This window comes from Epinephelus fuscoguttatus, linkage group LG1 (assembly GCF_011397635.1).
Source record: "Epinephelus fuscoguttatus linkage group LG1, E.fuscoguttatus.final_Chr_v1".
Classification (NCBI taxonomy): Eukaryota; Metazoa; Chordata; class Actinopteri; order Perciformes; family Serranidae; genus Epinephelus; species Epinephelus fuscoguttatus.
In genome coordinates this window covers 28,284,663-28,413,161 of record NC_064752.1, presented here as the reverse complement: position 1 = coordinate 28,413,161, position 128,499 = coordinate 28,284,663, and the positions used below count along the sequence as shown (strand labels likewise).

General features: G+C 40.8%; 6 protein-coding genes across 10 annotated transcripts; 5 read left to right on the top strand and 1 right to left on the bottom strand.

Annotated features, from left to right (window-relative positions):
- Nucleotides 1–20,776: 20,776 nt before the first annotated feature.
- On the top strand, nucleotides 20,777–52,323 carry LOC125893456 (FYVE, RhoGEF and PH domain-containing protein 5-like). Of its 3 annotated transcripts, none has more exons than XM_049584165.1 (21): nucleotides 20,777–21,008; nucleotides 22,213–24,754; nucleotides 32,354–32,507; nucleotides 32,997–33,055; nucleotides 33,164–33,194; nucleotides 34,215–34,366; nucleotides 34,454–34,610; nucleotides 38,796–38,883; nucleotides 38,997–39,047; nucleotides 39,509–39,567; nucleotides 41,643–41,714; nucleotides 41,934–42,002; nucleotides 44,504–44,587; nucleotides 46,094–46,173; nucleotides 46,314–46,410; nucleotides 46,576–46,713; nucleotides 46,835–46,937; nucleotides 49,085–49,221; nucleotides 49,346–49,471; nucleotides 49,618–49,772; nucleotides 50,306–52,323. In XM_049584165.1, the coding sequence occupies exons 1-21, from the start codon at nucleotides 20,999–21,001 to the stop codon at nucleotides 50,340–50,342; spliced, it is 4,401 nt and encodes a 1,466-aa protein (XP_049440122.1). In that variant the 5' UTR covers nucleotides 20,777–20,998; the 3' UTR covers nucleotides 50,343–52,323. The 3 variants fall into 3 exon arrangements, with proteins under 3 accessions (XP_049440122.1, XP_049440130.1, XP_049440118.1); XM_049584173.1 differs by having other exon boundaries at nucleotides 38,793–38,883; nucleotides 49,346–49,444; XM_049584161.1 differs by having other exon boundaries at nucleotides 38,793–38,883.
- Nucleotides 52,324–58,241: 5,918 nt separating this feature from the next.
- On the top strand, nucleotides 58,242–74,191 carry prkcda (protein kinase C, delta a). 3 transcript variants are annotated; one of them, XM_049581556.1, is made up of 18 exons: nucleotides 58,242–58,396; nucleotides 61,755–61,884; nucleotides 62,046–62,245; nucleotides 62,336–62,402; nucleotides 63,400–63,556; nucleotides 64,052–64,083; nucleotides 64,273–64,358; nucleotides 64,905–65,034; nucleotides 65,116–65,216; nucleotides 67,419–67,512; nucleotides 67,681–67,811; nucleotides 68,104–68,277; nucleotides 68,369–68,460; nucleotides 70,463–70,525; nucleotides 71,412–71,550; nucleotides 71,693–71,881; nucleotides 72,145–72,273; nucleotides 73,176–74,191. In XM_049581556.1, the coding sequence occupies exons 2-18, from the start codon at nucleotides 61,776–61,778 to the stop codon at nucleotides 73,332–73,334; spliced, it is 2,052 nt and encodes a 683-aa protein (XP_049437513.1). In that variant the 5' UTR covers nucleotides 58,242–58,396; nucleotides 61,755–61,775; the 3' UTR covers nucleotides 73,335–74,191. The 3 variants fall into 3 exon arrangements, with proteins under 3 accessions (XP_049437513.1, XP_049437496.1, XP_049437504.1); XM_049581539.1 differs by having other exon boundaries at nucleotides 67,416–67,512; XM_049581547.1 differs by having other exon boundaries at nucleotides 58,255–58,396; nucleotides 61,752–61,884; nucleotides 67,416–67,512.
- Nucleotides 74,192–75,455: 1,264 nt separating this feature from the next.
- On the top strand, nucleotides 75,456–80,255 carry rft1 (RFT1 homolog). Its single transcript, XM_049589273.1, has 10 exons — nucleotides 75,456–75,753; nucleotides 75,846–75,931; nucleotides 76,085–76,207; nucleotides 76,283–76,574; nucleotides 76,657–76,791; nucleotides 76,914–77,174; nucleotides 77,267–77,411; nucleotides 78,228–78,333; nucleotides 78,408–78,657; nucleotides 78,764–80,255. Exons 1-10 carry the CDS (start codon nucleotides 75,691–75,693, stop codon nucleotides 78,926–78,928), a joined length of 1,626 nt encoding a protein of 541 aa, XP_049445230.1. The 5' UTR covers nucleotides 75,456–75,690; the 3' UTR covers nucleotides 78,929–80,255.
- Nucleotides 80,256–80,967: 712 nt separating this feature from the next.
- mustn1a (musculoskeletal, embryonic nuclear protein 1a) lies at nucleotides 80,968–83,749 on the top strand. The gene is made up of 3 exons (XM_049572571.1): nucleotides 80,968–81,125; nucleotides 81,213–81,342; nucleotides 81,670–83,749. Exons 1-3 carry the CDS (start codon nucleotides 81,117–81,119, stop codon nucleotides 81,765–81,767), a joined length of 237 nt encoding a protein of 78 aa, XP_049428528.1. The 5' UTR covers nucleotides 80,968–81,116; the 3' UTR covers nucleotides 81,768–83,749.
- A 203-nt stretch (nucleotides 83,750–83,952) lies between these two features.
- ruvbl1 (RuvB-like AAA ATPase 1) lies at nucleotides 83,953–90,985 on the bottom strand. Its single transcript, XM_049572559.1, has 11 exons — nucleotides 90,691–90,985; nucleotides 89,174–89,260; nucleotides 88,943–89,075; nucleotides 87,728–87,879; nucleotides 86,919–87,008; nucleotides 86,092–86,241; nucleotides 85,937–86,000; nucleotides 85,638–85,836; nucleotides 85,439–85,541; nucleotides 85,267–85,358; nucleotides 83,953–84,281 (listed from the first exon to the last, which is right to left on the bottom strand). Exons 1-11 carry the CDS (start codon nucleotides 90,829–90,831, stop codon nucleotides 84,122–84,124), a joined length of 1,371 nt encoding a protein of 456 aa, XP_049428516.1. The 5' UTR covers nucleotides 90,832–90,985; the 3' UTR covers nucleotides 83,953–84,121.
- A 112-nt stretch (nucleotides 90,986–91,097) lies between these two features.
- On the top strand, nucleotides 91,098–105,990 carry eefsec (eukaryotic elongation factor, selenocysteine-tRNA-specific). Its single transcript, XM_049572547.1, has 7 exons — nucleotides 91,098–91,923; nucleotides 93,988–94,195; nucleotides 94,472–94,568; nucleotides 96,363–96,527; nucleotides 99,189–99,833; nucleotides 101,378–101,534; nucleotides 104,498–105,990. Exons 1-7 carry the CDS (start codon nucleotides 91,620–91,622, stop codon nucleotides 104,677–104,679), a joined length of 1,758 nt encoding a protein of 585 aa, XP_049428504.1. The 5' UTR covers nucleotides 91,098–91,619; the 3' UTR covers nucleotides 104,680–105,990.
- Nucleotides 105,991–128,499: the final 22,509 nt, after the last annotated feature.

Genomic DNA, 128,499 nt, shown 5'->3' with positions numbered 1-128,499 from the left:
GAGGAACATCAGCATGTTAGCATCAGCAAGGCACTGCGGAGTTGCTAGTGTGGCTGCAGACTCTTAATGTATTGTAAAACTTCAGTTAAAAGCCTAGTCCCAATTAAATGCCCAGTCTCTTTTACTTGCCTGGTGTAGCTACACATTTTGACAAATAAAGGCCTGTGTCAATTAGAAGCCTGGTCTGGTTGTGAAGCAGTTATTTTCATAGATGTTCTTTGGATGTATAAAACCGGATTGTTTACCGCCCTTTTGAGCTAACGTTAGTCAGCTGCTTAGATTGTGCATACAAATATAAATGTTTTAACTTTTGTCAATATGGAAATGTTACACATTGTTAGCTTGGCTGATTCCATTTTATTGAAACCATGAGCACCACAGATGACCCTAAGTCATTCAGATTTACCGGCATGACAAAAAAACAAGTGGTGACTCCCTTCTTCTAAAGCTGTCATAAAGTCAGAATATGTGTCCATTCCTCAATCACCTGGTAAGTTATTCATATTCCTTTAGTCCATAAGGGTCCACCAATCAAAAGAATCATAATGTTTTTCATAAAAATTCATCCAGTTATGAACTATATATCTATAAATACTATTGTTTAAATGTCTTATATTTTCACGTATCTTTCCTCTCTTGCAAGGAGCACCTGTAACATAAATAATTTCCCCTCGGGGATCAATAAAGTATTTCTGATTCTGATTCTGAATATTGTTTTAACCAGATAAAGTAGTGTTGTGTCTGTATGCCGAGTGCCGTTATCCTCAGGTGCTGTCAAACAAGGGTCATAACATATACAAGTTTTATTCGTACTGGTTTAAATAAACAATTTATTTGATCGTATTTCCCATCTTTGCTGAGCAATAATTTTATGTGAGAGGAATTAAAGGCCTGTCCCATATAGACGCCTGTCCCTAATATAAGCCTGATGAGTTCAGTGATTTAAGCAAATAATAGCCCGGGCTATTCATTGAAGTTTTATGGTATATAATATAAACCTCTCCTGGATTTATAGAACAAACTACGTCTGTAGTGCTACACTGAAAAGAGCAAGAAACCCTCTGTGTAGGATTATCACAGCGCTAATAACGAACAGAAAAATGTGCATATTCTCAGTTTATTTGCTGACCCACCACTTTGTTGAGTTTAATCACATATTAGGGACAGGAAGGAGTGTCTCAGTGACAGATCCGCCCTCCTCTCGGAAACCAGCTTCACTGACAAATGATCTCTACATTTAGTTGTGGCAGTTTAATCCTGCTGTGGCTGAGGAAAATGGCAACCTGCTGTTTTCATAATAGAAATGAAATGACCTTCAGCACCGCTTCAGATCTAATCTGATTTTTCTAAGTAGTTTATTTCTCGTCTTTTTTTTTTTTTTTGCAAAGTATTATTTGTTTAACAGGTGTTCACATATGCACTGTTGAGACATACTGTCACACACACTCATAGTGTAGTTGTCAGCTTACTGTTGACATTTCTTTCAGTGCAGCTATAAAGCTACTGTAGCGCAGGAGCTAATGGAGCCTTTATGAGGAAGGTTATGAGGTCTGACACTTGTTCCTCAGTAATCTTGTCTTATGTCCTGAGCAGACAATCAGTGTTGTCTTTATGGCTCTGCAGGCCCTTGATCCAGAGAGGAAGCAGCAGGAGGAGCAGGTCTTGCCCCTCGTTAATGTAGCTTTACTGAGATGAAAGGCAACTAAGGAAGAGTCAGGACAACAAGCTGCGATGTTCAGCCCTTTAAAAGCAAAATTACACTTCAGACATGGTAAGATCAAACACAGCTGATAGATGCAGAGGTTTCATGCTGAGTTTTTGTGTTATTAGTCTGATCTGACCTGGATTGTATCTGTATTGATCCACATCTGTAACAGCTTCATCTAACACAAATTTAAAAAGTCAACAGCCACACACAGGAGCAGCAGCAGTAAGATGCCGAATCTAACGTATGTTATTATTCTAAAGACAGTCGCCTTGTACTAACAACATGAAAAACTTTTTAGGGTAACTACACTCAGCTGTAAAGCTAAAAAATAATGATAATAATTTTTAAAAAGCACTAATAATGCTCTCTGAAACACTTAAAGTAACATACATACAGTACAAGCAATATCTGTATTTGCAAAGGCAAGCTTTCTAAATGTACAAAATATATTCTTCTATCATTTAAGAATTTCATGCTGAGCTACCACGATGAGACTAAAAACAAGTCTTGTCCTCAAAAAGTCTTTAAGCAGTTTAATTAATCAAGTTTATCAAATTAAGTAACTGAACTTTAATTACCTCACTGTGAAAGTCCTCCTCACATTCCTTTTTAACATAGCAAGATAAAGTGCTGTTTGGAATTGTAAACTGTGTGGAGTCTTTTAAGGACACCCTTACAACTTGGTATTTCACTGCGCCACACAGTGTTGTGTGCCTGATGCGCGTCCTCATCGGCTTGCGTTGGGTTGTCTCGTCACTTTTTGGATAAGCTAGCAAATGTAACCTGAAAACTTGTTTATTAATGTAATGTTTGCTTTGACCCCAAGATTAAACCTACAGATGACCTCACGTCTAACTGTAAATACAAACAGAGATGATTTTATATTTATTTTTGTTTTGTGATCATTGATTTACAAAGATACATTAGATTTTTGCTTCTCGTACTGCTGGCACTGCTGCAACAGGGACTAGACTTCCTGGCAGATTTTCAGATGACTTTTATCTGACCGCTGATAAATTCTCAAACTGACTATCATGACATTATACTGACAAATATATACAACTGAATAGTGTTACAATATACTGACATTTAGACGGACTATATTACATCAAACCGTAAAAATCATCAAACCCAAATAATCAGGATGTTTGTTAAGCAGTCTTACAAAGGTGCATGCAGTTCATTATATTAAGTACAGTATGAGCACTCAGAACATGGGCTGAGACGGTCACGAAGCTTGCCAAAGTGTGCACTGTTGTGTCCTGCAAAACAAAGTTTTGGGGGTTTTGAGTCCTGAACCTTCTAAGTAACACTGAAGAATTGTTACACGTAAAGGAATAGTTGAACATGTTGAAACTTATTTGCTTCCTAGTAGAGCGTTAGATGAGAAGATTGATAGAACTTTCATATTTGTTTGATAACAAGGAAGCTACACCCAGCAGCCAGTTAGCTTAGCATAGCCTAAAGACTGGAGGCACAAGATAGCAGCTAGCCTGGCTTTGTCTAAAGGTTAGAAAAAATAATAAGAAGAAAAAATTCATCCAACAGCATCATAAAACCCACTAATTAATAAGGTAAACTGTTTTTCATTTGTTTGATCTGTACAAAAACCTTAAAAGGTTATTTCCTGGCTGTGAGCAGTAACTTCCTGGAGACTCTTTGCTCTGCTTGTGCTGCGACACCACACAGGTCTTCCCCAGAATCTGCACACAGTTTACTGCAGGCAACTCTGGTGAGGCTCAGGTGCAGTAGAAGCTCGGATAAGACACTCGTCTGTAAGAGGTTTTTAATTCTTGGGGCAGTTTTATGATGCAGAGTTTCAATGACCCAACTGGGAGCTGGACTCACAAACTGGGAGAGGGAATCAAACTCATAAATTGTCGATCCCAGTGCAGATCCTGCAACTAGTTCACTGAGCCGGATGAATATTTGATACTGGAAGGGTTACTGAACAGAAGAGCAATTTTACAATGCAACAAAAGAGACAAAAATAGTCCAGAGAGACAGGATTTTGAGTTTATAGTATCAGTTTCGGATTCTTCTTTAAATTACAGATATTAACATAAAAACAAGTCAAGGGAATAAGGGAATACCACTGGGTCCATTAAGGATAATAGGCCATTAAGGATGAATCAGTAAAAATCAAGCATATTGAGCCAACAAACAAATCAGTTAGAAAACTACTACAGAATAATGAGAGGTTAATAAAAATGAGCAAATAATACACTCTTTAATTAAAGAGAGGCTGCAGCTCTTGGGTCAAGTTTTCTCACACACTCAAAAATATGAGCTGTGATCAGAAATGCAAACATGTTATTTTTGTGTTTACTCCAGCAGGAAGGTTTCTCAAAACCAGGATGTGATGTTTACATACACAACACATATCTGAGTTACTCCAAAAACCAAAACATACCTGGGACACTGATGCAGATGTAGAAAGACATTGTTCGGCACAGGTGGCAAGGAAATGGATTTGTTTTCAGCATTTTAAACAGGAGACTTTGACATAAATCATAGAAAAGTTTAAAAAACACGCAGAGTTCAGGTAAAGACAGACACGCACATTAGTACAAGTCAACTCTGATAGAAAACTGCTGGTAAAGTAGCAAAGTAACTTTTAGATTAGTTTTTCAGTGGGGTCGTAAAACAATAGGGGGGCTTTTTGTGCGGTCCACCATGACTGAAAGAGAGACAAGAGCAGAATCGAACTTTCATTAGAGCTTATTACATTTCATTTCTGATACGTAAGCAGGTTTATCCAATTAAATTAATTTCACCTTCTGTTCTGTACCACCTGAGATGGACAGCAGGTTGGTTTCATTTCCTTCAACATGACGTGATTTTCGCTTTGGGATGCAAGTTGTTGCTTATCTCAGCTGTGGAGCACTGCAGGAGTTCAACTTGCCCTCACAGAATCCTCATAGAAATGCCACATTATATAAACTAAAGGAAAAGCAGTGGGAAACTGAAATATAACAGAGGGGCACTTGCGGAGCACAGACCTCTACCAGGGTCTGCGTCCAACCGTCATGGTGAAGAGGGAGCTGAGCTGGAAGGCGAAGCTTCTTATTTACTAGTCCATTTATGTCCCAACCCTCACCTATGGTCATGAGCTCTATCATCTGAGATCGCGGATACAAGCAGCCAAAATGAGTGTCCTCGGTGGGGTGGCAGGACTCAGCCTTAGAGAGAGGGTAAGGAGCTCGGACATCCGGAGGGAGCTCGACGTGGGGTGGCTGTTTAATTGGTTTACATTTTATTCAGGCTTAAAGTTACGCATAATTAAGGGTGGGCCACTTTGAATGACAGGCTGTCTGTGAGTCAGATCTACCCTTTGCTTCTCCACAGCTCCACCCTCTCATCCAAATATGGTCACTTCTGGCTCTAAACATCAAAGATGGCGATGGCTAAAACTTCCAAACTCAAGGCTTCAAAACAGCAATCCACAAACCGGTGGCTGACGCTGAAGCGGCTACATTCATTTTTTACAGTCTGTGGTTTCATCCCTTTGATTACTGTTATTACTGTTTCTGCCAAAATGATTACAGTGACCACAAAATACTGCTAGTTAAACTCATGCTGGTACCACTACTACTATTTAAGAGGGAATAATCTCACTTTATACCCCCAGTTCAAAACTGATCCTTGAAAGAAACATGCTTCATGATTTGGAGGACAAAATCTGCACATAATAGAGAGAGGCATAAAGAAATTTGAAAGAAAACGAAAACTTTTTCGACCGCATGCTTTCAAATCAGAGCTGCGTCCATAGGGCAGACAATTAAAGCACATTATTGCCTCAACATCCCACACTGCTCAACAAGAGCACTGTTTTGCTGTTGTGGGCTTCTTTAATGGTCCATCAGTGAATAGCTTCCTCCACTGGTGTGTATCGCCACCTCCACACTGTGAGACAATGCTCTTCAGATGGAGGCCCGGGTCCCTCTGTCAGCATCACCCCACGGTGAGCTGTAATGAGTTGGTGTGTGTGCGTAATAAGAGCTAATGCTGCCGCAGCTATTGAGCCGCTCGTGCCACCAGCAGGCCATAATGCCCCCACCTGCTGCGTTGTGTCAAACAGCCACATGCAAAACAGACTGGTGCCAGTGAGCGTGATGGCAGGTCTGCTGCAGTGTCTCCCCAGCAGCAGATGGATCAGAGAAAGAGGGACAAAGGCCCCGTGGAGTCTCTAATGACAGCATTTGGCTGCAGTTCAACGGACAACATGGGGTGGCTGAATTTATGTTGTAAATAACACCTTTGCTCTCTATTGACCCATATTAACATAAGGAGGCTCAGGTGAAGTTTTAAAAGTCCTCACATCACTTCTGGAGATCCAAGGAGAGGAGGTAGCAACACAACTCTGATACTGATTAACTCCAAAGTTCTTACAGTTAATAAATACCATGAAAAGACCAAAATCATCAGCTAATTTGCTATTTGCTTTTGGTGAAAAACTGCCTCTCTGTGCACCACGCTCTGGTGTGCGCGCTTGCGCGAGACATAGGCACCGCGTTCATGTGTGTTCACGTGGTTTCGCTGGTCTCGCACACAGTGCACAGAGAGGCAGTAAGAGCTATAGGCTACAGTGAGGCTAAAAACAGAGTTCAAATGACGTTTTTCCAAACAACTTTTTATGTCGGGACTTCAGGACACTTGGATCACTACGGACGAGCAGTGTGGAGATATTTTGTGGTTTCAATTATGTGTTTTTGGACGTTTGAATCTGGGGCACCATAAGCCTCCATGAGATGGAGTGAGTTGTGTTGCTACCTCCTCTCCCCTGGAATCTCTGCAAGTGATGTGAGGACTCTGAAACTTCACCTGAGCCTCCCTCGGCATATGGGTGAGAAGATAATGGCAGAGTTTTCATTTTTGGGTGCACTATCCCTTTAAGTTAGAGACTTTTTCAAATTTTGGTTGCAAATTTGTTAAAAATCTGTTAGAGTGAGCTCTTCTCCTTTTCCAGGATAATCCATCCACCCGACAGGCGTGGCATATCAAGATGCTGGTTAAACAGCATCATTACAACACAGGTGTTCCTTGAGATGGTCCTAAAAAAATGCCACTCTAAAATGTGTAGTTTGATCACATAACATGATCCCATAGATGTTGCAAGTTTTTGCCATTGACATGCAGACTGCAGGATTGTCCATCAGAGCTGTTGCCCATAGATTGAATGTTCATTTCACTACCATAGGACGTCTCCAGTGTCATTTCCCCAAAATTGGCAGTACATCCAACCGGATGATCAGCTTCCCTGAGACGGTTTATGACGGTTTGTGTAGAAATTCTTCGGTTGTGCAAAACAATTGTTTCATCAGCTGTTTCGGTGGCTGTTCTCACATGATCTTGCAGGTGAAGACATTGTATTTGGAGGTCCTGGGCTGGTGTGATAACATGTGGTCTGCGGTTGTGAGGCTGGTTGGATGTACTGCTAAATTAATGGAAACAACATTGGAAACGGCTTAGGGACCGTACACATGCTGCGTCTTTAACCACCTGGAAAACACAATGTCGGGCGCTGGGTCCTACTGTTGTGCCTTTTTTGTGCCAGCTTTCAATAGCGCAGCAGCAGGTCGCATCTGAGGTTACTAAGCAACCTTAACAAGCACCGTATCAAAGCCTATTTACCTGAAATCCCGAGTGCAGAGCTGAACTTCTTCCAGGTGCTATTTATAAGTCTGTGGGCATATCATCCGTGGGACTCTCTGCTCTGGCCATCCTGCACCTCCGTATTTATCTCAGACTGATATTTACAGAAAAAGGGAAAGATATCTGTTGGCTGTGATTGGTTGTTCCTCGTCACATGACATGTGGTGCACACTGCTGCGTTCCAAAAGTTGAACTCACATTATCTCAGAGCATAGCCGTCGCGCCCTGAAAAAGGGGTGCTCTGGAATGCGTATGTGCTGCTCTGGCGTCGCTCTGGCGTCTGAGTGCATCTGTTGCGTGACTACATCAAAAACAATGAATTTGAGGGCGCAAAAAAACGCAACATATGTTACAGCCCCTTACGGTTGTGAAATTCACCTCTGAAGCAGGTCACATATTTGTTGACCTGCTTCAGTGTTACTGACAGGTTTGGGGCTGAGAGCCACAGACTGGGTAGCAAAGTCAGAAAGTAAGAGTGACTAACTAACGAATTGAGTTTTATTTCTTTATTTTATTTTGTGCCTTTTCATTGAATTTGTTGACAATAAGAAATTAAATAGAATAACCCCAAACGTATCCTTTAAATGCTATCTACATACGGTCAGCTGTACAAAAACTTAACCTGAATAAAACAGTTTTAAATTTGCAGAAAAATAATTAAAATCTAAAACTTTCTGATCAAAAATCAAGTAAACAAGATTCATCCAGACATTTGATGCCAGCTTTTAGTATTTGACAGTTTACAAAGCTCCATGCTACAAAAACATTTTTGTTAGTAGAAAAAACACTCAGCATTATTTAGCATATATCCTGGATATGCTGGTCTGTTACGAGGTACACTGCATTGATTTTAATCCTCTGGGCACCTGACCAGGTTTCAGTTTCCTCCTTTAATGAACAGATTTGTTCATAATAAGTGGAGGCTTGAGCTGAATTCATTATTTGGCTGCCTTAAAGAAGCCAGCTAATGTGTTTGAAATGCTGAGGCTTGTTAAATATATTAAGTGTTTATGTGTGTGTGTGTGTGTGTGTTCAGCTGAACTGTGAGCTGGGAGGGCAGTTTGTCTCCTGGGCGGTGTACGTGTTGTCTGACAGACCCCCCCGCTCCTCACGGTGCTGGATAAAGATATTAGCTGGGCACTGTTGACACTGCATGCACACTCGTAATGGCCTCATAAATTCTGCTCATGTGAAAGGGAGAAAGGGAGTGAAAAAGGAAGGAAAGGGACTGTGGACTCATTGGCAGTCCACTCTCACCCTCTGCCTGCTCTAAACCACCCAGCATGCACCTTACCTGCAGTTAACAGATGCAGCAAATACAGGCAGCATTTGTGTTTACATTATTCTTCAGAGTCTTTATATGTATATATGTATAGTATATTTAGTTAAGTAGATATTTTTAAAGTGCTGAGGCACAACAAGACTGAAGCTTTTACACGCACAGTTCACAGTCCTTTGAATAAAATGACTTTTACTATAATGTCACTGTGATAAATACACACATGTAAGCGTCATTTTTATTGAGATTTTATGGACAAGACGACATGTTACCCCAAGTACTTTCATAAATCACTTACACTGTCACTCCTTCTTGACTTTACGAAGGTGAATATACAGTCTCTCAGAATAAGGTGTTAGGCGTCAGATGTTGACATTCTGAAAATGCCAAATTATACAAGCTTGTTTAAAGTAGCTATCTGGTTGTTAACGTGTTTGAGAGCGATTAAGAAGCAGATATAATCACTTGTGCAAAAAAATCACTAAACAGGCTAAATTAAAATAAAACAGTAAAAATACTGCATTAACAGGCCACACAGGTAGCCACGTTTGTTGATGTTTAAAGGCCCTCAAACATATTTTCTCAATCAGGCTGTTTCTACGAGTGATGGGATCCTACATGGAGACACAGTGTTCTGCCAAGGTTAGAGCAGTTTTGGTGGTTTCACTTAAGATATTTCTCTATTTGTTGTCTGGTCTGTCACTGGTTTGATGTGGCCAGGGCTGTAAAAGTGTGTTAAAGTCATAATTGCATTAACTAATAAGAGTTTAGTAATATTTGTATCAAAATCTGTTGGCATTTGTGGGGTTGTTTGCTTATAGAGAGCCAACATCCTGATGTCACCTCCAGGCTCTCCTCTGTTCCACTAGATCTGTAACCCAATAAATTCTCTCAGCCCGCATTTCTTTCAATGGCCTATCTGCAAAAAATGAGGCTTATTCCTTCCTAACCTTTGGGATTTTAACAAGGTTTGTGAAAATGATAACTTTGAGCATACAACACAGCAGTGCGGATACTTATGTCATTGTAACAAGTTTTTTTTATCCACATCTAAGTCTCTTCTCTCTTTTAAAGGGATGGTTCACTCTAAAAATTAAAAATATAATTTTTTCCTCTTACCTGTAGTGCTATTTCTCAGTCTAGATTGACGTGTCTGCCTTCTTTCTAATATAATGGAACCAGATGGCACTCAGCTTGTGCTGCTCAAAGCGCCAAAAACTACATTTAAAAAACTCAACAGCAATGTCTCTTTCCAGAAATCATGACCTAGTTATTGAAGCTAATTCACAGACCTTGTTGTGAGCAGTTTCATGTAGGAGCTATTTTCCTCTAGCATCTCTAGCTAGCTCACCTAGCACCACTCAGCTAGCTAACGTTACAGCTCAGCCAAGGAGGACACCATTAATATTTTCATCTCGTGCTGACACAAGCCTCTAGTCCATGAGTAGATGCACGCTACCCTCTGCACTGTGATACAGTTGGCAGGTGTAATTCGGTAGAAAGAAAATGCTCCAGGGATGCAGTTTTTCCTGTAGGTCGATGCGGAAGTTAGCTTTGCTCTGGTTCCTTCGTCAAAAAGCTAATGGGATTTTTTCACTGGAAATTTGATTATTGCAGAAAACAAGCTCTGTGGAAAACAAAAGTTTACAATACTTAACACAATTTGTTCAGCAAGATAATTTTCACAAATGAACACCACATCTTTAAAGCCTAAATGCAATCGCCAGAAGTAAAAACCTTACAATAGGCTATAAACAAAGTACACAACAGTCCGATGATTTAATATTGCCACAACAACGAGACTGTGTTCAGCGTGATGATGTCCTGTAGTCTCATTTAGCAGCCTGTTAGCAACCGCCTTTTTTAAGACACATTAAAAGCTTCAGATTTAAGGAGTGGGGTATTTAATGATGTATTTTGTGTCGTAGAACAAAATGTGAAATTCTCTGAAGCTTGTGTTAACCACAGACCTTATTTCAGGCATCTAACCAAAAAGCCATTGACTTTGAGATGAGGGAACCATGAATGGTAAAATGCTAACTCATTTCCTGGTTTTAGGACTCATTCCTGGGACTATAGCTCCAACATGAAACTGCTCGCAGCAAGCTCTTTGGATTATCTTGAGTAACTTGGTCATGGTTTCTGGAAAGAGACATAACTGATGAGTTTTTAAATGCACATTTTTTTGCGCTTTGAGAGAGATCAGATGTTGGAGAGAAAGCAGACATCTTTACGGCTGATATCTCCAAAGCTCTGCAACTCATACCAAAACAGTCTAGACTGTTGATCCTTATCCTTTATCCCTTTATCTTTACAGTCATGTCTGAACTAGCTGTAGCAACTCAACTCGCCTACAGACTCTTCTCCTTCTGTTGAGCTATGATTTTACATGCAGTGATCTTTGCTGTATTGGAAAAGGTGTTCTTCTAAAGTCAGCTATAAACAGAAATAAACAACAATATCAGATTGTTTTTATGACAAAATGACCCTCTTTTTCTAGATCCATGTAGCAAGCCAGATAACACTGGGTAAGGCTCTGTTTGAGAGCTGGATTTTTAGTAATTAGTGTCATTATCTTAATCGATTGATAAAACAATTTTGGGTAGATTTATGAATCTTGTGACTTACGCGTGAGGAAGAGGCAGCACCTGAATAAGTAATAGTTTAAAATGTGCTCAGTGCTGTCAGATCAGGTTGACGGTGAAATGTGACTGTCAGTGACTTTGTCTAGATTAAATGCTATAAAGGGAGGAGGCAATGTTTCTTGGGAGCACCGATGTCACTCTTGCCGTCACATGGCCAGTATTGATTGTTAGATCCAGGGGCTGTTAAGGAGCTACTTGCATCTCAATGTATCCCTTAGTAGAAGATTAATGTTTCCTCGAAATAAACAGAGTCTATCCTCCCTGTATTTCTCTTCATTATTAATGAAACTTTAAAGGGCAGTTTGCCAAACCAAACCAAACATCTGATTTTAAACACACGGCAGATCCGACATTAATAAAAACGAGCTCAAAAAGTGGCACCATTCCCACTTGACAAAAACCCCACTATTACCCACCAACATCTGGCTTTTTGTCCTTGGTGGGAAAGGTTACAATTGGCATTAATTCCTGGAATAAATTACTCTAGTAGTTATGGGTACTTATCAACTCTAGCTCAGATCAACAGTGATGGCAATGTGACACCCGTGCAGATGCACAAAGATTCGCCCCATTTCCAGTGTCACTTCTGCAGCTCTTTGTTATCTCAATCACAAATCCCGTCCATCTCTGTCAAAGCAACACTCAAACATTGTTCCAAATAAGTCATCAGTTTGAAAGAGACACTAAAATGTGAGAAATGTAAAAAAAAAAAAAAAAAAAAAAAAAAGAAAGAAAGAAAAATCGCCCATGACCCAAAACACATTTTCCCTAGGCATCATTGTAAAAGAGACATCTGTAAACTGTTGACAAGACACCTCAAACTGCAAACAAGGTAATTATGACTCTTTCTATTATGCATTTTATTTTTTGATCCATGGAGGCTTTATAGTTGTAAAATATTCCTCAAGCCAAGAAAAGCTGTTTAAAAATCCATGATGTCACCACAATATAAACTCTATGAGCGGAGTGGGAACTCTTGGGCAGGGCCAGCAGGAGAAATGCTACTGTGCATATTCAGTGGGCTGCATACCGCAGAAGTAAATCCGGAAGCTAGAAACGTCTTGTTTTGGTGTATACGCCAGGTTAGCAACTCCAGTGGAATGAATAGGCACCATCTTAGGGTCCAGTGTGTTCTTACTGTTATATCATATTGGCCAAACTGTGAAATTACAACTTCTGGGTTCGTTGCGTGATGCCATGGGGCCCAAAAAGACTTTTTCCCGTAGACTTACATTGTAAAAAAGACATCTGTAAATCAGTGGATACATGTTTTTGAGCATCACAACACCCACGTAATGACTCATTCCACTATCAGGATTTCATCCATTTGGTCCGATAACATTTCAAAATATAGAAGTGCCGCGTGATTGAATCATTTAATCCCCATTCAAGTTAGCAGTGGGCTAAACTGGAAGGTAGCCGCTTGGCCAGCGAATGTTAGCCACCAGATTTTGTTACCTTCAGTCAGAGCTAGGCTTAGAGTTTCAGTCTTGATTCTAAAATAATCTAACTGGCTGCTAGATGTAGCTTCAAGTTTACTGTACAGACATGAAAGTGGTGCAGTATCAATCTTTTTACCAACTCTTTTCTGCGTGTTTTACAATAAGTGAAAAAGTCAGATAAATTAATGTGCTTGTCCACTATATACAAATAGACACACAACACTTTAGGCAGAGGGTCAGTTCAGGTTAATCCAGTGTGGTTTTAGAGAGATGTGTGATCTGGGCTAACATTGATATGGTCATTAGACTTATTGCTTCTTTTGACAACAACCTGATGGATGTTTTAGTTTCAGTTAACAGCTGCCGCTTAAATCAACAGTGGTCAGTTGGCTGGAAGTCAAAGCCAAAAAATAAATCTCAGTTTTAGTGTGTGTATATTAATGCTGCAGAATTTCTTCATCTTAGAAAATGTTAAAACCAGGTATGTTGATAGTATCATTAAAAGAAAATGAAGAACTTCTAATCACCAATAAGAGACACTTTTGCTCCATATTTAGTTAAAATATTTCCTTACAGCACAGATAACTTAATCACATCATCCTTTGTTTTTTGTAGTGAGTCAAAGCTGTACTGAATTCCAGTGGTGTAGGGTGGTTACAATATCAGCATACATATTACCCAGCAACCATAGCATATCTGTATATGACAAAAGAAAAAAAAACATGCTGGCAATGGGTTCGCCTTTTTGAGGTAATATATAGTAAACCACAGGTGTATATCCAAGCAGGGCTGAAGACTTTTTTGTCCACCTGCCACTGTGGCTGGTGGGGCTGAACACTATAAGCCTGAAAATTAAAACAAATTGTTGGTGTAAAGTTTGACAGAGGTGAACTTACCAGACCACTGTAGCCCGCTCTTCCTCTCTGCTTGATGCTAGAGGCTTGAGGCTACATTAGCTCCCAGTATAATGCACAAATCTCTGACCAAACAGTCGCTGGTCAAGTTGCATTGTGGGTAATGTAGGCGCCAGGTCTTGGCAAGGAAGGAAGATATATGGAATAATAAAGACAACGGCTGCGTCTGGAATGCACCACTTTTCCCTTATTTGTTTATCCTATAGGGGAGTCTACTGACGTCCCTTATTAGTTGTAACCCACTCAAATGAATGTCATGAATTCGGACACTTATCACGGTAGTGGTTTGGAAGACCAGAAACATTTGCATTCCTTCAGCCTACTACCATCGTGATGGCAACTATCAGCTGATGTTAGCTTAGACAACAATATTATCTTGGCTTCCGAACAACAGAAAGCAACAGCAAATCCTGCAAGAACCAGCTAACGCAAATCCTGCTAGCTTTTTGACATCATCTTGCCTGCAAGATGAATCCTTTACAAGCTGTATTACTGTTAATGAATTTGCTGCTTCTCATAGGCGTGCCTCCACTCATTTGACAATACTGCTGTTTGGCCTTTTAGCCTGATGTACAGGGTGACGAATGGTAAGCAACATCAACTGCTGCTGCTGCTGCTAGCTGTCTACTTTTTAGTTGCTAGGTGACAGAAATTAGCAATGCATTGTGGTATAGTTTTAATATTGTAGAGAGCAAATATATTCACTGGATATCACTCTGCACTATGGGAAATAATAAGTGCCCTCGAATGTATTCTACAAAATTAAATTACAGTTCAGACATTTTGGAAAAAGTAGCTGAGCACGTGATCGCACCCTAAAACATGAATAATGATTCATTCTGGACACACCTGATAAGTCTGATTCTGCTCCATCAGTTTTTATCCTTTTTTTACAAAGGGGGGTTGGACAGTGTTATAGGAGTGTAATGCCACACCAGTGGAGTGCTCTTCTAGGTTGACATCTACAAACACATGATGTTATCATAGATGGATATGTGTATAATTTAAAACTTTTTTCATTTTTTTCTGTACATAATAAATCTAATTTTTACAGCCTCCCTTTGTCAGAGCTTATCCCATTGTGCACTTGTCAGAAAGTTCTCACAGAAGAACAAAAACAACCCTCCAGCTGTGTTTTCTTCCTCGTCATGATGTGAAGGGGATCTAAAATTAGACAGCCATGACAACAGTTTTTTCCTGCGTCCTATTGGTTCAGATGCTCAACAGTTTACAGGTTCCAGTATCGCCAAAGACAACACAGGTCAACAATACTTTCCAAGGATACACAAATGTGCATCTGTGTCTTTTCTTTTTTCGTTGCCTTTGTATTTTGTGGACGGTAATAGCTACTTAGCTTCTTTCATATTTCAGTTTGTCCTCACTGAAAACAAAAGGTGTGTTTATTACAGAAAACATCCACACACTTATTTTATTTGCAGCTAATTTGAATTAATTCACATCATTAATGAAGGTGAAGATTTAAGATTTTAGACCTAAAACCTTTATTTTCATGGGCCAGAATTCTTCTGATATAATACAAGTAAAAATAAAGTCACTAAAAGACCAAGAGTGAGTCAGAAAAGGTCAAAGTGCCACTCTTTAAAAACCTAAACCTGTGATGATGTCAAAAAGTAGGACAATGAGGCGCAGAAAATAACTGGAATTATCCTTTAAGTTCGGCGACTACGCCCTCTGTGCTCCACTTCTGCTGAAAGAGTTGAAAACAGTCACAGGAAGGAGTATATCAAGATGGAGTTCCTTTTTTAAGCCCCAGTCTTATTGTTTCACCTCAGAGCAGGAGAGAGGAGGAGACGCACTCCTTCCTCGCCTGACGCAAACAGGAGACACACAGACAGAGATGGACCTCGGGGTTCAGACTGCACATGGCTCAAAGTGTTTTTCTGATCTGTTACTAAAAACATACTTACATTGTTCAATACTGTTACTGTACACATCCAATATATCATGGCTGTATATGTGTCTGACCTGGATCTCATACATCCAAACCCTTTATGAGAGAGGTCTGTGTAGATAAAGGACAATTTATTGATTAGGTGCTGAACTGCAAATCGATAAATACACTCATTTATTTTGATTTGAAGAGGGGCACAGGGTCTGTTGTATTATAGTGCAGCACACACGCATGTTCTGAAACACTGAGAAATCGCTTCTAAAAAACAGAATAAAATGATCCTATCAAGTATTGTCTGTGTAGTCTAATATAGCTTATTGCTCTGTCCCAATAGAGCTCCACTGTATGGCCAAAAAAAACCCATTAAAAACACAGCTCCTTTATTACGATGAACATGGACATTGTAATTTATTTTTTCAAATCCACAAAACATTGTCTTGTTGCAATAAGTATTAATTAGAGCACCAGTTGTATAGAAAATAGTCCCCAACAAATTTACTCCTGTTTGGATAACGTTAGCTAAAAACTACAGCACTCATCTGTTTTAGGGAGTTGCTAAGTCTTTTTTTGAAATTACAGTGTATATGTTTTGTGATTCATGTCTTAAGATTTACATCTTCCATCATCTTCCAACCTGTTCTCATTTCCAAGGCATCAAATATCCCTCAGCATGTGATATCGATGACAAAGGTACCCCAGGCATCTTCATGAGACGCATTAGGCTTTCAACTCTGGACGCAGAAGCCGGCATGAAGTGCGCCAATTTTCGATTTTTTTTTGTTGAGCTATGGGTCTGTTACACTCAACATGCCGTGGCCCCAAACTCTGCGGCCAGCTCACGATCTGCAGGGATAGTTTTAGCTTCTGGTCCATTTTTTACACAAGCTGCAAGTGAATCTGGCAGGAAAACACACTGATAATAATTATAAACAATAGAAATTATATATTTGATCTGATTGTGATAAATTGAAAAATATGAACCCCATGCTTCCACATATTTGTCAGGTGTGTCCAAAGAGAGTGCGAGAGAGACGAATGGACACACACGTCACACACATAAGCAGACAGAGACAAAACTCACATGTTGCTTGCCAACTGGTGCAGAGATGCGCTTCTGGTTTGAATGACCAGGCAACTGCTGACGGGTGGGTGAGTGAGAGTTATCATATTGGGGTGCCTCTGTGTCCAGTGTGAACATGGAATAACTTTAAGATAAATCCACCTGCGGCAATACTTTATGCTAAAGGCAACTGATGTGACAACACATTCTCACCGCAACCTCGTCACATGTTGACGTTTTGGTCATGGATTTCCACATCCACTTATGACGTGTAAGGTACCCTGGGTTGGTTGTTGACGTTCTAGGATACTGTGTCAAATTCTGCCTGTTACATGCATTGTCTTCTTTCAAAATACACTTCCATTTTCACAGGAAATTTAATGTTTACATACTGTCTCTTTCAAAATAAACGCACTACGTCAGTACAACACTGCAAATTGATGTTTTTTTATCCTTCGACAACAAACACACATGGTTGGGTTTAGGCAAAAAAACCACGTGGTTAAGTTTAGAAAAAAAGAACAGCGTTTGGCTTTAGAATTAGAACACCGCTCTCTCGGATGAAAGTTGGTCTTTGTTGGACCCAACCACCACCCCTCCCACTCAGACTTTTGTTGCCTTAACTTTCGTTTCCCTTCTGTTGCCGCTGGGCGCAATCACACTATAACGGCGACTGACCACGTAACATACCAATATTAAAGGACATCTTTTTTCATTGGTTTCTGACACTTGAAGTCACAGCCCAAGCCCCGGGTTACAGCAACTTCAGAGTAAGACCAGGCTTGACGTGACATAGTATATAAAGTGCGGGGAAAGCCTGTGTAGGGCGGAATGGAGGGGAGGTGAATTGGTCAAACAGGACTGGACTTTCATCCAGGAGACTGCAGTTTGTGTTCCATGTGAAACCAAAGTCACAGGTGTTTTTAATGTAACATTTTCATAACACACGTACTTATTTTAACCTAAAACATGATCTTTTTCTAAACCTAACCAAGTAGTTTTGTTGTCTAGACCTAACTTTGACTGTAGTATTGAAGGGGAAACTATGTAGTGTAAGATTTAATCATTAATCAGGTAAATGTTTTATATTGCATAAGTTGATTAAGGTTGAAGTTCATATAATAATGTTTTTTATGTATCCATGTATGGCAAAACACTTTTACACAAGTTTATGTATTCATATATTGAGAACACACACACATACCATACCATGTACTGCCTGGAAGTGTTTTATATTGCATGAAGGCACAGGGGACCTTATAGAAATAGTCCCCAAGTTCCATATGTTTTTTAAAAATAGCGTGAAACCGAGTTCAAACCTAATGGTGGGAGAGTTGGGGGATTTCCAGGCCGAGGGAAAAAGATTACACCATTAAGATATGTCCGGGCATGATCGGACATGTCTAGACAAAGGCAAAAAGGCCTGCCACCAATAGCTTTGGGCTCAGGTAGGAAGGGCTAAAAGGAAGAGGGTGGAGATTACCTCCAATCTTCACCAACATAAAAGGGAGAGCTCAGAAAGTGAAGCTTCAGTCTTGCTCCGGAGTCTGACTCATGAGTTGTATGTGTTAAAGCTTGTGAACACATTAAACTCAATTGTGCCAGATTCAACTGGTCTCCAGTGTTTCTCTGAGTACCAGCCAACCGAACCTAAGATATTAAACTGACACAGAGGACGATTTGAAGAGAAGGTGAGGACGAGGTCGGGAGCCATCTGGCCCAATTCCAGGCACCGATTTTCGCTTCATCAACGACTGCATTGTTTGTTCTCGTTTTTAAATTTGTTTTTTTTTTTGTTTTTTTTTGACGATATCAACATATTCCCTGACATACCCTTTAATCCAATCGTGTGTGTTGTGTGTGAGGATATCCCAAAACATGTTTTCAAACTGGCCATGTTTGTCAGAGGATCTGTCATTATTCTCTCACGCTGCAGGCTGCAGAGCTCACCTTCCTCCCCTTTATTGACTCAATATGAAAAGACAATTATCGCGCCAACAAAAGGGTGGTCAAAGGTGCAGCCACATAATGTTTAGCAATGAGCCCAACACTCGGTTAGTGACAGTACTGTTTATAGTCTCAAGAGCAGCACACTGAAAGAAAATAGCACTCTGGTACCTCACTGTTTAAGCTAATTAGGAGAGTTAGTGTGTTAATTTTTGTCTCAGGTTTCGCACTGGGTCATGTATGAACAGAGAGGGGCAGAATGAACAGACAAAATATTTACAGTCATATGCTGTCTGTAGGCAACCCTGATGTGCCTAGATTTCCTCATGTAGCTAAGGATTGATATTTGACCTTAAAGTGTGATGCAGGAGAATATAAGCAGAGACTGTTGTGTTGTACAGACTCATCAGCATAGACAACCTCTGCATGCTGTCTGGGAAAGCTTCATTGTACTGCTGGCCAGGATTAACCTCTCTCAGAGCCATTTCTAACATACAGTATGAAACACTGAGATTACATCTAATCATGTTTCATGATCTGAAAAAGGGGTAATTGTTAGTCATAAGGTCCCTTTTTCTCTTCCTGCTGCTGCACTGATCCTCCCTCAGAGCCACTCCCCACTGTAACGCTCCTGTTTGTTGCTTCTGAACCTGCGACACACAGCAGATATTTTTTATTGTAATAAATCTCCACCAGCTGACCACAATTCAAGAGTAAAAATAGCTTCCCTTACTTCACCCCAGTGAGTCAGAGTTAATGCACAGAGGGGTTAAATGTGAGCATGATGTCGATAAACTGCTAAGGATGTGAAGCTGGGCTGTGCAGGAAACAGGGAGTGCAGTTTCCTGTTATGTAGAAAAGAGCCTGTTGTGAACCGATCACACAGGGAGACCGGGCTGGTTCATCAATGACCGAGAGCTGATTTAAGATCACACATGCTGAGGTGTACCAAATACCTGCCCTTTGATGTGTCTTAATAATATTAAAGGTGTTGCGATGAGAGGAGATATCCACTTGATTAAAGTTTCACTTGCACCCAGTAAGAAAGCCACTACCACACATTGGCTTAATGTAAACGCTCCATAACAGGAAAAAATGTCCAAGACATTTTAGTCATGAAAAGTCAGTGATAATGCATTTAGGAATAAGTGAAACAATTATATGAGACATGACAATAACTACATGAATGCCCAACTAGAAGATACTTGTTGAAACATTTCCAGAAAACCGATCCTTGCGGGGCTACTTTGAATTTTTTAGTTTGTGTATTTTATTTAATTATTTTTTTGTCAGTGTTGTTGTGCTGTTTTGTGTTAAGCTCTGTGAAAACTCAATAAAAAGTAAATGAGAAGAAAAACAACATTATTTTGATACCACTTTTCTAATAAGGCTCCCACTATAAAAGGTTTATAAGTTTGAACTAACGGCTTTGTTCATAGTTAACAAATAATTTACTGATGCTTTATTTATCAGTCATAATCTGTTAATAAGAAAAACTTCTTGGTTGCCAGGTTGTGAAAACCCTTTACTCTGTATTTACCCTTTCTATTTGGTAACAATGCTGTAGTAAATGTTGGTAATTCATTAATAAAAGCATCATTAAGTCATTATGAAATTATTTTCAGTCCATCAAGTCTGTCATCGTAAATGTTGGTCAAACACACTTTCCACAACCTGGCAACCCGAAAGCTGTTTCTATTAAAGACCAACCTATAAAGCATTAGTAAACAATTTATCTACAAATAATAAAGTTAAAATGAGTTAGAATTAATCACTCAATGCTTTTATTGTCATTGCACAGCTGTACAACGAAATGAGGTGTATCCAGTGGATACACACAGAAATTCACAGACAAGCAGACAAATTAAAAACTTAATACATCAGTGGTAGCATCATTTATATTATTCTATGCAGTCTGGCCTATGATCTGGAAAAGTTCTTATTGACATGTTTTTTTCATACATTTGGGGTAAAGTCGGTCCTTTAACTCACTTTACCACTGTCTCAACATCCATCTCACATCCTCTGCAGCTTTAACATTTCCCTTTTGCTGCATATTAAAATACTAATCAGCCTTCAGCTGTAGGCTGATGTCAACATTTTCAACACTTGGCTGGCCCTGCTGCTGCTGTACCTCAGATCCTGGTCTCGTGTGGTGTAATGCTGAGCGGATCGAGCTGTTTTTTTTTTTTCTCCATTTGGTTTCCAGTCGCGTCCTGCGCGCTGTAGGACGCACAAACGATCAGCTGAGCAGCGTTTTCCCTCTCAGAGGAAGGTTAGACAGAGCTGTTGTTCAGTCACTCAGTCACTCAGTCCCTCTCTCTGTATGTTTGCACACTTCATCTGAGTTCCGCTCCGTTTTTACACGTTATTCAACATTTTGTGAACCGAAGCTGCTCCCGTGGACGAGATGTTGGAGACGGTCGCTTCGCAAAAATGAACACAGGTGAGATTTTTACTTGAAGGGACAAGGGGGTTTGAACCAAAGCCTGTTATCCACTGTGTTCTCGGTATTTAATATATTGTGAGCACTTGAGTAATGAGCATTTAGTTGTGTGTTTTCCTATATTTTACTTTTTTGTACATTCCTGTGAATAGATGGTGAATCCAGCGGTAGCGACAGGATGTGTTAACAAACCAAAGTGTGTTTAACGCAATGTTAGGGCAGTGTGATGTTGGTCAATCATTCACTTTATACCTTTCTGACAGAAAAAAAGGAGCTTTTAGCGTGATTTAGCTCCAATAGAGCTCATTTGGTGTAAAAACTCAAATAAACATTGCAGTCATACACAGATCTAAACAACTTAAAATATATTTTCTAGTTTTGGGAGTAAATACTCAAATATTATGCCTTATTTCCTTAGCTCAGGTCTTTCACTTAAAGTAGACATATGAGTTAAACGTATTATAAAATATCCATTACTATAGGTGTGATTTTTGGGGGGGGGGGCACAGGGGGCATGTCCCCTTCAATAATTACAACATGAGCATTAAAACATGAAAATAGCAAAGGATCAGCACTTTTACTTTGACAAACTTAAAGATGCAAAAAAGGCACAAATCAGCGCATAACAATTTACCAGAATGCAGAAAATTTAGTGTTTGATACTCCAAATTTTCCCAAACCCCGTTTAATTCGTGAAATCTACGCCCTTGCATGAATTAGGCTACAGGTGTTGCCCTTTTGTCACTGTATATACAGTAAAGTCTTTTTCTCAAAGCAGTAAATGCAGCCTGAGAGGGGTTTCTCTCACTTGAATCACAGGAAGTGAGTCAGGGAAATCCCTTAGATTTTTTGGTGTTCTTTCTCAAAGGATGTAGAATTACTCATTTAAGTCCATTATTATGTCTTTTGATAACCAAATTTTTAGTTTGAGTAGCTCTGTCTGGAAAGTTTGAGGAAATCTTCCAGCTGACCTACGCTTGGTAGGTAGGTCTTTGATACTATACTATACTATACTATGTGCAGTTTGTGAGGAAAATTGTTTAAAAAAATAATCATCTAAATGTGATGTTTACATGCACACTAATGTTTTTATAATGTGTGAAGTCAGTGAGCAGTTCTAGGTCACAGGGACACAATACAAATGACCTGTATGCTATTTTAAAGCGCGTAATCTTACAGTTTCCTTTTCCTGTTGTTCTTTCAGACTGCACCAAGCCTTCTGTTGCTCCAAAGCCAAGATTTGTTTGTCACGCCAGCCTGAGGCTGCCCTCCCCTCTAATGTCTACAGCCAGGGGTCCCAAACCTTCTATAGCCCCAAAACCTAAAGTCACACCACAGCTTAATGGCAACCAGGGAGAATGCATCAATGGAAGCCTGCTAACTTCAGATGGCGAGGTTGACGAGGAGCACGAGACAGAGAACGGTTTAGACAAAGTGGCTGCAGACAGGTTGGCAACGGAGAAAGATTTCAACGCCTACATCCTCAAATCACCACAAAAAGATGTTCCGGGGGTGGAGGATGGAGAGGAGGAAAAGGAAGAGGAAGAAGACGTGATTCAGAAGATGGATGAGGACTGGAGGTTAACTGACAGCGCTCTAACAGAGGAGGTAGACTCCCTGGAAACACTTTGGGTTAGTGATGCTGGACTTACAGTTGACTCAGAGGATGTGGTGGAGATGGTTGACACAGATGTGACGGAGGACATGGATGCCGAAGGTTGCGACGCAGGCGAGGCGCTGGCTGACACAGATGGCATCTCAGTGGGGAACATTTCTGTTAATAGCATTGATGAAGAGGCAGGCTGCTATTCCTCTAAAAGTGGAGACATGAGGGAGAGGCAGCTCCAGATTAAGGAGGATGAAGCAGGTGACTGTACAGCAGATGATTTAACGGAGTCTCTCACAGATGAGCCTGGTCTCTTGAGCAATGAAAACATGAAGGACACTGATACACAGGTTTTACTAACAGATGTAGGGGAGAAAGAAGAGGAGCCTGCTCCTGATTGTGGCATCACTTGTAACATCCTGAAGTTTAGATGTGGCCATAAAATGAAGGAAAAGGGCGAAAACCTGCAGAACTTTCATGACTTGATCCCTGAAGAGCAAAAACATGTCTGTAACACAACTGAGGAAGACGATGATCCAACTCACGAGCCTTATTACATCTCTTCAGAGGACATTATTAACAGAGAGATGATGCTAAGGAATAACAAAGCTCACGGACTACCACCCAGTCCACTTTCGTCTGTGAATCACAGTGGAGCATCAGCTGGGAAATCTGAGGGAACAGCAGAAAATGGACAAACAGAGTGTGTGTCCTCTGAGGATTATGTGGATGTTAGTAAGAGTCTTCAGTACTGTAGCTACAACAGTGATGAAAACAAGGTGAGAACCTCTCAGAAAAGGACCGTAGAACCTAAAGCTCGGACAGCAGAGGCCTTGCTCGATCATGTGGACTGTCAACCGAGATTCAGATTGGTGTCCATCTCAGTGCCGACGGACACCGACACCTCGCTGACATCTTCTTTCTCTGAAAGCCAGCTGATTTCCCCGAGTGACTCTGTCTTTGAGGAAGACCTAGAGGGTCACATAGTGCCGTTTCTGGATGACACTACTGACACAGAGCAGGACATCAGTGATGAACATGTGTACGAGGAACCAGGGCACAGCTCAGAGGGCGAAAATGTTTTTCCCTTCCATAAGAGGACAACAGACATGCGCTCCCACTCACTGTCACACCGCAATAATAATAATGTGGCTGAGATGGGAGGGAAGTTTGTTCAGAGGCCCTACATGAGTGGGTTTGGACAACCTGCGCTGAGCAGCAGCCCCATGTTGAGCTCAATGCGGCCCAAGAGCTACAGCAAACCCCACTATCTGTCCCTGTATCCCCGCTCCCTCTCCATGGAGGGACAGGACATGCCTCTGGGTGTCTACAGCTACAGGGAAGGATCCCCAAGACAGGGAGGTGCTATTTGTTCATCTGGAAGCTTCTCACGGTGCTCACCTCTGTCGTCCAGCGGAATGTCCACTCCGACATCTGTAGTGGACATCCCTCCTCCCTTTGAGCTGGCCTACATCACCAAGAGACCCATCACAAAGAGTTCCCCCTCACTCCTCATCGAAGGAGACTCATCGGAGAAAGACAGGAAAAAGAAATCCTCCATTAAGCGTTTCCTGATGCTTAAATTTAGGCGGAAAACAGAGAGCAAACCTGTAGTGGATGTTAATCCGTCCTTGTTCAAGCCCTCACCAGAGTCCAACCACCACGCGCCCAGCAGACTACTGGATCTAGATAGACGCAGCATCAGTAGCTCTCCACACCTCAACACACGCTCCACTTGTAAACCTGTTCCATCCGAGCCGACCCCCACCTTCTTGCTCTACCAGGAAAGCAAAAGAAAAGGGAGCTCTGTGGCCTTTCTCAATCGCAGCGTCGTCCGGGTGGAGTCTTTTGAGGACCGCTCCCGCGTGCCTTTCACACCCCTTCCCCTGACCAAGCCTCGCTCCATCTCCTTCCCCAACACGGATACCTCAGACTATGAGAATGTTCCCGCCATCAGCTCGGATTACGAGAACCTTCAGGTCCCACAGCGGAGGCCCATCCGACAGCCGCCATATACAGACTTCTTTGACCGTCCCAGTCGGGTACTGTCCTCTGCCAATGAGACTGATGGTTACGTCGACATGAGCAGCCTCCCTGGGTTCAAGAGTAAAACTCAGTCACCTGAACAGGAAACGGAAAGGTACGTAAATGAGACAACAAGTGTCCACAGCCATGTGAGGTTGTACTTGAACTACATGCTAACCTGCTGTTCAGGAACACATCTCTGTCCCCAGGGTCCTATGTTTCAAAGTTCAATATTCTGTTAACGCACATTACCCCTTTGTGTTCTGGTTGACCTTTGACCAGTTGCATATGTCTCTCACCTAATGCCACTTTCAGGTCACTTTATAGTTCTAAGATAGCTTTGGTTTGCTCTCACGCATTAATGTCAAGACATAATAGACTGAGAAATAAGTTAAAATTTATGAATAACAATGTGTATAGAGGTTTCCAAATCTTTTTTTTTCTGACCTTAAATTGGGTGGAGAGATAGTAGATGAACTTATGTTAGCAGACCCTATTTTTATATATATATATATATATATATATATATATATATATTTTTTTTTTTTTTTTTTTCCTTCTCCTTTTTCATCTGTTTTTTTTTCTCCTGTCTTTAGAGTTCAAATGTGTCGGGGAGTTGTTCATTATACAGACAAGTTACTATTATCTAGACTAAGACCTGAGCCTGTGCAATTTTATGGCTCTCAGTGCCATAATTATAGTCCCCTAACCTTACATCGAGCCCTTTTAACATTTAATCAGTAGTGGTAATAGCAGCTGTAGATATCAACAATTGCTTTCTCTCAAGTCAACGAATCCAAAATGCAGTTTTTACTAGTAGCAATTCTAATCAAAGATATCAACAGTTCATTTCTCAGCAGTCAAAATGTTGATTCTTGTTATCAACAACTGATTTATTACTAGTGAATATGTTAATTGTATATACCTATAATGTAATTACAACCAATTAACTTTTACTATTGACTTCTATTCAAACTTAATTGAAGATATTTGTATTATAATTATCATAGTGCATGCAAATAGGGTCGTGTTTACTGTGATCACGAGAAGAGTCCATTTAAACATCCTCTTCATGTGGTATTTACAACCTCATAAGTGGAAATTTTGTGAAAGCTCCAAGTTCACGAGTTGTGACGTGTTTGCTGACCTTTTCAGAAATGGTGCAGCCCATGGACTCTAATTTTTTGACAGACTCTAGGTTAATATATTGTAATTTCAGCCATGTAGCATTGTTCTTAATAACTTATAATATGTCTGAGGAAAATGTTGATATTCCCAGTGGCCTCATCTTTTTCCTCTGACACTTTGCCTCTGCATTATTTGCATTATGTGACTTGCTCGTTAGCTTGCTAATTTGTTAGCCTTGATGCCTTCTAGATGTCGACAGTAACGATGCTACCATTGCCTAGTAGCCGTGCTCTCATGACTCAACCACTTGAATACCGAGCATGTCATGTACATGGCTTCCCAGGTTGTGTCTACAAGCTCACAAGTTGCATTTAAACGCAGCATCAGGTGTTACAATTCCAAGTCGATGTATCCATAATGTTTCTCTGAGTACTTGCAGTTATAATCGATGATATCTACAACTCAGTTTTCACTAGTCAAAATATTATTTCTTGCTAACCTAACTCATGTCATATTAAGTGAATACAGATCTTGGGAACATCTTTCTCAGAGTCCCATTACATATGTAGAGCTGGAGAACATGGGAATAACCCCTGCTGGGTAATAAGCAGTTTTACTGTTTATCGTATTCATCATAGTTTAGCATGTTAACATGCTAACATTTGCAGCTGTTTGGTTGTAAATCAAAGGAGTGGACAATATGAAATTTTGTTCTGATGATGGTGCTAGAGAAAAAGTCCAAGAATCACCAAAGTCATTGGGATTCATCCTCTGGGGCACATGGACGTCTGTACAAAATGTCATGGCAATCCATATACAGTAGGTGTTGAGATATTTCAGTTTGCACCACAGTAATGGACTGGCCCTGTGTGGAGCCATGCCCCTAAAACTTTTTATCTGTGTCCAGGATGTGTGTTCATGTAGATTGATGCAGCTGGACATGATATTCGTGATCGTTGCCATCTTTTACACCGAGCACAAGTCTTTTTTATTACTGCTTGGCCACTGTGTGGGTTTAACTATGCCCCTGGGGAGCAGGATTTATAACTATTTATTATGTTGAGTCCCCTGATGCTGCGATCGCACAGACATGGAAGTGGTGATCAGTTGTAGGGAGGACAGTGCAGTAGCTTCTCTCTTGATGTGTCTGTGTGTTGTTGGGGCATGTTAAGTAGTAGAGGAGGAAATGCTTGAGGTGGTGTTGGAGGTGGTCTCTTCAGATTTAAGTGAAAACAAGCTGGTTTCATTCATAAATCATCTTTTTAAGGATGTAAAAAACATCCCCTGTGTTGATGCTGCAGGTAGATCCTCTCACCTCCCTGCTTTGGTGTTATTTGTTGGTATGATCAGCCATGCTGCGCTGACATTAACCCATCCCCCCCTGCATTTCTGTTAGCTGTGCCCATATCATACAGGCCGCTCAGGATGATTAATAGTCAGAGCATTTTGGAGCCATCGCTCTTCTCCAGCTAGTCAGGAACAACAGGCCGAGATAAGATCTCAGTATGTTCTGTAGTCAGCAGTTGTTCACTGCAGTGCTTCCCTCTCATCATGTTTACCATCGCAGTCGTGTGTGCAAAAAAATCTGTACAACAGAGGCTCTAAAATACTGTGAGGACAGAAATTTGATATTGATATTCACTCTTTTGTATTTCCTGAAGTATTTAAACAGACGTAGTACACAAAGACAAAAATATGTACTGTAAAACTTCAGTTATAGCCCAGGCTATTATTTGCTTAAATCACTGAAATCATCAGGCCTATATTTGGGACAGGCCTTTACTTCCTTTCACATAAAATTGTTGCTCAGCAAAGGTCGGGAAATACGGACAAATTGTTTGTTTAAACCAGTATCAATATTAATTGTTTAAAAATTAGGCTTCAGATAATATATCAATTATGAATCCTTTTAAAACAATACTCACACCTTGGATCTAATTGAGACAGGTATTTATCCATCAAAATGTGTACCCACACCAGGCTAGTAAAAGAGGCTGGGTGTTTAACTGAGTCTAGGCTTTTAATTGAAGTTTTACGGTAAATGTATCCTCTTCTGTTTTTAAGTTTGAGAAGTGTTTTGGCATGCTTTTTGTATGTGCATGTTAATTTATATCTTATTTTATTCCATTATTAGAAAAGTATGTGGATTTTTTTTTTTTAATCTAGCATATTTAGTTTAAATCATACTTAAGTGATATTACTGTACAGTGTAATTTGCATGTTCTTTTACATATAAATAGGTAAATATCAGCCTGCGCAGACCTGCTGGGTTCACAATGAACATATTTGAACTGGCAGTATTCAGATTTTAGATATTTGTTTGTAGTTTGTAAAAGGTTTTGACTACTTGAAACCATTTAATTAGAGAGTAGGAGTTTGTGTTCACTTTTACTTAAGGCATTGTGTAAATGTGTGTATGAGTAGAGCTGAAACAATTAAGTGATCGACAGGAAAATAATTGGCAACATTATGAAGACTGATTAATAATTTCACTTTCAAGCACTCGTTTCTCCATTGGGAAGATGGTTGGCTTTTCTGTGTTCTATATTATCATTCTAATCAAGCAATTTGATTATGCTAAAGTAAATTGTGATGATTTTTTTCACTCATTTAAGATATTTTATAGAAAAAATGATTAAGAATAACTTTTTGTTATAGTTGCTGAAACTATCACTATATTCACACAGCAGTACATGAGACAGATGATCTGTACAAAAAATCACGTCACTCTGCCTCCTTATATTGCTTATAATAGACTTGTTGCACGTGAATAAAAACAACCAGTCAGAGCAGAGGAGTCTCTAAAGCAGCTGTCAATCATTTCAATCATGGCTCATGAACTTCAGTCAAACTGTCAAACTAGGCAGCACTGATCAAATATGAATCAAGATTCTGTTACTGCAGTACCTATCTCTCACCTTAAATGTTTCCACAAACACATTTTACTGTAATGTTGCGCTGTAAAATGAGAAAAGTCATCCAGCCGGTGGGCAGTGCTTGGTGCTTAGGTCAGCTGTTTCCAACATGGCAGCCGGGTCACAAAGTCATTTTCAAACTCATTCTCATTTTACAGCTAAACAGTACACTTAAACAGTGGTTCCCAACTGGTTCACCCACGGGGTCCAAATATCTCCTTAGTCATTCGTTCAAGGGCCACACAATCAAATATATTCCGCGTCATGCTTGTGTCATACTTGTGTTTGGCCACGTCTCAAGCTAGTTTGCTGTCACTGTTAAGTAGCTATTTGTCATTCGCTCAATCTACAGCAGAAAAAAGCACTTCAAAATAAAACCTCTGTGTTGGAAATTCACTGTACATAAAAATAAAGTGTGTTTTTTACAAAGTTGATACATTCGCAAGTCACTTGCAGTCCATTCAGAATGGACCCACAACCCACTTTCGGACCATGACCCACAAGTTGGGAACCACCCCACTAAAATATGTTTATGAAAATAGCTGAGGCAAGAAACTGGTGAGATCGGTTGTTTTTGTTGCACTGCTGTAGACTTGAATGCTACTAGAAGCAGTAAAAGAGGAGAGGGTACATATCTGTCTCATAAAATACTTTCAGATTATAGTGACACTTTGAGCAAATATAACACAAAGTTATTTTCATAAAAGTCACCAACTATAGCTTTAAATGATTAACCAAGAAAATAAATTGAATCTATAATGAAAATAGTGATTAGTTGGAGCCTTACCTCTGGGCTCACTGCCCCAGGTCCACTCTGCTGAATTATTAATGTCTGCCAAAAATAATTTTGTTATTATATTCAGATAAGACAAAATTACTGTATACATAAAAAGGTGCCTTCTTATCTTGCACTTAATTCCTCCTGGGTGCCATGTTTTGTCATTATTGTATTGCATATTTTGCATACCGTGCAGCCATGGTCTTGAATATATAAAATCTTAATATAAATCTGAAAAAGACACTTGTTTCCCCCAAACTACTGTTAATGCAAATTAGAGCAGGTGAAGTTTGCAAAAACACTGGACGCCTCATTTATCAGCTCTTATTTATATTGTTGCCTCTCTATCACAAAACACTAGACTGCAAAAGTTACACACCTCTGTGTAAGAACTTGAGCTTAATAGTGTAATACTAAACAAAGTCAGCAGTCAGATTTTAATTTTCCACACTTTGAGCTTCCAGTGAATGCAGCGCCTGTAATGACAGCAAAGCAGTATCGGGATGGTCAGCAGTCAGTGGTTGAGGCTGTTAGTTTTGCAGTGGCCTGAAGGGGCAATATTAGCAGCTCATAGTTTGGAGATCATTGGCCCCATCACTATCACCGGAACAAATAGGCTCACTGTCGAACCTGAGGCAAAAAGAAAATGGATAATGTTTTATCTCCTCCTGTAATTTATCTCCATAGATTCCGCCCTGAGCTTTCATACAACAAAGCAGGACTGTGAGAAGTGACAGAGGCTGTTTCTGTGGGAGTGATATAAAAGCCTAATATAGAAACTGAGCATGTAGTTTGTGGTTGAAACACCCCCTGGTGCCTCCTCCAAAGTTTGATCTGGTGAGCGGTAATGGGCCATGCAGCTCTAATGTGTGCGATGCAGAGAGCTGAACTGCTCACATATGCCGTTCATACGTAGCTAATTTACATCTCAGTGGGGTTAAATCCACCGGTGCTTGGAGTGAAACATGGCAGGAACATTGGCAAAACAATTGGTCACAGAGAGGACTACTGCATCACTACTGTAACTTAAGGACCTGTTTTTATTTGCATAACTTACACTCCCCACTGAGCCGCAGCCATTAGCATATTCATTTGGGCTCCCTGCAGAAGAGAATCTCGTAGCATAAAATACCGACATGCGTCCCTGGTTGGGTACAGTTGTCACCGCAGGCCTTTCAGGATCAGTTTATTGGTTTCTCTGGACCGGAAATGTTTTATCTGTTCACATTTGCTTCTAACACTGAATATGTTTATTGTAGTGATATTTCAATGTAGCTCATAGATCATAAAGGACCGTAAAGATGGCTTGGATGGTTAAATGAAATTCATTTGATTTATTCAAACATGGATGGTTTGGGGACAGAAGACAGTTCATATTATAAAACCACTGAGTCATCTTGGTAACAAAGAGCAAACAAACTGCCAGTGGTTCCCAACCTAAGGGCCTGGACCCCACCAAGGGCTCACAAGATAATTAAAGAAAACTGGAAAAGAAGAACATATATTTCTCTCATACAAAGATTTTGTTACCTTAGGACAGAGCCAGGCTAACAGTTTACCCCTGTTTCCAGTCTTTGGACTAAGCTAAGATAACGGGCTGCTGGCTGTAGCTTCATATTTACAGTATAAGGGTGGTATCTATTCTCTCATCTAACTCTGCTGGGGAAGTAAAAAAAATGTTGAACTACTCCTTTTAAGGGTAATTTAAATATTTTTCAACTTGTAGTTTATTTGCCCATGTTTTATGTCTAAGTGACTTATAGGGACAACATTTTTTAAATTTAGTCCAGTACTGAGTGAAAGCACTGCAGCTGGCAGCTGGCAGCCATGAAACTGGTTACACTGCAGTGTAACCAGTTGGGGCAGTAGCGCACTCTCAATGTACGTCCACTAAAATTCAGATTATTATTGTAGGTGTCTGACAGCATTATGGGACTGATCTCTACAGAGAAAGACCTTTTTGTTAGTGAATAAGATCACTTTGTTTAACCAGAAAATGCACCTATATTGCACTCACCAAACCCACCAGACTCTGTTTAAATAAATAGTAATTTTAGTGTGTATAGAGCCACGATATTTTCACATCTAGCTGGATTAATTAAGTGTTAATTTCCACCATGCCAGAGTTTGTGATTGTTAGAGCAATTGAAAAATGAACAAAGACAGTGTTTGTGAGTTTTATTTTGTTTCTATCGACTCATAATGAAGCATGTTTTACAATGCTAAAATTAGTGTTTATTTAAATGGAGTCTGGTGGCTGTGGTGATAGCGATCTGTGGCTGTTTCTGTTTAAACAAAAAGGTATATCTCTGTAGGGATCCTTTCCATAAGTCATCAGACACTTAGAATAATAATCTGATAATGAAAGTGGCAAGCACAAACACTTTAAGTGGACGTACATTGTGGATGCATATTGGCCTGAGTGGTTACATTGCGGCCCATTTTGCAGCTGCCGACTGCAGCCTTCTTTAAATACTGGACCAATTTTAAAAACTGTTGTTCCCATTAGTCACTTAGTCACAGAAATGTGGGAAAGTAGGGTCCAGGTTAAAAACACCTAAAGCACTCTTTCAAATTAAACATTCTTAGAGGAAAAAGTCACCCTGAGGTTGACGTGTCGAACAGTCATGTCCACACCAAAGCCATAACTTGTGACTGGGGGAGGAGTTAGGAGTTTATAAGACACCAGTATGACTTGGAGTCGGTGTTGAATTATTCCACAAGATGCATCTACTTTTCTACACAGTTAGAGTTTTGCAATCCATCATGCAGACAGCCTATGCAACTGAGTTTGCTGCTTGACCCACAGTAGTTATAACCTCCTGTTTACTTCCTGTATGCATTTATGGTATGCATGCTCTGTTTCACCAAAGCATCCCTTCTTTCTCACCAGTGCCTACACAGAAGCCTACAACGTGTGTTCAGTGGCAGCTTCTCCACAGTCTGTCTCAGTGGGCGATGTTGTGCGAGAGACGGCGCGTGAGGAAGACCAAGGACGCACCTCTGAGGAGGAGGAGGGTGGTGCAGACTGCATTTATGACAGACAGGTTAGTTCTGAAAAATGTGTGCTGAAATAGTGTAGAGGTGGAAATAAATATTTATACAACAGAATATAAGATTGCTGTTGTGAAATTTCAGACATCATATGAAATGTATTGTTTGTTAATTAATTGATTATGTTCAGTCTGTTTTTTACCAAAGGACTGATTTAACTGATTTCATTTGTTTTGTGTCACTTTTTTCCAAATGGCAAAAATAACGACCTATTTGAAGAATAAAATCTGTACAAAATAAAACAAAGTGAACTGTTTTTCACCTTGGGCAATTGCAAAATTGCCCTCACAAGCCAGGATTTTAATGTGGGTTAATGGAGGTTAATGGGCTACCACAAGTCTGTCCTCATTATTTAGAATTTGATTACCCCTTAGAGGCGATGTTTAGAGGGGAGCCAGCCATATTTGTTGAACTGGTGCCAAAATGCTTCAGCTCTCCCCAACCCTGGGCTTATTACAAGTAAATAATATGATTGTCCACAGCCCGACGGCCGATCCAGAGCCTTTTACATCGCCAAAGAGCTGGTGGATACAGAGAGATTGTAAGTTACATGTAAACTAATTTCCCTTATCAAACATCTCTGCTGATCAAAGCCAAACAGGTTCCCTTCACATCCTTGTTTGACTGTGTTTTATTTCTCTGTCCACAGACATGTGAAAGCCCTCAAGCTCCTCCAGGAAGTAAGTGATGCATTTATATTCTTTTTAAATTCAATTTTGCAATAGCATTCTCATTAATGTATCTATATGTTCTCTATGGTAGGGAATTACAGTCGTTTCTACAGTAAGCTGTTTGAGCTCTGTATGAATTAACTTTTATTAAATGCTGTTTATGTTGTCTGTCTGAGTAGATCCACTGAGCACAAATGCTCATTTACAGGAACATTTGCTCGACACTCGTTCACAGGGATAGGTATTGAGAATCGGTGCAAAATTGGTAGCAATTCCTGACTGGTCAGTACTTAAATATTGCTACGCTCCTGGACAAACAGCGCTGCTATTGGTATTTATGTAACAATAATTAATTCTAACATAGGTCGGATTTTTAAATTTCTAACCATCTCCTAATGATGACCAAGCTGCTGATGTCAGGTGATTATGTTTGACATTGCCTAACTCCATGGTCATGATTTGTGCTCTGCTGTCATGGCTGACAAGACAAAATCATAGACTGTAAAAATGATGGACATAGCTACCGTGACGTCACCCATTGGTTTGTGGACTCCAGTTTTGAAGCCTCAAGTTTGGCATTTTGACTGTTGTCATCTTGTCTTTTTTGGGCCAGAAGTGACATCCATCCTACTAATTCACACCTAAAAGTTGCACATGACAAACACAGTCTGAACTGTTGGTATCTGAGCAGCTCCCCTGGGGCAGTTGGGCTTTTCTGCCTTGCTAAGGGGCACCTCAGTAGTAATAATGAGGGAGGATCGAGTGCTGTCGTCTTACTTCATTTCCTACATGTATCCCTCTGGTGTTGGGATTAAACTCATGATCTAAACCCCACTGCTCCAGTGTTCTTATCAATGATGAGATTCTTAGTATTACACTATTAAGCTTATGTCCCTCCTGCTGTCAGACATTATCTTGTTACACTCTTGCAGAAGGAGACAAGTTAAAACAGGGGAGAAATGCAGACTTCAGTGAAATTTTGAACACAAACTATATAAATAACTGTTCCTTCACATTTGCCCATGCCAGGACTTTCGGGAAGCAGTGGGGGCTGCGGTTGGGGATGAGGGGGAACCTGTGTTGGACGAAGAGAGGCTTCGAGAGATTCTCAATGAACTGCCTGATGTTTACACCCTGCACCGCAGGATCCTCACCGAGCTGGAGAATCGAATCCGACACTGGTGAGACATGCACACACGTGAACACATATGCTATCACCAAGACCAAACTACCTTCCACACTCTCACCTCCGTTTCTCCATCTTTCAGGGAGGAGAGCCAGAGGATTGCAGATGTCTTCCTGTCCAGAAAAGCAGAGTTCTTGGTTTTTACCACCTACATCGGTCACTACGACCGAAGTATGAACCTGCTGGAGGACAGCTGCAGAACTTCACCTGGCTTTGCAGCCATTGTTCATCAGTTTGAGGTCAGAGTCACAGTGCTTCTCTAACTCTAGACACAAAACATACAATGCAATGTATGTTGTATTGTACAGTTCAGAAAAACTAACATTTAAAACCACACCTTCTCAAAGTCATACACTTAAAATGGTTCTTCCTGAAGGGCTGAGGTTCTATATTTTTAAAGAAAGGGTTCTTTGTGAGACTAATGGAGCTCATTTCATCCCAAGGACACTTTTTTGAAGAAAGAATTCTTTGAAGATTGTTGAATGCTCAGGTGTTAAAACATCCTCACCCTCAAATATTCAAATGTTCACCCATGCGTCAGACAGTATGTCTAAATGAAGATGTATCTGGAATCCCTTAATCAATTCATTCTACCTGTGTTCTGCCATAGTGATATCTTTACCATCATTTCATGCCATACAGTACTGCACAGTCTGCCAAAACTCTTTCTTCAGTGGTATCTGGTATTTGGCATATAATATTAGGATCTAATTTGAAACTGAGTTTCTGTTCCCAGCCCCACCACACCATTAAAATAGTAATGGCTGTAGTAGTAATGATTGCACCAGATCTCCACCCTGTAAAACAGTGATTGTCAGCGATGAGTGTTCTGGGTTGCGTGGACCACATAAGCCTTTTAGGGGCCTCATGAAGCCTGAGGCAGCTGGACATGGTGCTCTTGGCCCCGGGCTAAGCTGTTAAACTAAATCCGTGATTAGAGGTCTATTGGTACTGTAGTCAATTACTATTTTAGGAGCCCTGTAGGGGGGTTGTAGATGAAACCCTTGGAATATAAAAGGGTTCACGGTGGAACCACCTCTATGGGTTCTTGATAGCATCCTTAGAAGGTGCAAAGGTTCTGGGTGAAACCATTACACCATAGAGGGGTTTGTCATAGAAGCTCTCATAGGGGGCTCTGGGTGGATTCTTTCACAGATGGTTTTAGCTATGACCCTTTATGTGGGACTCTAGGTAGAACCGTGTGAAAGGGTTCCAGGTGGAACCTTTTGGTTCATCAGGAACCAAAAAAGGCTCTCCTATGGGGACAAGCCAAAGAACCCTATATGATTCCAGGTGGTACCTCTCACAGTTGGGTACGTTAAGTGACGTAATACTCACATTGGCTCTTCAGCATTGGAAGTCTGGCCCTGTGTGCTTTTGGTCTGCTTCTTCCTCACCTGTTCTACTCTACCTCTGTCCATTATGTTGCCTTTAATTCATAGTTTATAGTAAATAAAAACTGGTATTCCAGCGTGCATGAAAAACAGAAAACAAACTCGTATTTTTGCGCATGTGATGTGAAGGTTTTGGACACTGCTTAAAAATGTAAACAACAGGAAAACAAGACTATTGGGAATGTTTGAAATAACTGCAATATTTAAATAGACGTGATGAAAAATAACAGTGAAACTTAACTTTCAACCTCTTATATTTGATTGTTATCAAGAGCGTCACTTATCTCTGTACATTATCTCTTATTATCAGCAGAGTTCAGTGAACGTTAGCATGCAATGACAGAGATGAAGTGTGTGTTTTGTGGTAGCAAAGATGGCGATGGCTGAGTGTGTGGTACTGGCCTGTGTGTGTGTGCCAGAGAAAGAGAAGAAAGCCCAGCTTGTGACTAAAAGATGCAAACCCTGAAAAGGTTAAAGCAAAAGGCCAACAGCTGAGTGAATAAAAGTAGTAATTTAATTTAAAGCAACGGCTACACAGTATTGTCGGCTGTTAAAAGAAACTGTCATGACACCCAAAGGAAAAATTTAGACCGCATGTTTAGATGTTAAGAACTAATTTGTCTGGTATGAGCCACTCAGAACAACAATTAACCGCCAAACGTCTCTTTAAAAACAGAGGGATCTTAAAATTTATGTAGGTTGCATTTCCCAACATATCCAAACAATGCACTTTAGTGAGGCGTTATAATTAGCTTCAATTAAATGAACAGACACAAGACAGTGTTTTTAAAACCAGTCAGCCCGAGAAGCTATTAAGTTGATAAGTTTAAAATATGAAACATAAAAATAATCAGGATATTCGATAGGTTGCCTGACAGTTCAGCAGGGAGAGTGCAGCATCTGTTCACTCTCCACTTTTTAATTTACAATCAAATATTACACAGCCATGGACAAAGGAGTTTTCAATATTTTCCTCCACTTTATAGACCACGGAGGAGAAGACTTGGCACAAAGTCTTTGCAGAGCTGGGCAGTTTTCTCTGTCTGATTTAAGAGCATCCCACGTTTAAAAGTCCTGAGATTCTCCAAAGCACTTTGTGTGTAAAGGTCCACGCAGTAAGCTCTTTCCTGTTTGCCTGTCATCATTAATTTGTAATTTTAAGATATTAAATGGGATTCTGCTGACAGAATAGTTTCCACACATTTGAATTTATCTAGTTAAAATGCAGTTGCTGTTTTTAACACAAGGACCGAAAAATTAAAGCTCTAGGTACGATGTTATTATCACTATGTGCGCGCATGTGTGTGTGAGAGAGATAACTAATTATTAATAAAGTGATTATTTATAAAGAGGGTATTGATACATAGAGACATGCAGGCTTGCTTTCTTTTCACATGCACACATCCAAACAAACACACATATCTGTAACCCTGTGAGGCCCCGTGCTGACCAGCAGTCTGTATTATTGGCCCTTCTTCACACTTAAAATAAGACGAGTGGTTCTGCTCAAAGGTCCAGTGTTGTTGTATAATTTGCTTCTCTGTGCAACTTTTATTTTCTTTACCAGAGTTTTTTATGCACTTGGTGAGATCACTTTATTCCACACTACTGAAGCTGCTCCTCTTTTTGGAACCACTGCGGAGTCTGTAATAATTTCGCTTTTAGCTATGCTTGTTGTTGCCGTGGGTAACAGTATGACCTCAGTGTCAACAAGTCTAAATATCGCAAGTATCACAATATATATATATTTTTAAATATTTTAAAAATTATACCGGTGTTATCATGAGCGTGATGATATGGCACATCCCTATTAGGATCCTTATGGCCTGAGACGTAGAAGCTCTTCCTTAGGCTCTCAGTGCTGGCCTGGTGTATCTCACATCCTCTGTCCAACCTCAACACGGTGAAAAGGCAGTTATCTATGTGGCTGGGATCTTTAATGATTCTCCTGGCCTTATTTTTGCAGCGCCTGGTGTAAATATATTTTAGGCAGGGTAGGGCAGCACCTATAGTATGTTCAGCTGGACCAACGAAAGCATAGTGTAGCTGAGGTTTATGAGTTGTGTCTCTACCTTTGTAAGTAAAAAAAAATAAAAAACAGACAGGTAGTTTGAACCAGCATGAAACAAGATCCTTCCATGTTTAACCTTTCACAATAAAAGCCCAACTTAAATTACTCAGAGCATTTTGCGAAGAGGCAACTCAACAAAACCGCTTAAAAAAATACTCAGTCAGTGGTCATATTTGGTCTTTGGGATCCAGAAGAAGGTCTCAAGCATCCCGTTGTCAAAGTGAGAAGTGAATCTTTATGCATAGTAACACAAACACATGCTCTCTCGGGGTTGGCATCGGTGTCAGCATCCAACAAAACTGCCCACACTAAAATTCATTGCAGCACGATGATTCAATTTCTGTTGGCATCAGAGGGTAATCTGAGCAAATGCACCACCAGTCACTGTTTGCTCCCAGCAGCTCGGGTTCAGGAGGGTCCCTGCCGGCTATAGTTGCAGCCTCGGCCTCTCTCCTCCGCATTTCTATAGTTCTATACTCTGGCTCTATTAAATACGGCTGAATATCCAAGTCAGGCAAAACACTGTAAAATGTTACCTTGTTCATAACATCCTCTGCACTCTGGATGCCATTTTCACTGTTGGAAACATAGCTAGTTTGCAACAAGGGATATCTGTTTTTTGAGTGGAGTCTGGCTACCTGGAGGCAAAATCCAACCTGTAGTTCTTCCTGCTTACACTGTCACATCAAATGGCGGCACTGGATGCCAGAAGATCAACAGATTTTGCAACTGTGAACTCAGCTTTCTGAATCAGTATAGCACACACTGAGGAATTAATTGTTTCAATCGACTACATGTACCATCAACACAGATTGGACATCCATATAAAAGGTGGCAAACTTTCCCTTCAAGTAGTCTGACACGTTGTTCGTGTGGATTTCTGCAGTAAATCTGTCCCGAGTGAACAGTAATAATGCAGTGAAAATTTTGACTTTGTATTGTTTTACTTGTCTCAGCAGCAGAGTCCAGCTGGGGAAGAGGTGTCACTGAAACATCAGCTGCTGCAGGTCATCGTGCGTGTGGCTCAGTACCGCATGCTCCTCACTGGTGAGTCAAGGACAAGATTTAGCATCTTTTCTGATTCAGAAAATACATTTTACTCATAGTGGTTTAGTACTCGACTCTCAGGAGAGATTCATTTTCTCTCACTGCTCTTTCAGATTACCTAAACAACCTCTCCCCTGATTCCAAGGAATATGAAGACACCCAAGGTACTGTGTCCAAACAGCAGACTCAGTGTGGACAGAGAAAGTGACTCACAGGAGAGCGTTTTACTGGCCTGTGTGTGTGGCTCCGTGTTTACAGGGAATTTATTTGCTCTCATTTGGCATGGAGAGACGGCCATGAGAGAGCCAATTTAGATTTTTTTGTTGTTGTTGTTGTTAGTAGTGGAAACCCTCCAGGCAGTCATTTCAGCTATCTTCTGTGTAAAGACTGAAATGTGTAATTCATGAGACAGCCAGTTGCAGGAACACTATCTCTTATCTCCGATAAGGGAGCCACCCCAGTCCAGACATGTCCAGGTTCCTGACTCATTCTGAGTTTTATGTTTGGTGACTTTCTACATGGAGACAAAGAACAAAAAATATTATGGAGTTATGAATGTTGATTGTTCACGTTTTAAACTTGTCGTGTCTTTCCTGATTCCTCTCACTGTGTTTGTCTTGTGCAGCTGCTGTGGCCTTTGTGTCTGACATTGCAGATCAAGCAAATGACAGCTTAAAACATGGGGTAAGTGTCATGTGTGGGCATGTGTAACTCTTGAACCAAACAAACGTTTGACTTTTGAACCCAAAGTTGTCTAAACCTTGGTCAAAAGTGGGAACCCCCTGGACTGAAAATGAAGCCAACGCAGAAATGCCAAAAACTGCAGTTCCTCTCATAGCCCCTTGAGGCTGGCTCCAACAGTGAGTCAATCCCCATAGACACCCATATGAAAAGCATAAACTGTATAAAATAATGGAGGCAACTCTTGGTTTGTGGTCTACTGTTTCAAAGCCTTGAGTTCAGCATTTTGGCTATCGCCATCTTGATTTTTTTTGGAGTGGGACTGTGGTGGTGCTTTTGCAAACAGCCTGTCACTCAAGTGCCCCCCTTTTAGATACACATAACCTTAAGTCTTAATAAATGTAAACAGGTGACATATATAAAAATTCACCTATTCACCTACCTATTAGCTTTAAAGACCAAAACCAGTTTTCGTACCAGGCTGTAAACATGTTGTATTTCTGCTGTAAATTTAGGCATTTTTACTTCAGGGTCTATGAGGATTGACTCGCTTCTGGAGCCAGCCTCAAGTGTCCATTCAAAGAACTGCAGTTTGGGACACTTCTGTGCTGGTTTCATTTTTCATTCCTAGAGGTTGCTGCTTGGTTAAAATGTCTGACTTTACAGCAGAAAAAAATATGTTTACAGCCTGGTACAAAAAATGGTTTGGTGTCTGGGATTTTTTTCATATAACTCACCCGTTTAAACTAAATGCATAATTAAGGGTGTTGTCTGCTGATAGTGTCCTCAGGCTCTCTGTCACATCCACCCCTCGCTCCTCCACAGCTCCAAAACTCGAGTGCCAAAGTCTCTAATTTTGTAAATTTATGAAAACTGGACTCCTTATGACTTTGATTTCTTCCCTGCCCAGTCATCCATGTAAAGTGTAGGTCCTAAACAAATTACTCAAGAAGTAAAGTTAAGCACTTCCAGAGTAAATGTAGCATCACTTTTGGCAGTACAGCTTTGACCGAATGTACACAGAGGGAGAAAGATGAGAGCATTTTCATGCCAATGATCAATATCAAAATGATATTGCTAGAAATTATACTTTTTACTTAAGGTGGACTCTGCTTTCAGGAGACCAAGCTCTGGCACAAAAAAAAGAATCAAGATATCTATTAACTTTTTTCTAACCTTGTCTTCTTTCACACCACCGATGCATAGAGCAGTAAATGGTAAATGCACTGTACTTGTATAGCACCTTTCTAGTCTTCTGACCACTCAAAATGCTTTTATACTACATGTCACATTCACCCATTCACACACTGGTGGCCGAGGCTACCATACATGGTGCCACTTTATGAGATGACATTCAGTTGTCCAACGCTTTTAATTTATAACTAGAAACATATGAAACTAATAAGATTATTCCCATCAGCCACAGCTCTGCTTTGTGCTTAGTGCTAATTACAAATGTTGGCATGCTAGCACGTTCAGCTGAGATGACTAGACCAGATAAACATCAACATTTGAAGAGTTCATTTTCAAAAACAGATAATAGACGCTCTTAATGAATGAACAAACCAGCAGTTTGATTAATGTATTGATTGCACAATAAAAGCTTTGAGATGTCAAAACAACCAACACTAGTTTGACTGGCTTGCACATGTACACACACACACACACACACACACACACACACACACACACACACACACACACACGATTTAGAGAAGTAAATAAAAAATAGAATTATCTGTTTATGCAAATTCATTTTAGTACTGTCATTGTGAGCATGTTAGTATGCTGATGTCGTATTTAACGCAAAGCACTGCTGTACAGACTCAGAGAAAGGCTCTTGTTTTTGGATGGCTACAGTAGTTCTAGTTAGAGCTGACAAACAATATCATTTCTGAATAATGCGGCTCATTGTAAAGAGATGACTATGTGCAAAAACAAAGGGAGTCATGAAAATAGCCAAACAAAAGAAAATAGTTTGGGTTTTACAGGAAAATTACTGGTAATAGACTCTTTCATCATTTCTCGTCTCATTTTCTCTCCCCGTCTTTCTGCTCTTATCTCTCTTTGTATCTCAGGAGAACTTGTTGCGTCTGGTCAACATAGAGTACAGTGTTCGTGGCCAGCGGGACCTGTTGCAGCCTGGCAGGGTAAGACTCTGATAACAGCATTGTTTCTTTACCAACCCACCCTGTCTGCTCTGCACCACCCCTGTGTTGCCCTTTACACAATCATTCAGCTGGGAATCCCCAGCCGGCCCGCTTTTAAAACAACATTAATTATTGCAGATGTCCTTTGGGTGTCATGATCAGATGATCTGTAAAGTGTTCAGCTTGATTTGATCCTGTGAATATGCTTTTATGTATCAGGTCTTTGTGAAGGAGGGCACCCTGATGAAGGTCAGCAGGAAGAGTCGACAGCCCCGCCATCTGTTTCTGGTAAATGCTGCTTCCTGTTTGTGGTTTTTTAGTTAATTGACACATGTTCCAGTGGTCGTATTAATAACCTTTATTTTTGCTTCATCATGTAACTACTTCTTAAGGCATCTTTGTGTAAAATGTAGAGTCATGCATTTTCTGTCTGCAGTGTTTCTGTGTCCAGACTGAGCTATTAAGAGCAGGTTTCCTGGCAGGATGTTTCTGAATGCTGACTTCCTGAGCCAGTTCTTTACTGACAGCACAGGGAAGGTCAACACCAGCTCTCTATCCATGTGCACCTGCAAAACTCTATAACTTTAATGCTGTCTGTTAAACATTAGTTTGGTGTGCCCTCAGCACCTTTAAAGCAACAGTTGGAAACTTTTATATAAATTATTATGCCAACACAATGACAGGAAATGGTTTTATTCTAGCATCTTCATACTTTATTTGAATTAATTTCTTGTGATCTCATACACATATACTATATTCACACAGCATTAGATGGGACAGATCATCTCTGCCTATGCTATTGCCTTGTAGCGCTTCTAATGGCCTTACCGCACAAGATTGAAAACAACCAGTCAGAGCTGTGGAGTTTCTAAAGCAAATGGTCAAACCAGGCAGCGCTGATCAAATATGAATCAAGACTCTGTTACTGCATTGCCTATTTCTTGCCTCAAATGTTTTCAGAAACATATTTTAGTGTACTGTTGAGCTGTAAAATGAGAAAGCCGGTGGGCAGTGCTTGGCACTTAGGTCAACTACTTCCAACATGGTCACAAACTTTCTCATTTTACAGCTAAACAGTACACTAAAATGTGTTTTTATTTCATCAACATGTTAGGTGAGAAATAGGCAATGCAGTAACAGAATCATGATTCATATTTGATCAGTGCTGCCTCGTTTGACAGTTTGACCGCAGTTCATGAGCTGAGACTGACAGGATTGATGGCTGCGTTAGAGACTCCTCGGCTCTGATTGGTTGTTTTTTGTGCACTGGGTCAATTCTAGTGAATACCATTAGATTTTTTGTGGATTTTTTTCCACGGAATATTTTATTAGGTAGTTATTTTCATTGAAGTTATCAACTGTAGACAGAGCATTCGGCTGACTACGATCATGCTAAACTAAACAGGGATGTAGAGGGAGGGCATAAGGATCTAATTGATAAAGTTGTATACACAGAAATTAAGTAACAATATAATTTGTGTCATTCTGTCAATAGAGCTGCCAGTAATGATTATTATTCAATGTTGATTAATCAAGAGAAACATCAACAGATTGTTTTTTGGGCTATACAATGTCAGAAAATGGAGAAAATGTCCCTTAGTGTTTCCTAAAGCCCAAAATGACGTCCTCAAAGGTCTTTTTTTTTGTCTACAACCCAAAGATACTCAGATAACTGTCATAGAGGAGTAAAGAAACCAGGAAATGTTCACATTTAAGAGGCTGGAATCAGAAAATGTTGGCATTTCTTATCCTAAACAAATTACGCAAACCCATTAATCGATTAGCAAATAGGTTGGCAATTAATTTAATAGATGACAACTTATCAATTAATTGCTGGCAGCTCTATTTTACATGTCATGTATGTCATGACAGAGACAGTTTAAAAAAGAGTGATTCAAAGAGGGAAACACTGCACCAGACATTCAGTTTGAAAAAATGATAACATAGAGGGAGAAAGCCCTTTAATGTTATAATCAAGAGAGATTAGAAAATTAAACGCCTTCGCAAATTATCCATAGAGCATCATCAAAGCGCATTGCATTTCCCTCCCATGGTGTTTTTAAAATTTGTGGTCTGGGCTCGACACTAAAAAAGCTCGTAAACGTCTCTTCTGGAGAAATGTTGGTAATCATCGCTGTGTAACGTTTATCCTGCCAGTTAATCCACCCAGACGCTGATCACGTGTCATCAGCTATTATTAATGTTGGCACAATAAAGCAGCATAATAAAACAAGTCTGCAGTCAGGACTCAAACACACACTGGAAAAATGGTTAATGATCCAGTTTGATGTGAACTACTTTGTTATCTATTTACAGATATATCTCATTCATGTATGATCATAAAAAAATCAGGGTAGGGGTTTTAAATTTATGGATCCCACACACAGAGAAACACAGTCTTCTAGTGTTCAACTCTGCACGTACATCACTCTACACAGAACATCCAAGTGAAGTAACACAAAATACATTTCTATAAGGAGTTTAAATTTGAGTTTTGTGTGTCACATTTGAAGTCACAGTTAACCAGTAGAGATCTGTACACCATCATAGCAAAAATAAGAGGAGAAATACACACAGTTTGGTGTGAAGTTTTAGCCATCAAGTGAATCAGCTCAAAGCGGTAAAGTTTTGTACTAGTGTGCCACCTACTGGTGAATTATTGCACATACATGAATGATGGGGTCTGTGCAGCTGACTGTTTTGACTACTTTACCTCCTCTGATCTGCAGTTACTTGTCCGTTCTGCAGTTTCACTGTGAAGTATGAGCATTATGTCTGTCTGTTGTCAGATGAATGATGTGCTGCTGTACACCTACCCTCAGCAAGACGGGAAATACAGACTGAAGAATACTCTGCCACTCACCGGCCTGAAGGTCAGTCTTTCACTAAAGGAATACTTCTCTCCCCAAATTACTATTTGTATGTCCAATACTCACCCCATATTGTGTTAAATTAATGAAGAAAACTGCATCACGTGCCTGCTGTGACCAAAGAATCCAAAAATGGAGAAAATTTTTGCTGAATTGAATTAAAAGGGGTCCACATTTAAAAACTCCATTAAACCATCCGTTTACACATTCTCACACAACTCGTGCAGTATAAGCCAAGTCTCATTTATCCAGTCATACGCTCAGTGCTTTTCAAACAACTACAGTTATTTTACCTAACTGATCACATGAGTTGCTGGTTTACCGCTGCCCTGGGGTTATTTAGTAGCTTAGGGTTCGTTAGAAATCAGCAAAGTCACACAATAACACAAACAACCAATCAAGGCAAAGGTAGACCAGCAGCTCCTGTGTTCAGCGAAGTACAATTACTGTTTTTGTCAATGGAGTCTGGCTTTGAAAAGAGCATAGATGAGCTTCACATTTAGTTCAGTTCCCAGAAATTGCTGTCTGTTTGGAAAGTACTGAGTATACAACTGGATAAATGAGACTTGGATTACACTGCACCAGTTGTGTTAGAGTTTATAAATGGATGTTTTGATATAGTTTTACTGTTGTCAAACTCGATCCCCTATGACTTTAATTCATCAAGAATTTTCTCTATGTTTTGGATCCTCATGAATTCCACATAACGTGGGGTGAGTTATTGATATACAAATGGTTATTTGGCGGGTGACATATCCCTTTAATTTACTAAATCTCTTTTATTTCTAATTATCTCTGCAAAATCCCCCAGGAGTTGATGTGCAATTTAAGGTGGCAGTAACATGTAAAAAACACAGCCATGAAAGTAATGAATATTATACATATATGGATTTTTAACTGATTTATTTACCTGTTTGCAGTTAATGCTGGAGTGCGGGAATTTTACACATAAATGAACGTCTGTTACATTAAAACTCAAACGAGTTCAAACATGCAGATTAAACCTATCACCACCAGAAAAGCTCTCTTTATTTTGCAGTATACCAAAGTTGCAGTGTCTGTGGTGACTTTAATGCACTGGTTACCAGAGGCAATGAGTTTTACACCAACCAGCCAGAGATAAATGGGGCAGGAAGGGTGGAGGGCCCCGCCGCTAAGAGTATGGCTGAAAATACCAAGAAGCATCCAAGAAAAATTTCTGGAGTGGATACTCCTGATAAAAATAAACAGACTTGGCATTCAGAGAAAAGCTCAGTCAAAGCATTAGCACGGGAAGACCTGAGGACAGCGCTCCTCCTGGGGCCTGGGGGAGATGCTGTGAGCTCACCTGCAGATACATGTCATAAGCAGTGTTTGTGTAGTTGCTCTCACTGCCAGAGGGGGGAGACAAAATTCCTGCACTCCAGCTTTAACAGAGAATGTGACAATGGACACTATGCTGTTCCTTAACTGTCAGATTGAAAAGTTTCATTTCCTGGTCTTTGATTTATGATGTCACTGATTTCCCAGGTCAGTAAACCCATCATAGAAAATGTCCAGAATGCACTGCGGATTGAAGGAGCAGACATCTCCATCACTTTGTCTGCGAGGTGGGTCACTGTGCTGTGTCCTCTTTGAATAATAGTTTATATCTAATAACAGCAGTGATTAAAATGTCAAAACTTACTAGTAAAAGATGGTGTTTTAGTATTTATTGCGTAGTGTAGTGATTCTATGTGTATATTTGCAGTTCTTTTATCGAAAGAGAAGACTGGTTTTACACTCTGAGCCGCACTGTGACTGAACATGCCAGAGGAGCTGTAGCATTCAACGGCTGCCCAGGAGAGGTGAGCAATCTCTGCTTCTCTGAATTCCATCTATTAAGTTTAAAATTTTATACTCTGTCATGCTTATCCTCACTCAAACAGAAGGAGACTGATGTTATTAGTAACCGTCATCAATCTCCACAATGTGTTTTAGTCTGTTTTTCTGTGTCTGTGCGTTTGTTCCAGGCCAGGGATCGTCTGCGGCTGACTCTGGGAGAGAAAGCTCCCACACTTGTTCCAGTCTCACAAGTGATGATGTGCATGAACTGCACCTCAGATTTCAGCCTCACTCTCCGAAGACACCACTGCCACGGCTGCGGAAGAGTGAGTCACACGCAAATAAAACACAGTGCTCTGTCATACTTTAAAGTATGTTGTGTGTCGTGTGCTAAATGTGTGTGTCCTTTTTAATGTGCCTGTGGTTTATTTATGTTGTTTGACACAGATTGTGTGTCGAAGCTGCTCCAGGAACAGATACCCACTGAAATACATGAAAGACCGCATGGCCAAAGTGTGTGATCACTGTTACAGCGAGCTAAAGAAGAGAGGTGGGGACACTCTGCTTACATAAATTTTTAGGATTCATCAATCAATCAGTCTGCCGTGTCAGCCCACACATTTTAGTGTTGCTATTCTTATTGTAACCAGTGGGAGCAATATGTTTACTCCTGACTAGTTAATTTATTACATCACATCATAATCATTACCACTGGGAGTCATGCAGTGTCACACTAAGTTAAATACAGGAAGAGTGCTCCACTTACAGTGAACTGAAATCAGACAGAGCTGGCAGACTTAGATAAAACAAGTTTATTTTACAGGAAATATAATCATAAAAGAAAGGAAGTGGCAGATTTAGAAAGGTATATATCAGTGCCATCTGCACCATTATACTTATCTGAATTTGGTTTAAGACACACTGGGTATGGGATGAGGGTCATGTAAAATGTACTAAACAATCCCAAGTGAAATTATAGCTGCAAGCAGCCATTCCGTGGTTCAAACCAACGTAGACCATTTGAGGTTGAAAGCTGCAAGGGATCAAGACCTTTGACCATTTATGACACCTACGTTAAAGATAACTAACAGGTTTTATGATGATCAGTCAGACACTCATTCATTTTTGTTCATGTGTGCCGGGCCACGGTCATCTTCGGCAACGGCATCACCCCCTGTTGGTCAGTTGTGAAAACATTTTGGGAACATGTTCCAACAGCTTGATGAAAAATATCCACCAAGGTTGGTAATGTGTGGGCAAACTGTCATTGAATTGTGGCCAAATTTGCACCAGACACATGCACACCAGTTTGTGACTGGTGGCACTCCCTGTTGAGCCATTTCAAAGTATTTTCATGCACATTTTTTAACATTCTTATTAAACATATCCAGCAAGTTTTGTAATGATTGGAAGAACAATTGCTGATTTATAGTCTGATTAGTACTTAGCCACACACACATTTTTTTTTTTTTTTTGCATTTTTTTTGCATTTGTAGCACCCCCTGGTGGTTGATCTGAATGAACCTTTCAGGGTATGTTTCAAGTACTAATGTGGAGGTATACTGCAAATGATTGGCCAAACAGTTGTGGAGTTAGGTCTATTTATGTGCTGAGCCACGTCCTTTTGAAAGTTCATTGGTCAGTATCTCCAAAATGCAGTGAGATATCGATAAGCTTTTGATACCCGTTGATCAGCTTTGTCCAACAATGATCCACAAAGAATTTGGTAGAAATCGGACCCACAGTTTAGGAGGCAATGTCAAAAAATAATTTAAAAAGTGGTGTAAAAATCTAGTCAGGAGGACTTTAATGGTTCTTAAGGCAAATTTGTAGAGTGCATATAGATTGATGTCTGTACCAGGTTTCATGTAAACTGGACTTATGGTGTAGGAGTGACTTTTCAAAGAACCTTTTATCATAGCTCCCTCATCAGGAAGATTGGGCTCATGTTTGTTAAGCAGCATGTGGTTGCAACGTCCAATCATTGGCAAAGATTTCATGAGTCGACAATGTACTGGGGTTTCCCACAGAATCATTTATCTGTGGTTTGCGTTCACTCAAAAACAGCTGCTCCTTTTATCCATGGATCTGATGAGCTCTGATTGGCTCTACTGATCAATTATCCAAGTTTTCTGCCTGCACTGCATTCATGGATCCATAAAAACCCCCAGATTTAGAGAGGGGTCATAGACTGATAGACGAGGACACAGTGAAAACATGAAAGCTGAAGCTGTTCATTTGTATGGAGAACTTTCCCTTTATTTTCCTCACATAAATTTTTTTATTTTCTCGGGGTATCGGTGGCTTAGTGGATGTACAAGGCTGTTGCCGCAGCAGCGCGGTTTCGGTTCCAGCCTGTGGCCCTTTGTTGCATGTCATCCCCTCTCTCTCTCTCTCTCTCTCTCTCTCTCCCCCTTTCACTCTTGAGCTTTCCTGTCCATTAAAGGCATAAATGCCCTAAAGAATATCTTTAAAAAAATGTTATTTTCTCCAATAACATATTTCACATTTGTGGAAAAAAGTCACTCATGCATATCCTCATTATGATTCAAATAGGGATGTTGCCTCTGTTTTGGTAATGTTCAGGCCCGAGAGTTGCACAATTAGCCTTCCATGTTACTTAGTTTCTTAGTGAAGTTGTTAACATCCTGCCCCAGCTCTCTGCTGTGGTTTAAAAGCATTTGCATATTTCTGCAGGGGGAGACGTGTCTGCACTGTCAGCTAAGAGTAGCCCTCGTCCAAACCGCTCCAGTCGTCCTCTTTCTGCCATGTTCCAAAACATTCATCCTCCCAACATCTGGAGACACCGGAAAGGCACTCTCTCCTTCAACCAGGTAGGCTTGCCACATCAGAGGGCAGTGTGCACTGCATAGATTACTGAATAGTTGATGATGTGGACGCCATGTCTTAGGTTAACCCTGATAGTTATCAGTCTCCTCCTGCTCCTGTTGTTTCCAGGTGACAGTGTCAGAGGAAGGCTCCATCAGTGGCACTCTGCAGCGCAGCAAGAAGAGCAAGAGGAACTGGAAGAGACTGTGGTTCCTCCTAAGAGACAAGGTGCTTTACACCTACCGAGCCCAAGAGGTGAGGGGAAACATGCACTCCCCTTCAACCTGAACAGCACATCTTCACACTCACACACTTTACACAGTGAGGTCTATAACCAGCATAAGTAAAATGGCTGTATCTTACAGTCATTTCTGTTCTTCTAACAAATCCTCTGTCTGCAGGAGAAAGTAGCGTCAGAGAGTTTACCTCTGCTGGGTTTCACCGTGAAGCTACCTGAGCAGCAGGGGGGAGAGGAGGAGGCCAACATCTTCCAGCTTTACCACAAAAACACTTTGTATTACTCCTTTAAAGCTGAGGACAACTTTACAGCCCAGAGGTGAGAGGCACGGCTTCCTGATGGCAAATTTCCACAATGTTTAGAGCATGAAGATATCAGTCTAGTGACTCAAAGGGCTGCTACTGAAAAGCTGCTATCTAGGGGAAAAAAAGCTTAGAAAAACAATCATGTTTTTAACTTTAACATTACTCAGTGGGTCCCACAGGGTTTTATCAGCCCCAGATTGGATAGTTTTCCCTGACCCATAGATGACCATGTGATCTTTGACTTGACTGGTCAGTAGTGGAAACATGAGCAACACCAAATTAGGAGTTTCAGTGTTTTCTCTGCACAGCAGCAATGTGTTGAGTTTACAGAAACAGGAAAGCTACTTACTCCTCCAGGGCAGTATACTTTAATTTTTCATATCCAGGAGCACGCTACAAAATTAGCTCAGTTAATAATGCCTCTATAAGTCATGCTGACAGGTCCAGAATTGGAAGTATTTAGATGAAGCAGACTGAAATGACTCTTTTAGCACAACTGCAGTTCGTGCTGTTTGTCTCCTAATGTAAAATCCTCTCTTCATACAGGTGGGTAAACGCCATGGAGGAAGCCACAGTTTTATAGGATCAGCTACTGCCGAAAATAGAAGTCTGCTGCCTCTCTCCTGCTACAAACAGACTGTGAAACCAAAAGGGGGAAGATAACGATATTTGATTATGTCTGCAAGTTGTAACGTGGACTGAATAAAAGACGACATCTTGTTCTTTTAGAGGGGACACGATTACCTACTTAGTCAACCTCCAGTGTCCCGGCCTGCTGTTACCGCAGGTGTGATGCTGAGAGCCACGAGAAGCGTTGGCCCAAATACCTGCCAGTGTGGAACATTACATTGATGTGACCTGTATTTCCCCCAGCAGCTGATCAGCAACATTCCTCCAAATCATGGGGAAGATTTCAAGTATTTTTTTCAATGTATAAAATATTTTATAAACAACCTAAAGAAATTATTTCAATAGCTGAACAAACGTACGCATCAAAGGTCCAGTCGCTATGATTTAGGGGGATATATTGGCAGAAATGGAATATAGTAAGTGTTTTCTTTGGTGTCACCTGAAAATAATAATTGTCGTGTTTTCGTTACCTTAGAATGAGCCATTTATATCTACATAAGGAGCTGGTCCTCATGTTTCAGAGTCCACCATGTTTCACGGCCATGTTTCTACAGTAGCCCAGAACGGACAAACCAAACACTGACTCTAGATGGGGCCATTTGCTTTTTCTCATTGGCCACTGTAGTCAAACAGCACTGCTCCCGGTTAAAACCTCCTGAACATCTGGATCAGAAATGAAGTGAACACGAATTAAGTTATCTGAGAAAAAAGGCGAGCGCACATTAGCAACTGCTGGGCTAGTGGCCTGTCTGTGACGAGCCAAACAGCATTAGAGAAACACTGATTTGTAACGTGAAACTGCTTTAATCAGTGTTTTTACTGGTTTAAATCAGGTGTTGTGTTTGTTTGGGAGAAGAAGAGACCTCTGCGGATAATTTGGCTCCCAATATAAACTTCCTGATCAATGAACACTGAAGGAATCCTAACCGAAGTTCACGCTGAGCACGTAGAAGAAGTTTCAGCTGGTCACAATTTGCAGTCCTCACCGCTAGATGCCACCAAACAGTCATTTTACTGTTGTTTCCAGGGAGGCTGGAAAATTGGTAGCACATTTCAACCTCACTCAAAAATGCCCAAATTTGGAATGGCCTGATCTTCGGGAAATTAGTTATGCCTTCATTTCAACATATGTTCCTCCACTGGATTAAGTGCATCTCTATGACTAACACCCTGAAGCACAGGCTGTATCAAAGAATGCGTAATGTTATATGTATAGATGTGTCTGTAGCCATGCCATGCACTGTACTGTTGGAGATGGTTCTGCCAGTGATTATAAAACGTTTATATGCTTCTTTTGCACTGACATAAAAAGGAATGAACCTGAATAGGAAATATGAGTGTACCTGCATCACAGAGGCCGAAAGCTTCAACTACTGTACTTCACTTACTTGATTTACTAAACATACTTTTTAAAAAATGTTGCCAGTTATGTCATTATTGTTTGAAATACTTAAAACAAGTGTAATGTAAATATATAAAGACTCCACATCCAGTTGTGCACAGGTGTTGCTGCCCTGGACTGAACCATGAATCACTGATATCACTGATCTACATTATCAGTGTCTTTGTACTGTAGCTGAGGATTTATTACGTTTGAATTTCTAACACTATTATATTAAAACAGTAAAGGAGGCGTTAACAATGGAAACTGTCTGTGTCTGTGTTTTCTCTTCATCCTCCTCATCATGGGCAGATTGTGAGACCATGGGCCCCGATGCAAAAGGCCCCACCACCTCTCCAACACGGGGGCAAGACATGGGGACTCTGGTGCTTTTTCTTCTTTTTCATTGATTGCGTCTGTTTATAGTCGATTTGTGTGAGGAAATTTTGTCTCTTCATGGTATTTTTTTGTGTTTGGTCTTTCTGTGTCTCTTTGAGGTCATGTTATGTCTCTTTGGGGTAATTGTTATGTCTTCTTTTGGTCATTTTGTAGTTCTCTGGGTTAATTTTCTGTCTCTTTGAGGTCATTTTGTGTTTCTTTGGGGTAATTTTATGTCTTCTTTTGGCCGTTTTGTAATTCTGTGTTGATTTCCTGTCTCTTTGAGGTCATTTTGTGTCCTTTTTTTTTGGTTGTTCTGTGATTCTCTGTGTTAATTTTGTGACTTTCCGAGCTAATCTTGTGTCTCTTTATGGAAATGTTTGTGTGTTTTGGCCTTTCTGCGTTTCTTTGAGGTCATTTTATAGTCCTCTTTTGGTCCTTTTGTGATTCTCGGTGTTAATTTTCTGTCTCTTTGAGGTCATTTTGTGTCTCTGTGGTTGTTTGGCCCATTTTCATTGATATTTTATGTTTCTTTGAGGTAATTTTATGTCTTCTTTTGGCCGTTTTGTAGTTTTCTGTGTTATTTTTCTGTCTTTTTGAGGTAATTTTGTGTCTTTTTCTTTGGTTGTTTTGTGTCTCTGGTTGTTTTGCCCATTTTTATAGATGTTTTGTGTCTCTTTGCAGTTCCATTGCATCTCTTCGTGGTTATTTTGAGTCTTCCTGGTCGGTGCATGTTAATTTGAGTGACATTTTGCATATGAAAACCAAAGAGGCCCCTGACACTTTGGCCCCCAGGCCTGCGCCCGTTGGGCTCGTTCAATAATCCATCCATGCCCCTCATGTCCTCTAGATGGCAGGTAGACTAAACGTTAAATTACCACAGGCTGACATTGACTTCCTGTCACCATGTCCTTGCAGATGGAGCTCAGTACATACATTGAAAATAGAAACATTATGCCCCCTCCCCCATATGAGTCTGCACTGACATGCAGTCAATGTGAGGCCTGATCTGATGAAACACCAAGCTGGCAGGCACCTCAGATCACATTTTGAGCTGTTTGGGAAGACACCAGGGACGGAGTGATGTGCAGACCACTGTGCTGCGCGGCCAAAGAAAGGCCAGGCCTGCTCTGCTTCTCGTCTCCCCCCCTGAGGCTGCCTGACCCAGAATGATATTAGGCAGAAAGTTTGCTTTCTGGGGCTCCTGAAAAGTTGCAGACACCTCGTCCTATATAGAGGACGGATCATTCATCACACTGCTCTCCCTCTCTAGCCCCATTTCTGTGTTCTCCCTCCTCTGTCGCATCGCTCTTTTATTTAATCTTAGTCGTGCTTTTGTTCCTTTGTGGCTATTGTTATGACACAATACACAAATTCCTTTCAAATGACAGCTTTTTTAAAAGTATGTATCATCCCACGTTTCCTGCACCTGTTCCTTCTCACTGAATCCATCTGCTGGAATAACCTCTCTTAATTGGCTGTGGTTCAGTGCTGAGTGGAAAATGTACTTGATGTCATCTTTATACAACACTGACACTGAGTGGTTGCCAACACACAAGAACAAATAAGATAAAATAACCCCAGTTTACGTGAATACAGAAGTGTTTTCTGACAGCTTCTATATGTAAAACAGAACTGCCGTGTTTGTATTTTTACCATATAGCACTTCTGCTTATGATTCCTCTGGTCACAGCAAAGCAGCAAAAAAACAGGAAATGGTTAACTTGAGCTGGTTGCAGAGTAAACAAGACAAACTGGAAAGTTCAGCTGCACTTTTAATGATCCCCTATGTGCTAATTAATTATAAAAACAAGTGATGAAAGCCTGCTGTGAGGCTGATGGTGGAAAACACTTTTTACAGTGGGGCAGCAACAGTGTAATAATCCAAGCTTACTTCCATATCGCTGCAGGCAGGAGCAATGCAGAGAGAAGCAAATAATCAATCATACACACACAGCCTACTCAATAAGGTCGGACACATTCAGCTCTGTTATATGTGCTCAGCCTCAGGAGTCATCAACAGCTAATGTCAAAGAAGCTGATATATTTTTCTGAGCTGAACTTCCCCATCTATGGCTTTTTTTCTTACCCCTGATGCTCCAACAATGGAGTTGTGTTGTGAGTTGTTTTAACAGACAAACTTTCTGGCCATTTTCAGTTTTAGTCTGAGAAGCCAGTGCAGTGTTTGTGTTGATGTCGTGAGTTACAACAACATGCCTTCTCATCTTTGTTGTGTGGGTGGCAGATCCTCAGGGGTAAAGAAAAGACTTTATTACGTAATAGTCGGAGATTTAAATTAAAAAAAAAAGACTAAGAAATAGGACATTGGGGAAAATAGCCGTGTCCATTTGACATTGGCTTGACATTTCTGGGTTTGCACCTTGTCTTGTGTCTCTCGGCGCCCTTCAGAGAGGGGGGGAGGAAGAGAACAAAAAGATGTGTACAGGCTGTAAGAAGAGAGGGACACACTCTTATGTCCCACTTTGCAAACTCTCTGCAGCCTACACTGCCAAGTCAATGTTACACCTATTCCACCTCCCCTAAAGCTTTAAATAGCCCACTCTCCCTCAGCAGGACAAACAGAGAGGAACACACAGCCTTCAGCACACTCTGCACCTACGACTGAACATTTGTTATCCCTGTTGCCTAAACATGGAGCCTGCATCGTGCTTTCCATTCTCTTGCGACCATTCTGTCATTGACAGCTATCTGCAGGGAGAGGAGTATAAACACGTGTCCACAGAGCCGGCAGCTGTCACTGAGGGATGTAAAATCTGTCCAGAGTCTTTGAACCGCAAGAATAAGACACTCAGGGAATTGTCTGTCTTTTTCTTTTATATTTAAAGGATAGTTCAACATTGTAGTAAAAAAAAAAAAAAAACAACTTTTTCTTTTCTTTTTTTGCTGAGGACTAGAAGATTGATGGGCTACCACTCCCATATCTGTCGCTTCAATATGGAGCTTGTGGCAACACTCAGTCAGCATAAAGACTGGAAACAGGGTGAAACAGCTCACATGGCTCTGTCCAAAGGCAGCAAAAAACAACCTATTATGGCTTCTAAAGCGCATTTATCAATATGCTATGCTTCATTAAACCAGTTGTGTTTCATGTACCGGACTATTCCTTGGCTGGGACCAGTTGCTAAGCAACCAGAGAAGACCCCAGGAAGCCCCTGCTCCCAGCTAAGAAATAGTCCAGCATACAACACCCGTAAAACAAAGAACTTGGGGTTTTACAAAAGCAGGGGGGCTGAAAATGAGGCCAATGCAGAAGTGTCAAAAACTGCATTTCCTCAAATGGTCACTTGAGGCTGGCTCCAGAAGTGAGTCAGTGCCACAAGTTCTCATTCCAAGTCGTTGCATATCGCTACTTTGTCAGTGGCCTTTCTTGTCCATATATTACGTGCTAGGTATCCCTCTGCATTTGCTGCTGATGTTCTAGGACACAGCTACCAACATTGGAACATCAACAAAAGCACATGGTTATGTTAAGGAAAAAACATCATGGTTTGGGTCTACACTGACACGGGACGTGAACACCAGCCTCCTGTGGAAAGTCCAGGGTTTATTGGACGAATCCACCAACATACCATACAGCCACGACAGGTGCTGTCCGGCCAAATTATGAACTGACGCCATCTGTCCGTGTATTATACTGCCACTACAGGTGCTGTCCATCATATTCATATCATTACACTGCAAAAGGTTATTTCCAGCTGCGTTACATACTGACACTGCTCGGCTGTGTTACATACTGATGCTGCCCGGCTGCATATTATTCCACCGCCAAAGGTGGCTTTTGGTGTCAGATGTCTGCCGAATGATCAGCTTCACAGCAGAAATAAAAACATGTTTACACCTGGTACAAAAAACAATTTTGGTCCCTTTTGCTAATTTCCTTGTTCATGATGAACAAGTGGGTACCTTGTGTTCACAAGTCACTACCACAGTTGGTTGGGTAACGTGACCATGGTGTAACCCCAGTTTAACAGAGTATAGGTGTAGCTATAGCTCTCAGTATTTCAGTCTGTTTTCAGTTCATTAAAGTTAATTGTCACAGTTTGGTCTCCTAAAAAGGTTGGTGGTAAAGGTTTGGTTGTACTAAGGCCCTCCAAGGAGCAGGGTGTTTCATTTTTCCAGTACATTTTGTTTTAATGGCTTTAAGTATGTTTTTGCAAGCAAAAGTTAGCATTACATCATTACAATTATCCATAGCGGTAAATGAACCATGCTTAGCAATTCAGTACCTAGTATCAGGGTTAGCTTTACCATATCATCCCCATATGGTCACCTCTGGCTCCAAAAATCCAAAATGGCAACAGCCAAAATGCCAAACTCCAGGCTCCAAAAGGGGAGCCAACAAACTAATGGGTGACGTCACAGTATGTATTATGTATGTATTGTATGTATTAAACTATCGAGGTGTAGCTTCTTCATTGATGAGCATTTTGTGCTGATGGTGGGTGGATTTTCTTATCTTTGGACAGAGCCAGGATAGCTGTTCCCATATTTAACAGACATACTGTATTCAGTATGCCTTGCCAACAATGAAAAAAGCTAAAATAAACACATATATATATATTTCTGACCCTTAATTACAGATTCTGAAATTAGTGTTGGCAGAATTGGTAGGCATTTTTCCCTCTAGATTGATTTTTAGTTGCCTAGAGGATGTAATAATATTCAGTATTAATAAAAAATCATCTTGTGACAACTACATATATATTGTTGGACATCTTGGGGTGGCAGTGACCCTAATAAAATCACAACCTATTTGTGTACTAACACACTATAATAGCAAACTAAGCTATAAGTGCTGGAACTTTCTCCCATCTGTGCCCAGCTGAGTCGTACAGCCATATGGATACACTCCATGCAAGGGGAGTTTCTTTATGGATCTTCATCATCGGACTCTGTGTGCTAAATTTAACATCCGCCTGTTTAACAGCCTATACATCCCACGGGTGGACCATGACAGTTGGTATGTGTGGTTGTGTATGTTTGCAAGAAGAGAAACAGGAGGGTGTTCCTGGAGCTTTGAATGTACATCTGTCAGAGTCAGAGAAGAGCAGTCAGGCAGGCAGTAAAGGTTTTCAGTGCACACACACCTAGTCTTCACTGCAGACGTCCTGTGTCTGCCATGACTCACAATTTGCCGCTTATGTAAGTGCTCGGAGAAGAGAGGGGAACACTGACACACCTGTGCCCGGTCAGCCTGTCCCTGGCAGAGTTCACTTTACATTCACTTTGCACTATAGCAGCACATACAGTCTCATACTTTGAAACCGCACCTTCACATTTAATCATGACTCACTCTGCAAGAATCAATCTGCCACGTTCCTCATTTATGTTTGTTCACTTGAGCCAATTTTTTTTTATTAGTGTTATCCGATGGGAATAGCCTGCCCTTGCTCATTTGTGCAAACATATCTTTGGATATGTGTGTAGGGTGTGTGTGTGTGTGTGTGTGTGTGTGTGTGTGTGTGTGTGTGTGTGTGTTTGTGAGGGGGTGGGTGCAGGCATGAAATAAATAAAGGATGTGGATAATTTGGAGTGCTGCTGTGTTAGTTTAGAACAAGAAAAGATCCTTTGGCTGCAGGAGCCAAATCTGCCACCTCCTCACCGGCTAAAAAACCTCGCTCAAACCTCAAAACTACCCCCGCAGCCTACAGTATACCAGCCACGTGACCCCACCCCCTGCCACACAAACACTTTAAGTGGAAAAAAAAACCCATCTCTTCCCCCACATACTAGGCTATGCTACAGTAATCTAGGGCACATTCACCAGCAATGCAGATCTTTATCTACAGTTATAGTTGCCTGGGCAAGTTTTCTCAGCTCAGGTGATCAACAGGTCTGCAGCAATGAACACACACATCATGATGTTAATCAGCCAGAGGGGCTTAAAATGGAAAATGGGTGGTTGAGACATATTAATGTGTGAAAGACAAGTGAATGTTCCAACTCATGTGGAGATGTAATAACTGACAGGACCTTTATGCAAAATAGGGCAACTGGGTGTACTGAAACTACTAGGGCATTCAGACCACCGTGTGTGTGTGTGTGTGTGTGTGTGTGTGTGTGTGTGCAGCAGGTAAACGTCACAGCTTGCCGAGAAAGCCACCGCGAGCGCGCGCCACACTTCCTCAATCGACGGAATCACAGAGCGAAAAAACGAGAGGAAGAGAAAAGACCAACTTTCGTCGTGCTGCGGAGATAAAGAGCCAGCGCCAAGTTTGCAGGACGAGGTGAGACTGCTCTTATTGTTATTTTTAATCGAGGGTTTGTCACAAGAGTTAGGGTTTTTTGGGGAGTTTGCAAAGAGTTGCTCAAATACCACAAACATACCCCCTCTTCTTCTTCTTCGTCTCTCATATATGGGGAAACGAACTGTAGCGTTCAACCGTAATCGTTGGTGCTAACGTTAGCTTATTCTTTACACTTTGTCAGACTTAAAACGTACGTTGACTTACTGCAGCACAGTTAACACAAAGTCTACGCGTTTTCTAAGTCAATGACAAACGTTGTCACCGCCTAACAAGCAATTCTGACTGACATAATCACCCCCGACCAACTTTTTCGCATAGTGTCGCCTCGTTTAATTAAACCGAAGCGGTACGACGGAATCTGTCAGATGTCGGATTATCTGGCGCTACGGGGTCCCCGATGGAAAAAAAGGCTGATTGGTTGGTCAAACATTGGCAGGTGAAGTGTTATCAAAGTGGCCGCCACTGTATGCTTTGACAGCTCTCAAAATTTGTGACCCTATGTTGATACAATGGGGTCACTTATTAACGCAGTGTTAGCCATGATGGCTGTATGGAATTCCAGTTCAGGTCACAGAATCCCACGGGTCACAGGATACGTTGCAACACCGGGCGTGAGGAGGAATGCGGGCAGGTTTAGACAGCAAAGACAGGGGAGCTCCTTTTTTCTGTCTTTCTTTATAAGTAATCAGTTGCATGTATGCGTCATAAAGATAATCTGATCGTGAGGTGTGAGGTGACATCTCTGCAACTGACAAGCGACCACATCCTTAAGAGACAAATGTTGCAGAGAGAAAATGAGATGCACTGACTGATTCTAATCAAATGGCTGCAAGGTCACAGCTGTAGTTTAAATCACTGTCACAACTTCACGGACTTTGTGACTGCAGGGTTTCAGTATTTGAACTTGATGTATAGGATTTAAAACTGGTTGCAGTATGTTCATGGCATAGTTACACTTTCACCACGTGTGTTAATGTGTGTGTGTTTGACTCAGATAAGTAGGCTGCATGTGAGGAATGCTTTCATCACCAGCTGTGAGAGTGTAGCTTAATACAGACAAGACTGCAAAATTAATGCTTACATTTTGAGGTGGTGATAACATCCATATCTCATTTTTCTGTATTTTACTTCTCTCTTTTTTCTTGTCACAGTGGAGCAATTTCACCTTCACTTATTAAATCAAATCATTATAAGATAAGTTGACAGTAGTGTTAGTATACAATTCAGTCCAACACTCAGGAATTACAGACATCTAGACAAGCTACTGATGCCACTACTACAGCTGTATTATATACTATGCACCCAGTACCTGCGTTATAGCTGCTTATCTTACTTTTTAAAATGTGATGTTCAAATACAAGCACACATGCAAAAAACAGAGTTCTGTTTAGTGTGATGACAAGGAAGCCCAGATTCTGGCTGCAATAATATAATAACATAGTCTAGCCTTCATAGTGCGACTTGTTACTGCTGCCAGCAAACAGGCTTTTGTTTAAGTCATTAATGCTGCTATCAGGAAGTCAGTTGTGTGAAAATGAACATTAGGAAGTTAGGTGGAAGTTTGCAAGTTACATTACACTGGTGCATGGGACATAACTACTGAATTTACCAGATGGAACAAATCGAAACTGCACATGAACAGTTTGAGAGATAATCAATCACTACAGCCCTCAGTAACACAGTGTGCTTGCTATTGACTAACGCCAAAAACCCTGACATACAACTCACAGCAGCAGTGGGTGAGTGACTGAATATGGCCGTTCATCACCCTCCTCTCTTAGTGCATACTTTTTTTCTTTTTTACTTGCCTGTGTGTGTGTGTGTGTGTTTTTTTTTCCGTGTCTTACTTCTCTGGTCTCAGTGTGGGCGGTTATGGGTTCAGGATTGTGAATACCATCTAGGCCTACTGTGGTGCGCTGCATGTTTGTATTTGGATTAGCAACATGTTGAGGCTCGCTTGGGCTTTGTAGTACAGGAAAACACCTCCACTGCAGCTGCAACCTTTCAGAAACCATACAGTCAAGAAAACAGTGACAGAGAATCAAGCAAGTAGCACAGACTCAGCTAATTCTGGCACTTTGACATTTTTGGTTGTGTTTTACATGTACACATAGAGGTGTGGACAGAACATGTGAGACAGCATGGGTGTGACTGAAGTGCCTGGTGGCCAACATGTGAGACTGGCACCGTGTCACCCTTTTTGCATCGCACATACAGAAACTGGAGCATGGGGTTTTACAAAAAAGTAGTGGTTCAGTCTGTAGCACATGTAAACTTATGCAATCAGTAAAAACCAACAGCAACCAGCCTAGTATGTAGGGTGACATTGATCTCTCATCAGTGTGTCAGCATAAATTTCACTTCTATTGCATGTGGATGGGACTAGGTTTCATCATCTTTAATTAATTGATTTAATTATTTCAACTAATTAATCATTTTGTCTCTCCATCTCAGATCTCTGTCAAATAGCAGAATTCATTTGCCTTTTCCAACAAAAAAGTCGGATATAAAAACTGTCATAGAGGAAACATCAGAAATACAAAATATGAGGCATATGACCATTATGTTGTTGTTGTTTTTTTTCTACCTTTAGCGACCAGCTTTAGCATCAGATAGAAACACCTTTAATAGTCAGTCCTCCACACACAAACAGGTGTTGTTGATGGAGGTGTAAAAATGTCTTGTGTCCCTCCTCCATGCGGGTGTGACTGACTAGAAAAGTGAGATGAAAAGTTTATAAATATAGAATGTTACATTGGTTTATTCTGTACACAGGACAGCTATTGCATTGCATATCTGCCCGCATGTCTGATATTATTTCATCTTTCGTATTTTCCTCTATAAAAGGATTTTTTTGGGGAGTTTTTCTTATCCAAATCAAGGGTCTAAGTTGAGAGGGTGTCGAATGCTGTATAGATGTTGTAAAGCCTCTAAAGGGAAATTTGTGATGTGCAGTATTGGGCTACGTAAATAAAATTGACTTGACTTCAGTAGAAGTCGCTCTGCCCGTGCTGACACAGCCATCTACTGTTTTTGCGTGTAGGTGCATGTGTCTGACAGGATGTGAGAAATATGTTTTATATATATTTCTCAGATGTCAGTTAAAGGAGCACCATCTTATCTTCTCTCTGTGATATTGTTTGGTCTTACCATGTACTGATAACCCTTATCTTAATGTTTAACTTTGAGTAAGCAGTATTGCTGCAGAATATGCAACAGTGTGTTAATGAGATAATAAATGGATTTAATGGTGAACTGTAGCTGTGTGTATAACTAACATGTTATTTTAGATAAATGTCACCAGGGTAACACTGTATTTATCCATCCTTGAAAGCAGGTGACCTTGGTACTCGTCACCATGGCTCCTTTCTTGAGGATCGCCTTTAACTCGTATGACTTGGGCGTCCTGCCTCCTCTGGCCGACCCTCCTTTCTGTGCAATCAAGATGAAGGAGGCGTTGACAACTGGTGAGAAACTCTTTGATGGCCTACACCACCCTGGCTTTTAGAGAAGTTGTTGTTTCTGTGAAAAGGATGTCCCTCCCCTCTCATTTCCTGCTCTTGAAAACATCAAATGATATTTTTTTTCTTGTTTGTTTTTTTCTCTATGTCCATCTTTCTCTTCCTAGAACGAGGGAAGACCCTGGTTCAGCGGAAACCCACCATGTATCCGGCTTGGAAGGCCACTTTTGATGCGCATATCTATGAGGGTCGTGTGCTGGAGGTACTGCTGATGAAGACAGCAGAGGAGCCACTGGCTGAGGTCACTGTTGGAGTGTCTGTCCTTGCTGAGCGCTGCAAGAAAGCCAACGGGCGTGCTGAGTTCTGGGTAGGACATTACAGACTGTCCTCTGTCCCTGCAAAGCAATATCTCAGGCTGTGAAAGTGTAACTGACTTTGTGTCAAACTGTGTGTGCAGGTGGATCTCCATCCTTCGGGGAAAGTGATGATGGCAGTACAGTATTTCCTGGAGGGAGGAGATACAGGTAAAGGAAATAAAACTGAAACATTCTGTACTTTCCTTTGTTCTCCTCTTGTTGACATTTTTCCTGTAATCTTTATAATTTCCTGTAGCTCTGTGATTGTTTGTTTTCTCTGGTTCTCTAATAGTGGTCCATCTTTGGGTTACCCCTAGTCTTGGGGCAAGGCAATATGGAGAAAAACAAATATCTCAATATTTCTGAGATATCGATATTGCAACTGTATTTTAGGATTGACTGCTGGTGCCCTCACAAATAGTTATCAGCAATGTGGATATAATTGTTCTGTGGGTGATGGCAAAACAGCTCAAAGTACTAAGTGATTAGTACAGAAAATTAATGCAGCCTTGAAAACAAGGAAAAATAGCACTCACCGTATTAAGGTATCCAAACTCTAAGATGATATCTAAACTCATATCGCAGTATGGATTTAATATTGATATATTTCCCAGCCCTTAACCCCAGACCCTTAAAGGAGGAAGCTGGCCCATTGTGGACTTGATCCCATCCATGATTACTTCCAGACCCTAAAGATGGTGGTCTGTCATCAGCTTCTGATTCAAGTGTTGCTAAATTCTGATCAGCACATAGGCATATGGGACATAACATTTTTTTCTAGCTTTGTCCCATCTACTTCTGGGTGAATAGTATGAAAATGGGGAAGAATCTCGTCTACATCTGCTGCTAACTTTACCCAAACACCATGTTGATAAACCTTTATAAACAGCTCCACAGCCAGCTTGCTTGATTTTCAGGCTGTAGTCATCATAGCTTTGATTTTAAACCTCCACCCTTATATACACCCAGACTGTTCAGCCACTTATACGTAGTTTTCCTTGCTAATTTAATCTTATCACTCACAGACATTCATGTGAGCAGTTCCTTTGGGTCTCCATTGGATTATCATGAAAACAATCGATTTGTAACATATACAAAATGACCTTTGTTTGTCCTACACAGTGTTATTGGGTGACTGATCTGTGTATCTCTGTGTATCTTGAAGAGAATAAGCAGGCTGCTAAGGAGGAGGAGGCTCCTACCCTGAACCGTAGACGAGGGGCCATCAAACAGGCCAAGATCCACTTCATAAAGAACCATGAATTCATCGCCACGTTCTTCAGACAGCCCACTTTCTGCTCCGTGTGCAGAGAATTTGTCTGGTCAGTCTACTCTTCAGGCCTATAAACAAACCTTCAAGGTAGCTAAAGGGGAACTCATAAACCACAGATCAGATAAACTAAAGCGGCAACAGGACGACACAGTGAGATTAAGAACATAGTGTTTGGGAACTTTATGATATTTGGCAGCATTTTAACACTGTCTGAGTCGGCTGATTTACCTCTGAGTGAGATGAAGAGGTTCTCTACAATGTTATTGATACAATCAATAAGGCCAAGTTCCCTTTTGAGTTGAAACGTCTGTCTGTGGAAATGTAAATGTTTGTCATCTTGTGATGGCTACAGATGTGCTTTGAAGCCCATTTTCGTCTCTCAGGAGAGGAAGTTTGCACAAAAAGGAAACTGATACACAAATCGGCATGGGCATACTGCAGCTGTACATTATCACTAACTAAGTGATTAATCAGCAAACTATTCACATTCACATGATCAAAGAATGATACAGGCTGATCCATTTGTGTCACTTGCCTTCCACAGGGGACTCAACAAGCAAGGCTATAAATGCAGACGTAAGTGTACAGTAATGTAAAAACTCTTGTGCTTTGTGCAGTACTTCAAACAGCAACCCAAAACGTGCATGGTGTATATATTAAGATATTTACTTCACTGTTTTGTTTGCATGGCCAGTGTAAATTACATCCTAAGATCAAATTACACAAATGTATTTTATCTTGGTTTTGTTTTTTTTTTTTAATCAGAATGCAATGCAGCCATCCACAAGAAATGCATAGACAAAATCATCGGCAGATGTACTGGTACTGCTGCCAACAGTCGGGATACTGTGGTACGTATCACATATTTGAGTACACGATGTACTGTGAGCTGTCTCCATATGTCCCACAATTTCAGTCTAGTGTGGGCTTTTCTCATTCTTGTTTTTGCTGTTGTAGTAAAATATCCCTGTTTAACTGTTTGAACAATGATGGCAATATCATTGCACTGACAGGTGTTGCTGGGTCTAAGTTTAAAACAAAGGCAGACACCAGTCAGTGTCCACTGCCAATAATGATCAATAATCATCAGTATGGGGAGATAAAGACAATCAAAGACCAGCTGACCTAGATAATGGTTGCATGGAAATAATCAAGCACACACATGGGGTGTGGTCTCAAAGAAGCACTTCAAATCAGTGTCGATGTAGACAGGGAACTTTAATCCAGCAGTGTGGTCACTTGTGACAGAGTAAGCTCAGACAACAGCAGACGACAAAGCAAAAGGAAAGATAGAAATGAGGCAGGTGCGCAGGCCTGTGAAGTGTCGCAAGCCACTGGTTAGAATTCCTTTGTTGCCGATCATTCGAGGAGATGATGAATCCCGTTTGTCCCCACAGTTCCAGAAGGAGCGCTTTAAAATCGACATGCCGCATCGTTTCAAGACCAACAACTACATGAGTCCCACCTTCTGTGACCACTGTGGAAGTTTGCTGTGGGGTCTCGTCAAACAAGGCCTCAAGTGTGAAGGTACAGTGCAGATATGATTGACTAATGGTCGGAATGTAAGTGTGCGTTTGTCTTTAACAGCCTTTTTTGTCCTGTTCTTAGATTGTGCCATGAATGTCCATCACAAGTGTCAGGATAAAGTAGCCAACCTTTGTGGTATCAACCAGAAACTACTAGCTGAAGCGCTCACACAAGTCAGCCAGGTGAGTTCATGGAGACTGATGCAAGTTATTCAATGTGTGGTCCAATCAAGTGTCAAGTCAGAGTAAAGGCTAAAGAATTTGAAGGACAAGCCTGACTTAAGTGACACACCACCTAATTAAATCACACCAGGGCTCTCTGAGACACTGAATATCTGATTACATTATCTCTTAGCTATTGGTATACTGAGATGGGCTTAAAGAACAGTCTGAAACTTGATGATGAGATCATAACCACAATTGTATAAAAGCATTTAATGCATTTTAATTCCCTGCTCCAGGTAATCAGTTGTTTTGTGCTTTGCATATTTTTTGACAAACGCTTTTACTTACAAAAACAGCATTGTTTTCTATTCACGGGTTGTTAGTCTGGAGGCGAGTCTGAAGCAAGCTCTGTAACACTTTTTTTTTGGATGTTGTCCAAATCCAGGGGTGTTACTGAACTATCTTTTGGCAAAAACACAGCAAAAAAATCACAATAACTTTGTCTTCGTCTTTTTTTAAGGTTATTTTTTGGCTTCTTTTTTTTGGGGGGGCTTTATTAGATAGGAAAGTCTAGCTTTAAGTGGATAGAGAAAGAAAGCGGGTATGACATGCAGCAAAGGGCTGGAGTTGAACAGTGAGGACATGGCCTTTGTTCATGGGGCGCCCGCTCTACTAAGTGAGCTAGTGGGCACCCCTGTAACTTTGTCTTCTTAATGATGATAAATGAAACTACATGTCTGCATTGTATGATCTGTATGATACTTTTTTTTTGCTTTAATTTGTTATTATGATGTAAATGTTGATTGTACAGTGTAATGGCTATAGACTAATGGCACCACTGGTTCCCTATAAGCCTCGCTTTCACTATGCAACTCTGTCTGCCACACAATATGATCTGCCGGCAAAATGAATGCTCAATTTACAGCACAAAGGAAGTGCTTTGACCACTGCGCAGCCAAAATAAGAGGAGGATATTAAATGCAACCATTATTATTGAGTGTGTGAAATTCTAATGCAGTCACTCATATAAACGGGCCTAATGCAAATTAAGTGCACATCAGCAGTTCCATGTCATAAATGTCTGGAGTGTGACGTGTTTGAATCGTCACTGCTCTGCCTGTTTTATAAATTGTGATCGTTTGGTCACATATCTTACTGCGTCCAGGTGTTGTTTCACTCCCTCTTCCTCCATGTGTTTTTTCAGCTTCATTGTGAAGGGTTGCAGTGTTTATTACAACTTCAGCAATACTTGTTACCTCATGTTTGACACAGTCACAGCTCTGCTCCCTCTCTGGAAGAGCAGCTCCAGTTTCTTGGCCTGTCTGTGGCACGGCATCCGTCACTGTTAATAGGCAAACACTTGTGAGGTGTAACCAATCAAACAATGCTTGTGGGTGGGACATTGAGCGAGTCTACAGGGTGGTGACAGCAGAGCAGTTGGGAGAAGTGTTCCTAGAGGGATTTTTATCCTCTTTTGGTTAAAATGAATAGATTTCTGTTAGAAAGAGCTTTCTGGGAGAAAGCTTACAAGAAAAACGTCTCCCAGACAATGGCATCAGAGCCATTATCGTGCAATTTTTAAGACTATGTGCTGGTTTGACCAACTGAGAAAGTTGGTAGCACTGGTGGAAAAGTTAGTCTAGAGCCCTGCAGTAGCTATCCCCACTTATCAGCATCAGTGCAAGTTCTTTCCAGTTACTATCCCCAGTAGAGGAAATGGCGAACAGTGTAACAACTGAATTAACTGTGGAACATGTGGTAGTTACTGGATTCATCTTAATATTATCTCTGACAATCACATGACATGACATCACTCATTGTTCACTAACACATTATGATCCCTTGATAGTAAGTTGAGTATCACTGGTGACTATCAAAATAAAATGTAACCATCAATCTGAGCGTCCCATGAATGTGAAACATCCAATCCTCAGTGTATGTTGATGAATTGTTGAGGATGCGACATTTGACCTCAACAGGAACCTGAGTGTTCTGTCCTGGTGTGTTTAAGGACTGGCTTGTTGTGGAATCCTTAGCTATTTTCTTTTTACAGGCCCTTAAATGTATGTTTTCTGATGGACAGTCAGAGCACACCATCATTGTTTAGGAGAAGAATCAGATATAATGTGTTGATGTTGGATATACCACAGCTAGATGGGTAACCACTGCTTGGAAACTATTTGTCTGTTCTTAATTTTTCTTTCTCAATTCCATCAGAAGTCATCCACCCGTCGTTCTGATCCAAACCTGCCTAATCTGCCTGATATTGGAATCTACGATGAAGTGAGCAAGCTCGCTGGACTGGAAATAAATGGTCAGTGAGTGCTTTTTTTTATATGTGCATGTAATTAGATGCATTAATGTGACCAGTATATGATCAGTGGTGATAATACTACTGCAGAATAATATACAAAAGTGTTCAATATTTAAGATATATACATGAATAAGTAATTTTTATGTGCGGTAATTGTTTGTCCATTAGATACATCTCCCTATGGCAGACTGTGGGAGGGTTCCCACCCACGACCTCAGTCGCGTATTACCCATTTGACCCGCATCAACGTGGACAACTTCATCTTCCACAAAGTCTTGGGGAAAGGCAGCTTTGGGAAGGTACAAAGTCACTATGTCGGTGTGATGTTAACTGTGAGACTGCTGTTTTAAATACCCCGACCCAAGAGTGAGAGGATAACCATGAGTGAATCAGCAACACTCCAGTCAACATTTGTCTTTTACACTGCCTCATATAAAAATAATCTGTATATATACATAAAATGTAGGTGCTTGATCAAACTATGAACTGCAGATAAGGTGTTTTACATTTATTTATTCTTAATATTTCAAGCATCATGGTCTTATAAGTCTAAAAACAAGCTTCTCCTCTTTTCTTCTCTTTGCCTCACAGGTTCTCCTGGCAGAGCTGAAGGGTCGTGGAGAGTATTTTGCAGTGAAGGCTCTGAAGAAAGATGTCGTGCTAATGGATGACGATGTGGAGTGCACTATGGTTGAGAAGAGGGTCTTGGCTTTAGCCTGGGAAAACCCCTTCCTCACACACCTTTACTCCACCTTCCAGACCAAGGTAGTCCACTTCCATCTCATTGATTTTCAGTCTATTTAACATCACTGGCTGGGTTTGTTTCATCAGTACTTACAGTGAAACTTATCAACAGGAGCATCTGTTCTTTGTGATGGAGTATCTGAACGGAGGAGACCTTATGTTTCATATTCAGGAGAAAGGGCGCTTTGAACTCTACAGAGCCACGTGAGTCAAACCTGTCATACAGACATAATAACAGACTAAAGAACCCCACCTTCCACCTGCCCTCATTACTTGGTGCCTTTGAGTTCCTGTAGCTGCACATGTACTCACACATACAGAATCAGTGAGCTGATGGAAAGCAGATACTTGTAAAGAAGACACTATGTTTACACTCCCCATGTCATTCTTTATCTCTCTTCCATTATGGGTTCTTTTGGTTTACATGATATACTGAATCCTGCTGGACTGGAGATGGCATCCATTATTGTAGCTGCTGCTCACTGGCAGACTGGCCTTGTAAGGACTGAGAAGCTCTCAGTTCATCTGTGCTGTTTGTATTGGGAGGTATCAGTTACTACCACCCACCTCTGTACTCATCATGCTGTGGGAAACCCTCCAGAAAAAAAAACAATGGCACACTGGTAAAAGAGAGCATTGTGAAGTCTAAAGCTTGGTGTCACCTGTGCCACTGCCAGCTTAAGTTTTAAAAAGTCTCACATTAACAAGCATAGAGATGGAAGTGAAACATTTCTTTGCAGGTGCTGTTAGACCTGTGCACCTTCTTTTAAGAATGTTGCCCCAGTAAATAGTAAACATCGTATTTATTTCACCTTGTCGAAATAGGACAGTCATAGTTGGTAGAACAGGCTCACCACAAGTACCATTCATAGCTTTTCTGCAGTAAGTAAGTCTTTTATGGTGTTATGTTCACAAACTTGGGAGCAAAAATAAACAAGCTCAGTTTGTAAAATACCGTAAAGATTAGATAAAGCCAGCCTGGTTTCATTCTTGGCATCAGAGGAGAACAAAGATATGCACAGTAGACTTTGGCGCATGCAGTGTTGTGTAAGCTACTTTATGTCTTAAAGAATGTAATGACTATCAATGCATAACCACAATATTTCTTATACACTATTATACTCTGGTATTGTTTTTGAACATGCTGGACTGGGTTTAAAAAGCAGGTTGAACACTGACATTAAAATGTTGTCTGCCCTTACACTTCCTGTAGTTAAACTGGTGGCTGTGTCCTGGACCCATGGGATGACAGGAGTAATTCTCTACTTAGCAAACACAGACACCTGATCTCGTGTTGGCACCCACTAAAATCCTCCTCACTCAGTGACTGTATTCAGCCTGGGTGGATAATTTACCCTCAGTGAGTGAGAAAAGGAGAGTGAGCTGTTTCATTATCTCAATGCGTTCATTTTCTAAATCAAAACATGCTTTTGTGTTTGTTTACATATATTTGTAAAGTGATAAACAAGCTTGTGTGTTGCTGTACAAGTTGTCACAGTGGAATGAAAAGTATCTCCTAGATATGGTTATCCAATACTCCTGAGGCAGCATCTGAAGTGCAGAGAACTGCCCTGTTCTCCCAGTGGCAACTGCTAACCTGTTGACCCAGTGTTGTGGAGAGTCTTGTCCAAGCATCCTCACATAGCAGAGCCCAACTTACTTACACATACCTAGGCTCCATTTTACATTATGTTTTGTATTTGTAGTGTTGTTTGCAGAGCATGTACGCATATAGATGTGCAAATACACGTGCACTTTCTACTCTGTTGTGAGAGAGCTGCATTTGTAAAGGTTTTTAATAAGAGATGATCAATAGATAAAACCTGATGAGCCTATTCAGTCCTTGTCAGTTTATCATTTACTGCAAACAACCAGTTATTGGGTCAGAGTGGAAGCTACTCCCGTCTCCTCTCAGGACTCGATCGCTCCACCTGACACAGATGACAAGAGAAGCGGGTCGGGCTTTGGCTAATCTTTCGGCTCACCGGGGCTCTCAGGTTTCACATTATGAGAGCGTTATTCACCTGTCTGCTACTCCATACAAATGTCCTCCTCAATAATTCAGCTCTACACTGAAACGAGTCTGCAGTGACACCAGTGTGCAGCTGCCAAGTCACTAGTGAGATAGCCACAGCGCAGACCTGTAGCTTTCCACCAGAGATGAGTTGCTGATGTCTGTCTGTCTTTGCCTTGTTTGTTCTCCCAGGTTCTACTCCGCTGAGATCATTTGTGGGCTTCAGTTCTTACATACAAAAGGGATCATCTACAGGTCAGAGCAAAAATATAAGTTACACCTGGATGAGCAGTGCATACACTAAATGACCATACTGGTGGTAATTGTTCATGTTGTACCATATTCTGTACAACACAGCTGACCATATTGGACTATTTTCCTATCTTCTGCAAAATAAAGACACAGACACATTGCAAGTGCAATGTGAAAATGAACTTGATGACACTTGAAACTTGCTTGGTTAGGTAATCCCACGCATTTTGACACTTCGTTTTGTGAAAGTTTCATTACCATTGTGTGGTAATGCAGTTGCGAGCAGGGTCTGTTGAGGAAACTGTGAATTTGTTCATTTCTTGCAGTAAAAACCTGCCTCTAAAATCTCAGTAATAGTAGAACTGCTTGTGATTGTATAACCATGTAAAAGTAAAAATATCTTACACCACATTACACATGAACAGTGGACTAAACGTTGATGGTTTACCTATCTCATGCAAGTTTCAGATCTTCAGTTTTTCAAACCGTAGTGAAATGATCTGAACCCAGTGGCTGCCTGGAAATAAAAACTAAAATTGTCATCAATATGACAGCAGTAAGTAAGTGCAAAAAGACAATTAAGACACGCAGAACCACTTGCTTGGTTCTTATAAACACTTAATAAGCGGTGAATGATGAGATTTGTGTTGTAAGGCAGTGAGCATTCGAGATTTCACAGTCCATCTGGCAAAACTTCTTAGCCTGTCTTTTTTTCTCTCACATAATAAATCCTCTAACAGTCCATTTAAAACATGCAAACAATAAGTGGCATTCTGACTTAATTCTAATAAACACAAAATTGTGAGATCAAAATCTAGAATGGCACATTCATCTATCATCTTTGAAACTGTGCTCATTTCCAATCCCGCTGTGATGATTTTGTTTCCAGAGATCTTAAGTTAGATAACGTGATGCTGGATCATGAGGGACACATAAAGATCGCCGACTTCGGCATGTGCAAGGAGAATGTGTTTGGAGAGAATCGTGCTACAACGTTCTGCGGCACACCTGACTATATTGCTCCAGAGGTATAGTGTTGTTTATTCAGAGATGCTTTCTTGTTTGGGAATATTCAAATGTGCAGCTGATTTGCTTTTATTGTTCGGCATGCAAACACGTGTTTGTGTCCGTCCAGAATAATTCTCATTTATATATTGTGTCTGAACTCAGATCCTGCTGGGACAGAAATACTCATTCTCCGTTGACTGGTGGTCATTTGGGGTGTTGCTGTACGAAATGCTGGTCGGTCAGTCGCCTTTCCATGGAGACGATGAGGATGAGCTGTTTGAGTCCATCCGCATGGACACTCCCCATTATCCTCGCTGGATCAACAAGGAGTGCAAAGACCTGCTCGAGCGGGTCTGTACCATACCTGTTATACAAAATACATCTGTCATAGAGCTCCATTTCCGTTTTCTGAAAAGTCTGGTGTTCCCATGTTTGGTTATTTAATGGTTTAAATTTAAGGATCATATGCTCTTGTACAGGATGAGAGAGTTCTACAGCTCCTGGGTTGATGCAGTCAAATTCACTGAAATAATGCAAATGTATGTAACTGATAAGGAGCTGTTCTGAGATGTAATGGAGCACATTTCTTACTTAATGACTTTATTTCCCTGCAGTTATTCGAGAGAGACCCTACTCGCAGGCTAGGAATCGTGGGTAATATCCGTTTACACCCGTTCTTCAAGACCATCAACTGGCAGGCTTTGGAGAGGAGAGAGATTGAGCCCCCCTTCAAACCAAAAGTGGTAAGCCCAATGTAAAAGTCACAGAGGATTAAATTATGAAAAAAATATTGATTGTTTGCTGTGTGACGATTCCCTCTTTTTTTTTTTTTTACCATTCTGCTGAGATAGGTTTGTTGTCACTCGAGGTTGTCAAAAGTATTGATACCTCGATATTTTTTCCGGTACCATGTGTTTAATACCATGCAGTCTCTATTAATTATACATTTGGCAGGCTTGAATGTAGCGAAACTATAATAAAACCAGATCCCCAATCAGATTTTCAACCCAAGATGTAATTACTAGTAACATCATTAAAAATGTGTTAGTATTTGTTCAGTGACTTTTCTGCACCACCACTGTGTGCAGATAAGTAGTAAAAACAAAAAAATTATCCTATTTTATTTGCAGAAGTCTTTTTTGTTTCTCTGCCATGGTATTAAATAGGGGTATAACGATGCATTGATCTGGACATATATATGGATATATCTATATCTATCTCCAGTGTCATCAATGCAAAGTGAAAACCATCTATGCAAATTGTCATCTTGAAGAAATGCCTTTATTTTGAAATTCCCATAGCACATCTGTGTCACTGTTTTCAGCTGAGCACACCTCCTTCGTAAACAGTCAAACAGTGCTGGCAGCCTAGCACCAGGCAGATAATGGCAAGCAGCCAGGAAAAAGACAATGAGGATGTTTTCTGACGCTGTCTCATATTAATTACAGGCACCTGAATTGAACTGAACAGAAACTGTATCGTGGCAGACTTTGTGATATCAGCAAATATAGTATCGTTGTCCAAAGAATCGATATATTATGGTATTGTGATGGAACTTGTGATATTGTTTTGTTTTTTTTTTTTTCATACTAGTACTGTATCAAAGTTCAACATTTTGATATCTTGACGTCATTGTCAATTACAGAAAGCACCAAACGATTGCAGCAACTTTGATCGGGAGTTCCTCAGTGAGAAGCCTCGTCTCTCCTACAGCGATAAGAACTTCATAGACTCCATGGATCAGACGGCGTTCGCTGGCTTTTCCTTCATCAATCCTAAGATGGAGCACCTTTTAGAAAAGTGACTGTTGTGACGACAGTCAGACGAGGGTTACATCTCTACTGCTGACGGACAGTTCCCTTATTCTGTCACATCGTTAAACTTGCACATGAGTGAGCTGTTCCACAATCAGTATTTGTGTGACCTTATTTTAAGCACAAACTATTCTTCTTGGGTACGTGTAGAAACGATAAGAGTAGAAACATGCCCTTGTACTGTACATATTGACGTTATTGTGTTTGCGTGCATGCTTATTATTTGTCTAGGTTGTGAAGGCCTGTATGAGTAATAATATTAGAGCGGGAGGTTGAAAATCCTTACATTCCACTCGACGTCGCCGCGATCATCCGCAGCCATTTTGTCCCTTTTTGTAACATTTAATTTAACCCAACTGGGGATGAAAAAGTATGAAGAGGGAAGGAAACCTATAGGAATAATCTGTTTACTTCAAATGTAGTGTTTGTGTGAGTGAGTCGACTGCATGTAAACAAACCTCAGACCAACAAAAACCCTCGTTCATCTTTAAATATAGATTAATAATGAATGTTATCTGTCGTTGAAACATCTGAAATCTTGCCTTTGACTGGATGAATCATGATGACAAAGAACTTGCAGTGATTGACTCCTGTGCCATGTAAAGAACAAATGTAAACAGTGACAGCTGCTCTCAGCTGAATTGAAATGTCCTGTCTGTGGATGGGTGGATGCAAAGGGTGAAGTAAAGGTACAAGGCTTCAAAGAGTGTGTGGGAAGATACTGAAATGCTGTATATAGAAAATGTATATGTATATTGTTGTAACATGTATATTGGTTCGCTAAAGATGTACTTTTTTTTACTGTCTCCATCTTTTACATCTGATTAAAAAAACCATGAACTCCCAAGTCTGATGTCCTGTTAAAAAAACCATCTGCAATTTAGATTGTTCTCATTTTATAAAAAAGGAATTTAAGGAGGTTAAGTCAGGTCAGGGCTTATCTGTGGTGCAAGATGACTAGTCACTGATGAAGGGTTTTTTATACTGTTGTATTTAAGTATTTTCATATGAGTATTCATTTTGGGATAATTTGTACTGATTTATTTTTGTGTTTTAAAGTGATTCGTTGTGTATTTTTATATGCTTTTGTCTGTATTGGTTTGCAACATCTTGGGACCATTTTGTAAATAACTATTCTCACTTTAACACAATCCCTTGAGTTCAATGGATTTTGTAGATCCATAGATAAACCAGACCACATTAAATTAAAAAATCAATATCCTTCAATGACCTATCATAGACTGGTCCTCTCAAGATCAATATACCTTACAGAAGACAGTTTTGTATGCTGTTTGGGTAGGATAGACTTTGTTACCTGCTCAGGGACATAAACCACAATAAAATTAATTAGCAAATTGTCCTTACAGTGATGCAGAGGTGCTTATGATTGGCATGACGTTTTTAGGAGATAAAAATAAGTTTTCAAGGAATAGTAGGAACATTGTTTTAATTAACATAAATATACATAGAAAATAAGCAACAAAAAAGGAAGGGGGGCTTTACATAAAAGCTGGTGTAATAGATTACATTATTTTTATTTGAACTATGTTAGTTATGATAAAGTTTAATATAGACTTTGAGATCTGTGTGACAAAATAATATATACATGCTTTTTTTTCAAATAAAACAATACAATGTTCATATGCATATTTCATTATATAACGTTGAAAAATGATCATTTGAAAATCACATGGATGAGAATAGGAAGAACTTAATTAATCTCCGAGGGGAAATCAACTGTCCAGCAGCTCATAAAAGACAACAAACAACCACACCCACACTTCCCCTCATCATCAACAACAACACAGTGGTATTAAAATAGACAAAAAAATAAAATAAGTTACAATAAATGCATGAATAATAATTAAAAATAAAATTCAAATAAAATTGCCCATTCCACAGTCCATGTCCATGAAAAGCAGCAAAATCAAGCATAAAAGAAAAGAACATAGGACAATGAATGAATGAATACAGCCTGTATGAGCAGCCACCTCCCATTGATGATCAGAAGGCTGGCTGCGCCCTCCAGTGGCACCGCGGTGAACGTCACGCTCTGTGACACCACCGCGTAACGTGCTTACGTATGTGTACACGTACATGTATACGGAAGTGTTACTACTACTGCTGCTTCTAGCTCTAGCCTTCTAGCTTTTACAGCTGCTCAACAAATGTAATGTCACACGTGTTTATTAGGAATTAGGCGCTATTGTCGTCGTTTTTTCAGCAGCCACACTGACGGTTATTTAACAAAATGGCTCCATAATGTTTTTGCTACGTAGAAAGAAACGAAAAGTTTGTCAAATTTTCGTTTGAGAGTGATCTCAGGCGAGTCAGAAGAAGTCCAAAATGAGTTCTCAGGAGGTGCTGAAGAGTGCTACCACTCTAGTATCCTATAATGTGCTTATACAGGTACATGAGCACACACAGTGGAGCCATAATACCACACCAGGCCACTGTTGTAAAGCTTTACTGTTATAATTTTCATTTTGTTTTAATCTCAGGTGATGTTCCGTGTCTTCACCTTCTTGCTGAATGCATTCACACTGCGGTTTGTGTCCAAAGAGCTGATTGGAGTTGTCAACGTCAGGTAAAGATGACAGGTTTAAAAAATGGACAACAGTGCCACCAGCCAACATGAGATATAACACACTGCCAGCACATTTCTCTGCACCAGCTGCTATAACGTGTGTGTGTGTGTGTGTGTGTGTGTGTGTGTGTGTGTGTGTGTTTTGTTATACAGGCTGACACTACTGTACTCCACATTAGTGTTTTTATCCAGAGAAGCTTTCCGGAGGGCCTGTCTGAGTGGGGTAGCTGGGACGAACCACAGCTGGAGACAAGTTATCAACCTGCTATGGCTGATGTGAGTTTATTCAATCTTTATATTCAGCTTGTACATTTTCCTGTGTGTCTTATCTTTGTCTTTCGTACCTCTCAGGTTGCCTCTGGGTGTGTTTTGGGCTGTCGTGCTGATCAGCGTGTGGCTGTGGCTCCTGGAGGTCCCAGACCCCCAGACTGTCCCTTACTACGGCCCTGCTGTGGTGTTATTTGCCTTGTCAGCAGTGCTGGAGCTCCTGTCTGAGCCTCTCTACGTCCTGGCTCAAGCTCACTTGTTTCTTCGACTCAAGGTGGTTGCCGAGAGCTTGGGAATGCTCGCTAAGGGCAGTTTGACCGTGGTGCTGATAGTGGTTGCACGTGAATGGGGCCTTTATGTCTTCTCTGCTGCTGATGTGAGAAATGAGCTGAAGTCTTATGCATTATTTTTGCAGTTGTTTCTGTTTGTAATGATTTTAAGATATTTTCTTTTCTTAGTTGGCATACACAGTATTCCTGGTGCTGTGCTACGTTGTTTACTTCGTCCGTTTCGTGGGCTCTAAAGAGGCAGCCAGGGTGGATTTTCCTCTGCACAGTGTTGGAGATCTCTTGCCCCGTAGAGTTCATGGAGAGGTAGTAGGGCAGGACAATATACTACTATTTATTATTCACAAAATGTCTTTACAAAATCAAACTTACAAGGTAAACTGTTATAATACAGGACTAATGATCTCCATCTGTTGCTCTGTTTATAGCCGCTGTTTGATTGGAGTCTGGCGCGGCTCACATGGAGCTTCTTCAAGCAGTCCTTCCTGAAACAGATCCTGACAGAGGGTGAGCGGTACGTCATGACCTTCTTGAACGTCCTCAGCTTCGGAGACCAGGGAGTTTATGATATTGTCAGTAATCTGGGCTCCATGGTGGCTCGCTTCATCTTCCTACCCATCGAGGAAAGCTTCTACATCTTCTTTGCCAAAGTGCTGAAGCGAGGACGTGATGTCAGAAGTCAGATACAGGTGTGAGTCTGGATGTAAATACAAACAAGTCTTTGTTAATGGCTAGAAAAGGAGTTGTTGGTTCTACTTCATGTTGTGGGTTTTGTTTACAGGAAGACGCTGCCATGGCAGCAGAGGTCCTGGAGTGTCTGCTGAAACTGGTGCTGGTGATTGGACTCATTATCTCAGTGTTTGGTTACGCCTACTCTCACTTGGCTCTGGACATTTATGGCGGCTCTCTGCTTAGCGTTGGGGCAGGTAACACAATCACAATCACAACCAACTCCAACTCAACTTTATTTATAAAGCATTTTTCACACAAACATGCAGCCCAAAGTGCTTCAAATAGCAAAATTGAAACAATGCAGATAAAATGAATAAATAGTAAGAGTTAAAATAAAAAAAGTAGAATATAATAAGCACCAGGGTTGAACATAATGTAAAACCAATGATTGAAACTTAAGAACTGAGGCTATAACATTACTCCAAATCAAAAGCCAAAATAAAAAGATCAGTACAATAAAATACATTTTTATTGTCCCCAGGGGCAATTCTGGTGCTGCATAAAAGAAAAACAACAAACATCGAAGAAACATACTCAGCACACAGTTACAATAAAAACACTATCAACAACAACGTGGTAACAAACAGACTCTATAAAATAAGTGAAGTAGTGGAAAAAAGCAAGTAGTGGGATATACAAGTGCAACAGTAAGAGGAAGACCACAGTCTATGGCTAATGACTGCAATGACCTGGGATGCGTCAGCCAAAATGGAGGTGCCTTTTTCACCAGGTGCTTGTTGTACAGAGTGATGAGATCTTACCTTCTGATTTCTGAACCAGCAGATCAGAACGATAATTGAAACTGAGCAAAAGCTGACAATGAACTTTATTTCCTTTAAAAATACAGATACAGGGAACATTTAAAAGAAGGAGGTGGAGAACATTAGTGACCTGGCTTGATCATAAAATGAAGGAACTCACTGGTTGTTTTGTGTATATGTGACAAATCCTGCTTTGCTCACTGTTCTCAAGTCACTGCTGTGTGTTTGTTTTTGTTTTTTTTGTTAAAGGGCCCACTTTGCTGCGATGGTACAGCTGCTATGTTCTCCTGCTTGCTGTAAATGGTGTGACAGAGTGCTTTGTGTTTGCTGCCATGAGCAAAGAAGAGGTTGACAAGTAAGTAATGTACATCGAGTTATTACACATCATGTAGCCTGTCTGTTAACACTGTGTACGTGTGTTGTCTCCAGGTACAACTTTGTGATGCTGGCTCTGTCGGTGTCTTTCCTGCTCCTGTCCTACATGCTGACGTGGTGGGCTGGCGGTGTGGGCTTCATACTGGCAAACTGCCTAAACATGGGCCTCCGCATCTCGCACAGCCTGTTTTACATACACCGCTATTTCCAGTCCAGTCAATGGAGACCTCTGCGAGGCCTGCTGCCCTCCCCGCTCCTACTACTGGCACTTGCTGTCAGTGCCGTTGTCACAGCGCTGTCTGAGGTACAAAAGTCTTTTCATTCCCCTCATTGTAGTTTTATTCTGTGTGATCTTAACTGAATCTTGAGCACATCAGTGGCCCTAACGTGATGTTGTTTATTGTTTGCAGGGTGTGTTCTGCTGTGACCACGGCTGGTTGTTCAGGCTGGTCCATATCGGTGTAGGAGGAGTGTGTCTGCTTTGTGTGTTGGCGGCTGTTCTTCTCACAGAGACTCGGCTCATTCAATTTGTGAGGACTCAGCTCTTGCCCCAGTACAGAAAGAAACGCACTTAAATTAAACTGGAAGTGGATGTATTGGACTGAAGGAAAACGTCTGGTTTACTACGAACGTTCTAACAAGAGGTGCTGATCGACAGTTACTGACTGTGTGAAAGCAACGAGGGCACAACTTTCTTAAAAACAGACCTGACGTGTGTGTGTGTGTGTGTGTGTGTGTGTGTGTGTGTGTGTGTATGATGCTGATATGTTTTGTACTGGATCATTCCTGTGTTTGCTCATGTAAGTATGAACAAACACGTCATGACTGTTCAGGGATCTAACTGTGGCCGTCAAAGAAATAAATGTATTTTAAGAAAACAGTTGAATTTGTGACAGGAGTTGTTTGTCCTCCACGATAAAACAACCCATGTGTGATTTTATTGTTAGTTTAATGAAGAAAAGAATAAGAGGAGAGTCTTCTTTATAGATATCCTCCTGAGACCCTGTGTCCTCATATTACTTCATTCTTAAACCTGATTCTGCTTAACTTAGGCTGGTTGTCCTCGTTCCTGTACACTTTTTTTCACCATCTAGTTGTACTAAGAGCACAATAAACTAATCCATGTAAAAACAAGATGGCAGCCATCTCTGCCAAGTCAGTCTGCAGCTGATCTCGACACATGTGGACAAGGTTCAAAACCTGATCACATTTAATGGTTGAAACTTGTTCATTTATGATTAATAACATTTATAGTTTGATATGGTATACAAACATTGCCAATTTTAGCGATGTTAATTAGAAAGTACTCATTTGAAGACATTGGGGAATTTATCATCAGCTCATTGATGGACAGTGGGACTTTGTTATTGTCTTGTTTGAGGACATTGGGACTTAAATGTTGTTGACAATGTTGTGGTTTTTTATACTTACCAGATGCTATTAATCAAAAATAGCTAGGAGAAATTAAAAATGCATATTAAACAAAGGTTCGGGTCTCAGGAGGATATAAACGGCGCATTCAAAGGAAACGAAAAGCACAATGATTCTTATTTTCAGGTGATCATAAACTAATGAAAACATAGTCATAAATATTGTATACCATTTTTGCCAGTAGATAAATCCTTCACACTGGACCTTTAAGTAACATATTTCAGTAAAAACTGAATATGGAGTTGTACTTCGTCACATATGACAACATGACACATCTTCAATTATAAATACTTGTTCAAGTTAATGCTGTGTAAACACTGGCACTTGCTCAAGGTGCATTTGATTCAATCTGATCCATTTAAATTTTCAGTGATAAGACAATCACGGTTGTTGTAATTTGTTTATGAAAACTGGTTTGGATTTTGAACATTAGCTTGTTCATGTACTTTATCTTATGAGATACACTTTAAGGAATTTGGTGTTTACATGATAAAGAAGCTTATACATAATGGTGCGTCTCTTTTATGTTTGTCTCTTCTTGTTTTTTCTCTTCAAATGTATATATTATTAGAAAGCAAACACTTCCTAGAGCATGGGTTTGTACACTGTTTGCACCAGTGCTATAATTATCTCATATTTTTGGGAGCAAATTAGGTTTGAGTTCAGCAATAATTTGACATGTTGCTTGGCAACACTTTCTTGTTGTTTGTCCTTCGTCTGCACTAATCACCGCTGCATTTAGGGTTCCTGAGGGCTCAATAGTGATGCAATCATGGAAAATGAGCAGGAAGGGATGGGAACAGCATTCTTTCACAGCAGGGCGAAGCTCATTCTCCTCTGTTATTTATAAGCAAGTCAGGCTTGGTATAAAGTTTGTTGGGAAGTTTGATACACAGCTTCTTATCTTTTGAGTCATAACTTTTGAACTCTGAGTCCAGTTCTCTGGCTTGCTTATTATCAGAGCTGTTATAAAGTGTTGGTTGGCTGCAGGAAAGAAGGGGAGGATACAGTGAGAGACATTTGTCATATTCTTACATCTCTGGGATATATTTGGGGAAATGTAATGCCACAAGTTGAAGCAGTGACCTCATCATCTCCTAATGAAGCAGCAGGGAGGACAGACCATGAGAAAAACCAGAGACAGAAAGACAGAAAAGAGGAGGAGCGTGCACACTCGTTACGTCATTTATGAGTCTCAAGAACAGATTTATTGTCCACTGGAGAATCACTGGTTGTGTATATAAATGCGAGTGTGTGTTGGGCTGGAGAGAGAGAGACAGCTGACACAGAGAGGAGATTTACTCACAGCATATCTTCAACTGCTCAAACAACATGTCTCAGGTGAGTTTCGACAAGACTTTCTGCAAACATGGAGACCCAGAAGTCACTGATGTGTGTTGTAACTTATTTCTTTTAACGACCTCTCAGCCGGGTCAGGAGGAAGATGAACAAATACAGCGTCCTGAGGTGAGCGAAGAGGACCTGACTGAAGCAAAGAACAAACTGGGAAGAAGTGGGCCAGCGAAGAGCAAGACGTTTGAAGTAATGGAGGAGTGTGGTGAGGACACACACAAACAAACATGGAAATATGCTTTGATACTCACAGCTCAAACTGGAAGGAAGCAGCCTTTTGTTTCCTCCATCTGGTTAAGCTAAGATCACATTATGGCAGTGAGTTTGTGTGAGGGGCGTTTCATCCTGATGCTCAAGTTTCCACTCCATATACAGAGACAGAAGGAGGGTTGTAATAATGGGGGATTCCTGTCAGTCTGCACTCTCACCCCGTCTGTGTACATATACAGAGCATATCCATCATATCCCATGACTCTTCTTACTGCCTCATTAACAGTGAAATATTCTGTTTGTTGTTTCTCTTTCCTCACAGAGAAAATGGGCAAAACTGCTCCCTCTGTGTTCAGCGGAGTGAGGTCAGGAGGGGAGACTGTTTTCAACACACGCTCAGCTCGACCTATCAGGAAGTAACAGTGGACTTCCTCACTATGCTTGGACAGCACCTGTTCCACGTTAAGGGCTTGGGATTAGTTGTTCTCCAGCTGTTTGTGTGCTCTCAAGCTTGTGTTTTTGCACTCAGTTTTGTCTGGTTATGATATGTTTTTGCACTTTTATTAAGTTGATAATTAACTTCCTTAAACAGAAGAATTTCTACGTACTGGTAAGCCAGTTTTCTATTTCTGAAATACATAATTTTGTTTATTTAACCACTGTTGCAGTTTCTGTCACACCAGCATTCACCCACTTTTTCAGGTTGCAGGGTGATAATGAAGGAACATTAGAGCAATACAACTGAAACCTTAGGCCTTTTTCACTTTCATTTTGACTTGTCATAGTAGGAAAAGCACAGCTGTTACTAATGGTATTAACCATGCATGGGTGGATTTTGAGAGAATGAGCCCCTGGGCACAGATATGCAAAAGGCCCCACCACCTCTACAACACAGGAGCAAGACACACAAACATGCACGCTAACACTTTTGGCCCCTGAACCCGGGCCTAGTAGGCCCTTTCAGTAGTCCATCCAAGTATCCATGGCGCCATTCTGTTCCAGTAACAGTGGGTGTTTCTCAATGTCAAGGAAGGATCCTCAAGCGGACGAATTTCAAGGACGCTACATTATCAAACCCCTTATGAACTGCTCCAATGTCAAGGATCCTTCAAATTCTACCGAGGACAGAGTCCTTCATTCAGAAAATTTTCAAGGATGCATGTGTGTATCCTCTGCAGGTATAAAATACCCACAATTCTTTGTGTATGATTTGCTGGATGAAACTTTAGATAAACATGTCATTGATTTGGATTAATGTCTACAGGAGTTTTTATCATACAAGTGTGAACAAATATTGACAGAAACCTCATAATTTACACTTTACAATGTGTCCACTGCAGAATGAGATTTTTTAAAATAACGTGATTTAGATAAAACATAAGTGTTTAAAGCAATCATTTACAGCAGTGATAGAGCGCTAAGTGCCACAAGTTTCATTTAGCCTGTTTTTTTTCTTTATAATCCAGAAATATATTCTCCCTAGAAGTCATATGACTCTGAAAATACTGCTACATTTGTTCAAATTTTACAACATTAGAGAGCGCCAAAATGATCACAGTAACTGAAACCTCCTCAGTCTGCTGAAGGTTAATGACATACACCTAGGGACACTTGTTAGCCTGTTCCACTGTGTGTTCATTGAATACTAGGACAAGGACTCTCACCTTGCCTCTGGAGGATCCTTCCATGGACTTTGAGAAACACCGAGTGAGCCAGCACGCACAATACCAGCATCCTGAACAAAGCAGCTAAATGGAATTAAGCCATTGTTAATTTTATTAATTACACCTGTGCTTTTCCTGCTGTGACAAGACAAAATATCTTCTGTAAAAGACAAGGAGGTTAAAAAGAGAAGTCACAGCACCATATTGCCTCATGTTACTGGGGTACAACATGTGCAGTAAAATCCGTTCTGCACTTTTCAAAAGGCTCAATAGCTGGCACACTATCATAGAACATGAGGATGATTGATTCTTTTCATTGTGGCATCTGCAATCTGACATACATTTGGAAAGATATAGGTGAGAATAAGAATCTTGCAAGTATTGAAAAGAACCTTAATAGAAGACCAAAGCAGATCCTTTCTATATAAAAATGTTCTACTGTGTATCAGCTGCCATCCATGAGTGCATCCAAAAAGCTCTGTTGGGCCAAACACATTCAAATGGGCTAAAAATAAAAATAGCTCACCAAAGTGAGCAGACATCCCTCTATTCATAGCGCCATCTGCTGTAACCCTCTAACATCACAGCTCCAGTTACACTGCGCATGTGTCATACCCCAAAGCTCCCATAGGGTTGAAGAGCGTGCCCCCTCTTTTGAAAAGCCTTGATGAAAAAGGCCTATCGTACAATAGACTGGCAAGAAAATACATGTTGACATTAAAAATAAGTTGAAATCTTTTGGAAATTTTTTGCAATACATTCTGTCTCATGCATCCTGTGTTTTATTGTAAGAACTGCCAGTAATATGTTAAATGGCAGAATGAATAATAAACAAACCAAGAAAACTGGTTAAATTGTGTTTTTACTTTTTATTCAAAAAATTATTTTCATCAACAAACAAAAAGAATAAAACTTTATTAGAACAAAACTACTACAGTAGATAAAGGGGAGGAACACCACAACGAGCTGTGGTGCAGAGGGTAAAGATGAAAATATGCAAATAAAGCATATAGAAATGATGGAGAATCAAAGTGAACCATGTAACAGCTGGCTGAGAACACCAGCTCTGCGAGTTGAGACAGACAAAAGTGGAAATCTAGTGGAAAAGTTTTATTTCATAAACTTATGATGCTGATCTTGGAGGATTTTGGCAGAGGACTTGGCGTCGTAGAACAGCTCGTTGATTTCCTCTACCTGCTCCCTCTCCACGCTCTCTTTTCCCTGAACGCGGCCCAGCAGGCTGGCTGGTGTCAGCAGCTGTACGGCGTACCTGAGAGGAAACAGGAAGTAGGAGACACTCTGTAAACTCACACGTATACAGTATGAAGCAATTTACAATATAGAGCAGAGTAAGAGGAGCTGCAGGTCCTAATTATATTTCTGTTCACTGTACATTTCCTTTTGAAAGTTTACCTTAAATAGATGATATTTTGTGATAATGACATTGTTGTTCAGGTGTTAAAAACTGTATCTATGGACAAACTGGACCACTGTGGACACTTAATGTACAGCTGCTTCTTCCTTGACTTTATTCAGTGACGGCATTTACATGCTCACTAATATTCCATCATTGTTCCCAATATGACAACAGCCTTTTTTTCAAATTGTAGCATTTTCCATTCAGGGTGTGGGATATGTTGGTATTATTATGGTTTTAGGATCATTCTTTGCATTTGGACTATGAATCTCAATCAGGGTTTTACAGCAGTTTGCATCGCATGACCTCCTGCCTGTTTACAGTCAGCTCTGTGCGTTGCCATGGATGCTTTGAACAAAAAACAACTAGCCAACAGTTTGCAAGGCTGTAGGGTAGAAGTGCATGCCCTAAAGAAAAGCCAACATTTCTCATCCCAAGAAAAAAACACACCTACTTTTGGACATTACGGAAAAGTTGGACATCAAGTGGTCTTTGGCTATGCAAAAATATAGCAATGCCAACTTTTTCAAGAAGGTGGCTGAAGGAAGAGGAAGGCTGTGTTTGAAATGCCAAACATGTCAGCCATCGATGGAAAACTCCAGAAATGGCACAAGTGTCCTCCTCGGCTATTCCACTTTTTAAAATGTATACTGACGTGATAAACAACGTTAGGGCACGCTAATCTGAGTCTGCACGGCTGTATATAAACTGGTATGTGAGTGGAATGGTCATTTTAGTCATTATTAGCCATGTAAACAGATTGAAAAATTGTCTTTTTCAGAATAAGGGCAAAAACTGGAATATTTTGTGGTCAGTGATTCACAATGTTTAATCTTACCTAAGCGTTGTCTTGGTGCCGATCTCTGCCAGGTGTGTAAGAGCTTCCTCGCTGATATTGATCCCCTCAGTCTGAGCACGAATCTTGATGATCTGCAAACCACAAAGTCATTAGTGACACCTGCACAGATGGCACACATCACACACACAGCTACTTTGGTGCTAAGACTCACCTGCTTCATCTCCTGTGGTGTGTACAACATGGTGCGGATTATCATGACTCTGTCCAGCAAGTCCAGAGGGATCCCGTGTGGAGAACTGATGTCCTCTGTCCCCCTGGTGAGCAAAAAGTGATTGTCAATAAAACATCTTAGTGAGAAAACTGCTCCTCTCCGGTGAATTTTGACTTTTTTTTTTTTTTTTTTTTTTTACCTGATTAAACAGTTTCCCCTGTTGGAGGCGAACACAACGATGGGGGCGATGGTGCTCTCGAGTGCTCGATGGAGATATGTGAAGCATTCGATATCCAGCATGTGCACCTCATCCACAAACAGCACACCGGGTACGAGCTCAGCTACGCCTTGGTCAATGTAGCGGTTCACCACTTTGTTGATCTCAGCACGCAGCTTATCTAAATTAGGTGAAAAAATAAGGATGGATGAACAATAAAAGCCACATAGTGCTGAAGGCAGGTGGTGATGTGAGCTGGGAAGTTGTCACATTTTCTCTACCTGTGATTTCTGTCTTTTTGGGCTTCATCAGTTGTCCCATCATGGAGAGAATGTCCTGGCCTCCCTGAGATCAAAAAATGAGCAAATTATTCTACACACTGGCAATCTATTTTGAAAGATATTCATTTACAGGACATTTGCAGCTAGTTATATACCTGGGGTCTGGCATTGGCAACATCCAGGTCATGCAGTGTGACGTCTTGGACTATCTCCTTCTTTTTGTGGACATCACCTTTGGGCAGCGGCACATACTCCTCTGCCTCCAGGTCAAACTCTGTAGCAAAAGTGTCGCAGCGACCTTGTCTCTGCAAAGACACAGCACACCAAACTGTTAATATAAGAATCATTTAAATATGCACCCAGCATTAAACAAAAATCTCTCGTTGCTCTGGAACACAGTGAAACAAAAGACAAAGCAGGAGGGGAGGAGGGAGAGCAGGTGTATGATTGAACCCAGTGCCAGCCCATCGCAGAGAGGAGGGCATGTGGCTGAGGGATGAAAGAGTTTCAGAGGGCAGGTCATAATGAGGCTGTCAGCATTAACAAATGTGTCGTCCAGCCCTCCTCCAGGTCTCTGACTTGAGCCGACCCACGACCCTGGCCCACCTGCGCCGATTAAAGGAACCGTCATTGTGGCCTGTCAACACAGGCCACAAGCCCCACTGCTGGAAAAGAGGCATTGTGGGAGATGGAGAGATAAAGAGAGCTGCAGGAATGAGAGAGGCTCATTCCAGGGCACAGTAGAAATGCAGCAGAGCTGAAAGAGATGAAAGAACGCCATCATGAAGGACTGAAGAGGACAGGACAGACAGAGATCCCTGAACTTTGGTCGAACCAAATACTTCTTAGGCTTTCTATTTAAAATATTTCAAACTATTTGGTGGATTAAAGTCCAGTATGTACATCTTTCTCTGCTCTGATAGGCGGATCATAATTTGTGACAGCTGTAAGGGAGTAACACATGAGAGTAATATAGTGATACCTTCACAGCTCCACTGTTGGCTTCAATGTAGATGACATCTCCCACTTCCACACGCTCTTTCTGTAGACTCTCATAAATACTGGGGTCCAGCTGAGGAAACAAGACAAGAGATTTTTGAGTTAGATACTTGTCCTAACCTTATTCATCAGTGTTATCGCAGCACATTATACTTGAGACTTGAACATCTGAAGAGTTTTGCCAGTAAAAAGAAAAGAAATCACATCTCGACAAGAGCTGCAACGATTAATCACGTGACAGATTAGTTAACTATTAAAGTAATTGCCAATTAATTTGATAATGAATTAATCAGATATAATAATATTTTAAAGGGAAAAAAGCAAACATTCTCTGATTCCAGCTTCTTAAATATGATTTTTCTGGTTTCTTTACTCCTCTATGACAGTTAAGTGAATATCTTTGAATTGGGGACAAAGCAAGACATTTGAGAATGTGATCTTGCGTGTTGGGGAACACTGATCAGCATTTTTCACCATTTTCTGAATTTTTATAGACCAAATTATTAACCCATTTAGAAAATAATTGACAATGAAAATAATCACTAGTGCAGCCATTCAACCAGGATCCAAGATACCAATGATTTCTTTTTGTAAAGAGAACCATATAAATATTCTAGATATGCAAAGTACCTTCAGGAGTTGATTCTTCGTAAACTACCACAGTTCCCATCAATTCATTTACTGTTATACGTGCAACGTAGCTCATGATGCTTTGCAAGCAGCAGTAGGACAAGTATAAACCAAATAGGATAGATGGATAGAAAAAAAAAAGATTCTGGCTCTCAGTCTGACCTTGAGCTGCTTCGTGCCTTTGCCCGTCTTCAGACCGATGATGACGTGGCTGATGGTTTTTCCGTAGCCACCCATTGGATTCTCCGTCTCACAGGGAGTCAGCTCTGTCACCTCCCCTTCATACACCTCCTTTGTTTCTTTGATACGCAGTCCTGAATGTGGGCGACATTACAGTCACACAGTGCAGAGTGAGAACTCAATCGGGCCTTTATATTCCTGTATCAACTAAGCCGCCACATCCTTCAGTCTACTGAACAATGCGTTTTATTACAGAGGGGGAACACGTGTGCTCGTGCCCATGAAATGTCTGGCCATCGTCTTGTGTAACATGATCACACTCCTGTTCCTCTTTCATGCGGCCGGTGGCAGCGAGTATGAGCAGCACGCAGGTGGCTGATCCGCTGTGGCGAGGGTCAGACAGCAAAGCTTAAGGCAGGGACTGTCTGTCACTGCTCGCTCTTATCGGCAGAGTGATGACAGCTTCAAAATGAAACACCACCCCCCCCCCCCCCCCCTCCCACCCAGGGATCCTGTTCTAGGGGAGGAGCAAGGTGCTGATGACCACCTCTCCCTCTACCTAAGCTCCACTTCCTTCTCTGTGACAGGTGCCATCAGCAGTCAGGCAAACCCCTTCCCCCTCTCCAGCCTTTCTTCCTTCTCAACATCATTCACATGAATCCGCTGTCAAGTGTTGCCTTTCAGCTCATGAGAACAGTGCGTGCAGGACACCTCACTCTTCCTGCTCAAGGACTCCTCACTGAGGGAGTTTGTGAACACATAAGGTCCTTTTACACCAAGGGCAAAGAAACTAAAATTGTTTATTCTTCTGATTTAGCTCGAGCGGTATCTAGTCTGACCTGACACAACTGAAGTGGACGGATGTGGTTTCGTGTTTTTTTCAAGAAACAATGTAATTTTCAGTCAGGATAATCTACAGACCTTGCTGTGTTTTTCACTGAGACCTTTTTTCTTTATAACTTCTCAGTAGAAAGTCTGGTGATGTGATTTTTTTTTTTTAAATCTGCATTTTCCACCATTTTAATATTTGCTTTCTCTTGGTGTTACTTTCCTTTTGAATTAACTGTTTGGCAGTATTTAACAATGGCACTTGTGTGTACCCAGTCATGACAGTTTTACAACTGTCTGAGATACAGTGAATTGTTTTGCGAGCAGAACTATGGCCAAGAAGCCAAATCATATTTAGGTGACACTCACCAATGGCCCTTCTGAAGTTCTCCATCAACACTTCTGTTTTTTTAATCTCAGATGAGTAGACTTCACTGCCAACCATGGGGCAGAAAGGCACCTTGTTTCCCAGCTCCTGTGCTACAGCCAAGGCCAGGGCAGTCTGGAGGAACATGTAGAAAAGAGTCACAATCTGCAGCAAACACGGTGGCCACGTTCAAGTAAGTTTTACCACTATCTTGTGAGTGAATGAACACTTACCTTTCCTGTACCAGGTGGCCCTGCCAGTAACACTGCCCTTCCTGCCATCTTCTTTGAGCGGATCAGCTCGACTATGATGCCACAAGCCTAGAGAGTGAAAAAATAGTACGATTATATACTGACATATACTGGTAAAATGTCAACAGGATTTAAAGGACCAGTTTATAGGATTTAGGGGGATCTACTAGCAGAAACTAAATATAATATTCATAACTATGTTTTTATTTAGTGTATCATCCCATGAAACTACCCATCATTGTGTTTTCTTTAGCTTAGAATGAGCTGACTATATCTACACAGGGAGTGGGTCCTCACCCAAGCTTTCTGCCAAATTGCTCCACCATGTTTCTACAGAAGCCCTGACAAAACAAAAACTGGCACCAGAGAGTGTTTTTACATTACCCATAGGCCACTGTAGATTTACTGACATGCTTGGAAAGGGAGGGCCAAGTGAAGGTGTATTCAGTTGGTTTCAATCTGCAAACTTGTATTAAGTCCTACACACTGGACTTTTAACTGCAATACAAGTAGCTATTTGTGGGATAGGGCTACAACTAGTGATTATTTTCATTGTTGATTAATCTGTCTATTATTTTCTCAATTAATTAATTAGCTGATTAGTCTATTAAAACTCAGATAATGATGAAAACCTTGATCAGTCCAAATTTACCCCCTCCAATGTCTTATGTCCACAACCCAAAGATACTCAGTTTACTATCATAGGGAAGCAGAGAAACCAGAAAATATTCATGTTTTTGAAGCTGGAATCAGAGGTTTGACCCTTTCTTTCTTAAAAGATCAAACAAACCTATTAATCAATTATCAAATTAGTTGGCAATTCATTTAATAATTAAAGCAGATGTGATGGCTTTGGGTAAATATGTCCCCAGGTGTCTGCAATGTCCCATAATGCAATTTAACCCCTATCCAATCTGTTAATCTGTCCATCTGTGTAACTACATTTTAGTCGGTATTGTATCCCTCAAACAGTCAAGTGTTTCCTTAGTCTGGAAATCAGAGCATCATGAATAAAAGTCAAAGACAAAATCTGTTGACTTTTTGAAGCTGGTCCATTGTCTGTGTGTGGACACATTTACTTTTAGTTTAAGATTCCATCTTTACATCTTGATTGATTTTATATGAATGACAGGTTCTACACTAGACTGAGAACATATCCATATACTGGAGAAAGAAACACCATGCAGATCTACTTTTTTTTTCTACATCTACCAATACATTTGGTCTAGTTAACTTCTAATTTACAAATCAAACGTTTTAAATAAAATATTACAAAAAAAGAATATGAATGAATGTGATTTGAGGGCTGACTTTCCCGTTAGCTCACCTCTGACCTGAGTATGAAACAGCGACACCACAGTGCTAACGGAGCTAGCTTGTAGGTGCACCTGACCGTCTACAATGAGTAAAATAATGCCTGCGAAAAATCCTCAGCTCTCAGAAGTCACCCCTCGACACCGTACAAGAACAACATAAGTGCAGTGAAACATGAATATTACCTCTCTTGCAGCTTCCTGACCGACTAGACCACATGCTGACTGTTTAGCATTCCCGGCCTCATCTAGCCCGAGTCCTTTGACATGACTGTGAGAGGCGATCCGCTGAGTTTTCGTGGTGCTTTTTACCTCCTCGATCTTCATAGTTACTGTTACTTTACAAATGTGTGATGTAAAAACTACAAGGCGCGTTTACGGTGAGGAAAATGCCTCTTGTGCCTCAGATAACTTCTCACCGCCGCAGTCGGCGCCGAAACTCAAAACACAGGGAAATCGGTTTCCATGTGGGTAACTAGGGAAAATCAGCGGAAGTGATACCCTTGAGCCCCGCCCATTTGAACTAGCTAAAAAACTATTGGACCCTGTCGACTGATGTGACGCATTGATTGGATAGAGTTTCTGTCAATAATTTGAAACACTCAAAACCCCGCCCATGAGAGTATTCATTTCCGGTTGTGTTTCAGTTGCTTTGTCGTAGTAGAAACTGCTAGAAACTTGTCAAAGTGAACACCAGAGTCTCATATGAATACGGAACTTAAAAGCTGAAGGGTTTTAATCGTCTCATCGACGCTTTATAGATACATTTTAGTCAAAGAGCGGTTATGTCAGGTCAGTTTTCCCCTTTTTACTTTTGTTAGCTGCTAAAACACGTTCCGCTTTACCATGTTGTCCTGAGGATGGACTGCACTGACAGCAAGGATGACGTTTCTCTCAACTGTTTTCATGCTAAAGTAACGTTAAAGTCTCATTTATAACTGTATTTGTTTTGTAAGTCCCAAACCAAATAAAGTAGCTTGTTGTTGAAGGTGTTTCGGGGTTAAAAAGCAACGAACGGAAAGACTGTGGGCAGTTAATACCGCCGTTTAATGCTTCCGTTGAAGTTGAGTTCAAGGTCCAGCTCCGAGTAACGTGCATTACATTTAACTATCAAAATGTCAGAGTCTACTGACAGTCGCACCAAGACGTTGAACTTCAATATCGGGGTGCTTGGACATGTCGACAGCGGGAAGACGTCGCTCGCCAGGGCGCTGAGCAGCACCGCCTCCACCGCTGCCTTCGACAAGAACCCGCAGTCCCGTGAGAGAGGCATCACGCTGGACCTCGGCTTCTCCTCCTTCACGGTGGATCTTCCGGATCATCTGCGGGACAGTGGAGGCCAGCAGCAGTATGACAACTTGCAGTTCACCCTGGTGGATTGTCCGGGACATGCCTCTCTTATTCGGACTATCATCGGGGGTGAGCTCTCTGAATTCTCTAGAAGTCATGGTGCTACAGTGTCGCTGATGACAGTGAATGAAAGGGTGGTACACACATGGGATACAGTCAGGGTCAGCTGACCTATATACAGGCGACAGCAGCCATGCCTTACCAACTTCACTCAGTTGCCAGTGTATTAGGTACAGGCATACAGCCCAACACAACAGCCAGTTCATTAAATTGTTTTATGAGGTGTTCATTTGCAGTGTGGTCATTTTAGAAGCTGCAGTTTGTATTACAAGACTAAATATTAGAAATAATTTTCACTATAGTGAACTTCATAGCCTTCACAAAGCTAGGATTTACTGCAGGGCTGTTGAATAAGATTGCATTAAATTTAGCAATACATACAAAAAAAACCTTGCCAGCTATGTGTGTACAACCGAAGATAAAAACGTCCTCTTAAATTGGCCTTTATCACAGCAGACTTTCTGACTTGTCATAGTCTGAAAGCACAGGTGCTGCTGATAAGGCTAATAATTATCCAATTTCATTCAAGTGTCTCATTAAGCCATGACAGTTTGATAGTGTGCATTATACCAGGACTCTGACACCAAAGTGCATGGAGTCTCTTAACCTTATTTACAGGCACACATCATCATCCAAATGTAAAACAGCCATAGATTGGAAAATTGCGCAACTGCCAAAAAAGCAGAGCAGTCAGCTGAGTGTCTCACTTTTTATCTGAAGGTCCAGGGATAAAGTCCCCTGTTCATGCCATTTGATTTTAAGCAACTTGAATCAGGTAGCAAAAAGGGGGAAAACTACCATTTAGGGTTGCAACTAACAGTTATTTTCATTGGCAACTGATTTGTTGAATATTTTCAGGATTATTTGATTAGTTATTTGGTCTATAAAATGCCAGACAGTGGTGCAAAATGTCAGTCAGTTTTTCCCAAAGCCCAAGATGACGTCCTTTAATGTATTGTGGTGTCCACAACCCAAATATATTCAATTTGCTGTCTTAGAGGAGTAAAGAAACCAGAAAATATTTACATTTAAGAAGCTGGAATCAGAGAAATTTGATTTTGTTCTTTAAAAAAAACACTACCTAAAGTGATTAATTATCAACTTAACTGATTAATCCATGAATTGTTGCAGCTCTTCTACCATTATATAGCTTAACATATTGATGCAAACACTAATACTACTTGGTGCCACTGTGTATTTATAACAATATCAAAGTAGAATGTACTATAATATTAGTACCAGTGTGTCAGTAACATATCACAGCAGAAAATAAGATGATACACTATACTGCTGTCTGAATACTGCAGTCATGGTCACAGTAGGATGCTGCTTATACACATCCTCATCGTTATCACACATATTTATGTTATCCAGCAGAGGGCGCCTTTTCTCTGCAATCAGCTACACTGGTAAAGTCATATTGCCTTGGATAGTTGGGAGTATGAGGAGAAATAACTGCAGTGGTGTCCAGAGCAAATAATAAGGACTCAGAGGGGCGCTGTCTCTATTATCCACATTCTCTTTTAGTCCTAACAATTTGTCACACAAATGAAAAACCAGGACTGTTTTTAAAAATGTGAGATACACAGACTTTGGTAGAAGTGATGACCTTGCATCAGGGCGGCAGGTTAGAGGCACTCAAACACTGAATGCTACTGTGTTGTGTAGCCAAAATGAAATCTATAAGCCAGTGGAGTGGCACATGCTGTAGATTAGGGAGGAAGGAAAGTGTTGGGATTGGGGTATGTTTTAAACTTCCCCTCCTGTCCCAAGTGGGGAGAGCACAGGAAAGAGAGGGAGCCAAATAGAAGGAGAGAAAAGAGGGGAACACAGGAAAGAGAGACTGCCAAAGTCAGGAGAGAAAAGAGGGAAAGGAAAGACAACCAAGTGAGCTGCAGCTCTGGTTTCAACCCTCTAGCCTTTTACTCTCTCTTTGCCTTTGTGCACCCCTCCTCTAATTTCTCTTCTTGTTCTACTGTTATTTTTGGGTATCTGTATTAAATATTGTTTGTGCTTTTAGCTTGCTGCTTTTCTTGTCAATAAGATATATTTTGCGTTATCTGCCTTCTCTAGGTGCTCAAATCATTGACCTGATGATGCTGGTGGTGGATGTGGTGAAAGGGGTGCAGACTCAAACTGCAGAGTGTCTGCTGATAGGAGAGCTGACCTGCCCTCGCATGGTGGTCGTCCTGAACAAAACTGACCTACTGCCGCCCAACAAGAGACAGAGTGCCATTGAGAAAATGACCAAGAGGCTGCACAAAACTCTGGAGAACACCAGGTCTGCATTTATTACAAGTAAAAGTATCAATCAGGAAAATGTGGAAATGTGGGCCCAGACTGCTAAGTGGGTTAGGGCATCCAGTATTCTCCCAGTGGCTCGGGGTTGAATCTCTCGTCAAACTTCCTCATTCATTACACATTCTGTCTCCCCCACTGCATTCCAGCAGTCTGTCTGTCAGACCCACTTGTTTTTTATTCAGAGTAACTTTAATCATTACTCCAACATCAAAGCATGGAGTGATTCCAGTATGACTGTTTTTTTTCTGTCGGCCAGATTTAAGGAATGTCCAGTGATTGCTGTGGCAGCGAAGCCTGGGGGCCCGGAGGCTCCTGACACAGAGGAGCCACATGGAGTGCCAGAGTTAATAGAGGTAAAGTCCGGAAACACACTGGTCCCCCTCCATTGTTACTAATTTAGCTCAAAAGAGCACATAAGCTCTCACTTATGGACAAGTGCTGTTAGTCAGCTGACATTGTTCAAGTTGACTCACCACACAACTGAAACTAACAACAGAATACTGTCTTTGTTCAGACAACAAAGTCCATCAGATAATGGGTGAAATTGGCCGTTGTTACTGGAACGCTGTTAATTAATCTGTATTACTTGTTTGATGTGCTACAAAAAATGAAAGTGGTTTATCTCAGAGCAGATAATGATTCAAAGAATTCAGGAGAAGCATGAGTTCAGAAATACAAACATATTTAAGACATATTTGTAGACATTTATGACAGATCTCTATATATAAAAAGATAAAAAATCTTTTAACATGACAACATCATATAATCCTTTGTGTTGTACATAAACACACACTTCAAGCCAGTGGTGTGTGGTCTATTATTAAGGATACTCGGGCAATGCCCCTCCTGCAATTCCAATGGTGAGATACATATTTTAGCCGTATTGTAGTGTTGTGTGTATTTAAAGTTCTTCAGTTGCTACTCTAAAATAAATCTTACATCATAACAGACATGTGTGATGAGTAATGAAAAAGTACTGCCTTCAGTCTTTGTTTAAGGGCATACTTTTCCCTGTGGAATTATGATTTTCCACCCAGTTAGGCAGATTTAGGATGCATTATTTTGGTAAAAAAAAAAAAAAAAAAAAAAAATTAGCTTGAGGGTTGACAAAATTTTGGACTGGTTTGTCACAGTGTGGAAGATTTTTTCATTTTTAGCTGTGCTGTTGGTCCACAAACATTTCCTCACCCTTTGGCAGCCACAGTTTTTGCCCTAGGAGGATGAAATTTGGCACGGAGGTCACACGGTGTGTATGTGTCATGGTGTGTGGCAGTTGGCTGAGGGGGGATTGGGGTGGGGGTGCATATAAGTGCACAACTTCTGAATGGATTCATGTAACATGACCAGACTTTGTAGATACACACACAGAGAGGCAGACATACACATACACACCATTTTGCCATGCCCTGAACCACTTTTCTGAGAAATGCATCATTGGGCGAGTGACAATTGTTTGTGACGTTGTGTGTGTGTGTGTGTGTGTGTGTGTGTGTGTGTGTGTGAGAATGCATGAACATGTGTATGTATGCTTGTACATGGTCTCAGCTATTGTGAATTTGAATTTTTTTTTCCAACATTCACATTATTTCTGGCTAATAATAATGTTTTTAAACCATCCTGGCAACACTGCAGTAGCTCGAAGGCTACTTGACCGCTGCCTACCAGCTTGTTTGACCAGCTAGTAGCAACTATGGCTAATACAGATAAAGTGTTTGCTGAAAATAGCATTGGTACACTGCTCAAAAATCCATTCAACTGGATAATGTTATTAGAAAAGCTTACAATGAAAAATCTGGGGGAAGAACAGCTGAAGAAGTTGGTCCAGCAAACATAACTTTGTAATTTCTCTCTTGTCAAGCTCTCATGACACAGTATGCTGCATTTGAAGAGGTTATATTTTTTCCTGGGGTGTGAAAAGCCTCAGTACGACTCTCAGCACTTATAACACCAGAGTCAGTGTGTGTGTTAGGCAGTGTTTGTGAGGCTGCCACACGGTCAGACTTAGCACCAGCAAGATATGGATCTAATTAGTCCCTCTTTTTTATCTATTTTGTGTATTCGTGACCTTGCAGTATTATGACAGCAGTTATCTTTTGTGTGAGTAAATAAATGTGTTGCTTTCTTGCCCTTTTGATTGTCTGTCTCAGCTTTTGAAGAAACAGACGTACCTCCCACAGAGAGACCCCGCAGGTGACCTCCTGATGGCTGTGGACCATTGTTTCTCCATCCGCGGTCAGGGAACAGTTATGACTGGAACCATCCTGCAGGGGTCGCTGGCCATCAATGACACTGTGGAAATCCCTGCGCTAAAGGTACGGTATTCTAAATCTCTGATATTTACAAGCAGGGAACATACCTAAGAGCTGGAAATTCTTTTAAAGGAACCACAGAGATTCGGAAGTTCAGAAGTTGACTGGAAGCGGGCAGACAGAGGGAGGGATGTCCGAGTGGGTGCAGAGGATATTTCAGTTTAATGTGTGGGAAGGATGAGGGAACTGGGGGTGGACTGGCAGCACAGGAGTTCAGTAATTTAGACCAGATGCACGTATTCAGCCAGGCTCAGCAGTTTTGTCTGCAGTTTTCATTTTCTCCTCTCGGTGGCAGCAAATGGCCAAATAAACAGTCATTACGGAGCCTTGATTGGTGCCACTACTGTTGATTTGGTCAGCGTTTAACAAACAACAAAAACAACCGCAGAAACATTGTGGTGTACCAGATCCCACAATCACAGATGAGTTAGATGGACAGGTAGTGAGATAGATATCTTTTAATTGGTCATTTGTATACTTGTGATTTGTTTGGAGATTTATAGTTAAAAAAACAAAGCACATCATTAGCTATAATTAAGTTTTTATCAAAGCTTGATAGTATTTAAAAACGTATCCAAATTGTCATGTTTTGTTGCCAAATATTATCTTTTCTCTCAAAAATAACATACAGTACTTGGCAGAGACTTTTAAAAGCCTCAGTATGTGTATATACAGTACAGGCCAAAAGTTTGGACACACCTTCTCATTCAATGCGTTTTCTTTATTTTCATGACTATTTACATTGTAGATTCTCACTGAAGGCATCAAAACTATGAATGAACACATGTGGAGTTATGTACTTAACAAAAAAAGGTGAAATAACTGAAAACATGTTTTATATTCTAGTTTCTTCAAAATAGCCACCCTTTGCTCTGATTACTGCTTTGCACACTCTTGGCATTCTCTCCATGAGCTTCAAGAGGTAGTCACCTGAAATGGTTTTCCAACAGTCTTGAAGGAGTTCCCAGAGGTGTTTAGCACTTGTTGGCCCCTTTGCCTTCACTCTGTGGTCCAGCTCACCCCAAACCATCTCGATTGGGTTCAGGTCCAGTGACTGTGGAGGCCAGGTCATCTGCCGCAGCACTCCATCACTCTCCTTCTTGGTCAAATAGCCCTTACACAGCCTGGAGGTGTGTTTGGGGTCATTGTCCTGTTGAAAAATAAATGATCGCTCCAACTAAACGCAAACCGGATGGGATGGCATGTCGCTGCAGGATGCTGTGGTAGCCATGCTGGTTCAGTGTGCCTTCAATTTTGAATAAATCCCCAACAGTGTCACCAGCAAAACACCCCCACACCATCACACCTCCTCCTCCATGCTTCACAGTGGGAACCAGGCATGTGGAATCCATCCGTTCACCTTTTCTGCGTCTCACAAAGACACGGCGGTTGGAACCAAAGATCTCAAATTTGGACTCATCAGACCAAAGCACAGATTTCCACTGGTCTAATGTCCATTCCTTGTGTTTCTTGGCCCAAACAAATCTCTTCTGCTTGTTGCCTCTCCTTAGCAGTGGTTTCCTAGCAGCTATTTGACCATGAAGGCCTGATTCGCGCAGTCTCCTCTTAACAGTTGTTCTAGAGATGGGTCTGCTGCTAGAACTCTGTGTGGCATTCATCTGGTCTCTGATCTGAGCTGCTGTTAACTTGCGATTTCTGAGGCTGGTGACTCGGATGAACTTATCCTCAGAAGCAGAGGTGACTCTTGGTCTTCCTTTCCTGGGTCGGTCCTCATGTGTGCCAGTTTCATTGTAGCTGATTGGTTCTTGCCATAATATGAATTTTAACAGTTGTCCAATAAGGCTGTCAGCTGTCGGCTGTGTATTAACCTGACTTCTGCACAACACAAGTGATGGTCCCAACCCCATTGATAAAGCAAGAAATTCCACTAATTAACCCTGATAAGGCACACCTGTGAAGTGGAAACCATTTCAGGTGACTACCTCTTGAAGCTCATGGAGAGAATGCCAAGAGTGTGCAAAGCAGTAATCAGAGCAAAGGGTGGCTATTTTGAAGAAACTAGAATATAAAACATGTTTTCAGTTATTTCACCTTTTTTTGTTAAGTACATAACTCCACATGTGTTCATTCATAGTTTTGATGCCTTCAGTGAGAATCTACAATGTAAATAGTCATGAAAATAAAGAAAACGCATTGAATGAGAAGGTGTGTCCAAACTTTTGGCCTGTACTGTATTTAATCATCAGTGGTCTTTACCATTACCATTAATGGGCAAGAGTAATATTTTGACAAATAATACTGTTATCTTTTAAAAGAAGAAGCTTAAACTGCAAGTTGTGCATAATGAACCATGTACTTAAGTATGTGCATATTTTATCAACAAAAAAGTCCTCTGTAGGGCCTTTTCCCTGCAATATATTATAAAACATCTTTGTTCTGTGGAGATAATATCTGATATTTTTTCTGTGGTTCATATCATGTTTCTAAATTTTAGTCATAAATTTTAAGTTAAGAAAATTTTGAAAATAGTAAAACGACAAAAAACACATGCATGGATAAAGCATGATGAGCTCTCAACTTTTTTAAACACACTGTGAATTTGCATACTTTCCAAAACTATTCATTTAACTTATTTTACTAAATTGAAAAATGTATGAATTCGATTTTTGAGACCTGTGTTATTTATTGTGTCTCTGCCGTCAGGTGACCAAGAAGATAAAGTCGGTGCAGATGTTTCGGAAGCCAGTGTCCGGGGCCATGCAGGGGGATCGTGTGGGTGTGTGCGTGACACAATTTGACCCCAAACTGTTAGAGCGGGGTGTGGTGTGCACCCCAGGGTCCTTGCGCACCCTCTATGCAGCTGTCATCTCTGTGAGGAAGATAGGCTACTTCAAGGGCTCTCTTGCCACCCGTGCCAAGTTCCACATCACTGTTGGTCATGAGACGGTCATGGCGAGGGTTACCTTCTTTGGCCTGCCACCGGTGGGTGCCTCAGAGCTCCCCTCAGACGCTAAACCACCTCCATCACAGCCCTGCTCGCTGGACACACCCTTCACCTTCGAGAGGGAGTACTTCTACCAGGATGAATATGTCACTGGTCAGGGGGAGGCGAGTCCAGGACCTGACCCAGAGCAGTGGGCCTTGTTGGAGTTTGAACGACCAGTCACGTGCCCCTCACTCTGCCTGGTGATTGGTTCCAAGCTGGACACAGACATCCACGCCAATGCATGCCGGTTGGCCTTTCAAGGCCGTCTGCTCCAGGGATTTGAAGATAAGAGCTACGCTGAGACCACCCTGCCTCGCCTGCGCATCTACAAGACAAAACACAAGGAGGGACAGGTGGAGAGGGTGAGTGGGACACTCAGCACATTTATTTAAAATGGTCCTTTTCTGACTTTCATCCTCTCTGTGTACCCTTGAGTGTTGTCCTTGTTCCTCTGCCCTCTCTATCACCTTGTTCTCCTTCTGGCTCTGATTTTTCTTTGGATGTTTCTCATTGCTGGTGGCACTGGAGCGTGCCTCTCAGACAGAACCCCTATTGTACAGTCACAAACATGCACACACAAACAAGCATGCACATGCAGCCCTGGTGATCAGTGTTTGAGGCATGGTGGGTATGCATGCCTTCGCATGTGCTGTGACACAGAGGCATGCGTGGGTGGCCAACTGACGCCACTAGCCCTGTCTATCTGTCAGAGGCTGGCACTGTTTGGACACACCTGAGAGGCACAGGAATACCCACATGACTGCGTGAGTTCCCTCGCTCCTCTCTGGCTCAGCTTCTTTCTCTCTCTCTCACACATGCTGTTTTGATTTTTTTTCTAGTTAACAATGTTACATTCTGTCATCCGGTTCATTACGTCCACATCCCATCATATGCTGTTGTTTTCTTATTGACTTCATCTGAGTTATTTTTTTAAAAAGTCAACACCCTGCGACTCCTCAGTTTGTATTTTCATCTGTGGGTGCACTAAAGGTGTTTTGTCTCTTGTCATTCTGCGCTGTACAGTGAAGTTTCTCTGTGTGCTCCCTCCTGCAGGGTCAGACTCAGGTCAGGGGTCAAGTGTGTGAACTAGTTTCCTGCTGTTAGCACCTCAGGCTGTTGACAGCTCCAGTCACTGACTCAGGAGTAGAACAGCGTGTGCGAGAGGTCAGATCGTGGTCATGTGACGTTACATGTGTCCTTCATCTGCCTCCTAGAGAGAGGCAGTTATGTTTCGAGACGTAAGAATTCCTTTTTGTAAAAGAACACATTACTGGCATTGTTGAGATATGATGGCCTCGTCCAGTCACAATTCATACGGTCTGTCGGACGTGTACAGTAACTGTATTTTTTTTTTATCAGCGCATCAGTCACGCTTGAGGGACGTCAGGGTCAAATGTTCAAGAATGAATGAGGGTTAGGCAGAAGAGAGAGGAAGAGCTGGCGGTGGGGGGGATGAGTTGGAGACAGAGCGGTGCCCTCATGTTATCAGATTAGTGGCGGGTTAGATCGACTTAGTGATGGATGATAAGAAAGAAATACAAACAAATATAGCATAAAATGTGCAGGAGGATGAAAGAGGGAGTGCGAGACAGCCAGGCGACGAGCCTCGAAGAATGTGGCTGACGGCGAGTGGTACAGTTGATGAGGGCAGAGGACAGAGATTCTGCTCTTCTTTCTCACCCCGCCACGATGAGTGAAGTCACGACAACACCACAAGATCTAGAAATCAAAGGATGAGGATGAAAAATGAGATCAAACTAAAACACATCCTGACATTTTCACAGTCATAATTAGATCTCATGCTTGCACACCATATAACAAGTACTTCTAATCACGTGTGTCACATTTTGTGCTTTCGTTTTATCTGTCATTTGTGCTGCAGCTCATAAAGCTCTCTCTTGTTTAGGTGACGGACGACTACACTGTGATTGGCCGCAACCTGTTCAAGAAGGAGACCAACCTCCAGCTCTTTGTGGGGTTGAAGGTCACACTGTCGACAGGCGAGACTGGCGTTATCGAGGGTGGGTTTGGACAGAGCGGGAAGTTCAAGATCCGAGTACAAGGTAAGGATGACCTGAGGTGAGAAGTTACACACACCAGTAACTCACACAACTGATACTGTTTAATGGAGGCTGAGTCACACGCATCAAACTCACTGTGGTCTTTAACAATGTAACATAGACAAGTCTCCCTGTTCATCAATACCAGAGCACTTTCTCTGTCTTTCCCTGGACGCTGTGGCTCTGTGGACAGTTTTCAGGATGCGGTAAGAGTGGTAGGCCCGACATCCTGAGCCACATTCCCAGGATTCCTCTGGGGATTGCCTGTGTTCCGGGGGAAGTCTGTTCTGTGTTTATTTTACCTTCTGTTGCTCCGAAACCACTGCTCCACACCGGGAGGGAAGAGAAAACAAAAACATTTAGAAAGAGAACCTCACCTACATCCTCTCCACCGCCTCACACTCACATACTCAAAAGTCTCAGACATACTAAACGCACACATCTTCATGCATGAACATAAAATGAACATCCAGTGGTGTTCATCTGAGACTGCCCGCGGGCATTAGGACAAAGATTGAACTATTCTGCAGGAAAGAAAAGGGGTCGGTCAAATAATTGATACAGCCACATGAGCTGAATACGGTCTCCTGCCGTACTTTATCAATACACTGTAGTGTTATCATGATGCTGGAGTTTAAAAATTTGATATGTTACCTTGAAAAATATCAATATCCAGTACCATTTTCAATACCATGAGAAAAAATGGAAATTGAGGGCTTAAAATTTGTCATTTTTATTGAATTATAAATATAACGAGGCTGTCATATGACTGCTTTGTTAGCAGCAGACATCAGCAGAATGACTGTAGTGAATGTTAACAATAAGAGAGTGAGAAAGTACAGCTAGTACCAGTCTATCAATACTGAGGACAATGAGTATACAAACCAGGCAAATATGCAGAATCAATGTGTACTGATAAATCAATATTTTTCACAACACTAATACACTAGTGTCAATGTCATATTAGGTTTAGGTGTAACTATCCTTTTACTGCTGACATTTTAACTCTAAGGTTTTACGTCATGGCCTTAACGCTTTTTTTTGCAAGCTTTACATTTGTATGATGGCACAAATGCGCATGTTCTCCAGAGCTATGTATATATCTTGATCTGCTGGGTGATGCATGGCTTGTCGCTATTTGTCCGTAGGGCTGCATGATCTGAGGAAAACATGTGATAACATTGTTGAAAATTACTTGCAATAAATAAACAAATCTTAAAGTGTGCTCAGTTCTGCCTTTCTGCTGCTGTCAGTATAACACTTAAATACAACAAACTGCTTGTTGAATTTCATTTCAGCAACAAATTGAACAATGAACTGAACACAAAAGCATCAATAACCAAAAAAGGAAGGAGAGATACATTTTAAAATGCCGTTTTCTTCTGATACTCTCTTTCAACTTAGTAATGAAATCCCTGAGAGCAACATCGCAGTCTTTCGTGATGTGTTAAACTTTATCGTGCAAGTTGACATCACAATGACAATAAATAAACAATACATAATTGTGCAGCCCTGTTTCTCAGTTTTGTGAGTTTCTGTTGACTGCCTTTTGCTCCACAGACTTTTGCTTTCATTTACTGTCTTTTCTTAAGATGAAGAGAGTGAATGAAAATGTGTAGGAGTGTTTGCTTTCATGCATCCTTCACTGGTCAGTGCTTTTCATTTCTTTCCGCTCGTACCTGCATTATTTCTAGGTACGTAACTTCAACTGGAAGGGTTTGGCCCACGAATGTGCATCAAAATTCCCTTAAGTCTAAGGTGATGCAATCAAAGTCCTTGTTCAGTTTGACCCCAAAATATACATTAAACACACACAGAAAAGCAGCAAATCTGCACATTTGAGAAGCTTGAGTGTGTTTGACAGTCTTCTGTTGATGAATTTAGGGGGATAGCGACAATATCATTAGGTCATACTCTTATCTGGTGTAAGCACAGAAAACCCAGTGTTTTAAACCAGATGTTACGCTGCTCCTCCAAAATAAACTTGCTTCCAACTTGGCAACTAATGCTATTTTGTTAGTTGCCAGTTTCTTCCCATATTTGGTGCTCACTGGGTGTTGATTTTGGACCCTGTCTGATGAGTACACCAATAGTCATATCATTAAAGCTCCACATGCACTTATCTTGATTCTTATGCTTCAGTGACTGTCCCATTTCCCTTTAAGCCTGTGCAGTATTTTTATTATATAGTAGATATTTATATATATTTTCTGTAAACAAATACCTAGAAATTTTAGTATAAATGTGTAAAAATTCACTTCCTGTGTGTCGCTTATATGTGAACACAAATCATTTAAGTCTGGGCGTGTGAGTGTGTTCTGTGGTGGTAAACGGACATTTTCAGCTGATCGTAGATAACACAGAGAGATTTCTGTCTGCGCTGCAACCATAACAACCCTCACATTGGCATAACGATAACAAGAAGAATGCTGGCGCCGTTGTACGTGAGGTCAGGCAGCCAGCATGTAAAGCAGTGAACCCAGAACATTTCTTACCTTCTGTGCAAACAAGCAGCCACATACAGAGAGAAGGGGGTAGATATGATGGCACAGAAGAATTTGTAATGCATGCAGGAGCTCAGCGTTTGCAGCAAACAGCTCGCTGTGGCTGAGAACGAGGCCTAAAGTGAAGGAAGTGTGTCAGGATGAGCCAGACTAACGCAGGAGCAGCTGAGACCTGGTTCTCTACACATTTTCATCAGTTACATCAGGAGGATGAAGGCATCAGTTGATCTTGAGGTCAGCACACTGAACAGGCTCCAGCACCTACTGCACACATAACAGGGAAGAATAGATCTCTATCAAACATCAGATATACCCACACTGAGATGATTAAGTTGACCTAACTACTGTATGTAGTGTAGGACAGTATAATCTAGATTTATTACACAAGAGGATCTATTTAAACAATTGCTGTTTTAGATAATCAACCTTTTTATGTGACCTGCCTGTTTATCTTTTCTTCAGAGGGTCTCAGCTCAGAAACCAAGCAGTTGTTATCCTCTACCTCTAAGAAGAAAGGGAAGGGTGGAGGCAAAGGTGGACCAGCAAATGAAGAGGAGCCCAAAACTGATTCTCAGCCTGTTGGCATTCATTTGCATTTCAAGCGGTATGTCTTTGATCCCCATAAAAAGATGGTTCAGTCTTGACATTAGTCGCTCGCCCTTCAGCTTGACATTGTGTCACAGCGCTTCAGAAAGACAGAGGGCAGCTTCAGAGGTTGTGCTGAGGTGAGGGGAATACTGGCCTCTGTATCAGGGCTCTGATCGTTCTCTTCTATTAGCCACTGGTGGAGACAGTCTGCTGCATTGCAATGACTGTGGAATGCTGAACGCATGTGAAACACTGATTGTTTTTATCTCCCTTTATGGAGATGGACTTAATCCAGTTTGCTATATCACAAGGGCGGAGTACGCTCTTCTGTTCCTGATGCATTTGAGTTGTCTTAAAAAATCACTACTTTTGTTCTTATACGTCAGTCTGAACCAATTCTTTTGACTTGCAGCAAACTTTTTTTTCCCAGTATGTTTCTAATTCAGTGGAGCCTTGATTGGCGTACACACATCAGCTAGCATTAGGGCTGCATGATATCTGGAAAATATGCAATATGCATATTAAATGTGCATAAACTTTGAAAACTACTTGTGATAAATAAACAGATATTAAAGTGTATTCAGTGTTCTGCAGCTTTCATTATACTTCTAAAATACAGTTGCTTATTGAATTAAAAAAAAAAAAAGGAAATTATTCCCAACAATCTTTTATTTAAGATATACTATGCAGGATTTTCCTTAAAAATAAAAAATGTGTAGACTCATACAGAAGTAATTCCTCTAAATCATCATTTATGACCCACTAGAGGTGTTTGGGTCTGTATTTTCTTATTTTCTTCTTAATTTCTGTGTTTGGGAGTGAATCTGGGGTTGGCTTTTACTTTAACTTTTTCTGGTGAGCATGTTTACAAACCAAAACCAACAATCCTGGATAGTATATCTTTAAAACAAATTGAACTAAACACAAAAGCCACCAATAAAAAAGGAATGAATTACATTTTAAAGTGCAGTTTTCGACTCGAAAAATCCCTGAGTGCCACATCAGTTTTTTTGTGATGTGTTTACAGCTCAAGCTGACATCACAGTGATCGATTAAAAAAAAAATAAGAAAAGAAATATAATATATTGTGCAGCCCGAGCTACTGTAGCATTATAGTGTTACTGACCTCAAAGATTTCAACAGATCTCTGTACTCACTGTCTGCGTCTTGCTCTATTGCTGGGCTAAAGGTCATGTTATATTTCAGGTTTCACTGGCTGTTGTGTGATTTCCAGATTATTTGTCCATATTTCAATATTTTTCTTTTTCATATAACTGTACTTTAATTGCAGTTTGTAGAGCTGCAATTCACCAAGAATAGCAAGTATCCCAGAGGTTGCTTAAGTTGAACTGAAAATGGATCTTTTCAAAAAGACAAATAAAGCAATCCTTCTCTGAAATTCTGTTTTCTGTCGTTAGTCGTGCCCTAAATGCATACAATAAGAATATTATAGTTGTGTATACTGTGTGTGGAGTGTAGTAGTTTTTGGGGTTTTAAGCAGGAGGTGTCAGAAAAGTTATCACAGAGATAAGTTCATAGCAACATCGCTTTTTGATCCTTCAGTCTGTCGGCTCTTCATGCATTGGATTGTTCACCTACTAACAGGGAACGTGAGCTGGGTTTAGACCATCGTGAGACAGGTATATATACATATATGCAGTGCCTACGATGGTTTAGTACAGTAGTCAAAACAGATACTGTACCCACATATTTTATTTGTAGTTCCTCTGCACAAAATGCACACTGAACTCTAAACTTTAATGCGTGTCTAGCCAGTGTTTCTCTCTGGTTAGTTTGTTATGCTGTCATCCATACTGTACACCATAATGGGCGCATTTTACCTTATAATTTCTTAAATGAGATTTCCAGATGTCACACTCTGCCCAGAATCAATTCGATACATATACAAACCCAGCTGTAACTAATATCCATAAGGAGTGAACCTACTACTGTAGCAGCACAGTTTGAAACTGCCTACTGAATCATATTACACTGGTCTGCAAAAGCAATGATCAATCAATACGTGGTGTAAGATTTAGAGATTAAGAAAATGTATCTCTGGCTAATTTTGTACCTTTTGTGTATCATTTTGAAAGCAGTAAATGAGTCATACCGGCATATTTATAGCTGGACATTACGTACTGTTGTATGATGGTCTTTTATTCTGCATCTGATTTAAATTCTTTCTCTTTAAATGTAGGATTTATCATGTTTGAATGAGCGAACAATGAAAAAACAAACAGGAAACAGAAGGAGAAATATAACTGACAGTCCATGTTGTGGGTGATTGATGGTGCCATTATTCAGCCAGTCATTGAGAACTGCACAGAGTGGAAATGATTATGCCTCTGTGTGTCTGTGAGTGTTCTATGTGTGTGTGTGTGTGTGTGTGTGTGTCCATCCCATCACAGCAGTGTTGTGGGGCGGGACAGTGAGAGTGCAGGACACTCAGTATGTAGCAGATGATGTCAGCAAACTGTCCCTGTGAACAGCGACTCTATCTCAGCAGGAATCTGTGGAAATTGGAGAGAGAGAGGGAGGAGGGAGGAGCAGCAGGAGCAAGAGGGGACACTGGAAGGATTGTTCCTCTGAGTGACAGTCCTTTTAGTCTTATCTCCTCTCGTTCCTCTTATAGAAAACCAGACGGGGGGAGCAAAAAAAAAAAAAATCTTTCGCTTTTTACTCCTGTGTCTCTCCAATTTCTCTTTCTCACTCCACCCCCCCCTTTCATTCTCCATCCATTGCAGTTTTATTGAAAACCTTTTATTGTGTCCATTACTGGTCTGATGTCTCCTCATGAGAGAAAGTAATGGGAATCATCTTTAAAGCTCCTAAATATTTCCTTTAATGTCATAATTTCACAGCCAGACCATGACCGTGCACAACTTTGCTGCAACTTAGTATTTTTTAAATCTAAAACCTAGTCTTCACATTTAATCAGAACCATATTTAATATCCAATCTGTATCTTTATCTGCATGTTACACTTCTTTAAACTACAAAACATGCATGCACACTAATATATAAATTAGCTGAAAGCCATTCTTGCCGTACATTACAACTAAATTGAAAGAAGAAAAACATTTTGCCTTAATAGAATTGTAAACACCGAATCAATTTGCCAGTGTGTCTTGTTAGAAGATGATTATTTTCATCCTACTTGTCTTGATAAAGATCCTCTCACATTTCATTAACACAGACGCTGTGTGCACCACATTTCCCCCACTATGTTTTAACATGCATGCTAATCCTGTTTTGTGTGTGTGTGTGTGTGTGTGTGTGTGTGTGTGTGTGTGTGGCAAGAGAGACACCGCAGTCCTTTCCGAGCTTAGGTGAGGAGGTTTTGGGTGGACTTCATAATCCGATTTTAGAGCAGCGGCTGATTGTGGCAGAAGGTAACAGAGAGGATGGCTATGGGACTGCAGCTGGGAGTGCGTTCTCACCTCGGCTCATCACACACACACATACACATACACATACACACACACACATACACCCACACAAACCTAACCTTAACCCAAGACTTCACCCCAAAATGGAATGATTTACGTCAGTATGAATAAGAAAGATGCAAATACTTTTTAAAATTGCTACGTGCTGAGAGAAAACATAGAAAAAGGACTGTGGCTTTTGCTTTTGCTCAACCTAAAACTACCAGAATGCACTGTGCCACCCCAGACTAAGTCCATATGAACAGCCCCCACCCCTGACCTCGTACATGGAATTTGAATGGAAGAGCTCTGAGGTCACAAGTTTGTGTATACAACTTCCCAGCTCACAAGTTCAATTTGAATGCAGCACAATAAACGCTTGTGCTGGTGGGTGACATAATTTGAGCTTGGCTGTTTTTCCACAGAAAAAAATATGGTGGGCGACTGATAATCACGAATTACAGTTAAACGTTAAGATAAAATAGGTTTCTGAAGACATCTTCCGCGAGAAATAGGCAACGCAGAAACTTTATTCATATTTAAACAGTACGGCTTAGTTTTATCATTTGATCTCCATTTTTACAATACAGGGAACAGTACGTTCACAAGTTCTCATATTATAGCCAAACAGTGCGCTAAAATACGCTTCAACATTGCCTAGCTTTATGCCAGAGTTTGATAGAGCACGGTCTCTCTCTTAAACCGCTTCTACTCTCGTTGTATCTCTGGAGGCAGGCGCACAAAAATGCTGAAGTACAATCTAGTTAAAGGGAAATTTTGGGTTAATTTCAATCTGTCTCCTATCGTCCTAAATTTGTTTCAAGTGACTAGTGACATAGAAATAATAGTTAGCATGTTAGCCGTTAGCTTAGATACGGCCAGGGCGCATTAGTAGCGTCAGACCTGTTAAAACGTAAGTGAACGGGCAAACCTTCAAGTGCAAAGTTAGTCCACTAAAGAAGCTTTTTTTCCACAAAGACCGCCTCATATCGTTAGGATAAATGTCAGAGAACATATAGAAAACGACATGTAAACGTGCTGTCTTACCTTATCGGTGTGCTGCCATGTTTCTTTATCATCTAGCTCTGCTTTCCAACACCTTCCACAGCTGGAAGGATACACTGATGAAGAGCTTTGTGAAACTGAAGAACGGAGGAGGAGGAGAGAGAGAGAGGCGCAACAGGTAGAGGACGAATGGCTGCTGCAAGGCTGCGTAGCTCTGGAGATTGGTGGTGTACCAGGGAGGAATGCCTCTGTTGCAAGGAATGGGACCGGTTGCAGCCGTATTTTCAAGGTCTGGATGTGACCGAGGACGAGACACCTCCACCTGGAGTAACGTTAGCATCCAGCTGGGCTTTATCTAGAGCTGGCGAGATATATTTCGGCTGCACTTTGGAAAGCAGAGCTAGAGGGATAAACAAACACGGCACCACACCGGTAAGGTAAGACAACACGTTTACATGTCGTTTTCTATATGTTCTCTGACATTTATCCTAACGATATGAGGCGGTCTTTGTGGAAAAAAAGCTTGTTTAGTGGACTAACTTTGCGCTTGAAGGGATGCCCGTTCACTTACGTTTTAACAGGTCTGACGCTACTAATGCGCCCCGGCTGCATCTAGGCTAACGGCTAACATGCTAACTATTATTTCTATGTCACTAGTCACTTGAAACAAATTTAGGACGATAGGAGACGGGTTGAAATAAACCGCAATTTTCCCTTTAAAGCATCACCCATTGGATTTGAACTGAGAGATGACCAGGGAAATCTGGCCTCTGGTAAGATAGACCGTTCACTTACACATGTACTACCCACGTTGTTATGAATTGTTACCTCCACCAAGGAGGTTATGTTTTTGCCAGCGTTGGTATGTTTGTCTGTTTGTTTGTCTGCAAAATAACTCAAAAATTCTGAACGGATTTTGATGAAATTTTCTGGAATGGTTGATAATGAGATAAGGAACATGATAAAATTTTGGTGGTCATCGGTTGAAGCAAAGTGGATAAAATAATAAAATGCTGGGAAATCCGAGCTGCTTGGTGGAGGTCTATGCTCTCCAAGTGCTTTTCTACTTATGTAATGAAACTGGCAGAGTATCCCTTTAAATTTTGTCCCCACAAGGAAGGTGAGTCCCCACAATGTGATTGTGTTAATAATTTTATGTCCTTACAATGTGAGTTATACACATCAGCACACACACACACACACACACACACACATTCTTGTATTTCTATATCTGTACCCTCACTGACATCAGAGAGCCCTTCACCTTAACCTTAACCATCACAACTAAATGCCTAACCCCAACCCTTACCCTCACCCTGACCTAAACCTAACTGTAACCTGAACCCTAAAACCAAGTCTTAACCCTAAAACCGGCCTTTGCAGAGGTGAGGATCAGCCAAAATGTCCTCACTTTCAAAAAATGTCCTTGCACTTTTTTGGTCCTCACTATGTAGCATGTACAACAACTACTACTACACACATAAACACACATACTGTCACCAAGCCAGGACCAGAGGTAGATACCTGACATGGGGAAGTGCTCACACCTACTGTTCTCCTCCTGACCTGTATTTTGGGCCCAGTGCCCATAACTACTATTCCCTATAGGACTCCCTTTATTTTTCTGCCTTTAAATCACTCCTCTTCCACCAGAGAGATAAGACACAGCCATGATGATTTCCCTTCAGTACCCCTGTCCCTTTTTTGGTGGTGACCTCCAGGTCAGCCAGGAGTCGAGGGTCAACATCTGAGCTCCTGAATGTTTATAGATGGGAAACGGTCACTGATGAGACGAGATAACAGGCAGAGAAAGAAACAGAGGGAAGGGAATGGCGGCTGGATTATTAACAGGGCAAAGGAGGAGGGCAAGAGAAGAGTTTAAAATATGGTTCAAGGCAGAGGAGATTGAAAAGACTAATTAGCAGCCGTTTGACTGATAAATGGGTGCAACATTAATTAACAGTTTAACCAGTGGGGAGGTGGTTAGGCTGCTAACGTGCTCAAATATATTCCCATCTTACTCCAGACTATTATATTCCCTTCTTTTGTTGTTTGATGGAATATTTCTCCAGATTGAAAGCAGCAGTAAGGTTTTTTTTGTTTGTTTGTTTGTTTTTTTGTTACATTTGTCTCTGGATGATCCGTCACCATCTGTGTTTACGTGCTGGTGTCGATCTTTACTATACCAGTTTTAACAGTATCACCTCCCTCCGACAGAGATTATGTTTATTGCTGATTATTTGATGACAGAGGCTGTATCAGACAGCTCCACCGTACTAATGAGCACAGACAGATAGAATCACCCTCAGCCCCCTCACTCCTCTCAACCCTCGCCTGCAAATATAATTAGCTATGATTAAAATGGGCATTGTTTAATTAATACCGCCGCAGCCTCTTTCAGTCGACTCCTCCATTTCCGGCACTGCTTATCTCCCATCCCCCCATCAGCTGTGGATGTCTTTTTTTTTTTTAATGATGCCTTTGTAAATGGTGGTCACAAACATGGGCCTGCCAATTACACCTATATTAAGGTGCAGCGTCAGCCTAGCTTTCCCTGCTCAGAAAACAGTTTGAACTCTGGTGCTGTTTTTGTATTCAGACCACTACAAACTGATTGTCCTGCATTCAAAGTTATCCTAAATAATTAAAAGCAAAATGTGCTTTATGATAGTATTCTTGTTTTTCAGTGCGTTATTGTATAAGTAGTGTTTTAATGCAGCAATTTGTCCAGGTTGTTGCTTGTAGTCTCTCTCATTTATATTCTTTTGGATAGAATAAATTCTCTCTAAATTCAGCCAGCCAATGAATCAAAGTTAAATTAAAAGCTCAAAACATTCCTCTGTAGTGCAGGAAAATAGTGTGGTGTATTCGAGTGGAAGCATAAGGTTTCACAGTACTTCAGCAAAGTACTCTCCAAATATTCTGCCATTACTTGTTGCTTTGTGTGGTAGCAGCAAAATAAAAACTGCTATGAAATTATTTAGTCAAAGAATATATTCAGTAGAGCAGCTCAAAGGGAAATGTCTGTGTTTGTCAACCTGGACTTCCCTTGTTTTATGTCCAAGTGACTGATGGTGACAACTATGTTTTTGTAATTAAGAGAGAGTAAAAGTCTACTAAAAGTGCTCAAAAGCTCAAATTATAATTGTAAGATCCAGACAAAGAATAAACAAAACGTTTTCTTTACCTTTCACTTGATCCGGTCTGTTTGTTTTTGTGTCTATCAAGTCTCAAAGAGAAGTCTCGTTCTGAAGTCTAATGAGAATTGAGTTGTTACAGAAAGACAACAACACACAGACCAGATGGAGCGAAAAGTAAAGAAAAAGCTTTTATTTCCTTGTCAGGCATTCATTAAAACAAACTTAGCCAGCTGGCAAAAACAAGCACTTTAGTGGACGCACATTGACGATGCGCTATTGCCCCAAACGATAACATTGCAAAAAGGGTTCAGGCTGAAAAAAAAAACAATGTTTTTATGTAATGCAAGAAGACAAGATTAGATTTTTCATAGCTTCTTCTTGCATATATTATGAGTAGGTAAATGTTTGATTTGTTAAAAATATGTTTTAATCTGACAGTTAATTTTCCAAATGAACGTCTCCTCTGCACAGTTGTATACATTTCTTAATGTTCAAATTTAGAATTATGGTGCAGACTTTCAGTGTGTCAGGTAGTTTAAAAAAAACGTGAGGTCTGCAGTCAGCTACTAAAACCAAATCCTTTGCATTTCAAAGAGGCCCATTAGCTGATTTGCCTGCAAAATTGTTGCCAGGGCTAAACAGTACACCCTAATGAAAGAAACGCCTGTAAGACCACCATTGTTCTCCTTTCACCGCTGAATTGTTTGCGTATCTATTCCTGTCTCATTTACACAGACAGAAAAAAAACAACATGCAAATTAGTGCTGGCACCTCAATAAAGCAATGTATTGATATACTGCTTCCATACCCTGACACGCACACATACACATTCACAACACTTGCTGCTGCTTTTTTTCATTGCTGCTGTCATCCTCTCATCTCCCTATATGTCACCTCCGGACGAGGGGATGGTCAGTGAAAGGCTGGGGCTGATGGGCGAAGAATAACAGTCAGTCATTACAGCTGAGCTCAGCAGAGTCCAGTTATCTAGGTCAGAGGTCACCTGCAGCATCACCTTGAAAAATGCCAGCCTGTTCTCTGTGCACCTGCCGACGTCACTCACCTTCACATGTAGAGGAGAGGGAGAGTCAGAGATATGCAAACACAGTCTCCCCCTGCAGTTGTGACTCAGAGATAAAAGTGATGAGTGAAATAGTGAAGGAGCAGAGATTATTAAATTATCAGAGAAAAATATCAACAAGATGGAGGACACATCTTACTTCTTTATCATCCTCCGTAGAACAAGTAACTACAAACTACTGCCAAATGTCAGCATAGAGAGAAAGCCCTGTGTTTAGTGATGCTGTAGCTATCATTTGAAACTGAACGTAACTGGAATAACATATCCATCCATCTTGTAACCACTTCATCCTCTTGAGGGTCGCGGGGGGGCTGGAGCCTATCCCAGCTGACATTGGGCAAGAGGCAGGGTACACCCTGGACAGGTCGCCAGACTATCGCAGGCCTGACACATAGAGACAGACAACCATTCACACCTACGGACAATTTAGAGTTATCAATTCACCTAATCCCCAATCTGTGGGAGGAAGCCGGAGTGCCTGGAGAGAACCCACGCTGACACGGGGAGAACATGCAAACTCAGACAGAAGGGCTCCCACACCCGGGATCGAACCCGGGAACCCTCTTCTGTGAGGCGACAGTGCTAACCACCACATCACTGTGCCACCCCAGGAATAACATATCATACTAGAGTATTTTGTTTATTGTTCAAGATTAGTTCAGAAATGGCTCTAAGCCAATTTACTGGCTGATATCAGCTTATTACAGATATGAGTTGTTTTTTTGTTTTTTTTTAAGTAAAGATTTTTTTGGGGCATTTTTGCCTTTATAGATAGGACAGTTAAGCGTGAAGGGGAGAGAGAGAGGGGTAATGACATGCAGCAAAGGGCCGCTGCGGCAACAGCCTTGTATGTGGGGTGCCTGCTCTATCCACTGAGCCACTGATGCCCCCAGAGATATGAGTATTGGCTAAGTAACAAGACATGCATTATATTAATGCGTTATATATATTTTTTTTGCAGTAATTATGTAATATAACATGTTAACAATAGGATTTTGCATAATACAAATACATGTACAATGTCATGTAACACTTCATCACCAGAAATAATATGCTTTTCATTTTGCATTCATCCACTCCATGTCAGATATGCTAGTGCGCACCTGAAGGATGATGCGGTATTGTGTGTTATCATGTTCCGTGTCTCCATTCATGTACCTACAACTTCTACAATGTATCCCGTTCTGCTTTGGTGACCTAAGACTGTTAGAAAGCAGCGGGGATTAGGAGACAGGTTCTGGTGGTTTTTTCCTCATCTCAGTGATCGGCATATCTGGGTGATGCCAAAAGATGCCCATGTTGGATGTTTTTCCATTCACCTCCCGTACAATGGTGGAGCAATACCAGTGAAACAGTGTTTCCCCCCTCTTAATACATAGCGCCCCCTCACTGGTTAGGGCTAAAGCTAAGGGTTTGCTTTAGGTAGAGGGAAACACATATTGACTGGCACATTGGGAACCAACAGGTAGGTCTTCCAGTTCCAGTGTAATAATTTGCGCCCACAGTGTCTGACTCTCACCCTAATCTACTTGTTCTAACCTCAGCATTTGTTTATTGCATTTCATACGATAGGCCTACAAATATTGATCCCTATCTCATAACTTATCAGACTTTGATCCTCTGCCTGTCCGTCCCTGTGTCCAGTGCTTTTCATTTATTTAAAAAGGTCTAAGCTATTTAATCGTTTTATATGATCACGCCATTGTTAATATAAGTAGGAGATTTTAATACAAAGTGGTAACAGCTGTATGTGAATGCATGAATGGACCAGACCTGTGCTCCGGAGGAGAACTTTTATACAGTATCGCCCTACTGGATTTGAAATTAATGGCAGCTCACTGCAGGCTGCATTTAGCTGCGGCTTGGTGTGTTGTTGCTGTTAGAAACAGTGGCACCATCACATTGTTTGTTCACCAGAGAGCACTGACAAAATTATTTTTCAACTATAAAATGTCTCAGTAGATATTTTGGTGACAATATTTTGAAAAACTAATTTATAATATCCTTTGTGTATGTTTTGAAGTTATGTAAAAAATGGTGGACACAAAATTCAGTGTCAGACTCTATTTAGTATGCTGATTTAGTGAATTTGACAAGAGTGTATAAACCTACAAACTATTTACCACTTTTTTAAAAAAAAATGCCCAAAAACTACTTAAATGATCTTAAAGGAAAATAAGTAAAGACAACATGTCACAAGGTGCACTGCTATTTATCACCTGCCGACTTCACTAAAGTGGATGAAAAATGTATTGTTTTTTTTCAAAAGCAAATTTACATTCTCGGTGAAACAGTAGGAATCCATGTTGACTTTACTTCGTCAAACTGTCTTTCAGCTCAGTGAAGAGGCTTAACGATTATTAAACTACTGGATTTTGGTTTGAGGTCCTGTGTAGGCACAAAAATGTTCCCTATAATTATGTTAAACCAACATAGTAATGAATTTGAAGGAAAAGGCCTGAAGCTGTTCCCTTTCCAGCATTGTGTTACTGCTGAGGGGACTTGAGGCTGCAGAGAGGAGCGATTAAAACTGGGGGTCCAGTTCAACTAAAATTGCTGCTGGTGGGGTCATGTGATGTGTAGGGTCATGTGAAAAGTCACTTCCACTCTGGATAACCTTGTAAAAGATGTCAAAGAGATGTCAAGTATTCTTGGATTTTCATGCTTGTTTCACAATCTAATGAAATGTCTTCAGGGGAGTCCATTTGGTCTGCTGCAGCCCAGAGGTAGATGTTATGTTTAGATTCGTCACAGTCCTAAACAAAGAAACCAGTCCTAACTCACTCCTTATGTCACAAACAGTCTGTGTTGTTAGCTTTCTGAATCCACTGAGCCTAAAATATGTTTTGCAAATTATTTAACTTATTAGAGTTAGGCAAACAGTAACATGTTCACATCAACATGTCCGACATAAAAGTGTTTAAACTGTGAATTCTCTCAGAAAGGGAACAGGACTAAAATGTGTCTCTTCTGCATTGTAAAAGCCTGAGAAAAATGGCAAACACAGGTGTATTATTATTGCTGTTGAATTCAAGCTAAATCTCATCACTATAGGCAGCCCAGTTGCCAGAAGAAAATGTTGGCATTGTTGGTTTCTGCAAACCACAGACATAACATTTCTATGTTTCATATGTGTCACACCAAATCTTTCAAAGTGACATAGTTCTGATTACATGTGTATGAGCTGAGTTTGTCATCAGGAGGTGCAGGGCATTGTGGGTGGTGCGACACCTACAGTATGTGAGACGGCTGACAAACTGCAGACCACTCTTTGAGACCAACAAACAACAAGGCTGGTTGATTTTTAGTGAGACATCGGCATATTTTCCAGCAGTGATAATGGCACCAAGACTGGGTATTTTAAGCCAAAATCACAATCTCTTCCACAATCAAATATTTTTTGTGCCTTAGCATTCCCACACATTAACCACAGCATTTTTGAAACACAAAGGTTCAACAAATACATTACTTAATAACATACAAATGTAGCATATCTGTGACTTGCAAAAACCTACAATGCCGACATTTACTTTGGTGTTTGGGAAGCTGCAATGGCACAATGACATGTAGTTTTTCAGTAGTGGAGCAAGTATTAAGATCATTTAAGTAAAAGTAGCAAAACCATGCTGCAAAAATATTCCATGAGAAAATCAAAACTAAATGTCCTCAAAATAATTAGTACTATATTGGATAGTTCGATTTATAAAAATGCCCTATATTATTTAAGCATCTGTTTTGTTATGTAAAATCTCAATTTGTAAAGTAACTGCAACTGTAAAATAAATGTAGTGAAGCTTGAAATACAATATTTTTCCATTTAAATCCAGTGGCGTAAAAGTATAGCAGGTAGTGTCAGCAGTGTAAGATTGAAATACTGAAGTTACAAGTACCTCAAATTTAGACTTGAGTTCATTACTTGAATAGATGAACGTGGTTACTTTGTACCACTGTAGTTGTAGTTTCAAGTAAATCTTTAATGGCTAGGTATTTTGGTAACTGATAACAAGCAGCACGTCCTGTCGCCTAAATTTAAGACAATTCTTCCTTGTGCTATAATGAAAATAAGTTTTCAAAACAATTTAATCCTCCTGTAAGTGATTTTTTGGCCACTTGAGGGCAGCATAAACACGCTGTAAACAACACTGACATATTTTTACCTTTTAAGTTAACATGAAGAACTTGTTAGCAAAAAGTTATTTACACCTCAAGCAGTCACGGAACAACATTATCATTAATTTGGTTTCTGACTGATGAATGCAAGTCCTGTAGTTTAAGTTTAATATACAGTCTTCTTTTTGCTCTGTTTTGGTTTCCATCAACTCCTGAGAGAAATATTTCTCTCTCTAGATGCTAAATGCTCCACTATATTCAACAGCTATGGCTAACTTTACCTGTCTGCTGTTTCCTGCTGAGAAAGTAGTATGTAGAGGGATTTTAAGAGCATTTTATTCATTTATTTTTTTCTGAAAACAGCTGCTGCTGTGAAAATAACACTGATGAGAGTGGTGAGAGTAAGTTGTGGACCAGAAACCAAAACAATGAGTTAAAAGATGCTAAAATGCTCCATAGAGCTGAAGGGAGTAGAGTCAAGTGATAATTATATGTAGGGTCATCATTAGGAGCCAACTCCTCAGATATATGTAGTTATTTGATCCATTGTGATAGTAAAACATATTGATAAATAGTAAATTTTGATTATTTTGGTTTTTTTTAAGTACAGATTAAAAGTAGAAAAACTCTCACTGATGCACAAGTGGACTGCATTGCTGGGCTGCTATTGGTATGAAAGTGGATAGATTTTGTTTTTAAATGTATTCATATAAATATTTATATGTATACGACAGCTGCTGCACTGCCATGCAGAGGGTTTTGGTGCCACAGAAAACCAAAAGCACACTTAAGAACCTCAGGATCTCAGCTGTAGGAAACCACAAATGGTTCTTTAATTTTCAGGGGAAAAAAACTGTTTACAGATTCAGAGGTTCTTCACAGAGTAATATGCTAACATACCATTTTAAAGCCACACAAACCTCTATATAACTTTCTTTTTTTAAGCAAACACAAGGTTATCAGATTAAAGGATATTTATTGTGCCCTGAGGTCTACGCTGTGTGTACTGTAATGGCCCAGTGTGTATACAGAGTTAATCCTGGACTGACAGGCAGGGACAGTGGGATTCTGACGGGGCCGGGGGGCTCAGTGTCTGCGGGGGGACCCAATCGTGGCTCTGGTTCTGTCTGGGACCCGTCTGAAAGCCCGGCACTGTCAGGCTGGCCCAAACACTGCCTGATGGGGCTTTTAGAAGAGCAGAGTGAGTGACGGAGGTTTAGAGGAGATCTGACACTGCAGCCTGTGGTGCTGCTGTTTATGTATGTATGCTGGCCCTCCAAAAACTGTGTTTATGAAAACAGTGGCCCGCTGCCCATCAGATACGAGCTCCGGGGCTGGGACAGGGACAGCTCCTCTGAGAGAACTAAAAGGAGACAGACAAAGATGGAGAGAAAACGACAAGGAAAAGGGACAGTGAGGAAAAGGGAACATATAAAAACAGGTCAGGGGGGAGTTCACTTGATGCAAAATAACTTCCAAACCAGTTTTAGCAAAAACTCTCTTCACTCTTTATTCCCTGTTTACCCACTTTGTCTTGTCCTCTCTCTTTCCAAATGTTTCAGCTAGACTCCAGAAGAAGTAGAAAGTGCTTTGCCTCTCTCACTAATCCCCCCCTCCTGTCTTTAATTTGATTTCTTCCCTCTGTTTTGCCCCTTCGGTTGTCCTCCTCCTTAATTAGCTCATATCCCTCTGGTTTGCCAGATTGAGGGTGTTGACATGCACACGGCGCAGCCTCCAATCAAATATATATGCTGCCCTCCCAACCAAACATCGCGCACACTTTCTTACTTCTTTTACTTTCAAGGAGCCTAAATTGCATTTTTTTGTGCCTTCCCTTGTGTTTTTTTGCTTCTTGCCCACCGGCTGCTGCAGTAATCTGTTGTTTAATGTTTGAAGTGGCAGATGCAGAGTGGAGAACCTCACAGTTCATGATTATTATATTCTGATTTTCTGTATTTGACTGTATTCTGTGCGCATTTCTCATGTAAACAAATCCAAAACACTTTATTTGACGACTCTATACGTTGTTTTTCTATGAATACATTGCAGCGACAGCCTCCACATTCTGTATGGTTTTGTGCAGCTTTAACACTCACACACTTTGCCTCTAAGTTTATTTCACTTGTCCTTGATCATTTCAGCGTTATCAAAGGAAAGCGGAGGGAAAACTGCCTCTCAAAGTTCACATTTCAAATATTTTAATTGTTTTATGCAGCTTTCATTTATTTTTCTAATAATCCCCCGAGGCGGCTGGAAGACTGTTTACTGTCTTTGATTTGCAGTCCTGTAGCTTTTACTTCAAGCGTTAATTAACCTTCAAATGGAGAAATTATAGCAGGCACACAAGTACGCGTGCACGCTTGACAACCACACACGAACACACAGACACCAACAATGGAGGACAGTTTTTTTTTTCTTTTGCTTTTCATCTGAGATCTCCCTTCCCTGCTTCTTTCTCTCTCAGACGCATATAGCAGACTTACAACATGCAAGTCGACATTTATTCTCTCTGTCTCTTTCTCCTCCTCGTTCTTTTTGTGCACCAAAGTCTAACTCAATCTGGGCCTCCGGATTCTTTGAACTTCTGTCAGCGCAGAAATAACATTACAGGTTCAAAGACAACAGATATCTGTTTTCTGCTCAGAACCAGTTAATCTGCCTGCCTTTCACTTCCGTTTGTCTCTCTCTCTCTTCGGCTCCTTTTTGTCCTATATGTCATCATTACGGCGTTTTTTTTTTTTTTGTTCACTTCTTACATAGCTGGTAAAACATTGTATTATTTTGATATAGGCTCTCATTAGCTGTTCGGTTTAATTAAAAGAGCTCATTCATATGAAAATGGGAAGCTGATAGTGATTTCTTTCCCTAGCAACAATCGCTAACCTTGCGCGGCAACTCTTAATTAGAAAACTGGCTTGATTGACATTGAGTGCGCACTATACACACTTATACACACACATGCATACATAAGCGTTCTGTAAAACAATATAATGTACCTCTGACTTGTGTAATAGCAGTAAAACTAAGAATCTCTCACATAGCATCATGCTAATACGAGATATCTGTAGAGAAATAAATCATTTATATAGAAATACACACACTCTCAAAAGCTCTATTGTCCTGTGTTTAAGGACATTATATTATTGGTATATACATTATTGTATTTTCTTTCTCCTCTAGCCCTCTCCTCATTTGTTTCCCAGTCACGCCTCACGTCGTCAGCGCTCTGATAGGTTAATTCATGCAGTGTTTACTGTCCCGAAAAGATTCCCATCAGGCCTTTCTCCCCTCTGTTTTCCCTCTACCCCTCGCTCCTCTTTTCACCGCCTCATGGCTGCATATTAATTATCAGGTGTGTGTACATAACATCATTGCAGGCAGACAACAGAGGAACAGAGGCCGTTCGAGGGTGACACTGAACGGCAGATACAGTGACTGATAGCACAGAGCAAAATATCTCCCTCTCTTCTTTCTTCATCTTGATTCCACATCTGCGTTCTGGAGCATCAAATGGCCGCTTTATTATTATGTTACAACTCTCTATAGGACATATCAGTGCTGGATGACACACAAGTAAACACAAGTTATATGACACACTGGACGAAAGCACTTTAAAATATGTACCGATCTACATTTCTGATGACTGATTGTGAAGTAATAGTTTACTTTCATCCTCCATTTAGTCTGACTCACGGGATGTAGACTGTGTGTATACCGAGTCCTCCTCCTCTTCTCTTATCTGTGTGGCATCATTTTCAAAATCCCCATTGCTTCATGAAGCTAGTCTTGCATAGCCCGACCTTTACACTAGCACTGTGTGTGAAACAACAACAACCTCCCAGCCGTAAACCAACATGCTAAAACATCTAAAATGTTTTATGTGCATGGCATTTTGTTTTGCAGGGTTTTAGCCATGTTTATGCCAGCGCTCGCCTCCTCAGGTGCAAATGTTCCACCAAAACAAGTTCCCCTCTGACACTGTTTTGCAGGGACACTGGCGGTGCATCCTGGGCTTAGCGACACGCAAGATGATTGTGATTGGTTTAAGGAAATACAAACAACCTACAGTGTTTTTACACCTTTATGCAGAATTATGACGGATTCATTCATGCATCTAAAACCGGTGCACAAACAGTTAATGAATGATAGATAACACAGTGTACCATAGCTGTAATCATATTTATGATGCATGATTACACACATGAACAGATTCTTGCAGCATGTTGTGAACATTTATTTACTAGTTAAACACAAATATTGTACAATTATTCCCACGGAAAGGGTTAGATTGTTAAAAACCTATGAATAGAAGTTCATTCTTGATATTAGAAATAGTATTTTATGGATGTTTCAGAGATTGTTGTTGACAAATACATTAACGAACACCTACAGATGCCCTGATCACTACACTATAGTGTCTATTTATAAAGAAATAAAATTTTATAATTAGGGTTGTTTGCACAGTCCAGTATCACATGTATATCCCAGTGGACTATGAGCAGCAGTTCTAAAAGAACGTCAGCTTCTGCAGATGAAGATATTTTGTGTGATAAGGAGACCCAATATAAAAATGAATCAGACAAATTATCATGAGCATTTATTTTGAAATACAGTTAGTAGTTTAATAGTTTCTCCAGCTATAAAGTTTCAGGATAAAAAGAAACATGTTGTTTATTTTTTCTCTGCATTTCTTATCCTTAAAAAAATAAAAATAAAAAAAAATAAATATATATATATATATATATATATATTATTTATAAAAAATATATAAACATAGACTATTGTCTGTTTTTTCTTCTTTTGCTCACAGCCGATTAGAAAAACGTCCCCCCAAAAAAACCTTTTAACCGGGAAAGAAATGGTAGAAACCTCAGGAAGAGCAACAGAGGAGGAATCTCTCTTCCAGGACGAACAGACGTGCAATAGATGTCATGTGTATAGAACAGATATACAACCAAGTATACCAACTGTATAATTTATATGGCCAAAAATGACACATAGGAGTTTTACTGAGAAGTTCAGAAAATATACTTTTACCAGCCTGTTTCTTCTTATCTCTTTTGTATATTTCAAGAAATTCAGGTTTATTCACACAGTTAATTTGCCCAGACAGACAAACAAACAAACAAACAAACAAACATGGGCGAGCATATAAATAACTAATCATGAGGCTGTTTGGGCCAGTAGCTTCACCTGCCCTGCCACCAGCGGGTCCGCCGGTCTGTCTGCTCTCTGCAGAGGAGGACCAAACTGAAAAATCAGATTAGACATACTCCCGACTCTTATGCGAGGCTCGGAGTGTGTGCGGATGGGAAGATTTAATGGAGGATTGGGGTTAAGGGGTTGTCTCTTTAGTGATGTCAGGCCCAAGGCTTAAGGGTAGTGTCCCACGGAAATGAGCCATTAAAATTGAGGATTTATTTATTTTTCTCCTTCTCCTTCTCCCTCTCTGCATTTGGCATGGGGTGCAGAAGTCAGGCAGACTGTTTGGGAATGATTTGGGGGGACGGGCCGACAGCCGGCGCAGTAGACCAGTCTGTGAGTTAGATTTCATAAATGGAAATGCACTTTCGATTATCATGCTTTTATTATTTAATCAGCAATATCTGGTGGGGGGTTGGGTGTCTTGAATGCTTCCGATTTGCCCAGACAGTCGTTGAAGCATGTAACTGGATCTCTTCTTGTCACAGACAGACACTGCAGTAAAGTTAAGTGAGCACAATATTGACTCTCTGACTGGCCTTCTCTCTTTTCTGCTGCAGTTCTCCACCTTTCAGCACTTTTCTGCAGTTATGTTTTGTGTTCTCAAAAAATAAGCCCAGACGTACAAGACCAGGCCGGTTTCAGGCAGATAGGAAGATTGCACAGGAGTGAGTGATGTGGTTGGAGTTACGGATGAGGTGTTGCTTTATCAGCCAGCACGAAGGCAGGATTGGTGCTCTGAGTAGACCTTTGATGTGAGTCGTGATCCAGACGGCGAGGAGGTGAGCTATCATACATCAGCGATGAGGGGCGATGAGGGGCGATGAAGTTTAGACACAGATGAGCAGCGCAGAAACACCAAAACAAACTCAAACCACAACAAGCAAATCTTATCACAGCAACAGATCATCTGGAAATGGGGCATTTTCTAGTCTGGCACGGAGTTCTCTGTTTGGTTAAAATAGTTTGTCTTACTGTCCTGTCTTTAACGCTGTGAAGCCCACTAAGTATGAATTTCTCGCGCTGTCTTTACTCATAATTTGTTGAGCTAAATTGATTGAAAGAACATTATCTGCAACAATTTTTATTATACATTAAATATCAGAAGACATTCCCCAGTTTCAGGTTTCAGTTTTACAGGTTTAAAATTCAACTTCTTTGGACTGTTGGTTAACTAAAAGAGTCAGACAAGACAAAACAGGGACACTGTGATGGGGAATTTTCCCTCTTGTTTTATGTTTTCTACACTAAGTGGTTCATGGGTAATCTGAAAAATAATCAGTTTTGAAAATAAACAGTAGTTGGTTAGTTGCAGCAGAAGCCCTGGCAGAAATGATGTGTAACCCATCCAATAGTGAAATCAAATGCTGTAAAATAATCTTATATACTTTAAGATGATCACAGACAACGGGCAATAGAAGGTAGCAGTGAAGGAAAAACAGAGACAGAGTGTTTTTAGGTGAGACAGACTGAACACTTGCTGATGTGATGAATACAAACTGTAAAACACCCACTGTACGTGAGTTTTGTTACTGGCTGTGTTTTCTGTAAACACCAGCAATGAAACACTGAAGTTTGTCCCTCATCCACCATTTCAGAGACAAGGAGTAGAGCAGAGCACGGGGACGTTGCTTCTGGGGCTCCAGCTTTCTCAGTGGTCCCGAATTTTTTCTATTCCCTAAAGAAATCTAATATAATTGAGCACATGCTAGAGTATTGAAGACCACATGTAGCAGATTTGTCAGCTGAACTTTTATTCTGTGAACTCTACTCCAGCATAGTATAACAACAATAATGCTGTTTACGCCAGTTTCTGACCCTACCTGTTATGTAACTTAAAACTAGTAACATCTGACAATTTTTGCCCCTTTTTAGGTGGCAGGAGCTGAAATGAGTCATCCTCAACATTAGTTGTGTTTTGGTTTGAGAATGATGAAGACAGCTGGAGATGAATTACATACAAAATATAATGTTGGCTCTACAGGATGATTTCTTTCCTTGGCAACTATCATGTTCTTCTCAAATGGTGTAGGGCTGCAGGATTACAGCCAAAATCATAATTACTATTATTTTGATCAATATTGAGATCACAATTATTTATCACTAGTATTTATTGTTTTTAAGGAAAAAATATATATATTTTTGGGCATTTTTAGCCTTTATTTGATACGACAGACAAGCGTGAAAGGGGGAGAGAGAGAGAGGGAGTGACACGCAGCAAAGGGCCACAGGCTGGAGTCGAACCCGGGCCGCTGCGGCAACAGCCTTGTATATGGGGCGCCTGCTCTACCACTAAGCCACCGACGCCCCGTAGGAAAAAATATTTTAATGCAACTTCACATTTAAATAACAGAGCTCTGCTTTCACTTTCATGTTGTGCTACATTCTTGCTATTTAACAAATCTTCACCTGCATTCAGTGCATCTCCTCTAGATCCGTATCCACTGCTGTATTTATTTATTTATTTTCACTGTACCACTGTAGCGTTGCTGTCATGGATGTCTGAGTTGATGCTGATAGGACAGGGATTGCCCCTTATGCATTCATTGTACTGCCAACATGTTGTCACTCCCAACTCGTCACATATTACCACTTGGTCAGTGGACTTTGACGTCTACATATGACGAGTTAGGTATCCTGCGTGTGTCTGGGATGCCATGTCAGTTTACGCCTGTTACATGTATTGCCTTTTCAAAATACACTTAAGTTTTCATAGGAAATGTAGTTCCTACTCATTAGATGCATACAGTCTTTTTTAGTAAAACAACTCGCATTTATGTTTATTACCTTGTGCATCAAGCGCATGTGGTTAGGTTAACCCCTTATGAAAAAAACCCCCATCATGGTTTGGCTCAACAGTCACTGGAGAAACAAACACTGGGCTCCTGGGTGAAAGTCTGGTGTTTGTTGGACCCATCCACTTCCCCTCCCATCCACCCTATGGGGACTTTCCATCTCCCTAAAGTATGTTGTTGCCCAGTGGCATATTTAAACTGATGCCACCCAGCAGCGTATCATACTGCTGTGAATGGATGCTTTTTTTATCTGACACAGAAATCATTGACCAAGTGGTGGTATTCGATGACTTCAGCATGAGAACTGATTGGTTCTGCAGGTTGTGATGCTTTTTCTGTTGGTTTAACAAGTCAGTGGTGTTGCTTTGCATTGCAGACACAAGTCTGATGTACTCTTTGCAGATGACTTGTTCTCTCCTGAATCTGAAATACTTCAAAAGAATGGATGACGATGATTGATAAAGAGACAGTTTTTGAGTTGACCGCCTGCAGCACAGATGTATGGCCTGCACACCGCGGCAGCTCATCTAAAGTGGAGGTTGACTGTTAGATTAGGAGGCACTTGATGTGATGGGCAGCAGAGTTTACTGTGAGCGGAACACATATTTTAAATGTTAATATCACAGTTGATCATGATTCATTTAATTGTGGAAAGCCAAAATTGTGATCATGATTAATATTTGATTAATTGTGAAGCCCTGAAATGATGAACAGATTTTTAAGCATTCTAGTATCTCACATGTCTTGACAACAGTGCATATAGCTGCTGTAGATGGAAATCTCCCTGGGGGAGCATGCCCTGGACCCACCTCGGTTTGGTCTGATCCCCAGATATTTTACAGCGTCTGGCTCCGCCCCTTTTAGAAACTTGAAGTTGACACATTTATATTTAGCACTGCAGCGCTGTATGTTTTTGTTTTGCCATGTATGTTTTTGCAGCAGTGATTTGGACTGCCCAGAGTTCATGTAAATACCACACTCACCACAACCATGATGGTCATTGTCGTGGTCTGATCGCTCTCCATCTGCTGATCTCTCTGTGCATTAATCTCTCGGTTTGTTTATTACAATGTGCGGTTGATTTGAAACCTCAGTGAACTGCGAGGATTGAATCCACTTCAGGATCATTTCATATGGGAAGCGTTAACTGACTGTTTCACTCATCTGGGTGTTGTTTTGACTTATGGAGACACATCTTGGTTCACTCATTCATTTTCTTCCCTCTGCTAATCTTTTCTTTCCTCTTCATCCTAATGAAGCAAAACTGTTTCCAAACAAACATCGTTGCTCTGTTCCTCTCATCTTCCTCCTTCTGTCAGGAGGTCTTCCTCAACTTTTCTTTCTCCTTCTGTGTCTCCCCTCATTTTGGAAACCATTTATTTTTGTAGTCCAGTGCTGATTCTTAGCTATCGTGTGATAAAATATCAACAATGTAACACTTGTCTTTTTGTTGTAACTGTAGAGGCTGTTTATCCTGAGGCAAAATTTAGCTTTCTAACACTAACAAAAATAAATTTTCAAGGCAAGATACTCTATTTAAACATTTCTATTCAGACTGTTGTGTATAATTATAAAGAACTACCAAACCAAACTCACATTCCTTTTACATGTCAACATACTTGGCCAGTAACTAAAGCTGACTCTGATTTGTTTAATCAAAAGTATAATCATAATCATAATTGTGAGAGACAGAGAATAAATAATAAAGAAAATATAAAAATGGCACCAACTTGCTGACAAGTTGGAATAGAGAATTGAGAATAAGGGGACAATATAAAATGGAGGCATTAAAGATAAAATACTTTGTTGGATTTGAATCATAGTTGACAGGAATTTGCTTCGGGGAGTTCCTACAAAACAAAAACACACCAAATCCTTTGGACAAAACAGAGGCATAGAACAAATGGTAGAACATGACATGACCATAGTCATTTAAACCTCTTTGCATAAAATTACAATAACTAAAACAGTTAACTCTCTGTGGGGATGTGATCAGCACCACAAACCAACTGTGACTGTATACCAGTGTTACCATTACAGCGTCTTATGGACAAAAGTAATTTAAAAAAAAAGTCCCTATACAGGATCTGATTTGACAACCAGTCTCACCAAAGGCAAAAGACAACAGCACGTGAAAGGTTAAAAGCTCATTTTATTATCTAATATACTAAAATCAAACAGGGAAATATTCATGAGGTCCTCATCTCTCTACTAATAAGAGCCGGTGTCGATGTCTACATAGTAGGTGAGGCAGGGGGAGTCCAAGGTTAAGGGTCGCGTCGTCACAATTTCTTGCTACTTCAGTCCATTCACAAACCAACACACTCGTTGCAGTCCTCTTTGAGCCACACCGAGGACAAAGGTGGTAACACTTCAGCCCTCAGGAAGTCACCTCTGCCTTTTGCAAGCAGTGCCACAGGTGGACGCTTGTCTGCACAGACAGAGCTAAACCAGAATGTGAGTGGAGTTTTACTAATTATTCACACAAACCTCACATGCACACCATTCCTGCACAGAGGGAGGACAACCAGAATAAGAGACAGCAGTGTTTGCAACACATGCTTACATAACCTAAGTGTGAGGAGGCACACTCAGACACACCTACCTTCAATCAGACCCAAACTCACAGCCACTGACTCACAGAAAATGTGAAGTCCCTCCACCACACACACACACACACACACACACACACACACAAAACAATTCCCCACAGTGTCAACAAATGTGAGGGCAAGTCAGTGCGACACTGAATGATACAAGTCTACATGTTACAGTTGGTTATTAAAAAATAGGAGCGTCTTTTCCCCTGTCCTCCTAACCTGGTCTCACTCCGAAGTTGTCGAAATCTGGCTCTTGGGCAGTGACTTACGGCGTCAGACACTGACAAAAAAAGCCGTTTAGCTTTAGCTGTTCTGCTAAAAAAAAAACGTCGCATGATACGCAGTCTGTCGCTGTTATAGTTAAATAGTGCTCAGCAGCATCATGGGGAAACACGGTGGGACAAGAATTAAAGGCGCCAAAAGTCCAAGTAGGGCTGGCGGGAGAGGTGGTGGTCAACAAACACAGACTTTCACCTGGGAGAGTGGTGTTCGTGTCCTGTAAGATTTTGAAGC

Excerpts from the sequence above, each read along its gene's own strand:
- mustn1a (XM_049572571.1), top strand. Across the intron at positions 81,343-81,669 it reads TGAAGTAATGGAGGAGTGTG|AGAAAATGGGCAAAACTGCT; the intron begins GTGAGGACACAC and ends CTTTCCTCACAG.
- eefsec (XM_049572547.1), top strand. The coding sequence starts at position 91,620 with ATGTCAGAGTCTACTGACAGTCGCACCAAGACGTTGAACTTCAATATC. Across the intron at positions 94,569-96,362 it reads GAGTGCCAGAGTTAATAGAG|CTTTTGAAGAAACAGACGTA; the intron begins GTAAAGTCCGGA and ends TGTCTGTCTCAG. Across the intron at positions 96,528-99,188 it reads TGGAAATCCCTGCGCTAAAG|GTGACCAAGAAGATAAAGTC; the intron begins GTACGGTATTCT and ends CTCTGCCGTCAG.
- rft1 (XM_049589273.1), top strand. The coding sequence starts at position 75,691 with ATGAGTTCTCAGGAGGTGCTGAAGAGTGCTACCACTCTAGTATCCTAT. Across the intron at positions 76,792-76,913 it reads CCCGTAGAGTTCATGGAGAG|CCGCTGTTTGATTGGAGTCT; the intron begins GTAGTAGGGCAG and ends CTCTGTTTATAG. Across the intron at positions 78,658-78,763 it reads TTGTCACAGCGCTGTCTGAG|GGTGTGTTCTGCTGTGACCA; the intron begins GTACAAAAGTCT and ends TATTGTTTGCAG.
- prkcda (XM_049581539.1), top strand. The coding sequence starts at position 61,776 with ATGGCTCCTTTCTTGAGGATCGCCTTTAACTCGTATGACTTGGGCGTC. Across the intron at positions 61,885-62,045 it reads GAAGGAGGCGTTGACAACTG|AACGAGGGAAGACCCTGGTT; the intron begins GTGAGAAACTCT and ends TTCTCTTCCTAG. Across the intron at positions 71,551-71,692 it reads CTGACTATATTGCTCCAGAG|ATCCTGCTGGGACAGAAATA; the intron begins GTATAGTGTTGT and ends GTCTGAACTCAG.
- LOC125893456 (XM_049584161.1), top strand. Across the intron at positions 32,508-32,996 it reads ACTGCATTTATGACAGACAG|CCCGACGGCCGATCCAGAGC; the intron begins GTTAGTTCTGAA and ends GATTGTCCACAG. Across the intron at positions 44,588-46,093 it reads TGCCACTCACCGGCCTGAAG|GTCAGTAAACCCATCATAGA; the intron begins GTCAGTCTTTCA and ends CTGATTTCCCAG.
- ruvbl1 (XM_049572559.1), bottom strand. The coding sequence starts at position 90,831 with ATGAAGATCGAGGAGGTAAAAAGCACCACGAAAACTCAGCGGATCGCC. Across the intron at positions 87,009-87,727 it reads AAGGCACGAAGCAGCTCAAG|CTGGACCCCAGTATTTATGA; the intron begins GTCAGACTGAGA and ends TTGTTTCCTCAG. Across the intron at positions 84,282-85,266 it reads GGCACCAAGACAACGCTTAG|GTACGCCGTACAGCTGCTGA; the intron begins GTAAGATTAAAC and ends GTTTCCTCTCAG.